This window comes from Cervus canadensis, chromosome 8 (genome assembly GCF_019320065.1).
Source record: "Cervus canadensis isolate Bull #8, Minnesota chromosome 8, ASM1932006v1, whole genome shotgun sequence".
In the NCBI taxonomy this organism is placed as follows: domain Eukaryota; kingdom Metazoa; phylum Chordata; class Mammalia; order Artiodactyla; family Cervidae; genus Cervus; species Cervus canadensis.
Genome location: NC_057393.1, coordinates 40,513,802 through 40,635,697, shown reverse-complemented (window position 1 = coordinate 40,635,697; position 121,896 = coordinate 40,513,802). Strand labels below are relative to the sequence as shown.

Genomic DNA, 121,896 nt, shown 5'->3' with positions numbered 1-121,896 from the left:
CAAAGAAAATAAGAAAAGAACTTTCTTCAGATATTCTCTGGATGCAGTAACAATACAGTTTTGGAATCAACTGTTAAAAACTATAATTAAAGCTAGTTTATCATGTTCACTAATTATTCTATATGGTTACTTTCCCTGAAGCAAATAATTCTCCTTTTGTTACAAGCTTCTGTTTCTCCCAGGGCAGTCTGAATCCAGTCACGTAGAGAACTGAAGTGTTTAGAAACCAACCTATTGTAATACCTGTACAGCCAAAGAGATACTTGGCAATTGAACTTGGAAAAAAAAAAACAAAAAACAACTTTCTGTATATTAGATAGGGTCAGCTATTTAGAGGTTTCAGCTCTACCACCTGGGTAAGGAGATATCTGGGGGTAGCAGGACAGAGTGAAGAAAAACAAACCAAAAAAAAAAAAAAAGGATTTCCTCCAGGAACCCACTTAATACTGGGAAAGGTAAGAAATTTTTACCCAGCAGCTTCTAATAACCACCTGATATTGCCGTCAGGTTGGTCAAATATCTGCCAACATTGGTGGTCCTTTAACTCACCATGAAGATGAGTAGAGGGACCTGAGTAGCAGCAAAACTCATTTTCCAGTTTCTTCCATCAGCAGATAGAAGTACTTGTGGGCCATTCTCATATTCCAGCACATTCGTGCTGGTGATGTACACCCTGTCTGCTCCAGAATAGCTCTGTGCCACAGCAAGGAAAAGGATTCTCTCCTCAGACCTAACACCCAACAGGGTAGGACTGAATCCACATTCTTCCCAGGGAGTGGATTTCAGGATTTCTCAGACGCTGTGAGACTCATCTTCACATGGGGAGTGGGGTAAGGAAGAGCAGTGCTAATAACCGGAACTCTGGAGACAAGATCAGAAACTGGAAAAACAAACATGGGACACTGTACCCCTCTGCAATCACTTGCCTTCATTTAACTTTATCTTCATTTTCCCTTTCCTCACCAAGCAATAGTTGATAATCAATTGAAAGCCACTCTCAGGATCTTGCCATGCAATCTAGTGGAACATCTAAAAATCAGGGGCTTATTTCTATTTATAAAATAGACAAATCTCTGGCTTACATTAGGCTGTGTGGACAGGGCTTTCATCTTTGGAAACCAAATGGAGGCCCTTCTCCTGTTCTTTTTTCACTTGTGGCCCCTCCTTCCCCCAAGCTGACCAGGACTATGCACAAAACCAAGCTTCAGTAAATATCAACACTGAAGATTCAGCAGGTGGCTAACTCCTGTAGTGCTATCTTAAAAGGATGTTGCATGTAAATTCGAAGTTTCACAAAGCCTCAGCGATCTCCTAAGAGCAGTGTAAGTATCCCTGGTTTAATTAGTAGTGCTGGAGTTAGGTAATGGTCTGTGGCGTCTAAGCAAGCTCTCTTGAGGTTTCTAGTCTTCAGGGGCTGTCTGCAACTATGATGTGCTCATGTATCATTTTCTTTCTCATACATTGAGTAAATTCTCTTTAGACCTTCCCTAGCCACATATTCACAATTACTGCAATACACATGCAAACTCATCCCATTCTCAAGATATGAAAAAACGACTAGTGCCTCAACCTAGGTATCAACTTAAATTCTTTTGGACTCAAATTCTTGAGTTTTGCTTCCCAGCGGAAAGAAAGAATTCCTAGGTTGGTATTGAGGCCCTCTTTCTCTCCAAGTAGACAGTGGACAACTCACTTGACAGGCTGATCGATGTTGGGGTAAATGCACTCCAGTTCTCAGCATTTCTGAACCAGCTCTTTCGCGGTTTAGGTCAACCAATCCGAACTGTAAGCAGACTTGACAAGTTTGTTCTGGGCAGAAGGCCATGGACTAGGTTCTCCGACCAGATAAGTCACTTGGCTGAGTCTACAGTAGGTGGGGCGCGCTCATCAGCTCGAAAGTATTGACTGAAAGCTTGTCGCAACGACGTTGAATTCACGCAGCGGGTTGCTGCAGGAGATACCCTTTTGCCCCGCGAGTACAGCACCAGGAAAGTTACGCCCTAAGGGGCAGGGCGCTAGCGAGAAAGATGCGCCAGACCCCTGAAATCTAGCCCCTTCTCCCACGGTTGGGAAGGCAGAGCTAGTGATTCCAGAGCTCGGAGTCCCAGGTTTCGGTCCTCTAGCTTGCTCTGTGGGTAGCGGGCAAAGGGTGCGACCAGCTTGGGAACCCTCGCTCCGAGATCTGTAAGAATCAGCGGCAGCAGCCAAGGTGAGGGAAGGCGGGGGCACGTGCTTGGATGTGGGTGCTTGTGTAACCAGCTCCTCCGGCGCCAGCCCCGACAGCGCTCCAGTGGGAGGCTCGTCTGAGCCTGTTCTTCCATCGAGACGCGGGAGGCTCTGGGGTCCCGCTGCCCGTACAAGGCGGGAGCACTCCGGGCAAAGGAAGCGAAGCACTTGCCTCTACAGCTATCATATGGGAGTGGGAATTTGGAAAGTTCCCCAACTAGAAGTACACGTGACCTCCTCCTGAAAGTAGTTCCGACTGTGGCCCGCGTATCCCTCCACCTCCTTTTGAACCCTCCTCGGCTCCGCCCACTCACAGGGGCTGCAGCTTCCTACAATCACGTACTTCGCCCTCCCGCGCTGCAACCGGGGTCTGCGGCGCGCACTCCCCGGCTAGGGGGAGCGCGGAACCTGGCTCCGGGGCGATTCACCCAGCGAGGTTTTCACAGCGGTCCAAAAGGGGCGGGTCGAGCAGCTTCTAAGGATCGAGCTTGAATTGGAAGCGGTGAACCCAACTGGAACCCCGAGGAGAGAGATTCTCGGCTCTCCGGGGGGAATGCAGGGGCTGCAGGATGCATTCCATCTTCGGAGATCCGCTTTCAGCTCACCTGGACAGTTGCCTTTGAGGATCTAGATATTCATGGGCAATGTGCTCACACTCAGCGCGCTCTGCTAGGAGCTTTCATTTTTAGGACAAATGAATCGAGTAGCCGGTGGAGCGGGAGGTGGGGCGGTGAAAGGGAGCCGGTTGAGGTGATACACACTGGAGACACAATAGGGGGTTGTTCTTTGTACTAAGACTGACACCTTGAGGACACGGGCGGGGGTGGGTGGAGAGGTGGGATTTCTCGGCGAAGGCTCATGCAGTCAAGTCGCCGCGAACGCTTATGATCCGACATCGGTGCAAAAGCAGAGGGAGGCTGCAGGCCGTGCCGGGGAAGTCTAGGGATGGGGGGAGGGGTGTCCTTGCTGCACGAGCCGTCCCTGCGTTTCCTTGAACACTGACCAGCGCGGTCACCTGGTCTTTTCCACCTGTGCGCAGGTAGCCTCACACTCAAGTCAGTGACACAGATGAACAAACCTGCTTCAACCTTCACCGCGCCCCTTCCCTCCCCCCGCTCCCCGCCCCCGCCTGCCCACCTTCGCAATAGTTTACTCCGCCTCCGGCTGGGCACCGGCCGTGGCTCAGCTCGTTACCCCCACCCTGCGCTGCTGCAGAAGAAGCCGCGGCAAGTGCAGTTACAGGCGGGCGCCTCGCAACAAGCCCGATCTAGCACTAGCAGTCATACTGGGCATGCTCAGTGCGCCTGCAGGTTGGGGACTCGGCGCTTGCACCCGGAGCTGCACCTTCTGCCGCCTCCTCACAGCCTCTGCCCTGCCCTTCCCTCCCCACCCCTCCCCTAGCGTGGTCGGGTACGCCTCCCTCCTCCCCTCGGGCTCCCGAGGCGCCCGGACTCCCGGCGCGGCGGCGGCGGCGGAGGGGGCGGGCAGGCCGGCGGGCGGTGATGTGGCGGGACTCTTTGTGCACTGCGGCAGGATACGCGCTCGGGCGCCGGGACGCGGCTGCGCTCAGATCTCTCCTCTCGGAAGCTGCAGCCATGATGGAAGTTTGAGAGTTGAGCCGCTGCGAGGCGAGGCCGGGCTCAGGCGAGGGAGATGAGAGACGGCGGCGGCCGCAGCCCAGAGCCCCTCTCAGCGCCTGTGAGCAGCCGCGGGGGCAGCGCCCTCGGGGAGCCGGCCGGCCGGCGGCGGCGGCAGCGGCGGCGTTTCTCGCCCCCTCTTCGTCTTTTCTAACCGTGCAGCCTCTTTCTCGGCTTCTCCTGAAAGGGAAGGTGGAAGCCGTGGGCTCGGGCGGGAGCCGGCTGAGGCGCGGCGGCGGCACCTCCCGCTCCTGGAGCGGGGGGGAGAAGCGGCGGCGGCGGCCGCAGCTCCGGGGAGGGGGTCGGAGTCGCCTGTCACCATTTCCAGGGCTGGGAACGCCGGAGAGTTGGTCTCTCCCCTTCTACTGCCTCCAACACGGCGGCGGCGGCGGCGGCACATCCAGGGACCCGGGCCGGTTTTAAACCTCCCCTCCGCCGCCGCCGCACCCCCCCTGGCCCGGGCTCCGGAGGCCGCCGGAGGAGGCAGCCGTTCCGAGGATTATTCTTCTCCCCATTCCGCTGCCGCCGCTGCCAGACCCCTGGCTGCTGAGGAGAAGCAGGCCCAGTCGCTGCAACCATCCAGCAGCCGCCGCAGCAGCCATTACCCGGCTGCGGTCCAGAGCCAAGCGGCAGCAGAGCGAGGGGCATCAGCTACCGCCAAGTCCAGAGCCATTTCCATCCTGCAGAAGAAGCCCCGCCACCAGCAGCTTCTGCCATCTCTCTCCTCCTTTTTCTTCAGCCACAGGCTCCCAGACATGACAGCCATCATCAAAGAGATCGTTAGCAGAAACAAAAGGAGATATCAAGAGGATGGATTCGACTTAGACTTGACCTGTATCCATTTCTGTGGCTGCTGCTCCCCTTTGCCTTTCTGTCACTCTCTCTGATAACGTGGGAATAGACGGATGCGAAAAAATGTCCATAGTGTGGGTGACTATAACGTTTAACCCTGGTCGGATTTCTAGATGTATATTTTGTGTCTCTTTTGAATGCATTCAGCCTAGGGTGTGTTCGGCTAGACGAAACTCTTGCCTGTTTGCAAGTGTCAAGGCACCGATGGGTCTCTTTCTAAGGGCTATTGTCCGCAGAATCCAGAACACTGTTAGTGGATTAGTGAGCTCGGTAATCCGGTCTACTAAATGAACAGAAAAGTAGATGCTTTGAGCTTGAGCATATTTCGATTAAATCTTGGCTTTAGGCCCTAGATCAAGGGTATAGATCAGATTAAAAGGAAAATTAGTGTTGCACGTACAGCTTATTGCATCAGAATCTTGCAGTGATTGTTTTTAGTTTCCTGGGTTGCATTGATAGATTCTTTTAAAATGTGAGTTGTGAACTGATTTGCATAACTTTAGAGAGAATCATTTCAGCATATATGGTGCTCATTTGAAGGCAACAGTAGGTTTATGCGTTAAAACTAAGTTAATTACAACTTTGAACCGCGTTTAGAAGTTTTGCAGTTTGAAATCGATAGTACCATGATACTTCTCAAAGACAATCTTATTAGATTTTGTTAAATTTGCTTTTTTAAAAAAAATCTCTTTGAGATGATGGAGGATAGGACTTGAAATTTACAGTTCAGTAGCATTGTAGATTCAGTGCTCTTCTGACACGTAATAGAATGGAGATTGAGTGGTTTTTGATCTCAGATGATAATGTTATGTAGGTTCAAGGGTATTGTGTGTAGCAAATGGTGATTGCAGAGATTAAACTTAAGTTTCACTTGAAATTTAATTATTGATTGAAGTATATACTTGAATTGACACTCAACTTTATTTAGGTTTCAGGTCTTGTGACACCTTTGGGTATCCGTTAATTTTACTCTGACTTGTGTAGAACGTCAAGTATAATTTACCAGCTGATAATCAGAAATGCTGGCAAGAGTGGATTACTCCATCTTTGGATTGTAGGTGTGTTTGCTTTTTTCATATGGTGTATTAAATTTACTGAGTCAGCTTGTTGAATAAGACAGAAACCCAAGAATTTCAGTGGGGTACAATTGGTTGTCTGAAAGTTAGGCTTTTGTATTTCAGAAGATAGTGGTTATTGGAAAGGCATGAATCTTCACAGTTTCAGGTATAATGAACAAATTTTGGTCAAGGAAGGGGGATAGAGCCCTCTTTTTTGGCAGAATGGGAAATATGTTAGGAATTGAGAGTCACTGGTAGGCCAGTGTATAAGGCATGAAAAATAGGATTAAGTTATTGGTCTGAGGTGACTGAAGCATTTTATTAAGGTTTCTATTAAGATAAAAAATTTGGTGATGTCAATTGTAGCAGTGGACAATACTTTAAGCAGTTGTGTAGGTGTTTATAATAGAGTATACTCAAAAAAGTGGTTATTTAGCAGGTGTCTGTATCTCTAGCTAAAAACTGTGGGGAAGATACTTTTGAAGAAAAATGTTGCATATATGAAGAGTTTTTATTCCTTTGGATTATGTATCTGCACATACATACATAGTATTTGCAGTTGATTTTGCCCAAGGTTTTGATATGAAGTGAAGATAAAAGTTACTGAAGAAGTAGCTTTACCACGCACACAACTTAAGTTTTCTGTTAAGTTTAAAAATAATATTTTAAAAGAATATTTGGAAATTTTGGAGTTGCATTGATTGAAAAAGTACTAAAGCTGAACTTGACCTGTTTGCCCAGAAGATAATCATGAAAAATACTTAACTTGGTTTTTCTGATTTGTAACCTATTTCAGAAGTAGTCTATTGGTATGACTTGATAGTCATCTAGATGTATAGGATCAAATTAATTAAATGTTTAACTTTTTAAAGTAAACCCACATTCAAAAAATTTTCTAGAATGCTGTTTGTTAGGCAGATTGCTTTTAGTATTCAGAGTATGTTTATGCTATTTTTGCTTTACCCATTTGATTTTAAATTATCAGAGTTATGAGACTAATATCATTCTACCAGGTTTTTATATGTGAGCAGTGCGGTGATTAGCCATTTCTCCTTTGATTTCAAGGTGTGTGCCTCTGTGTGTGAAATTTATGTGAATTACAGCTTTCTCTAAAACTGTCCTTTTAGTTATGGTATGCATAGAAAGCATTATCATATATTGCATCAAATGACTAATAACACTTAATTTCTAGAGTTGTGGTTTTATTGAGCCAAATGTTGATATGAAAAAAAAATCATGTTAGGAAAGTCAGTAAAGGGTTTTCTTTTTGGTAGTTGCACTTCCAATAATTTTGATCCACCAGGGCCCTTGGGCTTGCTTGGTTTCACTTCAGTGTTTTGGGTTTAGTGGTGGGGGGAAATTAAAATGGCCATTGACGGCTTTTTCCCTGGCAAGTTGTAGTGTCTGTTTCAGCAGTTAGCCTTCTCAAAGTTAATTCTTTAATGAAAGTAGTGATTGGAGTATTTTTATAAATGTCAGTAATGAAGTGACTTCCTTAAAGGAAAATTGAGGACTATGGGTTTGTTTTTTTTTGCAAAATTGAATTATTCTAAAAATCATTTTTTGGTGGGGGCTTATCCTTAATATTAGTCTGGAAAGTAGTACTGAACACGAGACTATAAAAAGTTCATTGTTTTAGATTTCATGGACACTTCAGGCTTCTATTGAATTTTAATTGTTTGATAAGTTTGCATCTTTTCAAATAATTAACCTTCATAGGGGAAACTTTAATTCATAGAGAGTATAGTGACTGTTGAAGTTAGCTGTTATCTTTTAAGATTAGTGATTACTGAAATGACTGTATAGTGAAGATTTTTTTTTTAATTCTACTCAGTTTTTATTTTACACTTTTTGTATCAGTTAAGTTGTATTTCTTTCCTGTGCAAAATGACTGGGCCACCTAATTGTTACAGGATGATCCACAAACTTCATTTTCATAAAGCGTATTAAAGAATAAAGCACATTGGAGAAATTTACGGTTTATGTAGTTCTTAATATAAGCAAAAGAATTTATTGCTGTTCATTGTAAAAGTTTTCACTATAGTATAGTCATCAGTGCAGATTTAACATTGCTTATGATACACTAAAGAAATAGTAAATATAAAATATGATGAGACGTAACCACGTTATTTTAAATATAGTTTTAGAGAGATAGTAGAGAAAGATGCATTTGTATGTATTACCTTTTAGAATCTTAACATTGAAGGTAGCTGGTGATATTTTAATTCTTGTGTGGTACAGTATAGTATCTGCTTTTTCCCATAAACCACGAAAAAAAAATACAGACCTCTTAATGTCACAAAATACTTTTTGAAAGTCTGATTTTCAGATGTCCTCATTTCGAGATTTGCCCCATTTGCTATTTGTTCATGTGGTGATAGCTTAATACTTTTTAATAATTTTTAAGCCATTTAAGTAATCACTTCAGTGACTTTTAATGTAAGAGTATTTATTATGGGAAAATCAGTTCACAAAATTTCGACATTAAATCACTCTCAGACATTCTATTTTTAAATTTTTACCTCAACTTTTCTAGTAAGACAGCAGCGTAGGATACATTTTTATATTAATATTGTATGTGAAATTGGAGTTTGTAAAAAGAAATTTATAAGTTTGCACGTTTATAACAGTTTTTCACTTACTTGAAATGTTAGGCCTTGGCTGTATTATAAGAAGTTAGCTTCCAGAAAAATGTTGATAATGAAAGAAATTTATTTGGTATACTTTTTTTTTTCTGTAGATACTCTTTGTTCCGAAGTTCTATTTGTATTTCATAGAACTGTCACTCTTTTCTCCTCTCTTTTTCTGTTAGATAAACAGGATTTTAAGTAAAGTCAGTATTCTTTTGTGGTCTGATTTCACTAAGAAAAAGTGTTAGGATTTATTCTAAAGATAGTGACTTAAGATGTATCAGACTGTGAGATTGGGGTCAGAAATTATTTTAGTAAATATTCAGTTTTACAATTGCTTTCTAATTGGTAACTCTAAAATTAACACAGTTGCTATCAGAAATATCGATGTTATTTGTCTGAACAACCCTTAACTGATGACCTTAATTCTTTTACATAGGCTGTCTTACTTCCACATGCATATTTTGCTGGGTGGTCAGAATATTTTGGTTTGTAGACTATATATATGCACTTACTAATGTAAAATACTTTCATTTGTCAAGAAAGGTGAAATTAGTATATTGGATTTGACTATCCACCTACTATTCCCTAATTTTTGGAATTTTTTCATTGGCTACAGAAAAGCTATTAGCAATTTGGTTCTTTTAAAATTTGCAGTGGAATTAAAAATACTGTTGGAAAAATACTGATTTAAGAAGAATAAACATAACTTAGGGGTGAATTAATTTCGTATGGAAAGTCTTCATTTAGTTCTATATGGTTAAGGCAGATTCACTTCATTTGCAACAGTTTGCATTCAGAGATGAGTGGACATCTTCAGGGTATTAGGCGTGTACCTGTTGGTCCTTTTGGCAGATTTGGATACTATGGCAGTACCTTGCAGCAAAAAATTATTCTTAACCTGTATGTAGTGTGGGAAAAAAGACTATGTGTCATATTTTAAGTTGTTACACACTTAGTTATTATAGTAGTCATCACTTCAGCTATGGACAGTGGATCTAACTTAAAAGTGTTTGAATACTTATATGTATGTAAATAAAGACAAAGTCAGGCAATTATAGTAATATTTCTAAAAATTGAATTTCTCTTTAAAAAAGAGTTCACCTGGTGGGTATGGTTTTATAAGTTTTAAATAAGGTTAAATCTGTTTTAAATTACATTCAAATATTGAGTATGAGTTTTTTCTGCACATTGTACATTGTTTCATTTTAGATTTTAAGGTGGCAAGTGTAGGCTCTGGAACCAGTACTGCCTGTGTTGGAACCCTGACTCTGACATTTAGTAGCTGGATGACTTTGTGTAGGTTGCTTAACTTTTCTCAATCTATATTATCTGTGAAATGGGGATAATGGTACCCACCCATATAATGTTTATTTTGAAGAATAAATGAGATAAGTAATGACATAGCACTTGCCACCTTGTAAGTATTTAAATGGACACTGCTGCTCTTAAAAATTATAGTTCCAGGTTATTCATGTATGAGAAATTATTTGTCTTTTCATGTATGGGAGGAGCAGTGATTTTAACTGAATTTCCTCAGTTTTGGATATATTGCCATATTAATTGGTTCATGCTATGAGTATTTTTTAAAATAGGGGTATTCCTTTAGGAGCTCTGAGTAAAAAATGTCTGTGATTTTGCTGTTTCATCACAAATAATTTGAAGCTCTGCTCCCTCATACTGTGGAAGCGTTAATCATACTAATCAAAGACTATTTGGTTTAAATACTAAGATATGATGAAAACTTCCTCTATATGAAGTAGAAAAATAAAATTTTGTTATAATATTAAAATGAAAATTTGTTAAAATATTAAATTTTCTTTAGAGTTAAACAGGTCAACTAAAATATATATTTTATTCACAGAGTAATCTTTGTCTCAAAACATTTATTATATGATATAACAGTTACATAAACTATCAGTGAAGGTACTGTAGTATTTCTTTTTAAGTTCAGATTTTTGAAGGAGTCAGGCAGCTTTGAACGCCAAGTTACATTCATTACGTTATCATTTGCACTTAAAATAATCTGGCAGTGCATTAATATGGGAGTTTTATTTAGGTTAAACCTTTGTGTTATTTCCCATTTTCACTTTTGATCCAGTTTTAGGCCCTAGAAATGGGAAAAAGAGCTAAAAGATTTTTTTCTTCATTTATTCTTACCAGGTATGGGGAAAGATGGAGTAAGCCTGAGACCTGCCTATTAAAGGCCGTTTCTTGTGTATAGGGATCAGTCGTTTTTTTTCCTTTCCCTGTTCTGGTCTCCTTGCTGTGTCACAGTGCCCTCAGGAGTGAAGCACTTGATTTCCAGGGAGGTTTTTGTTTTTTTCTTATTTGTCTTGTATTACAGAATGAATTGTGTTGTTTAATTATGTATGCAACTGTCTGATTACATGGTTTTTACATGTTCTGTTATATGTTGGATAAACTAGCTGTATTTTTGGTCCAAGTCTAGGTTGCAGAATTGAACTGTGCATTTTGACAGCTTCTAGGAAAACTTAATTGCCTAAATTCCCTCACTTTCTTCTTCTATTTTATGTTACATGCACCTAAATTTTGTTCTATATCACTACCCCAAACTTACAGTTGATTTAGTGTTATTAAAGCCCTTCAGAATAGCTTTCAATTTTATTTCTTTTGCTTTTTGTGGGTTTTTAGGCTGAATATAATAAGGTTCTCTCTTCTTTACTATTAATTACTAATTAATCAACTAAATTACCAAATCATTAATAATTTAATGACTAAATAAGCTAAATATTAACTAGTGTTAATTGCGTTCTGCTAATTCTATGTATTTAGTATTTTTGATCTTTTAAGGAAGATGTAGTTATTTAAGGTGTTATGAAATGGGTTGTGATTTAGAGCATATAGTCCTTACATCAGATGTATATGTTTTTTTTCCTGAATTTAAAAAAAACCTTGACTGTTCTGGGTCTTTGTTGCAGTGATCAGGCTTTCTCCAGTTGTGGCCCACGGGCTTCCCTTGCTGTGGAGCCCAGGCTCTAGAGCACGTGGGCTCTCGTCGTGGCACGCAGGCTTGGTCGCCCTGCGGCACGTATGCCCTTAATTTCCTGGCCAGGAATTAAGCCTTTGTCTCCTGCCTTGGAAGATGAATTCTTAACTATTGGACCACCAGAGAAGTCCCGAATCAGATATATTCTTAAAGTGATTTATAAGTACAGCATACATGTTGAGTTGCAAACAAGTCCTTGTTTTAAATATATACAGTTTTTTTTTTTTTTTTTTCAATTTAAATTCTTTTGCTGTCATGAATTTAGTGAGACACTTCTGTTTGAGTGTTCTATTTACTTGGAACTTACTGGAGATTAAATAAATAGAATGGCAATCTTTATTCTACTTTTAAAATGAAGTTTGGGGAATGTTACCAAGCTTGATATTTTTTAGGTGTTTATTTTTTAAATATGTATTTATCAGTGACTTTGAATCTATCAGAGTTGAAGTGAAATGTGTAGACTTTTCTTTTGTAATGTGAAAACAGTACTTTGCCAGGCTTAACTTAGCTTTGTTGTAAAATTTATTTAACATTTTCACTTATTCATTTATAAAGTATGAAAGATGAAGAAATGAGGACTTAAGCCAGAAGGGATTTTTTTTGAAAAATGAAATGGAATTAGCTAGCATATACCCTGTGTCTTATATTTGTTTAGCATTTTTCATTAACAAAGCCTTTAATAATTATTAATGCATTTGATTTTGCAAGTTAAAAGGAGCAGCCTAAAAGATGGTACAAGCATTACTTTCCTTATTTTTTTATACAGAAATGGTAGCTCCAAAAAAAAACCCCAGTAACTTGTTAAAGGCTACCAGAAGATTGAGTCCAAAGAGGGTGCTCGGTTTTTAGGCACCTGCTGCAGTATTTTTCCCATTATGTACATCAGTGGTTCTCAAACTTAGATGGGCATGTAAAAAACTTGCAAGACTTAAGTCATAGATTACTTGCCCCACCTCCAGAGTTTCAGATTCGTTAACATCTGAGTTGGGGCCTGAGGATTTGTATTTTATTAAGTTCCCAGACGGTACTGATGATGGTAGCCTGGGGATCACACTTTGTGAACCACTGTATTACATTATCTCCTGTCAGTTCAGTTCAGTTCAGTTCCTTCGTCGTGTCCGACTCTTTGTGACCCCATGGACTGCAGCACGCCAGGCCTTTCTGTGCTCCCAGAGTTTACTCAAACTCATGTCCATTGAGTCGGTGATGCCACCCAACCATCTCATCCTTTGTTGTCCCATTCTCCTGCTTTCAGTCTTTCCCAGCATCAGGGGAATCTCCTGTCAACCAAATCCTTAATATGTTATCTCCTTTAGTTTAATAGAATTTACATGTACATATCATTTTATTTGTAAATCCTAAATAGCTCAGATGGCAATTGTTATCCTAATTTTTGCAGACGACACAATGAGTTTTACAAAAGCATAGTGGAATGGAAGGAGTATAGATTTGGGAGTTAGCTAGACTTAAAGTCTAGCTTAAGTCCTTGCTCAGCTATTTATCAGTTATGTAATAAAAGACAAAGTACTTAACCTTGGTGAACCTTGGTTTTCACATCTCTAACATGGTGGTAAAAACCCCTGTGTGTGCTTTTTTAGGTTTGTTGGAAGAATATATTTTCAAAATATTGATTGCCAACTTGGGGCTGATTCCCTCCTGCCTTGTCTGGTATTTGGCAATGTCTAGAGACATTTTTAGTGGTCACAGCTTGGGGAGGAGGGGCAGAGGGCGGAAGCTGTTGGCATCTGTCTCAGCATAGAGTCAAGGAATGCTGCTAAACATCCTACAAAACAGAATAGCCTCATCCGCAACAAATAATAGTCTAGCCCAAGTTGCCAACACTGCTGAGGTTGAGAAACTCTGATTTAGAGGTTTAAGTGTTTGGTATATAGTAAGTATGATGTTTTATACAAGTCAGTACCTTTGCCCTAAGGTTGTGGTATTTAAGAAGGTCAAATTGCTAATAAATGATAGAGCTTTTAGCATCTGTATTTTTTGACAGCTGCTAGGCTAGTGTTCTTTATAAGAACTTTTTCCACAAAAGTTCCCTGGTAACAAAAAAGGGTTTATTTGAAGAAGGCTCATGTGTTAACTTGGCTGATTGTGAAAGTGCTGCTTTGAACTTCTGTCAGAAAAGGCTGAAGATGTTTTCAACTTAAGTATATTGCACTATATGAGGTATTCAGAAGAATGTTACATAAAAACATCTCTTAACAGGATTGATATGCTTTATTAAAGCTTTTTTTTTTTCCATTTTTATATTGCCAGTAGTTTTAAAAGTAGTTCTTAGCTTGCTTCCTTTAGTTACATAATTAGGAGATACTTTGCTTATAGGATACTTGTTTTGTGGTGTTTAATGCATTCTTTAATCTTACACTTTTTTAATTCTAAAGCTGCTTTTGTTATAGTCAGATGTGGTGAAGTTAAATATGCTGATGTAAAATGGCAAATTTCTGACAAGTTATAAAAATGTCTTGTTTCTTTCCAGATGAAGAAAGTAGGGCCATCTAAGGTTCTCTGATGCATGTGTTACATTCTTTCCGAGACCCTAAATTTGCTCTCAGCCCGTTGAATAAGTGCTTTACTTATCTACATTTAAAAACTTGCATTAATGTGTGAAGTTTTTAGAAAAAATTGGGACAGAGTTTTAGTTTAGTCCAGAGAGGAAAAGATGCCAAGGGAGTAGCTTAGTGGATTCTGAGTTTTGTTTTGTTTTTAGGACAAACATAATTACGAAAGTGTTCTAGGAATTGATTGTTTGCTATGATTTTTTTCTGTTCGCTTGATATTACAGTTTGCTTTGCTTCTCAGCTTTGCACAGGCAGATGTCAAGGTCTCTTTTAAAAATCCTTATGAGATTTAAGTTTTGACTGTTTTGATTCTTTGGGAAATTATAGGAGCTAGTTAGAGATACTGATGAATATTTTAAAACCAGCGCTGCTAATCATGTGGTAACTTCACATTTTAAGAAAAATAGCACTTGTTGCTATAATTTAATTGAATAAATATGGTGTTTATTTCAGTATATGAATAAAAAGCTCCATTTTCTTAAGAAAATTTTATAAAAACTGCTTAAAGAATTTTGAAAAAAGTGCTCATTGTTCTACTTCTCTGAAACTTCATGTTTTCATGTTAGCTTTTAGTTTTTGTTGATATCATTCTGTTTTAAAACATTATTCATCATAGTGAACTTAAAGGTGTATGTGTTTGAACTTAAAGGTGTGTGTATGTTTGAACTTAAAGGTGTGTGTGTGTTTTAACAGTTTCCAAAGCACCTCATAATTTCGTTAATTATTTTAAATGGCAGAGTCACCAGAAATATTTGTTTCTCTGTAGTTACACATTAAACATTTTTCTAGTATTTGGCCAGTTTTTTTTCCTGTTCTTTTCTGATTTTCCTTACTATGAATTTAAGATGACCTAAGTATTCGAAAAGGCTGTCATTATTTTGATTCACAAGATCATAATCTGTTACACAAAAGTAGCTGAAGTTTGATGTCTAGCAGCTTTTTCCCCCTTACTATATGATAACTATTGCATGTTTAAAATTTAAGCATATTTTAATAATATTGAAGTGTGGCAAAATAGAATTTAGCTACTTTTGATCTGTCAAATTTTCTTTTGCTATGGTAGGAGTAAGTACTTCTGTTGTGTTGAAAGTGGATATAGAAGCCATTTGATTAAACTATCACATCATTTTGTGTTAAAGTTATTATAACCCTGTTGCTTTCCTTTCTTTAGTTAGAAAGGGTTTGACTTGTTGAGATGTTACTGTTCCCTAGAGTGGTGGTCCCCAACCTTTTTAGCACCAGGGACTGATTCCATGGAAGACAATTTTTGTATGGACCAGCATAGGGGAGATGATTTTGGGATGGTTGAATCACATTACATTTATCGTGCAGTTTATTTCTGTTATTTATTACATCAGTTCCACCTCAGATCATCAGGCATTGTATCCCTGAGGTTAGGGGCCCCTGCTCTAGAGCATATTTTGAATGATAGCCATTTATATTTACTTGGTTGCCTTGGTCATAGTAATTGGTGATAGTAATTGATGCAGGTTTGCTGTGCATTTGCATTAATAATCAATATTAATTTTTGTGATAGTCTATATCAAATTTTATTTTTAAGTATCAGTTACTAAAACATGGAAATGAGTCTAACCTTATTAGATAAATGATAATTCTCAGTAAATTTATTAATTCGTGTAGTTAGAACAAAAATATTGCAAAAGAAACAGACTTTCTTTTTTTTAAACAAAATTACTTGTTAGTGTAACATTTTCCAAATGAGATATAATTGTTTCCGTTCCTTTTTGGGGGGGGTTGTGTCTAGTTGCTGTACAGTGTTGTGTTTCTGCTGTACATTAAAGTGAATCAGCCACACATATCCATGTATCCCTGTTTTCTTGGACTTCCTTCCTGTCTAGGTCACCACGGCACACGGAGTAGAATTCTCTGCTATGCTATACAGTCAGTTCTCATTAGTTCTCTGTGTTATACATAGTAGTGTATATATGCCAATCCCAGTGTCCCAATCCATCCCACCTCCACTTCCCCTTTGGTATTCTTATGTTTGTCCTCTTTCTCTGCCTCTGTGTCTATTTGTGCTTTGCAAATAAGTTCATCTATACCATTTTTATAAATTCCACATATATGCATTAATGTACAGTATGTGTTTTTCTGACTTACTTCACTCTGTATGACAGTCTCTGGGTCCATCCACTTATCTGCAAATGGCACAATTTCATTCCTTTTTGTGACTGAGTAATATTTCCTTGTTTGTATGTATCATATCTTCTTTATCCGTTCATCTGTTGATGGACATACAGGTCGCGTCCATGTCCTGGTTATTGTGAATAGTGTGGCAGTGAACACTGGGCTATATGTGTCTTTTTGAATTACTATTTTCTCAGGTTATATGCCCAGTAGTGGGATTGCTGTGTATTATGGTGGTTTCATTTTTAGTTTTTGAAGGAACTTCCATACTGTTCTCCATAGTGGCTGTACCAATTTACACTCCCACCAACAGTGTAGGAGGATTCCCTTTTCTCCACACCCTCTTCAGCATTTATTGTTTGTAGAATTTTTGATGTTGGCTCTTCTGACCAGTGTGAGGTGATACCTCACTGTAGTTTTGATTTGTATTAGCAGTGTTAAGCATCTTTTCGTGTGTTTATTGGCCATCTGTATGTCTTTGGAAAAATTCCTGTTTAGGCCTTCTTCCCATTTTTCTGTTGGGTTGTTTATCTTTTTGATATTGAGCTGCATGAGCTGTTTGTATATTTTGGAGACTAATCTGTTGTCAGTTGCTTTGTTTGCAAATATTTTCTCCCATTTTGAGGACTGTCTTTTCATCTTAATTATGATTTCCTTTGCAAAAGCTTTTAAGTTTCATTAGGTCCCACTTGTTTATTTTTGTTTTTATTTTCATTACTTTAGGGGGTTGGTCAAAAAAGATTTTGTTGTGATTTATGTTAAAGAGTGCTCTGCCTGTTTTTTCCTTTAAGAGTTCTGTAGTGCCTGGCCTTACATTTTGATCTTTAATCCATTTGAGTTTACTTTTGTGTATGGTGTTTGAGAGTATTCTAATTTCATTTAGCCATCTAGTTTTCCCAGCATCACCTATTGAGACTGTCTTTTCTTCGTTGTATATTCTCGTCATTTTTTTTTGTCATAGATTAATTGACCATGGGTGCATGGGTTTATTTCTGGGCTTTCTGTCCTATAGCATTAATCTTTATTTCTGTTTTTGTGCCAGTGCCATACTGTGTTGATTTCTGTAGCTTTGTAGTATAGTCTGAAGTTAGGGAGCCTGATTCCTCCAGCTCTGTTTTTCTTTCTCAAGATTGCTGTGTCTGTTCAGGGTCTTTTGTGTTTCCATACAAATTGTAAGATTTTCTATTCTAGTTCTGTGAACAATGCTATTGGTAATTTGATAGGGATTGCATTGAATATGTAGATTGCTTTGAGTAGTATAGTCATCTTCACAATATTGATTCTTCCAGTCCAAGAACATGGTATATCTCTCCATGTGTTTATGTTGTCTTTGATTTCTTTAATCAGTATTTTACAGTTTTCTGTGTACAGTCTTTTGCCTCCTTAGGATTGGATTTTATTTCTTTTTCTGTTACAGTGGTAAATGGAATTGTTTCCTTAATTTCTCTTTCTGAACTTTCATTGTTACTGTATAGGAATGCAAGAGATTTCTCTGTGTTTAGTATCCTACAACTTTACTAAATTTATTGATGAGCTCTAATAGTTTTCTGATAGACTCTTTAGGATTTTGTAAGTATAGTATTATGTCATCTGTAAACAGTGACAGTTTTACTTCTTTTCCAATTTGAATTCCTTTATTTTCTTCTTCTTCTCTGATTGCTGTGGCTTGGACTTCCAAGACTGTGTTGAGTAATCGTGATGAGAGTGGGCACCTTTGTCTTGTTTCTGATCTTAGAGGAAATGCTTTAAGTTTTTCACCATTGAAAATAATGTTTGCTCTGGGTTTGCCATGTATGACCTTTAATATGTTAAGATAGCTTCCATCTATGCCCACTTTCTAGAGAGCCTTTTTTTTTTTCTTTATCATAAATGGGTGTTGAATTTTGTCAAAAGTTTTTCTGAATCTATGACCATTTTTTAAAAATATATTTAAAAAATTTTTTGCTGTGATGGGTCTTCATTGCTGCACATGGGCTTACTGTAGTTGTAGCAAGTGGGGGCTACTCTTCGTTGCTATGTGTGGGCTTCCCATTGCAGTGGCTTCTCTGGTTGTGGAGCACAGGCTCTAGGTGTGTAGTCTTCAAAATTGCAGTGTGTGGGCTTAGTAATTGCAGCTCATGGGCTCTGGAGCATGGGCTCAGTCGTTGGGTGCACAGGCTTGGTTGCACCATGGCATGTGGTATTAAACTGGTGTCCTTTGCATTGCAAGGTGTGTTCTTAACCACTGGACTGCCAGCGACTGCCCCATGTGGTTTTTATTATTAAATTCGTTAATGTGATATGTCACATTGATTGATTTGCATATATTGAAGAATCCTTGCATCCTTGAGATAAATTCCACTTGATCATGGTATATGATCCTTTTAAAGTGGATCTGAATTCAGTTTGCTAGTATTGGGTTGGCCAAAGTGTTCAGATTTTTTGTATCGTTTTATGGAGACACACAAAGGAACCTTTTGGCCAATCCAATATTGAGGATTTTTGCATCTATGTTCATCAGTGATGTTGGCCTGTAATTTTCTTTTTGTTATCTTTGTCTGGTTTTGGTATCAGGGTGATGGTGGCCTCATAGAAAGAGTTCAACAGTGTTTTTCCCTCTGCAGTTTTTTGGAAGAGTTTGAGAAGGATGGGTATTAGCTCTTTTCTAAATGTTTGATAGAATTTTTTGTGTAGCCATATGGTCCTGGACTTTGGAAGATTTTTAATCACAGTTTCAATTTCATTACTTCTGATTGGTCTGTTAATATTTTCTGTTTCTTCCTGGTTCTTGGAAAGTTATGCATTTCTAAGAATTTGTTCATTTCTTCCAGGTTGTTCATTTTATTGGCATATGGGCTTGAAGTAATCTCTTTACATCCATTGTATTTCTGCAGTGTCAGTTGTTATTTCTCTGTTTCATGTCTAGCTTTATTGATTTGAGTCCTCACCCTCTTTTTTTCTTTAAAATTTTTAAGAGTTGTTATTTTATATTGGAATTTAGCTAGTTAACAATATTGTGATAGTTGCAGGTGGCAGCAGAGGGACTCAATAGGTATATATGTATCCATTTTCCCCCAAACTCCCCTCCCCTCCAGGCTGCCACATAACATTGAGCAGAGTTTCCTGTGCTATAGAATATGTTCATGTTGATTATTCATTTTAAACTTAGTGATGTGTACATGGTGATCTGAAACTCCCTAACTACTGTCCCTTTTCCTTGCTTTCCCGCCCCACCTAAGCCATAAGTTTGCTCTCTTTAGTCTGTGAGACAGATTCTGGTTTATAAATAGATCCATTTGTATCATTTCTTTTTAGACTCTGAATATAAGGAATGGCATATGAGATTTCTCTTTTTCTGGCTTTCCTCAGTGTGACAGTTTCTCGGTACGTCCATGTTGCTGCAAATGGCAGTATTTCATTCTTTTTAACAGCTGAGTAATACTCCATTGTGTATATGTGCCACATCTTCTTTATCCAGTCCTGTGTTGATGGACATTTAGGTTCCTTCCATGTCTTGGCTAACGTAAACAGTGCTTCAGTGAACTTTGAGGTGCATGTATCCTTTTGGATCCTGTTTTTCTCCAGATGTGTGACCAGGAATGGGGTTGAATGATCATATGGTAACTCTATTTTTAGTTTTTTAAGGAACCTCCATACTGTTACTGGTTATTAAGGCTATTTGGATTCCTTTTGGTGCTGAAAAGGTCACACAGATTGTGATTATTGTATAGTGTCCAAGAAGTAAGGCTTGCCATCTGTTACACAAATATAGGAAAAAGTTAAGATAATCTAGTGATGTAAGTGGTTTTGAGACTTCTCCTTTTGGAATCATCTATTAATTACAATTTTTAAAAAGAAATATCAAATTTTAAGCTTTTGCAAAAATAAAACAATGGTTGTGACAGTGTTGATACTTTTCTACTAAAATTTGAAGATAGTGGTTGGGAACTAAATATTACATAATGAAAGTCTGACTTTCATCATTTATTTTCTTAAGATTGTTTGGATATGTAAGTGGAAACGTAATGTTTTAACTTGAGATATTATGTTATACAGGATTTTGGTACTGTGGTTGTATAAGGTTTTTAAGTTTTAGTTTTCCTAAGAGTTGCTTTATAGAAATTCATTATTCTAGAACTCAACCAGTTATTGGATAGAATAAATATTTCTTAAAAATTTGCTTAAATATTTTTCAAGTGCTTTGCTTTCTTCTGTAGCTCACTTCTTGTCTGTATGCTAGTAAATGAGTTTCCTTTAAAATCTTGGTGTTACATTTTCAACCACAGCAGTAGTTGTTAATGTCTTATCATCCCTTAGAATTTCTTAGACATCTTTAAAATTGCATATTGGGCTTAATAGGATCTGATTAATTTTAATCTACTTTATTATGTTGACATTGCTTTTTACTGAGAAGTTTATTACCTGCCATGCCAAGTGTGATTAATAAGATCAGATGTAATATTTAGATATGATTGTGAATTTATGTTCTCAAATGCAGCTTTGTGTCTGGGGCTTCTAGTTTGTGTAAGAAATGTCTTGCCAGTTTAAAGTTAATGTCTGATTAAAGTAAATTGTTTTACTAGTATCAGTTTATAGAATTTGTTCATTATTAAATTTAGTCCATGAAAAGAATGATGCCCTTTTTTGGGGGGACGGATAGATAGTACATATGTAAATTATAGCTCTTACCTGGAGTGTGGTGCATGTGTAGGTGAGATTTTTTATCTAAATACTCGAGGTTTAAAAGTCTTCACCTGTTCTGTTTACTTAATAGTATTTAAAGGGTGTGAGGTATTAATAAGAGCTTTTCCCCTCTTCATCTCTCTCCTTTCCATCTAACTGTTGGTATTTTTGTCTTTCTCTGTGTTAAACGTGTTTTTAAAAGTTTATTTACTGGATGAAAAAGTTACTAAGTTTTTTTTAATGTTTCAGGTTAATTATTTTCCAAGATTTTTTACTGTGTTCTCCTTTGGATATGAAGATTCCATAATTAATCATGGTCAGTCATTGTGTCTCCTCCCCTAGTTGCAATAATTGGGTTCATACTAAAATGGAACATGCTGTCTAGAATTAAGAGTGATAACAGTTCAAAGCCAGGTATGTAGACTTATTCTTGTAGCTGTTAGTATATTCTAAAACTATCTTATTAAATCTTAGGATGAATTTTTGCTAGTATTTTAGCAAATATGTAATTTAAGATCTTTTGAATAATACACTTATTCAAGCAGTTTTAAATTGGTATGGTTAAAATACCACCAGTGGGAATATGAATCATACAGTATTAGAACAAGGCACTTACCATAAGGTCAGTAACATGATTCTTACCAGTAGAGGAACGAATGCCAGTGTGTTTGCCTCCATATTTTAAAATCTGCCTGAATTTCTAGTTCATATTGTTCTTACCCAGATTAAAATACTGCACTGAGACAACACTATTTTTGCTGATTGAGGAAAAAAGTAAGTAATTTCTAAATGATTTTCTGACTTAAGCTATGAAATAGATTAGATTTTATAATATTAAAGCCAAATATAAAATGAAGCAGTAAGTACACACTTGTTTGGAGTTTTTCTCCTTTAAAATGGATCAAATTAATGACTTTCTTTAAAAGGTAGATTTGATTGTTAGAAGTAAATTTAAAAATTTTGCAGTTTTGGCTGAATTAATAGGAGAAGGAAAATGCATTTGTTGAAGACACATTTGTATTAGAATTTTTTTTTTCTTAGCTTGTGTGTGGTAGTTTTGAATGTTAGAAAATTTATTCATGATTGTATCTAAAAGGTCAATTCACTTACAAATCTTGGAATCTTTTTTTCTTCCAGAATGCAATTTGCTAATATTGAGTGAATTGGCACTGAATGTTACTAGGCTTTTATTGTCATACTACTGACAAATCCCTTGCCATCTTCGGTACCCTGTGCCATCTTTGAATGTCTTTTTTTTTTCTGTAAAAATTAATGGCCTTTTATCTTTTTGCATAGCCATAGAGTAGCCAAAACTAATGTTTTAGGTAGTTACTTCTATTAAAATAAAGGCTAAAAGAATGGCTTTTATCATAGAATGATATTACAGAAGTAATGCATAAATCTTAACATTGAGTATGAATATTAGAGCATAAAAGACACCCTCTTATGTACTTTAGTGTAATAATGGATTGAAATAATTTAAACTTTTACAGTCTTAATATGCTTTATTAAGCTTTTGTGGTAGAAAATTAGTATTTGGCTTAGTTCAAGCTTATAATGTTGATCAGTGTCTAATGCATGTTGTTGAACTGATAATCTCTTTGAGCGTTATTATTTGTTTGTCATCAGTAGTCAGTCTTAGATGTTGTTTAGTGGGAGCAGCACTGTAGGGAAGGGGTGTGTGTGTGTGTGTATTTTAACAGCAGAGTTCTGAAACAGGAAGTCAGTCTTATCGTATTCATCCAGAGCCCTAGGAAGAAGGTAATTGTTCGGTGTACTCGTTAAAACCAGCTAGTTGAGCAACTTAAATTTTTAGAGGTTCACAGATGCAGGCTTGAACAGTTGTTGGATATATTACTTCATAATTAACAACTACTCTGGAGAAAAACTGATTCAGTTAGTTGAGGGTACTAATACACTAAACACCTCAGCTCAATGCACTAATAAATTATGCTTTGGATTTTAAGAGTATTGCTCATACTGTCAGTGACTTGATAAGATATTTTTCTGTGTTATTAGTTCATGGGATCTCAAAGACTTGGACACACGACTGAGCAACTAAGCATACACACATCAGTGACTTGAGAACATATTTTTCTGTGGTTCTTATTTGCTTAAATTTAAATAGTTAAAAGTTCATGGTGCCTTCATTGTTCCTTTAAAAAGATTTTTTTTTTTAAAACTCAGTGGAATCTTAATGTATCTGGCTTGAAATATTTTCAGAATTATTCTTAAATTTGAATGGTTTAATAGAAAAAAGTTACTTCTGTTTTATCTGTCAACTGGAATTTATCTTTCCTTGTTAATGTACATGTGAACATAATTAGATCTTATGAATCAGTGTTTCCATAGTGTTCTGTGATCTCTCTTATAAACATTTTTTATGTCATTGGGTACTTATTTTAAAAGCTGTACAGGTAATATTTCATCAGGCTAAATATCATGATTTGCTAAGCAGCACCACTGCAAGGATCTTTGCACAGTTTTTTCCTTCGCTTTGTGCTTTTAGAAGGTGGTGTTAGAGCAGGACTGCCAGAGAGAAAGGTGCAGCAGCTTCACAGCTCTCTCTTACAGCTGGTGAGTTTCTTGCCAAGTGAGCCAACTTATAGAGTTGCTTCTAAGTGGAAGAATTACTAGCAGTTCTTAATACTACCTTTGAAGAATGTGATGCTTTCATTTACAAAGTGAGATATAAATTTATGTAAACTTTTCTGTCAAGAAGAGTTGGTATAGTATAAAAACATCAAAGAAAGTTGAGAGGTTTAAATTGCTTGGAGAAGTAGAAAACTTTAGTAGTTCCTCAGTTATTTGGCTTTCTGGTTTGGCAGTACTAGCAGAAAATTTAGAAGTGTTAAATGGAACCTAAAATTTATGCTAAAGTGAATTTAAGTTAATATATTGAAATTCCTCTTATAATTTGTTTATGAAGACACTGTATTGAGTTGCCTTGTAATGAGACATTTAAACTAAAAAAAACCAGGACATTTCTAACTTATGCAGCTTCAAATAATTATAGCCCCTTATTTACAACTGTAGACCCCTTTGCAGTTTTATAATTTAAAGATATTTCCTCATATCTCATTTGATCTTTGAAACAACCAGTGAAGAAATTGCAGCAAGTCTTATTATTTTATAGAAAAACAACAGTATTTGAGGTTCAGAGATTCAGTAACTTAACCTGAAGTCTAGGCTTTAAAGTTGCAAAACTAAGGATAGAATTCTGGTATTCTGTATTAAAAAACAGTATATACATTTAGTACTTAGAACAGGGCCTTTCACCTAGAAAATATTTCCAGTGTCCCTGTTCATTTCTCCTTTATTCTTAAAATTCCCATCTTTTTGAGCATTCTTTCTCATTATTTCTGTAGTTCATGCTTTTGTACCTCTGTGCCCTTTTCACTTTAGAAAATAAAATTTTAGGCTGCATTAATTTGGTTTGTAGAGGGACAATTATATGACATGTATTAGGGCAGATGTTCTTAAATAATAAATAATTAACAGTTTGTCAACTGGGAAATTCAAGCAACTTCTGTTTCTGCCTTCCTCCCAGTGTGAATCATCAGTTTAGAAACCAGATCCAAACATTTAACACACTTTTTAAGGGAAAAAAAAAAATCTAGTAAGAAATATAAAATCTTTTATTAAATGAGAAAGTCATAGAAGTCTATGAGGATAGCTGGTATTTAAAGCATAATTTGATTATAAAAGTTGATAATGTGGATGTAACTGTGACATATTTGGAAAGTATTTGTTAAATTTAAACCTGTTAAAATTTGTTGAAAGGAATGTGAAGCTGATGTAACTAATGAATCAATGGCTGAATTTTTCTTCTCACCTGAGCCTTAAGTGCCTGTGAGTTGAAAGCACTCCCAGAAAGCCGAGAAAAGCTCCAGATATTCCTAGAAAATGAAATTAAATGGTGAAGTTCTGGTATTTGCTAACTTGTTTTTGATTGTTGTCTTCTCTTTTTAGTCTGACTAAAAAGATTCCTTTACTCCTGCTGCCAGTTCAGCTCAATGTTCCTTTTGTGAGCGGGGCAACTTCAGATTTGCTCTGGATACTTTTTGATACTCTCTAAGTCTACATGTCACTTTTATTTGACCTGTCATGTTCCATGTATGGGATAGCTTCTAACTTCATATTGCACGCCTTTCAGCTAACTAGAATTCTAAAAATAACTTTTATGTGACTTATGGAAATAATTTTCCTAAAAATAATTATAGCAGGAAAAATACATAGTTAATGGTTTGTAGTTTAACACTGCATTTCGGTTTGTAAGTTGTAAAGGGATAAGCATCTCTGTTAATATATACTATATGGAGTGCTACAGAGAAACTTTTCAGAACTGCTTTGCTGTTAGTAATTATGCTTAAAATAAGATTCAGCTTTTGTGTCAGGAACACATTGTTATAAAATAAGGCTCAGGGGGCCTATTTTCCCTCCCTTACCATTTTAATAAAATATGCAATAGAATGGAAAGTAGTAAAACAAAATATCTTAGGGGGCTATATTTGGTTGTTATCCTCTATTTGAAAATTCAAGGTAAATTTATCATATGAACCCTATTAACTTAGGCTCAAATAAACTTCTGAGGTAAGGTAGACTCATGAGATCTCAACCCACATTTTTTTTTTAAGCTTTTTATAATTTGTTATTATTTATTTTTGGCAGTGCTGGGTCTTCATTGCCGTGGGAGCGTCTCGTGGCGGTGGCTTCTCTTGTTGTGGGACACAGTCTCTAGGGCGCACAGGCTCAGTAGTTGTGGCACACGGGCTTAGCTGCTGTACAGCATGTGGGGTCTTCCCGGACCGGGGGTCGAACCTGTGTCTCCTGCATTGGCAAGTGGATTCTTTACCGCTGAGCCACCAGGGTAGCCCCCACAAGTTTTTTTTAAAAGACGTTTTGTTAATCAGGGGTAACTTGGAACATATTTTTAGTTTTTTAAGTTAGGCTTGGATGCTTAGAACAGCCAATAAAAAATTGTTTAGCTTTTATCATAGCCACATTATAAGAATAATAGGTCAGTTATGGGTTGAATCAACTTCTGTGGATGTATTTTTAAAATTATTATATTTTAAAACTTAATTATTATTAAGTTTTTCTCTTTGGGACAGTATTCTGTGATGTGAGAAGGATTGTTGTAGCACTTGACTCAAATACGATATACTGTGTATAATTATCAGAACTCATAAGCCAGCAACTTAAGATCTGTGTATTTAGTTGTATTAAGTTATACCTCTATTAAAACAAAACAAAACAAATTTAACATGTTTGCTTGAGGGAGGGGGAGTGGGGGGAAGAACTACCAGTGTATATTGGATCTCCTGTAACTGTGGTGGTGTTCATCCTGGGCAGGAGAGGACCATGTATGCATTTCTTACCTGTCTCCTTATTTCATGTGCAGCAGCCACTGCTGTGGGAAATAAAGGTTTCCCGCCCCACCCCCCTTGGAGTTACATTTTGCATATGTTCTTAAGTTAAATAAAAAAGCAATATGGTAAAGATTTGAAAGAGTTAAAGTTTCTGTTTGGCTTTGATGTTCTTTAGAAGGCTTAGGTTATTCAGCAAGTCAGTGTCATTGAAAAACAGCTGAACAGTTACAGTGGGCTCTTAAGATCTAGTTTTATACCATGTGTTCAATTGATGACAAACATCATTATGTTCTAGGCATTGTTCATATATTAAATCATTTAATCCTTAAAACAACCCTATATGATGGGTACTTTTATTAGCCTCTTCTACTTATTATTCAAAATAATATCCAGTAAGTGCAAGTTAAGCCTATTCTAATATTTCCTCCCTCGGTTATTCCTGTTTGGTTGAAATTATCTTAAAAAGTATGTCATAAAAATTTTAAAGCAAAAAGTTGTATGTAAGAAAGATTTTATTTATTGATACAATTCTTGGCTTGAGAAATGTTTGCCTGAAAATTGAGGACTCATTAGTTGCTGACATCAGTTTTGGAAATACCAGTAGATTTTTCTGTTGTCTTTTTAGAAGTTTTTTAATATTTGATTAGTAAATTACTTCCATTTGGAGTTACATACATAATGAGTTTGAACTGTAACTTAACTACTGATGGCTTTGGTACCATTCTTTTTGATCCACAGTTTCATCATCTGTGGGCTTCCTTTGTGGCTCAGCTGGTAAAGAATCTGCCTGCAATGCGGGAGATCTGGGTTCGATTCCTGGGTTGGGAAGATCCCCTGGAGAAGGGAAAGTTCTGGCCTGGAGAATTCCATGGACTGTATAGTACTTGGGGTGCAAAGAGTCAGACACAACTGAGTGACTTTCACTTTCATCATCTGTGAAGTGGTAATGTTACTGCAAAGGATTGTTAGGATTAAATGAGAATGTATTTGGTATACTGTCTGGGACATGGTCTCTGTTTATCTAATTTATGATGGATGCCAAAGTGTTGAGTAAAATTTCAAACTGTATGAATAAGGAAGGTGTAAGTCTGAGGAAAATGAAAGTTTAAGAAGGCTAAATTCCTCAATTGTGTTTAAAGGAAGAATTGGATTGTTGCTCAGTAAGAGATTGCAGAGCCATGGGTTGTTGCTCTGCTAGAAACTCCCATGTTGATCCTGGCCTTTGACTCCTTATCTGTCTGATTGACTTGAACTTCCTGTCACAGCATCCTTAAACCTAGACCTAATGTCAGTCCTGCCACCTTCTGCATAAAGCTTTGTGTGTGAGCTGTACTGGACTGCTCGCTTTTTCTGAATATTTTACGTGTTGGGTTGGTCAAAAAGTTCATTCACGTTTTTCCATACCACCTATGGAAAAACTCAAAAGAACTTTTTGGCCAACCCAGTATTTCCATGTATCTGTTCTACTGTCCGTTTAGAATGTTGTAATTGCTTTTGTTTCTTCTTTTTTTCTGATGTATGACTTATTTCTTGAGGATTTCTAACATCACCTACCTACTTTGTAATTTCTAACATATCAGCTACTTTCTCTCTACCTCTGCAGAATTAATCCTTTTTCTTGCTCTTAAAACATCTTGATCTTAGGTATATATAATGGGGACTTTGGCGTAGTTGTAGGTTTGTGTGTCTGTCTTCCTTGATAGAATAGGAACTCCTAGAGTGCGGTAGTCTTTGCTTACTTAGACTTATGTTCTCAGTTTCCTGTGTACAATGTTCAGTATGTGAATGTTGAGTGCGTGTTTGGATAATTGAGTAAAGGAGGAGCTGATGAGTATCCCCATTCATGTGTAGTTACTGACAAGTATTTTTCTTAAGTAAGTTAACCAAGCCCTTTGCAACATTATTTACTTTATTTGTTAATATTCATAGTACAAGGATAAATCTAAATTTAGTCTTTGTTAAAATGACTGCATTTCAAGGGGCTTTATATTTCTGTGCTTTAAAAAAAATTTATTGACATGCAGTTGGTTTACAGTGTTTCAGGAGTACAGCAGAGTAATTCAGTTATGTATGTATGTACATATATATATTCTTTTTCAGGTTCTTTTCCATTATAGGTTATTCAAGATACTGAATATGACTCCCTGTGCTGTACAGTAGGTCCTTGTTGGTTATCTATTTTGTATATAGTAGTGTGTATGTATAAATCTGAAATTCCTAATTTATCCCTTCTCCCACTTATATGCTTTCCTGTAAGGCTGGAATCTTACTAGCATTCCCACTGAAATTAATGGTTAGGTAAGTTTGTTAGTAGTAATAAAATTTTTTTACATAAAAAATTTCTGTTGTTTTGCTCAGAAAACCTTGGCATAATTTCAGTTTATATTTTTCAGTAAAATGTATTTATAATTATTTAGTTAGAAATTCCAGATTTGTGGTAGTTGCCACTGCTTTGGGTTCCCTACTGCTGCCTCATTTTTTTTCTCTTAATTTCCATTTTCTTACGTTTGTATTCTATAAGACAGTTAAAAAATAAAGATTATTCATATTCAGGAGTTGTAGTGCTTGAGGCTTGATTTGAGCCTCTTGTCTCCTTCCTTTTTTTTTTTTTTTTGGTGAGTGGATACCTAAAACATTTTGGTAATTAGGAATTAGATTTTTAGGTGGGGCTGTTTTCTTATGTGAGAATAATAGATGATAGCTAATATTTGTGATGTTAAAAATGATGATCCTAATGGAACCCTTTGAGGTTGAGGGTGAATTTATGTATTCTTAAAGTGACAAAAATTATTCATGGCCTATATACTTTTATTATTATTATTTATTAAAGAAATTCAGCTTTTTAAAAAGCTACATACAAAGCTGATTGTAAGTCATACAGGGCAAGACAATATTTTGTTAAGACACTTAGGAAATAGATTTGGAGATAATTAGATTATAAAACAGTTTTTTTAAACCTGTTATACAAACAGTATAGGTGATCATATTAAAACAAGCAAAAATGAGGAAAAATTATATTCCTACTACCTAGATATTATTACCTTTAGTACTTTAATCTTTGTACTTTGTACTTCAATTTTTAGTACTTTAGTACTTTGTAATCTTTCTGTCTACATATTTTAATTATACTGGTATGGTGTATATGTTTTCTTTTATTAAAATAGTATCACATTGTACTTTCTCTTTTGAAACCTTTTTTTTTTTCCAGTCAGTAATGTCTACTTATCCATTTTTGTAAATTTTCATCTCAGCCAATACTTAGATCATATTTAGAATTTCTCTAGTTGGTTCAAAAATATCCTTAGTGGCTGGTTGGTCTGAAACAGTAACCAGAACAGGGTTGATTGTACCAGTGAACTTGGCTTTTAAAACCCTAAGTCTCTATAAATCAAGGACAGCTACCCATTTCTCCCCTCTTCAGCTTTGAAATCATACTTGGATTTTTTTTAAAAAGATAATTTGAAAGATACTGGGTCATGTCCTACAGACTTTCTGAATTGTCCAGTTTATACACATAATGTCATTTAGCTTGTTCTATCTCATATCTGGTAAATTAAAATTTATATATAAGTGCTTCATGGATTCTCAGATTGAAGATAATTTGGCTCTTCATAGATGATGCTGTGTCCTTCCTATTGCATCACATCGAAAGTTATGTGATCTCTACTTAACTTGCTTGGTAATGCTGAGATTGACCACTGAAATTGGGTGATGACAGTCTTTTCTGTGTGTTATTCAATTATGTTTGTCTTCTTACATTAGAAGATACATTATGTGGTGTTTTCTTACATTAGAAGATATATTGTGTGGTATTACTTTGGCTCTGTTAGAAAGTTCAGTTCCTTATTATCCACTCACCTATTGATTTAGTACCATTTGTTGATCCTTGCCTAAGTCAGTAATTTTATTAGGGCTTTCAAAGTTTGATTTTTCTGATTCTAATTGATTTTCTAAAATTTTAATTTTTATTAACTGCTGTTTTCTGTTGTGTTTGCTTTATGAAATGGAGCTATTGAGTTGCCCTGAAATAGAGTTCCTACAGGAAAAGTAGGAGAAATTCTTTATCTCTCCCTTTACCAATTTCAAAGTAAAGAAAATAACTTCCAGTAGACACTTACCAAAGTGAAAATAATTTTTTGTTTTGTTATAACTTTTTCTGTATTGAGTATCTTTATAGACTCGGGGATTTATTTCCATTTTATTCAGGATTCTTTGATTTACTACCACTTACATTTTTTCTCTGATGATCAGTTTGTCACGAATTTAGCCATTCTTCATGCTAGCTTCTATGTATGTTTGATATAGGCCACTAATGTATGTATGCTTTCCTTGCTTTCTGGCACAGAAAGATATTACCTGTACCTTCCCTGCCCCAGATCTGACATCAACTGTTTTTTCAAGGAGTTGATACCTTTTAGTGTAGTATGAGGAGAAGGCAATGGCACCCCACTCCAGTACTCTTGCCTGGAAAATCCCATGGACGGAGGAGCCTGGTGGGCTGCCGTCTTTGGGGTCACATAGAGTCGGACACGACTGAAGTGACTTAGCAGCAGCAGCAGTGTAGTATGATCAGAGAAGGCAATGACACCCCACTCCAGTACTCTTGCCTGGAAAGTCCCGTGGACGGAGGAGCCTGGTAGGCTACAGTCCATGGGGTCACGAAGAGTCGACATGACTGAGCAACTTCACTTTCACTTTTCGCTTTCATGCACTAGAGAAGGAAATGGCAGCCCACTCCGGTATTCTTGCCTGGAGAGTCCCAGGGACGGGAGCCTGGTGGGCTGCTGTCTGTGGGGTCACACAGAGTTGGACACGACTGACGTGACTTAGCAGCAGCGGCAGCAGTGTAGTATGATATTAAAGATGAAATCAGGGTTCTAGAGGTGTTTACTGCTGCTCAGGTGACATACTCTTAGGCTGTTTCTTTGGAAAGACCTAAACAACATACATGTCTGCAAGCATGAGTTCATACTAATATTTTCAGTTATTACTTGATTTCTTGATTTTATAATGTTATCTCTTTTCTCTTACAGTAATAATTACAAACCTTCAAGTTATTAACATAACTTCATTGATTTTTCCTATAATATTAAAGGAAAAGTTTGAAGATACTAATACTGATGTCATTAGAAATTACTGGAAAAGTTTAAAATTTCTTTGTAGCTCTTTTTTCTTAGAAAACTTCCTGCCCAGAAGTACAGTAAAATTACAGTGTCTAGATAACCCTTGAAATAAATCCTTTCTCCTGGTTACCAATTTGATATTTAATCAGATTTGTTTCAGTGTGTGCTTGCCTCCTTGCCCTCCTCTTCTCTATGAAGCAACCATTTTTATTAGTCTCTCAATTATCTGTATGTGTGTTGGAGCATTCCAATTCAGGCAAATATATGTGTAAAAAATTAGTTTATAAAGTATTTCTTTATACAAAGGTAGCATACTATATACCGTTATGCACATTTTTTTTCTTTAAAATATTTTGTAGATCTGTCCAAGCAGTACTAATAATTATGTAGAACATATAGTAAATAGGTAATCTTTTCTTAAATTACAGTATCAAAATGAAAGGTTTTAGTAATTTAAGTAGTTATTTTGGATTGAAAATAACACTGAAATAAGCTCACTAATGTGAATCCAGCAGAAATTAAAAAGATCTCTAGAAAGGCACTGGATTTGATGAATTTTGTATTGTATTTGGAAGATAAATGGGTCCAATATGTGAGCATATAGCTTTGGAGATAGTCTTGAGTGGTTTAAAGCAGTTAAGATTGGCTGGTTTGAAACATCTGTGTCAGAAAATCATGAGATTGATGGCGCTCAAGAAATGAGAGCCAGTTTGATGGGCAAAATACTCAGATATGTGGATAATCTGTGCTGCTTTATAGTTTTATATAAATTTTTCTTGAGTATACAAGTTTGTTTTATGCAGCTGTTGTATATAAGTTAATAGAATGGCCACGCTAAGTATTGATTACCTTGTTTGGATATGAGATTAAATTTCTACCTCAGTTCAGTATTATCATCATCAATACCAAGGGTTAAGATACATCATTGTGGTTTTCTCAACCTCCTCACCAGGTAGAATAGGAAATTGAAGTCTAGGTGAGTTGTCCAGTTTACGTATCTGATTAGAGGAATAACCTGTTCTTAAATCTAATTTTCTAACTCTTAACTGTATCTACTTTTCTCTGAAAAATGAGAAATTGTGCAGCTGTTTCTTGTTTCGTTTTTATTTTGATTTTTGGATTTTGTCTGGATATTTTAGTATTGTAAATATGAAAGTTACCTTTTATCTTAGATGCATTCTAAACATACTGAGTAGAATTTAAAAATCACTGTCATATGATTGATTGTGTGTTAGTTGCTCAATCATGTCCGACTCTTTGTGACCCCATGGACCGTAGCCCACCAGCCTCCTCCATCCATGGGATTTTCCAGGCCAGAATACTGGAGTGGGTTGCTATTGATATTTTTTGGGGTCAGTGTATTTACCTGTATTTCTTCATTACACATGATGGCTTATAAGTAAATACATATGACAGTGTTATTATTAACATGGTTTGTAGTGGGGAAAACTTTTCATAATCAGCTAATGTTTTAAAACATTTACATGTAGTTTGCATTGTATATTTCAGTGAGGTAATGTTTTAAAATGTGTACATGTGGTTTGCACTGTTGCATATTTCCTTAACTTAAGCACGCAGATATTTATCCAAACATTATTGCTATGGGGTTTCCTGCAGAAAGACTTGAAGGCGTATACAGGAACAATATTGATGATGTAGTAAGGTAAGAACTTTTTAATTTTCTGTTTCAAATATTGGTATATATTCATGTTGTATTTTCATTTAGGAAAATTTCTAAACCACAGAAAAACATGTACTTTTTGATGTTAAGTTTATTTTTATTATGTTGATCTATAACTGCTTTGTTTATTTTGCTTCATGTACCTACTGGGCGTCAGTGGGATAAAACTCATTAGATAAGAACTGACTTTTTGCATAATCAGGTATATGTGTTATGATTTCATGGACTCTGTAAAATGCCCCTCATCAGTTTTAATATCTGGGTTCCATTGCACTATGACTTTTGTCTTTTATTTCACAATTGGGTATTAGCCTTAAAATCCTTGAGTGGATTTATTCACTTAAATTTATTTATGCTAGGGTATACATAAATGATGTAATTTTACATAGAACAGTTTATAATGAGGCATAAATGTACAAAGGACCTGGAGAAGTATTTAGTACAGGGGATCTGGAAAGGAATTTGTTAGACACCAAAGCCTGGGTGTTTGCTTTTCAGTTTTTCATCATTTTTAAAAGGAATTATCATTCATATCTGAGTAATATTTCTCAAGGCTCATTTAAATAGCCTTAAATACATTTATGACCTAAGAGTACGTAATATATTTTATGAGAGAAGGAATTTGTGTCTGCTTTGTAAATAGTCAATGTTTTCTAATTTCAGAGCAAAAAATATGTGTATAAATAAACTGTAAAATGTCAGTAGGAGGTGTAATTGGCTTTTAAAAGTTTAAATTTTCTATCATTCCTTGTACTCTCTTTCAAAAGTATCCTTTTTGGAGACTTCCAGTTTAAATGTGTGGTGGTTATGAGAACTAAATTTTTATAATGGGCAGGAAAGCACTTTATAAAGCATTATGCAGATATAGAATTCTTTTTAAATAGTTGTCTTAGTATTTAAAACTATCTATATACTCTTATATGAGCCAACCATAGTTTTTTTCAGTAGTTAGTTTTTAGCAATTTGCTTTGAACCAAAGTATGTTTACATTTTTGCAGTATTGAGTTGTACCCAGTTGGGTTTTTGTAGTGCTTATATTGTGTTCAGAATTAAACTTCAGTATTGACAGAAAAACTCCCAAACTACTTTGTAGTTGGTACATGAGGCTGTCACAGGAATGATTTAAGAGCTTGCGATTAAGAAATGAATTTGCCTTCTAGTAGTTGAACAGGACACAATGGAAGAATGGGAGCAACAGCTTGATGCGGCTTAGTCAGTGTTAATACCAATCTACGGAAATACAATGATTGATAGCAAAAAGATTAAGAGAAGTAAATTTTGACTCAAGAGATGGAGAATCTGGGAAACGAGCAGTGCTGTCATGAAATATGTTTGCTGCTTCGGTGAAGGAGTGTTTATTAGGCCTCTTTATGGCCTAGAAGAAACATTTCTAAAGTTGATCTACTTAACATTACTGTAATTCTATATTCAACCAACTACTAATTCAAACAAGTCAGATTGATACTCATATAGAAAAAGAGTATGAATACTCTTGAGCTCTCCTCTAGATACATTTTCCAGTCACTGTAAGAGTATCCTTGTGGTAAATTAATTTGATGTGCTAATTTCTGCATTGTTCTCTTCTGAATGTGAATGTGTTTATTCTGACTGTGGATTAATACTGAGGCTGACTGATATCTTTCGGGTTACTGATAAGTCCAGTTTCTGGCTCTGTATGTATGATTTACACATGATCATCGGATCTTTGGTGGTGGTGGTGTATTGTTTTGTCACTACAATGTGTTCGACCCATGGACTGCAACATACCAGACTTCCCTGTCCTTCACCGTCTCCCAGAGTTTGTTCTAATTCATGTCCATTGAGTCAGTGATACTACTTAACCATCTCATCCTCTGCCCACTTCTGCTGCCTTCAATCTTTCCTAGTAACAGGGTCTTTTCCAGTGAGCCGGCTCTTCACCTCAGGTAGCCAAGTACTGGAGCTTCAGCTTCGGCGTCAGTACTTACAGTGAATATTCAGGCTTGATCTCCTTTAGGATGGACTGGTTGGATCTCCTTGCAGTCCAAGGGATTCTCAAGAGTCTTCTTCAGCACCACAGTTCAAAAGCATCAGTTCTTTGGCACTCAGCCTTCTTTATGGTCCAACTCTCACATCCATACATGACTGCTGGATAAACCATAGCTTTGACTATACAGACCTTTCTCGGCAAAGTGAGATCTTTGCTTTTGAATACACTGTCTAGGTTTCTCATAGCCTTCCTTCTAAGGAGCAAGCATTTTTAATTTCATGGCTGCCTTCCATAGTGATTTTGGAGCCTAAGAAAGTAAAGTCTGTCACTGCTTCCACATTTTCCCTTTCTATTTGCCATGAAGTGATGGGGCTAGATGCCATGATCTTAGTTGTTCCCTCCCCCCCGCCCCAGTTTCTTTATTATTTCTAAAACAAAAAGTTAATAGAGAAGTTATAAATCTTCATATAATCTTTTAGTTTTTTGAATGTTGAGTTTTAAGCCAGCTCTTTCACTCTTCTCTTTCACTCTTATCAAGAGTCTCTTTAGTTCCTCTTCGCTTTCAGCCATTAGGGTGGTATCATCTGCATATCTGAGGTTGTTAATATTTCTCCCCGCAATCTTGATTTTAGTTTGTGATTGACCCAGTCCAGCGTTTTGCATGATATATTCTGCATATAAGTTAAATTAACAATATACAGCCTTGTCATACTCCTTTCCCAATTTTGAACCAGCCCATTGTTCCATGTAAGGTTCTAATGGTTGCTTCTTGACAACAGGTTTACCTTGTTTACAACAGGTAAACCTGTCAGGAGACAGGTAAGGTGTTCTGGTATTCCCATCTCTATAAGAATTTTCCGCCATTTGTTGTGATACACCCAAAGGCTTTAATGTAGTCAATGAATCAGAAGTATATGTTTTTCTGGAATTCTCTTGCTTTTCCTATGATCCAGTGAATGTTGGCAATTTGATCTCTGGTTCCTCTGCCTTTTCTAAACACAGCTTATACATCTGAAAGTTATTAGCTCACATACCACTGAAGCCTAGCTTGAATGATTTTGAGAATAACCTCACTAGCATGTGAAATGAGCACAATTGTATGATGGTTTGAACATTCTTTGGCATTGCCTTTGATTGGAATTGGAATGAAAACTGTTCTTTTCCAGTCCTGGGGCCACTGCTGAGTTTTCCAAATTTGCTGTCATATTTAGTGCAGCACTTTAACAGCATCATCTTTCAGGATTTGAAATAGTTCTGCTGGAATATGTTTGTAGTAATGCTTCCTAGGCCCACTTAACTTCACATTCCAAGGTATCTGGCTCTGGGTGAGTGTCCATACCATCATGGTTATCCATATCAGTAAGACATTTTTGGTATAGTTCTTCTGTGTATTCTTTCCACCGCTTCTTTTTTCTTTTTCACTGCTTTTTAATTTCTTCTGCTTCTGTTGTCCTTGCCATTTCTGTCCTTTATTGTACCAATCTTTCTTTGAAATGTTCCCTTGATCTTTTCATTTTCTTGACGAAATCTCTGGTCTTTCCCGTTCTATTGTTTTTCTCTACTTCTTTGCAGTGTTCATTTAAGAAAGCCTCCTTATCTCTCTTTGCTATTCTATGAAACTCTGTGTTCAGTTGGATATAACTTTACCTTTCAACCTTGCTTTTCACTTCTCCTCTTTCCTGAGCTATTTGTAAAACCTCCTTAGACAACCTTCTTGCATTTCTTTTCATTTGGGATGGTTTTAGTCACTGCTTCCTATACAACGTTAAGTTATAATAACTCCATCAAGAAAATACTGTGCTGGGAAGTATTTTGAAAATCTGTCATCTTCTGACTTCAGAAACCTCTACCGTTATGCCTCTGAATTAAGATTCATAGACATTTGGCTTGTAATCAGGAACAGCGGTTGAGGTTTATTCTGTCTGCTTTAATGTATCTAGTTTATTTTATCTAGCTTTTGACGTTTTCAGATGTCACTCTTAAAAAAAGGTTTATCCAGTGGTTACTTTAGCCAACTGATCTTGTCACCAACTGGTCTTGTCACCCTAGTGAATAATGGTTACAGCACATAAAAATGAAAAATCATCAACTGAAGATAATAACTATACTGTACTTGTTTTGTTTTTTCTTTTTTTTTGATCAGTGGATAAATGGCCAGTAATGCTCTGCTGTTATCAGTTTACCCCTCCCCCCTTAGTTTATGAGAAAGGGTGAACAGTGACCATGAAGGAAGATGTATCTTTTCCTATGAGCTAAAATGAAAATGAATAATTCTTAAGTAGTTTGTGTGTTAGGATTAACCTCTCCGTGGAAATGACCATCTCTGGTACTTAGATAATTGATTTCCTTGAATGACTTGCACGATATTGGACTTCAGTTCAGTCACTCAGTTGTGTCCAACTCTTTGCGACCCCACGGACCTCAGCACACCAGGCCTCTCTGTCCCTCACCAACTCCTGGAGTTTACTCAAACTCACGTCCATTGAGTTGGTGATGCCATCCAACTGTCTTATCCTCTGTCCTCCTTCTCCTCCCACCTTCAATCTTTCCAGCATCAGGGTCTTTTCAAATGAGTCAGTTCTTTGTATCAGGTGGCCAACGTATTGGAGTCTCAGCTTCAGCATCAGTCCTTCCAATGAATATCCAGGACTGATTTCCTTTAGAATTGACTGGTTGGATTTCCTTGCAGTTGAAGGGACTCTCAAGAGTCTTCTCCAACACCACAGTTCAAAAGCATCAATTCTTCGGTGCTCAGCTTTCTTTATAATTCAACTCTCACATCCATACATGACTACTGGAAGAACCATAGCTTTGACTGGACGGACCTTTGTTGGCAAAGTAATGTCTCTGCTTTTTAATATGCTATCTAGATTGGTCATAGCTTTTCTTCCAAGGAGAATTTTTTAATTTCATAGCAGTAGTCACCATCTGCAGTGATTTGGGAGCCCAAAAAAATAGTCTGACACTGTTTCCATTGTTTCCCCATCTATTTGCCATGAAGTGGTGGGACCAGATGCCATGATCTTAGTTTTCTGAATGTTGAGTTTTAAGCCAGCTTTTTCACTCCTCTTTCACTTTCATTAAGAGGCTCTTTAGTTCTTCTTTGCTTTCTGCCATAAGGGTGGTGTTATCTGCATACCTGAATTTATTGATATTTCTCCCAGCAATCTTGATTCCAGCTTGTGCTTTACCCAGTCTAGCATTTCTCGTGATGTTGGAGACACTAGTACTAATCAGTAGTGATTTTTTTTGTTTTTTGTTTTTTTTTTGGTTCAAAGATGGTAACACCTCAGTGAAAAATGTCTTTATTTTCTTATATCTTTTCTGTTAACAGTAAACTTGGGGATTTAGAAACTGGGATATCTAAAGAGTATTTAAAATTACCTTTTCTTCTTTAATCCCGTGTATCTCCTATGATTCCTATGATTTTCCCCCAAACAAGAAATATTGTGCAGAATTCAGACTTTGTTGTTGCTGTACACTATTGCTTTGAGTAAAACACATATTCCAGATACCTTCATGCTTAAAGTTTTAACTGTTTATGGATATAATTCGTTACAGCAATGTAAGATTTTATACTTGAGGTATTCAAATATTTAACTTCTCCTTTTGAGGTTACCTCATGGGATCAGGAATTAATGTAAAAAATAAGAGCGGAGGAAAAGTGAACCAAGTTGAAATTTTTTTACTATCTTTACTGCAGGTGTTTTCTTTAATAAGGAGTTAGAATTGACAGGGCAAGACAGGGTCATTTCATAGAACGGAAATTGAAAAACTAGCTCTTCGCAGATCGTTTTTTCTTCTTTTCATCTTAATACTGCCTTCTCTCTCCTTTCTTTCTTGCCTCTAAAATTCTTGCTCTGACCAGTTGGTAATATGAAACAATGTTTTATTTGGGTGATTTATTATTCTTTGATATGTACATTAATTTTATTTCTCAGGTTAATAGTGAAGTTATCTATTAATAATTTATATGTTACCTGTATAAATCTAGGCAATCTTTAACAAATTGGTGATGCTTCATATGTTTAGCAGACATAGTTTGAGAATTGTTCTGTATGTAATAAATCATAGAAGTGTAAGTGTAATAGAGGTGAACTGGCTTTCTTACTGCAGAACCTTTAATGTGCTATTCTGCATTGTAATTCTCCCAAAATGAAATTCTAACATGTTCCTTTCCTTTTTTTTTTTTTTCCCATTTCTTTCCCTTTCTCTTCCCCTCCTTCCTTTCCCCTTTTCTTCCCCTCCTTCCTTTCCCCTTTATCTCTTTCTTTTCCTTTGTAGTATAATAAATAACATTTCTCTCAACAGTGTTCCATGGAGCACAATTTTGGAAATGTTGAAATGAAAAAAGTTGCATGTAACAATATTTTCCTCTTTTCTGTCATTAGGAAATAAATTACTTCCTCCTCTTTTATTGGAAAGATCAGCTTTTTCACCTGTGTATAAGCAGCCATATTGCAGATTCAAAAGTCCATCTTCCCTTTTCCTGTTTTATACATTTTCTTCCTGAAGAAACTTTTCAAATATTCTTCTCTTAATCATGTACTGATCTCTCAATCAACCTTACGTTGATTTTCAATAAAAAAAAGGACACATTTGTTTTCTCAACATTACCATTATTGGTTATTCAGTTTAAAAAGGTTTAAAAAAGATTATTTATAGGAAAGCTTCAAAAATAATTTAGGAGGATATCAATTCCCTTCTCCCTTTCCAACAACTTTTGACTTCTTCCCTCATTGCCTCTCTGTTTCTTGCTTCCTTTTTTTCTTTATTCAGATGCAAATCACATAACATGAAATCGCCCACTTCAGAGTGTACAGTTCAGGGACATTTAGTGTCTTCACAATGTTTTTTCTTTTTTTTCACAATGTTTTATGACCACCACCTCTGTCAAGTTCTGAAACATTTTATCGCCCCAGAAGAAAACCCTGTCCTCAGAGACGACTCTTACTTCTTTTGTTGGTTTTTATTCTTTACAAATCACAGAGCCATGATGGATTTGACAATGATTAAATTATCTGTACCAATCCAATTTCTGTTAGGTTAATAATAGGTGACATTTATTTGCATTTATTTATATATATGTGTTACTGTTGCATAAGCAGTTTGCGTGTGTTCTCATATTAAATTGCTACAGTAAACCTATCTCCATTTCTTAGATGGTTTAAAAGAAGCTAACTTCCCCAATTGCCACAGCTGGTAAGAATAGGCTGAGGATTGAGGACAGGTCTTTCAGATTCCAAAGCTGATTTCCTTAATAACCATAAAATCTTCTATATCAGAGGACAAACACTGGAAACTCCTGGCTCATTTAGCCTGTTGATGTCCTTGTTTGGCCTAACAGTGTTGGTCCCCACTCAGTGTGGGAAATCATCTAGGAAAGTCTTTTCTGGTATCATACTAGAACATTTCTCAAGGATTTGAGTCTCTAGATTGAAAAGACCTACATAGTGCCAAGCACAGTAAGTGAAAACAGGTCAATACCAGGCAAATTATTAAGAAGTTTAAAAAAAAAAAAAACCAAGAAGAATGAGAATTTCTCAAAAGCTTTCAGGGTCATTTAGAAAGGATTAGGAATCTGGTTTTTCCAGTGGTCATGTATGGATGTGAGAGTTGGACTGTGAAGAAAGCTGAGCACAGAAGAATTAATGCTTTTGAACTGTGGTGTTGGAGAAGACTCTTGAGAGTCCCTTGGACTGCAAGAAGATCCAACCAGTCCATCCTAAAGGAGATCAGTCCTGGGTGTTCATTGGAAGGACTGATGTTGAAGCTGAAACTCCAATACTTTGGCCACCTGATGCGAAGAGCTGACTCGTTGGAAAAGACCCTGATGCTGGGAAAGATTGAGGGCAGGAGAAGGGGATGACAGAGGATGAGATGGTTGGATGGCATCACCGACTCAATGGACTCTGGGAGTTGGTGATGGACAGGGAGGCCTGGCGTGCTGTGGTTCATGGGGTCGCAAAGAGTCGGACACGACTGAGCGACTGAACTCAACTGAACTGAGGAATGTCAGTAGCATCTAACTTCTCAGCAGTAGAATTAAAGATAGAATATTGAGGAACAGCACTTCAGATGTTCTGCAGTCAACCTGGAATTCTATATCCAGCCAAACCATCAATCAAGTGAAAGAGTAGGAAAAAAAGACACTCAATGGATTGAACAGAAAAATTTTTCCTTGTAACATCTCTTAGGCGATTAGTAGATGATGTGCCCTAGGAAAACAGGGAGAGAAACCATGAAAGAAAAGAAAAGGGCTTCGACAAACTGAGAATCCAACGGAGAATCCAACTCAGAAACCACAGTCAAGTCCCAGGGTGACAACAATACCACAAAGATAAAGAGCAACCAGTTCTGATTAGAGCAGTAGGACGGAAGGCTTTCAGGGAAGGACGTTATAGGTGGGTAATGAAATAATATTAGCTGGGAGAAAATATCATAAGATTCTTAGGAAATTTGGTGAATTAGAAACAGGAAACAATTTTAACATCTGTTGATTTAACCCAAAGTTGTGATGTTACCATTTAAAGGCGATTAAGAGAAGTGAAGCGTGTGTTGGGAATACTACTGGTTTTGTTAGCCTTCTCAACCAAGGCAGAAAATATGTAGGTAATTGATAAATCTACAAGAAGCACTGTTGTTTATCTTATATAGAAATGATGACTTAAATACCAGGAAAAGGAATTCTAATACTGGAGGGTAGTTACTGTTGGGGAAAAAACATGGGTTTGAGGATGAAGAGTGATGGGAGATGAGTATTTTTTTTCTATTATGGTATATTATATATATATAGGGTAATTTATCATTTCAACTTTTTTTTAACTGTCCAATTCAGTAGCATTAAGTATATTCACATTCTTGTATAATTATCACCACTGTCCATCTCTAAAACTATTTTATCCATACTGAAATGTTGTACTATTTAAATAGTAACTTCCCATTTCCCCTGCTTCCAGCCCCTGAACCACTGTTATATTTTCTGTTTCTATGTATTTGACCATTCTAGGTACCTTATATAAGTGGAAACATATAATATTTATCTTTTTGTGACTTATTTTACTTCGTTTCACCCATGTTGTGGCATGTGTCTTTCTGTTATATGTATATACCACATTCTGTTTATCTATTCATCTGTTGATGGACACTTCGGTTACTTCCACCTATTGACTATTGTAGATAATGTTAATATGAACATGGGTGTACCAGTAGCTGTTTGAATCTGTAGTTTGAATTTAAGTGTACACTCAGAAGTGGGATTGCTGGATCAAATGGTCATTCTATGCTTGCTTTTTTTGCAGAGCTATTGTACTGTTCTCAACAGTGGCTGTATCATTTTACATTCCTACCAGCAACGCACAAGTGTTCCGACTTCTCCAAACCCTCACTGCCAACACTTGATATTTTCCGGGGTTTTTTATTTTGTTTCTTCATTAGGGGTTTTTTGGATAATAGCTGTCCTAATGGGTATAAAGTGATATCCCATTGTGGTTTTGATTTGCATTTCTCTGATGATAAACGATGCTGAGCATCTTTTCATGTGCTTAGTTACCATTTGTATATCTTCTTTGGAGATATGTCTCTTTGAGCCCTTTGCTAGTTTATGAATTGGATTTTTTGTTTGTTTGTTTTTGAGTTCTATATATGATGGGTGTTAATCATTTACTGGATAATGTGATTTGCAAATATTTCTTTCCATCCTATTGGTTGCCTTCTTACTATGTTGATATTGTTATTTGATCCATAAAAGTTTTATTTTGATGCAGTTATTACCTTTTTTTTGTTGCCTGTATCTTTGGTGTTGAATCCAAGAAATCATTGCTAAATTCAGTGTCATGAATTTTTCCTGTCTTTCCCTTTAAGAGTTTTATAGTTTTGTGTCTTTGGTGTAGTCTTTTATCCATTTTGAGTTATTTTTTGTATATGATAAAAGATAAAGGTCCAACTTAGTGTTTTGGCAAGTGGATATCCAGCTTTCCTTTCCCATCACCATTTGTTGAAAAGACTCTCCTCTCCCTATTGAATGAATGGTTTTAGCACATTGACCGTATATGCAAAGTTTTATTTTTGAGCCCTCCAGTCTATTCCATTGGTACATGTCTGTCTTTATGCCAGTGCCATGCATTGTTGCATGTGTGCTCAGTTGTGTCCGACTCTTCTGCAACCCCATGGACTGTAAGCTCACCAGGCTCCTCTGTCCATGGACTTCTCCAGGCAAGAATACTGGAGGGAGTTGCCAATTGTAACATTATACAAAGTACCTTTCGAAATTGGGAATTGAGTCCTACAACATTGCTCTTCTGTTTCAAGGTTAATTTGGCTACTTGGGTCCTGTGAGAGTCCCTGAGTTTTAGGATGGAAGTTTTTATTCATACAAAAAGTTGTTGCAATTTTGATAGGAATTGCATAGTATGATGTTGAAACCTTAATAATACAAAGTCTTCTAATCCAGGAATATGGGATATCTTTCTATTTATTTAGGTCTTTGATTTTCTTTAGCAGTATTTTTTAGCTTTCTATGTACAAGTATTTCACCTCCTTGGTTAAGATAATTACTAGGTATTTTATCCTTTTTGATGCTATCATAAATAGCATTGTTTTTTTTTAATTTCCCTTTATGGATTGTTTATTATTGTATATAAATGCATCTGATTTTTGCATGTTAATTTTGTATGCTGCTACTTTGCTGAATTTATTTATTCTGACAGGTTTTTTTTTGCATGTGTGTTTGTGGCATCTTAAGAATTTTCTTTGTATAGGATCATGTCATCTGAAAACAAGTAATTGTACTTCTTTCCGATTTGAATGCGTTTTTCCTTCTTGCTTAATTACTCTGGCTTGAACATTCAATACTTTGTTTGAATTCAGTACTTTGTTTGAATAGAAGTGGCAAAAGTAGGCCTCCTGCCTTGTCATTTACTTCAGAAGAAAAAACTTGGTCTTTTATCTTAGCATGTCATATTAGCTGTGGAGTGGGTTTTTCTTAAGAGCCATGTTCACAGCTGTATTGAGCGGAAAGTACAGAGATTTCCTGTATACCCCCTACTCTGTGTGCATAGCTTCCTCACTATCAGTGTCCTCAACCAGAGTGGCACATTTGTTAAATTGATGAACCAACATTCACTCATCATTATGCAGAGTCTATAGTTTATGTTATGGCTCACTCTTGGTATTGTGCAGCCTGTGGATTTGTGGAAATTATGTAAGTACACATCCGTTACTATAGCATCATACCGAGTAGTTTCACTGCCCTAAAAGTGGTCTCTGTTTTGCCTGTTCATCCATCTCTGTCCCCAGCCTCTGGCAACCACTGATGTTTTTATGGCCTCCACAGTTTCAGCTTTTCCAGAATGTTACACAGGCAGAATTATCCAGCATGTAGCACACAGAAACTCTGTTCCTATTCAGTATGGCAGTGTATGAAAAATCCACAGCACACAGTATGATGTAGCTACTTTGGGAAGATTGTGGTTTCTTACAAAGCTACACCTAATTTCTATAATCAAGCAGTACACCCCTTTGGCTGTTTACCCAAAGAAGTTGAAGACTAATGTTCACACAGAAAGACTTACATTCATCCTAAGCATGGGTGTCATACTTCTTAAATGCCTGGCTCCTGGAAGAAGAAAAGGGAAAAGAAAATAGGCTATGGATCTTTAAATTCCCTGGAAGCCATCTCTGTTGTTGGGGATTGCAGCAATGGCAGCCTCCTTGTGTCTGCACATTCATAATCATAATCAGAAGCAGCCGTCAAGGATCAAGACACAGATCTCTATTATTTGGAGGACGGAGTCCCACAAGCTGCATCAGACTGCTCTAGGAATACATGTGTGGCTGCCTGCTGGGAGGGGACGGTGGGTGGCTAACTACTACCACACTAGGAGTTGAAATTGAAATTAATTGTGATTTACTGTCCAGGCCTTCTCTCCTGAAAACTGCAAACTTTTGAATAGACTCCAGAGTTCTAAAATAGTTACACCAGACAGATTATGCCAGTAAAATACAACATTTTTGCATGTTGGAAGCTTATTTAGGACTATTGCATGGAATGAGGAAAGTAAAGACTTAATAAGACAGTATTTATTCTCACAACTAATTCAGATTTTTATATATATCTGAAATTATTTGAAATAAGGTAAGAAATTAGAAGATTTGAATTCTAGTATTTTTAAGTTTTGAGAGTACTACTCTGTGCTCTCGTTCAAGTTCTCAGTCTCAACTTTCCAAGTATCCACAGTTAAATTTTCCCATTTCCCTTTGGAAAGTGCTGTTTTCTTGCTTTTTTCCGCCTTGCCATTGTATCAAACTTAGAAGGCAGTGAGCCAATTGTGGGCATGAAATCCTTGGGAGGAGAGAGGAGGAAGTGGGAGGGGCAGTCATGCTGAATGTTTCCCTAAGTAATATTCAAGTTCTTTGAGAGAACTTACCCTGCTCCTTGAAAAAAAATGCTGTGATATTTTCTTTTAAATAGATTGTTTATTCTCCTGCCTGTCTCACTGTTGCCCACAGTGCTAGATAAGAAATTACAGTAAAGTTCACGTATTAAAGGGAACACACAAAAAAAGTATGATTTCACCAACCCTCACTTATAAAAAAAACTATAGGAAAATAAAAGAAGTCAGGGTTCTTGATTGCACATGACAAAAAGTAACTCTTATTAACTTAATTAGAAGAGAATTCTAAAAGAAAATATTAGCTCACAGAGAACCAGGCTTTGAAGACTGTCAGAAGCTAAGAGAAGCAGATCATAGTCAAGAGGTTATAAAGAAAAGCATCCCCAGCTGAGGACATTGCTGCTTAGGTATTTGCTGTCCCAGGTACTGCCACCATGACTAAATATTGATGACTGAGTTCATAAACTTTCAGCTCCGCTGGAGATCTCTGAATAATTCCTTGACTCATCTGCACCTTGTTCTTACTACCTGGGATTCAGTGTCCAAAACATGACGACCTAATTGATCTTAGACCTTGCACATGTGATGTGAGAAAGATGGGGAAGGGAGTATTTGTTTATTTCTTGAAATTCTCTCCAGATTGGAGTAGTTTTGACTGGTAAACAGCCTAGAGATGGCAAATATCCCTTACAAATTTCTCCTGTTTTACACGTCACATTCTCAGACTCTCTTCCCAAAGATACCTACAATTAAAAGTTTCATATATTCTTTAAAAAATTGTTTTCATGTTATACTCACCCTTTAAGAAATACAAATGAGAACATACTGCATATTCTTTTTGCATTTAACATACTTTGGAATTTTCCATATTGGTGTGGAGATGAAATTGATTCTCTGTCTTCCATTGTATGATCATACCATAATAAATAGCTCACTCAGATACATATTTTAGGGTGCTTCCAGTTATTACTATTGAAAACAGTGCTCTAAACAGAAATTTCACACATTTGTCTTGGTGTCCTTTTGCAAGTACTTATATCCTTAAGGTACATTTCTTTGCAGTGAGTCCATGGTTTAAACTCAAAAAAGCTATCATTTTATATTCTCACCAACATATATGCGTCTTCCCCCTCAAGATGTCTTCACAGTCTTGGTGAAATAAATATTACCAAGCTTAAAACTTTTTGCAGTTTGTTGTGATTTTTGATTGCATTTCTGTGTGAGTTTAAGCAATTTGGTGATCTTTATTGGTTTACATATTTTTCCTTGGTTTGTTTGTGTGTGCTGACCTTGCTGTGATTATTAATGATTTTTATGAACTCTTTGGAAATTAGTGGTACTATTTTTTCAGACAGTTTTTATAATGCTATGCCACTCTTGCCATTTGAATTTTATAAGATTCAGATAAAGCAGTGATAAGAAGCTTGGTGGTTTATCTCTGTCTTGAATTATTGATTGCTCTCTGCTTTACTAATATGTATAATCATGGAATATAAAAAGATTTTTGTTCATAGCCATTTGTTAAGAAATGTTCTTTAAGAAATAGCCTTGTTTAAATTGCAAATAAAACTTTTAATCTGGAAAATATCATGCATTCATCACTCTTGAGTTATTGATTCAGAGCAATATTTTCTTGGACAGAGAAAATAGAAGTGAAAAGGAAATTTAGGAGTTCCTGCTTTTTTTCTGCCTCTAGCATTATATAGCTAGCTAACTTGTGGAATTCTGTCTTATTTATTGTTCTTTTGGGTTTAAACATTGCTTTGCACTCCAAGCCTTTTCTTTTGTCTTTACCATTTTTATTTTCTTTTATATATGCTACTGTTTTATATTCATCTGTAAATATTTCCCCCCTTTTTTTCTGGAGATATATGTTTTTTTAATCTAATCTGGGTAAATTCTCTGTAGCTGTATTTATTGGCCTTAAATAATTTTTGTTTTTCCTCTTTTGTCTTTTTTAAACTAGGGTCATTTGTAATTGTTCATACAGAAGTTTAGTTTTTAAAACCTCTCTGTGGTCTTTCCTTTTAGATATTGAGTTATGAATTCATAGCCTGTTATTTAAATGAAGCTTTTGAAATCCGTTTTACTGATCTGTATCATATCTAACTATGCCAGTATTTCCTTCCTTGTCTGACGTGAATTCTAAAATTATATGAATACTTTCTCCCTGTTTCCTGGCATTTCCACTCAAACTTGTTCCTCATTCTTGGTTAGAAATACATCAAAAATTATAGTTCCCTTCTTTATTAGTCTACTGATAAAAGAAAATCAAGCATATCAAAAATTTGTTAGAAAATTGCATGTACTTGAAAATATTGTTTTCAGCAGGTATTTTGACAGTTGTGAAGTCCCTAGTTATTAATGTATCGTTCTTGTTTCAATTTTATGCTCTATCCCAAGAATATACTTTAAAGAAGCACGCATAGTATGTTCCATTGGATTTTTTTCACTGATAACATCTTTTAGAGTTGTGCTAACCAATATGATAGCCACTAGCTACATGTAGCTATTTATTAAGTTTACAGTAATTAAAAATAAATTTACTCATTCATTTTCATTTGCAACAGTCACATTTCAAGTGTTCAGTAGCCACATGTGGCTAGTGTCTACTGGGTTGGATAGTACAGATATAGAACATTTCCATCATTGTGGAAAGTTCTGTTGGACAGTACTATTGTAGATGGTGCCATTTTGCATTTCATTCTAAAAAGTTCTAATTCCTGAATATGATGTGCTCCTTCTGTTGCTGTTTCTGCTGTTAATCAAAGTAAATTGAAGATTTTTTTGAGGTGAGTTGCATATTACAAGTTGATGATTATAATCATATACTCTTAAAAACCAACTTTTTAAAGGTATAATTTGCATGAAATTGATTCTCTTATTTGCATGAAATTGATTCTCTTATTTACCTATTTTAAGTGTACAGTTCACTGAGTTTTAACATATATACACCCATGTAAAAACATTACCACAATCAAGATTTAGAACATTTCTATTACCATAAAAAAATCTCTTAATGCCCCTCTGAAATCAGTCCCCAGCCCTGCTTCTGGAGCTGCCCTGCAGTCAGTCTGTAAGTGTATCTCTGTAGATAAGTTTTGCCTGTTCTAGAATTTTACATAAAAGCAGTCATGTAATATGTACCCTTTTGGGTCTGGCTTCTTTCTTTTAGCGTGGTATTTTTGAAATTCATCACTGTTGCTTTTATTAGTAACTTGGTTCTTTTTATTGCTAAGTGATATTCCATTTTATAGATATGATACAATTTATCCATTTACCTGTGGTGGGCATTTATTTTCAGTTTGGGTCTATTATGAACAAACCTGCCGTGAGTATTCACGTACAAGATTTTTGTGGATGTATGTTTTCATTTCTGTTGGCTATCTGTGAGTGGAATGGCTGGCTCATGTGTTTATAGATCAGTAGAGCAGAATAGAGATTGCAGAAAAACAAACATATCGTTTATTGACAAAGGTACCGAGATAATTCACTGGGGAAGGGATACTCTTGTTAACAGAACATTACAGAAGCAACTGTAAGTCAGTATAAAAATAAAATGAACCTTTTTACACCATAGGCATACCTCATTTTATTGTGCTTCACTTTATTGCACTTCACAGATACTGCATTTTTTTTTTTAAACAAATTGAAGGTTTATGGCAGCTATTCATTGTCAGGTGACGGTTAGCATTTTCTAGCAATAAGGTATTTTTAAGTTAAGGTATGTACATTATTTCTTTAGACATATAATGCCCTAACACACTTAATAGACTATTGTATAGTGTAAACATAACTTTTATATGCACTGGGAAGCCAGAAATTTCATGTGATTTGCTTTGTTGCTATAGCCATTTTATTGCCATAGTTTAGTGTGTCTGTTAGTTGCACAGTTGTGTCCGACTCCTTGCGACCCCATGGACTGTAGCCTACCAGGCTCCTCTGTACATGGACTTCACCAGGCAAGAACACTGGAGTGGGTTGCCGTTCCCTTCCCCAGGGAATCTTCTTAAGCCAGGAATTGAACCCGGGTCCCCTGCATTCCAGGCAGATTCTTTACCGTCTGAGCCACCAGGGAGCCGAACTCAAAACACCTCTGAGGTATGCCTGTGCACAAAAATTAACTTAAAATGGGTTATAGATAGAACCCTAAGGTGTTAGTCATTCAGTCACGTAAAACTCTTTGTGACCCCATGGACTGTAGCCTGTCAGGCTCCTCTGTCCATGGAATTCTCTAGGCAACAATACTGGAGTGGGTTGCCATTCCCTTCTCCAGGGGATCTTCCTGACCCAGGGATTGAACCTGGATCTCCTGCATCACAGGCAGGTTCTTTACTGTCTGAACCACCCGGTAAGCCCCAGAAACCTCTTTTCCTTCGAATCTTATACCTCTTTAGATAGAATAGATTTCCTTTAGTTCTGGAGATTACTATTTTTCACCTGAATTTAATATAAAACTTATTTTTGCCTTTCTATTTAACTTGATAGAATGTAGGAGAAAGTACTACTGTGCAGGCAAGAGTTAAAAAGTACATTTTCAACAAGATACTTTTCTTTTATCAGATGTATAACTAATTTTTTTTTTCTTTTCTTTTCTTTCTTTCTTTATTTTTATTAGTTGGAGGATAATTACTTCACAACATTTCAGTGGGTTTTGTCATACATTGATATGAATCAGCCATAGAGTTACACGTATTCCCCATCCCGATCCCCCCTCCCACCTCCCTCTCCACCCGATTCCTCTGGGTCTTCCCAGTGCACCAGGCCTGAGCACTTGTCTCATGCATCCCACCTGGGCTGGTGATCTGTTTCACCATAGATAGTATAGATACTGTTCTTTTGAAACATCCCACCCTCACCTTCTCCCACAGAGTTCAAAAGTCTGTTTTGTACTTCTGTGTCTCTTTTTCTGTTTTGCATATAGGGTTATCGTTACCATCTTTCTAAATTCCATATATATGTGTTTGTATGCTGTAATGTTCTTTATCTTTCTGGCTTACTTCACTCTGTATAATGGGCTCCAGTTTCATCCATCTCATTAGGACTGATTCAAATGAATTCTTTTTAACGGCTGAGTAATATTCCATGGTGTATATGTACCACAGCTTCCTTATCCATTCATCTATCAGATGTATAACTAATTTTGATTGTGGCAACCTGAAGATGACTAGGAGAAAATAGTTAAGGACCGTAAGGTTGGTGTAAAAGTATTTGTGGTTTTACATTGTTGAACTTTGCCATTATTAGAAATACATTGTTAAATAAATGTAATTATGTTATACATCATTTTAATGCACATTTTTGCTTTATGTTTTCTTGCTAATGACTTACTTGTTGTAGTTTAGTTGTTAAGTCTGAACAAGCTGAAGTCGAACAATTCTATGAAGACCTACAAGATCTTCTAGAACTAACACCCAAAAAAGATGTCCTTTTCATTATAGGGGACTGAAATGCAAAAGTAGGAAGTCGAGAAACACCTGGAGTAACAGGCAAATTTGGCCTTGGAAGCAGGGCAAAGGCTAATAGAGTTCTGCCAAGAGAACACACTGGTCATAGCAAACACCCTCTTCCAACAACACAAGAAAAGACTCTACACATGGACATCACCAGATGGTCGACACCGAAATCAGATTGATCATATTCTTTGCAGCCAAAGATGGAGAAGCTCTATATAGTCAGCAAAAACAAGACTGGGAGCTGACTGTGGCTCATCATGAGCTTCTTATTGCCAAATTCAGACTGAAATTGAAGAAAGTGGAGAAAACCACTAGACCATTCAGGTATGACCTAAATCAAATCCCTGTGACCGTACAGTGGAAGTGAGAAATAGATTTAAGGGACTAAATCTGATAGAGTGCTGGATGAACTATGGATGGAGGTTTGTGACATTGTACAGGAGATAGGAATCAGGACCATCCCCAAGAAAAAGAAATGCAAAAAAGCAAAATGGCTGTCTGAGGAGGCCTTACAAATAGCTGTGAATAGAAGGGAAGCGAAAAGCAAAGGAGAAAAGGAAAGATATTCCCATTTGAATGCAGAGTTCCGAAGAACAGCAAGGAGAGATAAGAAAGCCTTCCTCAGTGAACAATGCAAAGAAATAGAGGAAAACAATAAAATTGTAAAGACTAGAGATCACTTCAAGAAAATTAGAGATATCAAGGGAACATTTCATGCAAAGATAGGCTCCTTTATTAAGGACAGAAATAGTAGGGACCTAAGAGAAGCAGAAGATATTAAGAAGAGGTGGCCAGAATACACAGAAAAACTGTACAAAAAAAATCTTCATGACCCAGATAATCACAATGGTGTGATCACTCACCTAGAGCCAGACATCCTGGAATGTGACGTCAGGTGGGCCTTAGGAAGCGTCACTACTAACAAAGCTAGTGGAGGTGATGGAATTCCAGTTGAGCTATTTCAAATCCTGAAAGATGATGCTGTGAAAGTGCTGCACTCAGTATGCCAGCAAATTTGGAAAACTCAGCAGTGGCCACAGGACTGGAAAAGGTCAGTTTTCATTCCAATCCCAAAGAAAGGCAATGCCAAAGAATGCTCAAACTACTGCACAAATGCTCAAACAATTGCACTCATCTCACATGCTAGTAAAGTGATGCTTAAAATTCTCCAAGCCAGGCTTCAGCAATACGTGAGCTGTGGACTTGCAGATGTTCAAGATGGTTTTAGAAAAGGCAGAGGAGCCAGAGATCAAATTGCCAACATCCTTTGGATCATTGAAAAAGCAAGAGAGTTCCAGAAAAACATCTATTTCTGCTTTATTGACTATGCCAAAGCCTTTGACTGTGCGGATCACAATAAACTGGAAAATTCTGAAAGAGATGGAAATATCATACCACCTGACCTGCCTCTTGAGAAACCTGTATGCAGGTCAGGAAGCAACAGTTAGAACTAGACATGGAACAACAGACTGGTTCCAAATAGGAAAAGGGGTATGTCAAGGCTGTATGTTGTCACCCTGCTTTTTTTTTTTTTTTTTTGCTTTATATATATATTTTTCCCCCAATTATTTTTATTAGTTGGAGGCTAATTCCTTTACAATATTGTAGTGGTTTTTGCCATACATTGACATGAATCAGCCATGGATTTACATGTGTTCCCCATCTTGAATCCCCCTCCCACCTCCTTCCCCATCCCATCCCTCTGGGTCATCCCAGTGCACTAGCCCCGAGCACTTGTCTCATGCATCCAACCTGGACTGGCGATCTGTTTCACACTTGATAATATACATGTTTTGATGCTGTTCTCTCACATCATCCCACCCTCTCCTACCCTGCTTATTTAACTTATATGCAGAGTACATCATGAGAAACGCTGGGCTGGAATCAAGATTGCCAGGAGAAATATTAATAACCTCAGATATGCAGGTGACATCTCCCTTATGGCAGAAAGTGAAGAACTAAAGAGCCTCTTGATGAAAGTAAAAGAGGAGAGTGAAAAAGTTGGCTTAAAGCTTAACATTCAGAAAACTAAGATCATGGCATTCGGTTCCATCTCTTCATGGTAAATAGATGGGGAAACAGTGGCTGACTTTATTTTTCTGGGCTCCAAAATCACTGCAGAATGTGATTGCAGCCATGAAATTAAAGGATGCTTACTCCCTGAAAGTTATGACCAACCTAGATAGCATTTTAAAAAGCAGAGACATTACTTTGTCAACAAAGGTCTGTCTAGTCAAGGCTGTGGTTTTTCCGTTGGTCATGTATGGATGTGAGAGTTGGACTATAAAGAAAGCTGAGCACTGACGAATTGATGCTTTTGAACTGTGGTGTTGGAGAAGACTCTTGAGAGTCCCTTGGACTGCAAGGAGATCCAACCAGTCCATCCTAAAGGAGATCATTCTGGGTGTTCATTGGAAGGACTGATGCTGAAGCTGAAACTCCAATCCTTTGGCCACCTGATGTGAAGAGCTGACTCACTGGAAAAGACCCTGTTGCTGGGAAAGACTGAGGGCAGGAAGAGAAGGGGATGACAGAGGATGGGATGGTTGGGTGGCATCACCGACTCCATGGACATGGGTTTGGGTGGACTCCGGGAGTTGGTGATGGACAGGGAGGCGTGGCATGCTGTGGTTCATGGGGTCGCAAGGAGTCGGGCACAACCGATTGACTGAACTGAACTGAGTCATTAAGTCGTGTCTGACGCTCTGCGACCCCATGTACTGTAGCATGCCAGGCTTCCCTATCCTTCACTGTCTCGGAGTTTGCTCAAACTCAAGTCCATTGAATCAGTGACACCATCCAAATAGCTCATCCTCTGTTGCCCCCTTCTCCTCCTGCCTTCCATCTTTCCCAGCATCAGGGTCTTTTACAGTGAGTCAACTCTTTGTGTCAGGTGGCCAAAGTATTGGAGCTTCAGCTTCAGCATCAAGCCTCCCAATGAATATTCAGGGTTGATTTCCTTTAGATTTGACTGGTTTGGTCTCCTTGCTGTCTGAGGGACTCTCAAGAGTCTTCTCCAACACCACAACTCGAAAGCACCAGTTCTTTGGCGCTCAGCCTTTTCCATGGTCCAGCTCTCACATCTGTACATGACTGCTGGAAAAACCATAGCTTTGACTAGATGGACCTTTGTTAGTAAAGTGATGTCTCTGCTTTTTAATTTGCTGTCTAGGTTTGTTATAGCTTTTCTGTAACAAGTGGATTTTATATGACAGGCAGCAACAACTAGCTCAGTGGTTGAACTGAAAAGAAGCTCCAAAGCACTTCTCCAAAGACCGATTTCCACCAAATAAAAGTCATGGTCACTGGTGGTCTGTTGCCAGTCTGATCCACTATAGCTTTCTGAAGCCATGTGAAACCATTTCATCTGAGAAGTATGCTCAGCAAATCAGTAAGATGCACTGAATACTGCATTGCTGGCAGCTGCCGTTGGTCAACAGAAAGGGCCCGATTTTCCTCCACAATAGCACCCAACCACACATCAGACAACCAGCACTTCAAAAGTTGAATGAACTGTGTACCACAAAGTTTTGCCTCATCTACCATATTCACCTGACCTCTCACCAGCCAACTACCATTTCTTCAAGCATCTCAACTTTTTGCAGGCAAAACACTTCCCACAACCAGCAGGAGGCAGAAAATGTTCTCCGAGAGTTTGTTGACTCCTGAAGCAGGGATTTTTATGCTACAGGAATAAACAAACTTACTTCTCATTGACAAAAATGTGTTTATTATAATGGTTCCTATTTTGATTAATAAAGATGTGCTTGGGCCTAGTTATAATGATTTAAAATTCACAGTCTGAAACAGCAGTTACATTTGCACCAACCTAGTAGAGTGTGTGAAGTTTACCTTTGTTAATGGGATTAAGCATGATATGATTTATGTGTTAAAAAGAAAAATAGCAATCCAGTTTCACGTTTCAGTAGTAGCAGTAGCAGCTGTAGGTATGTTAGGGTTGTAAGGGCAAATAGTGATTCAACGTGGATACAGCAGATGACTTAAATATCGTTACCAAATAGTTACTTACCTATGGAAAAATGTAGCATATAAAGTAATTATTTTTCTTTTTAGCCTACCCTGGATTAGTAAGAATTGTCTAGTGTCCTTAGACTGTTTTCTGAATAGGACACCTTTTTAAAAATGGGTTTGCTGGGTTTCTGTCAAGCTGCTGGAAGCAATTGTTATTAATGCTTGTGATTGTTCATACTTGGAGTTTTGTTACCAGTGTATCTACAGCTTTGCAAGTTTTCAAGAAATATGTTTTAGATGATATTTTATCAGTTGTCCAAGCACTTGCAATTGATAGAATGCTCTAATCTATAAATACTGGCACAGAGCAGAAGTATACTAGTTCACCTTTAAGAAACAGAAGGACTCTTAGGACTTAAAGTAAGACTTAAGATTAATCCAGTGGAATATGTTTACTTCATCTACATAAAGTCTTCCAGTGTAAAGAAAGATTGGTTGGCTATTGAAATATAGGAAAAACACTGCCAAGAGAAAGGAAGCCTTAGCCAATGAACTTCAGATATTTTTGGCAAAACCATTCCTTTTGTGGAGATGGAAACATCAGAATATCTTAGTCTATTAAAAATTGCTTCATTTAACTAACTTCTCTTGTTTGAGTTCACCCTTATTCAGCAACATTCTGATTACACTTTTCAGATCTCCTTATGGTGAGATACGATCTTAAATGAATAATTTATTTCTTATGGCAATTGGATTTTTAAATAAATTAACATATTGCCATTTATGATCATTATAATAATTATACATCAGTCAAACGATATAGGTTCTAATTTCCTGGGGGGGAATAACACTACTCAATATGTTGACATGATCAAGTCTAATTTTGAAAGATAGAAGATCAGACTCTGGACCACCAGTAACTTCACCAAAATAATAACTGATTTTCTGATGCCTTCTAAGAGTCAGTAAAAGCTTATCTTGCTACCTAGAGTCTTTCTCCTCTGTTGGAGTGAATTCAGTACCGTGGTGTTAATGTATAGAACCTCTAGAGTTAGTTACATCTAGATTTAGTTTTGCATTTGATTTATGTAATCTGGCTTCTTCGGTTTTGAACATTGCATAGTGTATTCATTGCTTGTAGAGTGTGCCAACTTGTATAGCAGGTATTAGTAATTTTGAACTTTTCTTATTAATTTTGAACTTGCCTTTGTCATTTTGTACTGGCTTTCTTAATTGGAGTGTTTAGTCCATTTATATTTAATATGATGAATAATATGTTTTCATTTAGTCTAACCGTCCTATTTGTGTTTAGTTGTTCATTCATTCCTATTTCAGTCTCATTCTCCCTCATTCCTTTTTTTCTGTCCTCTTTGGGGTTAATAGAATATTTTAAAGTATTCCATTTAAATTCTTCTATTTTTTAGCTGTATGTGTGTATGTGTGTGTATCTGTATATATTTAGAGTTTGTTCTTGGATTATAGAACACAGCTTGTTACAGTTCTTTTAGAGTTGTTATTGTAAGCATTAAAATATAAGAGCCCTACAACAGTAAAATTCTATTTTCCTCCATTTCTTTTGTATGATTTTTGTCATATATTTTATGTCTACATATGTAGTAAACCCCAGAATACAATGTTATTTTATTTGCTTTAAGCAGTTATCTTTCAGTGAAATCAAGAGAAAAAGATGGCCTTTTATACTTACTTCTGTATTTACTGTTTTTTATGCTTTTTGTTTCTTTCTTTAGAGTCAAAGTTTTCATCTGGAATTAGTTCCCTTCAGCCTAGGAACAAGTTTGCTGGTGGCAAATACTCTGTATTTGTTGATTGTTTTTGAAAGGCATTTTGCTGGATATAGACTTCTGTGATGACTTTGTTTTTGTTTTTGAATACTTCATTAGATCTGATGAGAAGTCAGCCATTATTCATGGTGGTATTCTCCTAGATACATAATGTATCTTTTTCTTGACTCCTTTTGTTTTTTCCCTTTGGTTTTCAGTGGTTTTGATTATGATAGGCATAGTTTAGTTCTTTTTATATTTGTCTTATTTGGAGTTTATTGAGCTTGTAGTGTCTCTAAGTTAGTGTTCTGTATACCATGGGTGGGAAATTTTTAACCATGATGTCTTTAAATTTTTGTTTTTCAATTTCTTTCTTCTGTTCTCCCAGTTAAATAATTAACTACTATGTGTTATCAAATTCATATCTTTATTTTCCAGCTGATATCTATGTGTAGCAAACCATCTCTAAACATAAATAGCATAGAACATTTATTTATTTTATGCTCACAGATTAAGTGAGTCAGAAATCTCGACAAGGCATGGCTTGTTTCTGCTCCAGAATATTTGGGGCCTTAGTTGGGATAACTCAGTGATAGGAGATGAGTTTTGGCAGATTGAGGGCTGAATCATCTACTTGTGTTTTCACTCATGTGTCTGGTATAGGCTGTCTGTTATCTGGGTCTTTAATTGGGCTATTGGTCAGAACCACTAGGCCTTTCCATGTAGGCTATTTTGAACTTCCTCATAACATGGCAGCTTCTTGAAAGTGAAGATCCAGAGTCCAGGGTAGAAGTATATGGCATTTTTTATGACCTAGTGTTAGAAATAGCTTTATCTCACTTCTGCCAGTACTCAGTTGGTTGAGGTAATCACAGAAGTGTGCCCAAGTTCAAGGGGGATGGACTGTAGACTCCACCACTTAAAGAGACCATTATTAAGGTTATGTTTATGAGGAGCATGTGGAATGGGGAATATGTCATTCCCCATTAGAAAACTCAATCTCCCACATCTTCTGCAGTCCTCAGTCTTCCTTAGGACCATGCAAATAGATTTTTCTTTTCAGATACTGTACTTTTGAGACCTAGAATTTCTGTCTTTTATAGTCTCTCATGTCTTTGCTAAGATTTTTCATCTTTTCACTTAAGCTGTAATCCCTTTCTTTTACATTCTTGTATATTTTTGCAATAGCTGCTTCAAAGTCCATGTCTGCTAATTCCAACATCTGGTTCATCTTGGAATTGGTTTCTGTTGACTGCTTTTTTTTCCCTTCTTGGTAATAGATCATATTTTCCTGCTTTGCATGTCTAATAAGTGTTAATTGTATGATGAATGTTTTGGGTGATATGTTGTAGGAAGTCTGAATTGTTACTTTAAGTGTGCTGAGTTTCATTTTGGCAGGCATTTAAATTAATGTCTAATCTCCTTAAATTATCAGGCTTGGTTTTCTTTGTTAAGGTCCAGTTTCGTCTTTTGCTTCATGTCATGGTCCTTATTCCTCAGGTGTGACTTTCTAGGGTCTCAGCTGAATACCTGAGGTCTCTCCATTCTGGCTGGACAGAACTCTTTCTCCCAGTACTGTGCTTTATCTGATGTTATCTCCATTATGCTTCCAGAACCTGCAGATATGCAGCCTGACCCATGCCAAGGCCCTGAGGTTAATTTCCACACAGACTTCGAAGTCCCTCCGTCTGTCCATCCTCCTTTTTTGCTATTCTGTTCCACAAACTCTAGCTGCTTTACCATCCAGAACTCCATTTCTGTCTGTTTACCTCAGTGAAACCTTTGTTCCATTTCCTTCTGCTCTGTCAAAAAAGTCTTCAAGCTGAAAACAAGGCAGGCTTGGGGTTGTTGTTCAGTCGCTTAGTTGATCTGACCATTTGCGACCCCATGGACTGCAAGACACCAGGCTTCCCTGTCCTTCACCATCTCCTGTTGCTTGCTCAAACTCATGTCCATTGAGTCGGTGATGCGATCCCGACCATCTCATCCTCTGTTGTCCCCTTCTCCTGCCTTCCATCTTTCCCAGCATCTGGGTCTTTTTCAGTGAGTCAGCTCTTTGCATCAGGTAGCCAAAGTATTGGAGCTTCAGTTTCAGCATCAGTCCTTCCAGTGAATATTCAGGGTTGATTTTCTTTGGGATTGACTGATTTGATCTCCTTGAAGTCCAAGGGACTCTCAAGAGTCTTCTGCAACACTGCAGTTAAAAATCATCAATTCTTTGGTACTCAACCTTCTTTATGGTCCAACTCTCAAATCCATGCATGACTGCTGGAAAAACCATAGCTTTGACTATATGGATCTTTGTTGGCAAAGTAATGTCTCTGATTTTTAATATGCTGTCTAGTTTGGTCATAGTTTTTCTTCCAAGGAGCAAGCATCTTTTAATTTCACGGCTGTAGTCACCATCCTCAAGAAAATAGTCTGTCAGTGTTTTCATTTTTGCCCCATCTATTTGCCATGAAGTGGTGGAACCAGGTGCCATGATCTTAGTTTTTTGAATGTTGAGTTTTTTACTCTTCTCTTTCAACTTCATCAAGAGCTCTTTAATTTCTCTTCACTCTCTGCCATTGGTGGTATCATCTGCATATCTGAAGTTATTGATATTTCTCCTGGCGATCTTGATTCCAGCTTGTGCCTGCATCTAGCCTGGCATTTCGCATGATGTACTCTACATAGAAGTTAAATAAGCAGTGTGACAATACACAACCTTGATGTACTTCTTTCCCAATTTTGAACCAGTCCATTGTTCCATGTCCTAGTCTATCTGTTGCTTCTTGACTAGTTTGTTTATAATGTATATTCAAAGATAATTGTTATCCTTTTTTAATGTTCAAGGGTTATTTATTATGGGCACAACCGCTAAGAATTTCTGCTTCTCATTCTTTTATTTTTCTACATCCCATTCAGGAAGGACAAAGGCTTACTGAATAAATAATCTCATTTGATTCCTTATAACACACACTTAAAAATAAAATCACTTTAGTTCTAAAAAAGAAAAGTATCTCTAAAGGTAAACTTCAGGTTTTGCACGAGGCAGGTAAGGTTTCTTTTTCCTTGAAGATCATAGGTCTCTGCTGCCTTTGTTTAGTTCCTCATATATTTTCCCCAATTTTGCAGTTATTTACAAGAGAAAAACTCCTATACCAGTACTCTATAATGATCAAAAGTATATACATGCTCCTGTAAGAGAAATTTTAAGAGATGGCCCCTTTATATTGAATGCCAGTGTAAAAAAATATTTTTAGAACAAAGCTTTTTAAGGCTTATTCATTATAAACTTTTATCTGGTTACAGTAACTTTGCCTACTGTATAATAATTTATAATCTTCAAATTTTCTTTTTCTAAGTTGATAGTGAAAGACAGGGAAGCCTGGCGTGCTGCATTCTGTGGGGTCGCAGAGTTGGACACAACTTAGTGACTGAATAACAACAACCCTTAAGTTTGTATTGATGTCCTCTAGAGATGGCAGAGTGAACATTTTTATTTTATTCTCTCTCCCTCACTAATGGCAGACATTGATCATCAATCATCATATTCTTTCTCAGTCTCCAACCTGGATATTGTTTTAATAGCCTTATCATTGCACTTCAATAAGCCACCACCAGTTTGGAACCTATTTGCCATCGCCAATCTATTTTCATTTTACTAGCTCAATCATTATTATTTTGTGGAATATTTAACTTAATGAAAGTTTACCCTTATAGATACTTTTCTTTTTTAGAAGTGAAGTGGTTTTATTTTTTTTATTTATTTATTTTTTTAGTGGTTTTATTTTTAAGTGTGTGTTATAAGGAATCAAATGAGACTATTCAGTAAGCCTTTGTCCTTCCTGAATGGAATGTAGAAAAATAAAAGAATGGGAAGCAGAAATTCTTAGCAGTTGTGCCCATAATAAATAATCCTTGAACATTAACAAAGGATAACAGTTATCTTTGAATATACATTATAAACAAAGTAGTAACTAGCTGAAGTAACATAAAAAGTGTGTTGATGAAATTGAAGAAAAAGATTTTCATGGCTGGAACCTCTAGGAGGGGTTTAAAGGAATAACACATTACCAGCATTTTAATGAATCATTTCTGTTTTGCTGACATCATTTCTCACTGATGTCAGATTTGTGATTTGGCACCAAGTGTGTGCTAGTAAATTTTTTTTTTTAATATCCTCAGAACAGGCTCAGTATGAATGAAAATACAATTAAGAAAAACCTCACGAGTCTTTATAAATAGGGATTGCATGAATCTCATTAAAACTAATTATTTCTCAAAGAGGACTGTTGTCACATAAAAAAACTTTGATTCTTGTTTTTTGCACTTCAAAAGCAGTATTTAAAAATAATAATTTTATGTAAACTCTAAAAAATACTGTTTCAAGAACCTAGACTTTCATGGCAACCCACTCCAGTGTTCTTGCCTGGAGAATCCCAGGGACGGGGCAACCTGGTGGGCTGCCGTCTATGGGGTCACACAGAGTCAGACATGACTGAAGCGACTTAGCAGCAGCAGCAGCAGCAGACTTTCATGAAGCCCTCTCTTTGGAGGTAAAACAGTGTGATATAACTTCATCAATTCTTACTTTTTTGGGGAAATACATTAGGACAGAAAACTTTTTTCTTTTGAAAGTAGTATGTGCTTATGTTTTAACAACAGAATTGTAGAAGTGTTGAAAGTATGTCATGAAAGTGCCCATCTTTCCCTGAAAACCCAGGGTAACCACTGTGATCATTTTGGTATGTGTCCTGTCACTCCTTTGGGTTCCAGTTTAAGTGTACACAGGACTACCGCATTTGAATAGTATTCCCTGGAGCTGGGCAATGGGATGTGTACATTCCTATTAATATAGTGTAGGTTTATGTATTTGGATTCAAACCATAAAGTTACCAAACTCAGAATGAACTAAAAATGAAATGTTAACCCTCCATAATACCTCCCCTCCCCTCCTCTGCTCACATTTACATTGTAGGCTTTCTGAGAGAAAATTGTATTTTGTAGACTGTGTTTTGCTTATTCATTTTCTCTCATAAGCAACCCATGGTGGAAGATACAGCAGGTAGCAATGAGTTGTTGTTTATTAAATTTTATGATCACTGTCCTTGAAATAATTTGTCCATGTTTTAGATACTCTAATTGTCCTTAGCATTATCTATATTTCCAACCAAATTAAAATAGAAACTGAGAAGAGACTAAAAGTATGTATAAAGCTTCTAGAACAAAAAATAGAGAATATCTTTATGAACTGTTTTTTGTGTATGGAAAGATTTCTCAGAGAAACTACAAGGTTCTAAACAAAAGAAAAATATGATATATTGAATTTTATAAAAATTTAAAGTTGTTGATTATCAAAGCACATTGGAAATGGAAAGGCAAGTTGTACATCGGCAGCAAATATCTGACAAAGGACTCATACCCAGAATATATAAAAGATTCCTTTAGATCAGTAATGAAAAAGACAATCCAGTTGGGGGATAAAATGAGCCAGTAACTTAGACATTTCACAAAAGAAAGTATAAAAATGACTAATAAAAAAATGAAGGACTAGAATTTAAAAAAAGCCCGACAGTGCCAAATGTTGGTCAGACTGTGGAGCAACTGAAACTCGTAAAATGTGGTAGGATGTGGACTAGAACAGCCACTCTGGGAGGGTGTTCAGTAGTTTCTCACAGAGATAGTATCCACCCACCCCTATCTACTCTGTGACCTAGCAGTTCTACTCCTAGCTATTATTTACTCAAGGGAGTGAACGCATATGTCCCCAAAAAAGACTTGCTCAAGAACGTTTATGCACTTTGTTCATAATAACCCCAAACTGTAAAATCCCAAATATCCATCAAAGAAGAATGGGTCAGTGATGGTATATTCATACAACAGAATAATAATTGGAATAAAAAGAATGAACTAGTGATACATGTTACACCATGGATAAATTAAAAAAAAAAAATAAGTGAAGGCAGTCAGTTAAAAAAAATGCATACTTCATGATTGCATTGAAAAGAAATTAAAGAACAAGGCCAAACTAATATATGGTAATAGTAGTAGCTACCTGAGAGCTTGGTGGGGCTTTGCTGCAAATGGGCATGAGGGAATTTTCTGGGATGGAAAAAGTGTCCTATATTTTGATTGGAATTGTTGTTACAGAATTCATAGAATTGTATACCTGGGATCTATGTATTTCACTACATGTAAATTTTGCCTCATTTTAAAGAAAAATCCAAAAGTACAAATTGAGAAAGGTCCAGGAATATAGAAGATAAACAGGGTAAAAGAGACAGGAGTGAAAGGGTCTGTAACATACCACTTTTTCCTGTAATATTATTTATAGTTCAGTAGAAGTCTTCATAGCAGAATCAGTGCTTCCTGGGTTGGTTGAAGTAGTGGGTTAAAAAAAAGAATTAGGAAAAGTTACACATACCTTAAATATTTACATATGAAGTACTAGAATCAGATCTATAGGGTTAATTAACAACCACTGCCCCATGGCAAGGGTTCATAATCTTATGCCATGTATCTTGTAGACAGACTGTTGAAGTTTATGTACTGTTTCTTAGAATGATTTAAATTGATAAAATTAAATTCATAGGATTATAAATATGCCTATTAGTTTTGATTGTAAGTGGTTATAAAATATTTTAAAATATATAATAATAGTTATTAACACATTTAAATCTATTGACAGGTCTAATGTTAATTATGCAGTGTTGATTGTAAATAATATTTTGTTATCTTCAAAAACCATAATGTGACATCGGTTAGTGATAAAGTTTTAAGTACTGCTTGATTGACTGTGAAACATATTTTTTCACATTCAAGTTTATGGACTCTTCTTCCCCCCGCCCCCCCCCCCCCTTAATCCAGCCACATGTCTTCATTCTCCTATACTTCCAGTAGTTATATTGTAATTTTGATTTTATCAATATTGAGTTTTTATGTCATAACTAGATAAATGTCATTTATAGTTAAACCCATTTGCATGCAGAGTTCCAAAGAATAGCAAGGAGAGATAAGAAAGCCTTCCTCAGTGATCAGTGCAAAGAAATAGAGGAAAACAATAAAATTGGAAAGACTAGAGATCTCTTCAAGAAAATTAGAGATACCAAGGGAATATTTCATGCAAAGATAGGCTCAATAAAGGACAAAAATGGTAAGGACCCAACAGAAGCAGAAGATATTAAGAAGAGGTGGCAAGAATACACGGAAGAACTGTACAAAAAAGATATTCACGACCCAGATAATCAAGATGGTGTGATCACTCACCTAGAGCCAGACATCCTGGAATATGAAGTCAAGTGGGCCATGGGAAGCATCACTATGAACAAAGCTAGTGGAGGTGATGGAATTCCAGTTGAGCTATTTCAAATCCTGAAAGATGATGCTGTGAAAGTGCTGCAGTCATTATGCCAGCATATTTGGAAAACACAGCAGTGGCCACAGGACTGGAAAAGGTCAGTTTTCATTCCAGTCCCAAAGAAAGGCAATGCCAGAAATGCTCAAACTACTGCACAATTGCATTTATCTCACACACTAACAAAGCAGTGCTCAAAATTCTCCAAGCCAGGCTTTAGCAATACGTGAACCGTAAACTTGCAGATGTTCAAGATGGTTTTAGAAAAGGTAGAGGAACCAGAGACCAAATTACCAACATCCGTTGGGTGATTAAAAAAGCAAGAGAGTTCCAGAAAGCATCTGTTTCTGCTTTATTGACTATATTAAAGTGTTTGACTGTGTGGATCACAACAAACTGTGGAAAATTCTGAAAGAGATGGAAATATCATACCACCTGACCTGCGTCTTGAGAAATCTGTATGCAGGTCAGGAAGCAACAGTTAGAACTGGACATGGAACAACAGACTGGTTCCAAATAGGAAAAGGAGTATGTCAAGACTGTATATTGTCACCCTGTTTGTTTAACTTATATGCACAGTACATCATGAGAAACGCTGGGCTAGGTGAAGCACAGGCTGGAATCAAGATTGCCGGGAAATGTATCAGTAACCCCAGATATGCAGATGACACCACCCTTATGGCAGAAAGTGAAGAAGAACTGAAGAGCCTCTTGATGAAAGTGAAAGAGGAGAGTGAAGAAGTTGCTTAAAGCTCAACATTCAAAAAACTAAGATCATGGCATCTGGTCCCATCACTTCATGGCAAATAGATGGGGAAACAGTGACTGACTTTATTTTTTGGAGCTCCAAAATCACTGCAGATGGTGACTGTAGCCATGAAATTAAAAGACGCTTGCTCCTTGGAAGAAAAGCTATGATAGCATATTAAAAAGCAGAGACATTACTTTGTCAACAAAAGTCCATCTAGTCAAGGTCACGGTTTTTCCAGTGGTCATGTATGGATGTGAGAGTTGGACTATAAAGAAAGCTAAGCACTGAAGAATTGATGCTTTTGAACTGTGGTGTTGGAGAAGACTCTTGAGAGTCCCTTGGACTGCAACGAGATCCAGCCAGTCCATCCTGAAGGAGATCAGTCCTGGGTGTTCATTGGAAGGACTGTTGTTGAAGCTGAAACTCCAGTCTTTTGGCCACCTGATGTGAGGAGCTGACTCATTGGAAAAGACCCTGATGCTGGGAAAGATTGAGGGCAGGAGGAGAAGGGGAGAACAGCGGATGAGATGGTTGGATGGCATCACCGGCTCAATGGACATGAGTTTGGGTGGACTCTGGGAGTTGGTGATGGACAGGGAAGCCTGGTGTGCTGCAGTCCATGGAGTCACAAAGAGTTGGACACGACTGAGCGACTGAGCTCAACATAAACGATATAGTATATTATACCTGTTTTTTTCTACACATTTTGTTTTCCCTTCTTCCTCCCTTTCTCCTCCTCTTGCTCTCTCTTCTTTAGTCTCTGCATTCTTAACTTTAATTTGTCCCTGAACTTACCCCTAAGTTTAAATGTCTGGAAATGTTTGAGGACATTTGGCGTTATATCAATTTCATCTTCTTCAGGAACCTTCTGATCGTCCCTAAACTGGCTTAGTTGTTCTCTGAGCTTGTTGTATGACTGACTACTTGAGTTGTTCCTTCACGATTCATTCAGGGATTCTCTGTTTTTTGTTTTCTTCTCATGAGTTGAATTCTTCAGTTTCTGGAACTTGTCATCTTTTTTCATAGGTATCCCACCCTTGTCCTGGTAGAACACATTTTCTTGTAATTTTCTCATAATTTCCTGAGCAAGAGAATATGTGGAAATCAAAATTATTTGAGAATTTGCTTATTTAAAAATGCCTTTATTAGATTCACACTTGTTTTATAGTGTATCTAGCTATGGAATTCTAGACTAGGAATAATGTAAAGCCAGAAAGTTTTGTCTAATTGTTTTCTAGCTGCTGGTGTTGCCATTTAAAAGAATGAAGTTATTCTGATTCCAGATTTTTTTTTTAATGAAACCTGATTGAGGCAGTTTCTAGGATCTTAGGTTTATCTCTTCAATATTCCGAAACTTCGCTAAAATATGTATGCCTTTATTTGGGTCTGTTTTAGTTTTTTGTTTTTTTTTTTAATACTCATTATACCGTTTCAGTTTGGAAATTCATGATCTTCAGTTTGTGGTCTTTTTCTTGAATTATTTCATGGATTTTTTTCTCTGGGATACCTATGCATATGTTGCATCTCCTAGATTTTAGGTCTTTTAAAGTCGTCTCTTCTGTTTTCCATTTGTTCTTCTATTTATTCTATTTCCTCAGCCTTACAAATTTCTAATCCCTCTGTTACTTACCTCACAGGATTTGATAAGTTTATATGCATAAAGTATCTAAAATAGTGCCTGGCATATAAAGTGTTGGCTGTAATTGTTATTTAGTTTCATAACTAGTTGTTGAGAGTGAGGTCTTTGGTGTTGGTTTTTGACATAGTAGCTGTATGACCTCGGTCAAGTCCTATAATTTCTTTTACCTGCTTCCTTCATCTGTAAAATGTGAATAAGCTCTACCTCTCAGATCTTTGTGAGCATCAAATAAGGATATGTATGTGAAAATGTCTAATACACTGTACAAAACTAGTACTTATTACTTGCATCTTTCAAATATCAAATGTTTTTAGTTTGAAAGAAATGATGACTGAATTACCAGGATTATTTTTAAGATTACTAGATTGCATGTGACTCAAGAAAATGAATAAGCTAGGTAACTTGAGCTAAATGCTAATAATGCTTTTTAAAGAAGTTATTTCTTAACACAACTTCATTATGTTAGGCTAAAGAGAGATTATGAAAATATTCATTTTATGAAAAGCTATGGCTTTACTTCAGATTGTATAAATCTGTGTAATGTAATAATTATATAAGAAGGAGCTGCTTACTAGCTTAAACCCATGGAGGGAATATTTACTGGAGTTTATTTATTTTTCTTAAATTACATTTGAGATTAGCAAAAATAGAATCTGTCTTTGGTTTCTCTCATAGTATTAATGTAATTTCAAATGTTAGCTCATTTTTGTTAATGGTGGCTTTTTGTTTGTTTGTTTTGTTTTAAGGTTTTTGGATTCAAAGCATAAAAACCATTACAAGATATACAATCTGTAAGTATGTTTTCTTGTTTGTATGCTTGCAAATATCTTCTAAAATAACTATTGAGTGAAAGTTGTTTCCTTGTTAGAGTGAAGTAGAGTTAAAGATAAAATTTAACAATTGTATTCCTATTACAATTAGTTCAAGAAGTCTTGATTGAGAGCATTGTTAGGTCATTTAGAAAGTATAGTGATGAGGTAAAACAGTGTCAGCACAGATTCATGTTGCTTGATCTGCTTTAAATGACTTGGCATCTAGCCCGTCTTTGCGCCCATAACCATGTGGTAACTGGAAGTGTAATTCACACAGAGCTTCTATTAAAGCGTCAATGCCATCTTCTATGGAGGGATGCTTCTAATATAATTTTGTTCTGTGTCTCTAGGTCAATTGACTGAAAAAGTTATTAGTATATTGTCTAACTGTAATATAAGATAAATAAGTTACCTAAAATTGTTAAAATGGCTGGTTCTTCTTGTTTGAGGCAGGGGTGTAAGGATTGCCTCTTGATTCAGCTAGCTGACCTTATCTTTAACTTTTCCTTTTTTCTTTTGACTTTGTGAGTAGAAATGTGGAAAAGAAGGAAAAGAAGGAAAGAAAAATGTGAGGAAAATATTAATATCTTACCATTTTTGCCCTTGACCATTTTTTCTTCCCTAAATATTGACCATTTTCTAATTCTAAAAATGATATATAAAATGTGGTATGTTTCTACATGGCTTTTATTTTTCCTGTGTGATATGTATAAATTGTGCATTGGAAAAAATTTTAATACCAAGTTATATATACTATCCACTATTTTAATTTCTGTAGAGTTTATCAGATGTAAGAAGAATATTCTTTTCTAGAGTGGGCTTTCAAATATTCACCAAAAAAATTAAAGCATCTCTGTGCCTTATTGGCTTATGGCATGTTGCTTTTTTATCTTTAATTTAGTGATCTTTGTGCTCTGATAAGACTTAAGAAGATCTGAGAGTGACATAGGCGTGGGTGTTGTTTCTCTTAGTTGTAAAATGATTTCCTCAGATCCACAAAGAAGCAGACATTTACTGAGTGCCTGTTACATGTTGGACATTCTAAAACGTTAGCTAGTGCAGAGGTGAATAAGATGTTGTTCCAGCCCTCAAGTAATTAGTCTAATGTGAAAAGTAGACAAAGTATTACAGAAGAGGTACTCTTGTATAGAAGAGAGCTATATGGACAACAGTCAAAATAGTGATTGCCTGTTATGGGGAAGATTTCATAAAGAACAGAATGCTTGAGCTGAGGTGAAAAGAATCATGAAGGTTGATCAGGCTTAGGAGGAGGGAAAATGGTATTGTAGGCCTAGAAAATGGCATGTGAGAAGCTTGCTGGTGTAATACTGTCTAGGAATATGGCAGTAATTATGCTAGATTTGGTCCATTATGGTCAGATTATGGTGTGTGGAGGGTGCAGTGGTATTAAAATAATAAAATGAAAGAAAGTAACAGGTGCTGTAGAAATTTAGTTTAGGTGGGTCCCAGTTTACAAATGATCTGTGCATATATCTTTCTCTTTTCTGGATTAACCTCTTCTGCAACAACTTTTGTTGCAGGTGCCAGAGGTTTTTATGTGGAGGGAAATAAGTCACAGAGTTTTGTAGGTTTTGAATAAACGGATTTAGAATTTAAGTTTAAAAAAAAAAAGAGGTCATGAACTGTCAAAAGCTAGAGTTCACTAAATGAGTCATTTTGGATTTAGACTCTGAGGATTGAGCATCTAGAGCCCCAGAAGGAAGGGTTTAACATTATATCCAAAGAAAAGAAAGGAAATACTTTTCATTCCTGTATGCAGTGGCTTCCTGCTTCCAGAATTTAGAACTTAGGTTTGTACTGTCAGTATTGTGGGTCACTTGTGTTATTTGGTTAAAGTTGGCATTGGGATCTAGCCTGGAAACTTGATTGCCTGTTTGTATATCCAAACATTGGACTCTCAAGTTAATGAATTGTCTCATTATTAGTTGAGAGTAGCTTTTGGTGCACATATTTTAACTCCCTTATTCCCCCATCCATTTAATGGAATCATAGAATTGGAAAGTACCTGAAAGAGATCATTTAGTTCAACCTTCTCATTTTGCAGATGGGGAATCTGAGGCCTAGAGAAGTTAAGTGAGTTGAACAAGGTCACACAGGTACATATGTTAGCAGACCATCCATTGTTGATACCAATATTCCCTTTCTGGTTTTTTTGTTTGTTTGTTTTAACCTCCCCAAATTTTACTTCAGAAGTTTCTAGAACTACCAAGTTATAGCATGTTTTGATTTCTGACATCATTTTTCAATCTTCTTTACCTATCCCTGTTTATATTTCTGGCTCTGGGTAAGTGGGTCTGATAAGTAGCAGATGTTTCTATTTTGTTTCTTTTATTTTTAGGATATTAATAACATGTGATATATGTCTTTGAAACCATTTGTAAGTGGAAAGATCTTAAAATACTTGCACTTAACATACCTGTATTCAATAGTATATTAAATTTTTTTATGGCAACTATGACATATGTGGATGAAGATGAGTTCTTAACATGGACTTTCTAATAATTGACTGTCTGTTTATATTTCTATATTATTAGACATTCAGTAAGGTTATTTTAAGAAAGGACAGAATTAGACTCAAATCGTTAACCAAATTCAGATATACTTGGTGAATTAGTACATTAATCAATTCATTTTGTGCAAGTGTGTGTATTTCATCTTTGTATGTTCCTCTGTAATCTATCTTCTGAGGCGGGTAAGGTGAGGAGGGGTAAGATAGGGTATAAAGAGATAATATAGTTCTTACCTTTGAGGAAGTTAAATGTTCCTCAGATACTAATTTTTAAAAGGTTGACTATTTCATCATATATTCTCTTTAACATACAACTCTCCATCTTTTTGTGGTAAACCTTTAGCTGTTACTAATTTTTATCTATTAAGTTTTCTTTTGTAAGATAGGGATAGCTCTGTTGAAGAAAGTAAAGAAGAGACCTACATGCCTAGCTGAATCTGTGGCAAGTCTCACTTCTCTGGAAACTTCTCCTATTAATCTTATCCCTATCTTCATTTTCTGCTGCTTCATAAAAACTCTTTCAGTGTATCTTCATTTTTTTATCTCGTAAAAGCCAAAGGAGATGATGATTTTTAAAAGATGTCTTTTGAGTTCTATTTATAAGGAAGCATAAAGGGTTAAATCTTCCTAACACTTGTCTTGGTCAAATCCCATTTCCCATTCATGTATGTTCAATTTTGGTTTGTTTTGTAAAACTTGTCCTATCACTAAAATACCACAAAAAATTTATAAGGAATAGTGTGTGTGTGTATTTGTGCAGTTATCAGAGAAGCTTTAATTGAGGGTCTTCTTTTTTACCCTACTAACTTCTCCCCAGATCACTTTTATCCCTACCAGACCCAGTATATGTTTTCACATACTCCCTATCCATACTTGTAGAGATTTTTGCAATTTTTTTTGTCATGTTTTCATTATCACTGTTTGTTGGTTCTGTTATGCCAAATAATGCTCTTGTAGGAATGCTGACTTTGACTAAAATTTGTTGTTGTTTTCTAAACTGTTTTATATTCTTTGTTTTATGTGAAAGTGTGAAACAGTACTGAGAAAAGTTCAGCTTTTGTAATCAGAAGTGCTGGGCTCTTCCATTTATATATTGTGGTTTGGGGCAAGTTTTGTAATGCTCTTCTAAATCTTAGCATTCTTATATATAAAAGAGATAATATTAACTATTATATGATTGTGAGGATGAATTTGCAAACATGGAATCTTGTTTGTAAGGTATGCACATCTAGTAGACATTTAGTAGCTCATGGTTTTCACTTTCCCTCTGTTTTTTTCCTGTTAACGATATTACTTGAGAATCAAAGTATGAAGGTAGTCATAGTGTTTGAGCTGCTGAAAAAGTATGGGAATTTTATAGATAACTGAAGTTGTATGAAATTCAAAATGTTTATTTTTGTTTTGCTGTCATGAGACCAGTTTCTTAGAATTGTTTCCTGGCATATAGTGCTCCCCTTGTCTCCTAAGCCCTATCTTTACATGATTCCTTATAAAATATTCCATTATGGACTCTTTGGCTTCGCTGGTAGCTCAGATGGTAAAGATTTGCCTACAATGTAGGAGACCTGGGTTTGATCCCTAGGTCGGGAAGATCCCCTGGAGAAGGAAATGGCAACCCACTCTAGTATTCTTGCCTGGAGGATTCCATGGATGAAGGAGCCTGGCAGGCTGCAGTCCATGGGGTCGCAGAGTCAGACACAACTGAGCAACTAACACTGACTTTCATTTTTCATGGATTGTTCACTATTGACCATACTCCTCTTTAATCTGTACCAAAGACAGTGTAAAATGGTACTATTTTCATGGTTAGTTCTCTTCTTTATGTCATTTTAAAAAAATATAAGTGAATATGAAATTGTTTAGCAAGGATGTGTATATATGCATATCATTATTAAATAAATTTTCTTTCTAGCAAACTCAGTATACTGAATTACAATATCCTAAAATGGGAAAACTTGGTTTTCAGTGGTAGTATAAAAGCTGATTTGTTTCAGATCTAACCAGTTAAAAATTAGTGGATTGCAGTTTGCTTAGAGTTATTTCAACTTTCATGTGTTTTTTTTTTTTTTTTTTTTTTGCCACAACCACAAAGCTTGTGGGATATTAGTTCCCCGACGAGGGGTTGAATCTGGGCTCTCGGCAGTGAGAGCGCCATCCTAACCACGTGATTGCCAGGGGACTCCCTCTCTTCATGTGGATTTCATTTTAAAAACTGTTTAAAATAAAAGAACTTTACAGATATCCTCAGGATTTTTAAATGTAAAACACAGGTCCATAACTGCTTATTTGAAACTCTTTGAACTAGTTTTGTTTCAGCATTCAGAGTTTTTCAGTTTTTTAAGAAAATTAACATGGAAATATATATTTTGTATTACATAACACCCCCGCAGGATTATTTGGGGATTTTGCAGTGGTGGTTTAAAAGGCTTTATTTGTTTTAAAGTGCTAACCTGGTTTGACTAGTGGTTGGAGTTACCAGGATGCTGCTGACCACAAACTTTAATGTATGGAATCCCTTTCTGAGCCTGTAAGTGTGGCCTGTTATCATGAGTCAGCCAGTGCATGATAGCAAATGTGTGACTACTGGTAAAAAGACAAATTTTAGCATGCAGTAAATATGCTAAGTCAATGTTTTTCTCTATTGATTTTACTTACTACCTTTTCATTACTCTCAGACTTTAATTAAAATTTACAACCTGAGAGATTATTGAAAAAGATGACGTTTGGCTTATCTACCAAGGGAAAGATCAGGTTTAAAATAACTGAGTAAATGTTGTGTTGGAGTAGATTAGCATCATTCACTTTCATTCTTTGCTTTAAATTTGCCCCTACTTTTTTTTTTTAACTGTTTTAACATACATCTTTTATAATAGTTTGAGAAAACTATGTATGCTTAACTATAAGGCAAAGATAAAATTGAAACTAGTTAGTTATTTACACATACATGTGAAATAAAAAAAAGTCCTTTAGCATGTATAATATTCATAAAGGAAATGGTGAAGGTGTGGATGCAGGTGAATTTGCCCTGTTTTATATTAGTGACATTACAAGTTTTGTAACCAAATGTATAAGCTCTGATTGTACACTTAGCATTTTAAACCTAGATTTCCTTAATTGTAAACTGTGGATTAAAGAATGGTACCTACTTCATAGGATTCTTAGGATTAAAAGAAGTAGTTAAGATATTTAACATAATGCCTGGTACATTATAAAGGTTCAGAAAATATTTTTTTACTGTTATACTTTTTTTCCTCAAGTGCACAGGATAATTTTAAATCAAATTAAAATTTTTCTTTTAGATGTGCTGAAAGACATTATGATACCGCCAAATTTAATTGCAGAGGTAAGTATAGGTACACTTTTGAAGCCAACAGTCTAAATTTTACTGTCATACCAATAATGAATAATCTCAAGTATTAAGTGATATATTTATCTTAAAGATGATCTTAGAAAATTTGAAACTAATTTTGCTGTTGTGTTTTTGGAAACAAGTGTCATGTAAATGAGGGAGACTATAACTGAATTAACTGAAAACTGGGAAAAATTTATAGACTAACAGAATAAAGAAAGGGTTATATCTGTGGTTTGAGGCGTTTGACGTAATAGTAAGAGATTACAGGGAGAAAGGAGAATGACTTAATTCTATAATGGAACACGACCTGCACAGTGGAAAAAGGGTATAATGAAATGTAGATAAAAGGAGCCTGATAGATGAGAGCAAGAACTGCTTTAAGTGAGTTTTTCTCCAGGTGTAGCATATTTTATCTCAGAGTCCACAAAAACTTTCATTTGTGTTTGTGGCACTCTTAGAACGACTAGAGACCGGGAACATTGAGAAGCTAATGTATTTGCTATTGTTCCTTCCTAAATATTTAGGACAGACTTTCAAACAGTTGGTTTAAGAATTCAGAAGTGCTAATAACTGAGAGCTAGGGTAGATTTATTACTAAGAATGTTTCATTTTTAGTGGATTTTTGCTATTTACTGGTCAAAGAGTGTTTTAATCGAGCCTTATCCACCTTTGGATAGACATTTAACAAGTTTTCCTGGATATTTTTGTATGCCACTGGGGAAATGAAGATAAATGGTGGCTCAGCTAGGCAGATGACTAAATCAAAGCTGTCCTGAGACTCCCTGTAGTAGCAGTCACTGTCTGAAGAGCTGTTCTGTCATACCAAAGGCTTAATTGAGTGTATCTGTGTCACATTATGAATGATTTGGTTGAAGATATAAAAGACATACTTTTCACATATATAAATGACACAGAGGATAATTAGTTGAATGTTGTAAGGATTTTTATAGAGTGGAACCTAGGCAGAGACCAATAAGATAAAATTTAAGTGATGTATTTAAAGTCTTATTTCTAAGAAAAAATTTTTTTAAAACCTCAACCCCAACTATGGGGAACAGAGAAGTTTTGAGTTCTTATAACTTATGTGAAAAGTCCTGAAACTTTACTTGATAAACTTTGCTACAGTTGTATACATTATAAAAAAAAATTTTTTTTAGTGTCTTTTGTAAATGTCTTTAGAGTTGTGTGTATGCAACAGTTACATTTTCAAGACCATCTTTAAAACCACATGCTTGGCCTTTTTGTTAAAGCATAAAATGCAGTCTTTTGCACTGCTGATTTATTAGTGTTATGTACTTTCTTTGGAATACATACTTTGTGATAATGCAGTGTTATAGATATTACAGTTCCTTCTGCTAGAAAATGTATTGCGAGTCCTGATAAGAGGCTATGTGATGTTTCATTGTGAGTTTACCTCTTCCTCTGTTATGCTGTGACCTCTGATATGTTGCTCCTCCATTGCCTCCATCATGAAGTGAGGAAAACAATACTTGACTTACCTTTCTAATGGATAAATTTGAGTTAATGAGAGATTATTTTCTGTTCAAAAATTAGAAAATTACCAGACAATAAATTCTTTTTCTTTATGGTTCGGATATTTTTAAACTATTTATATGCAACATTTCTAAAGTTAACCTACTTGTAATAAGCAATTCAAGTGAAATTATTTTCTTATTCTGAGGTCATTTTTTTATCACAGTTGCACAGTATCCCTTTGAAGACCATAATCCACCACAGTTAGAACTTATCAAGCCCTTTTGTGAAGATCTTGACCAATGGCTAAGTGAGGATGACAATCATGTTGCAGCGATTCACTGTAAAGCTGGAAAGGGACGAACTGGTGTAATGATTTGTGCATATTTGTTACATCGGGGCAAATTTTTAAAGGCACAAGAGGCCCTAGATTTCTACGGGGAAGTAAGGACCAGAGACAAAAAGGTAAGTTATCTTTGATTTTTTTTTTCCTTCTGTCTTCTTAGATTTGAGAATTTATTGGAAAATAAATTTTTACAAAGATAGTTGGTAACCCTTATTTTCCTTCCTCTAAACATTTAAGTCAGTATGATACCTTAACTTTCATACGAGCAAATGGCAGATTCATTCAGTTTTTCTGTTCATGCCTGCATTTTCATATCATGCTAGCAGATCTTACCTATTAACAGGATTGCAAAGTTTGGTCTCATGAAATCTTTACAAAGCATTTTAAAAAGTAGCACATTGATCAAAAGTAAGATTTATATTTCTGAAACCTGCTTGAAAATACAATGTTTTTGGATAATAACTTGGATGCCATTACTTAGTAAAGTGTGATCTTTACTTTTATAATACATAAAGATTATTTTTTGATTTGAATATTTGTAAGTGAAATTATAATTAAGATTAGTCAAAGGTTCTTATTCAGAAAACTAAAGGCTGCTAAAAATCATTGACAAATTTGTGTAATACATATGAAAGCAAAAAGCGAACTCTTGGGAGAATTTTTACAGTGATTTTCAAGGAATTTATTTCTTTAGATAGTAAGTATGACAAAACATGTTTACATTTCTTTCAAAGGGAGTTTGTACATTTCTGTCTCCAAGAAAGGAAAAAAACCAAACTACTTCAGATAGATAGGGAAAAGAGAGCTCTATTGAGGAAGACCTCTGAACTTTATGTGAAAATTTATTATAGTTTTAATAATTGTTACAATGAGGAGGGCTTTCTTCAAGTTTAAACTAGTTCCTTTTTAATTTAACTTCAAAACAGAGACATAGGTGGTCATAACCTATCATTTTCAGCTGGATAGTTGCATTGATTTTGTTCCTTTACTTCTTCCTCACTTGTTTTATTTGTTGTTACTTTTTTGAATTATATTTAAAGATACCAAAGCATGGTTTATTGATGATAGTTTGCAAAATTGAATCTTACTGTTAATGCATGATTTGGTGAATATTGATTATAATAACTTGCTGTACATTTCTGTATACTGCGTGTACCGTGGAATGATAGCACTAAAATGAATTCCAGAGCAGAGGACCTGAGATGTTTATTTTGGTTCATTCTTTCTTCATGTAGAGGGGAACAGCTGCTTTTACTGATTGAAAGTATAGAAGGTAAATTTTTCTGTACTTAAGTGAGTAAGTGTAGGACAGCACAAGGGAAAGAGACTGAAGGAGAAGAAAAGCTAGAGAGATGGGTCAAATTAAAGTACAGTCACCGAAGCAGTGGTAGAAATTTAAAACAGGGTTGATGAACACCACACATTTCGGTCTTTGAAAAGAAAGAAGGTAAAAAGAATTTAAAAATAGAAAACTTGTAATGTGAAGCCAGAACTAGCTTTCAGGTCAGTTCAGTCACTCAGTCGTGTCTGACTCTTCGCAAACCGGTGGATCGCAGCATTCGAGGCTTCCCTGTCTATCTCCATCTCCTGGAGTTTACCCAAACTCATGTCCATTGGGTCGGTGATGCCATCCAGCCATCTCTCTGTCGTCCCCTTCTTCTCCTACCCTCAATCTTTCCCAGCATTAGGGTCTTTTCCAGTGAGTCAGCTCTTCGCACCAGGTGGCTAAAGGATTGGAGTTTAGCTTCAACATCAGTCCTTCCAGTGAACACCCAGGACTGATCTCCTTGCTGTCCAAGGGACTCTCAAGAGTCTTCTCCAACACCACAGTTCAAAAGCATCAATTCTTCAGCGCTCAGCTTTCTTTATAGTCCAACTCTCACATCCATACATGACTACTGGAAAAACCATGACCTTGACTAGATGGACTTTTGTTGGCAAAGTAATGTCTCTGCTTTTTAATATGCTATCTAGGTTGGTCATAGCTTTTCTTCCAAGGAGCAAGCGTCTTTTGATTTCATGGCTGCAGTCACCATCTGCAGTGATTTTGGAGCCCAAAAAATAAAGTCAGTCACTGTTTCCCCATCTATTTGCCATGAAGTGATGGGATCAGGTGCCATGATCTTAGTTTTATGAATGTTGAGCTTTAAGCCAACTTCTTCACTCTCCTCTTTCACTTTCATCAAGAGGCTCTTCAGTTCTTCTTCACTTTCTGCCATAAGGGTGGTGTCATCTGCCTATCAGGTTATTGATATTTTTCCCGGCAATCTTTATTCCAGCTTGTGCTTCATAGAACTAGCTTTAAGTTAGGGACTTTTAAACTATTTACATTATATACCTTTTTAAAATTATGAAAAAAAAAAAAAAAACTAAATATTCCCGAATTATGTTTCACTTTTTTATGCCAGAATCAGTGGCCACTGCTTGAGAGTAATGAATAAATCCGAGTGGTACAGATTAAGCAAAATTAAACTTTGGTTTTCTGCTCAGTAGTAAATTTCGTGAAAGAGTCCTACTATTTAGTCTTTAAATAACACATTGAAACTATGCCATTGTCTTTGACTTGGCAATTTTTATGTCATTTTTGATATCCAGTTAGCTTTGACTTTGTTCTTGGTGAAAACAAATGCTCAGAACCCTATCTCATGAAAGAATGAAAGAGTAAACTGGAATCTTTTTTTTTTTTTAGGTAGGCTTGTGTTAGCAAATAAGAATTCTCTAAAACTCTTCAGATAAATTCATGTTGCGTCATTTTCTTTGCCATCTAGTTATTGAGATCATTTTTGGCAAGATCCTGCATCTGTTAGGAAGGAAAGGATTATGACTCCACAGTTTTGTTTCAATATTGGAGAGTTAAACTGTGTTAATGAATTTGTGTATTATGCAGGTAAAAGTCTAGCTATAGTATTTGTCTTCCTAAAGCCAGTGAACTTAATGTGTAGCAAAGAATTGCATAGATGCTACCACTTCTTGATAAAAACCTCTTAAGAATCCTTTATTTAAAGTCCTGACTTTCCTGAATTTGGCAACTCTCTCAACAGTAGATTTTTTTTGTGACAAATCCTCTTGCACAGTCTGTGATTCAAAACTTGGCTTTTGTGAAGCAGTAGGATACTTTCACAACAGTAGATAAGCTTTCTCTTGGGATTAATGGTAGAGTCTTACACATCAATGCATTCTGGTGAACACAGGATGGAGTCACAGTGACAGGTAGAGCTTCTGATTTTACCAGAGCTGTAAAACCATATGTTTTGCTAGGCATTAAGGTGTACTCTCTGTCTACAGAATAATGAGATTGCTTCAGAAGCCTTTTTCTGGGCCAAGAAACTTCACCGTTTTGAAAATGTCAATGTCCTCTGAAGTTTCCAAAAAGGACTCCAAATCAGGAGTTATTGTTTGTGTCACTATGCATGTATTTGATGAAAACTAGTAGCTGGCTAAGCTGAGACATCATATGCTGAAGAGAAGTGGCATCTCCAGTCCTTTCATGACCTGCTTCATACTTTTCAGGTTTTTTTTGGAATGGGAAAAATTGTTTGATAGAGGTACTACAACAGTCTTACTTTTTCTGTTGCAATCTACAAGTATGACCTCATCTAATGGTTAGAAATAATAATATATATAATAATATATTTTTAACTTTTAAAAATGTGTCTTTTATCATAAGAAAACTTAGTGGAAAATAAAAATAAGAGAGCTTAGAAAAATAAACTTTCTCTTATCATAAGAAAACTTAGTGGAGCATATTAAAGCTGATGTTATATAACTGTGGAATTTTTTTCCAGAGAAATAAGTATCTTATAATAAATATAATTAATTATCCAAAGTAGTTTTATTCTTGAAACATCTGCTAAGAGATTTATCCTCTTAGCAGTATTTTAGGTTGAGTCTATGAATTTGAATTTTTGAAATTGTGAACCACAATTATAGAAGATATATGTATTTTATCAGTTTTGCAGTTTGTGTAGGATTAATTTTATTAGAACTGTCTTTAATGTTCTTTTGCTTGTATCCTTAACCGTCTTGAGCTGTCAGGGAAGCCCAATTTTAACTACAGAGAAACACTAAGATACTGAAGAAAGTTATGTCCTTGTGACATTTTTATAGGAGCAAAATATTTCTTCTCCTCCTCTTCCCCTTCCCCTCCATCTTCCCTACCCTCTCTTCCATGCTGCTCCTCCCAACTCCTCCCCGTTGATTTGAAGAAAGAGGAGCTAGTTGTCCTGTTTTTGTTTTAAGATTTATAGACTTTGCAGAGACTCTCCTCAGATTAATCTAGTGCAGTCTTGCCATTTTTCTTGGTATACTTGGTACAAATTAGATGGCAGAGTGGTGGGTGCCTCTTTACCATAAAGTATGCAGTTAGTAATACCCAAATAATACTTGAGGGTTTGATTGTTGCAGAGAAGTCGAAGTACAACTGATCACCTGTTACTTAAAAAAAGTAAGAGAAAGTAGGATAACTACTTGAGGGAAGACTCTTTTATTCAGTAATTTATAAGAAAGCAACCATGTTATTACTTTTCTAGGAATCATTTCTTTGCATATTTGGTCTTTACCTTATGAGCACATGGCAAAAAGTCTAAAATGAGGTGTTGATGGTTCCCACTCAAATAAAGCTTCTAGGATTGCTTCCCGTCTAGTCTATGCCTTACCCTATTTGCATTTGTACTTACATTTCAGAATTAAAATAGATAACCATATTTATTACCAACTATGAATTGAATTAAAATGCCCTACCAATACTGGTAAGTGTATATTTTGGAAAGATGCCCCACATTTCTGAATTCAGAGAGATAAACTTCTGTTCCATGACAAACATACCAAAAACCTCTGCTACTCCTCTCTTTCTTTTGTCTTCTCCCTTCTAGAGTGGTGGCAGATTAAGTATGCATTAATACTTACTTTCTTTAACTTTTAGGAAAAAATTTTGAGGTTTTGATTTTCTTTTGGAGAAGGTTTGTTTTCAAAGCAGTTTTATTAAAGTTCTTGTGTGTTGTTATCTCTCTACATGAATTCATTAGCTTATCTTTAATGAAGACTTCTATCTTCTAGAAGTAATAGATACTTTATTCTGAGTGACCCCAAGAAGAGGAAATTTTCTAGTTTCTCTGAGGAATGAATTTGTGTGCTAGTATAATCAGGTTATTTTTTTCTAGTCTTATTTATTAAGTTTCCCCATATGGTAACCTAATGAAAATTTCTCATCTTTTCATTTCAAGCAAAGTAAGCTATAATTATCCTCTTTTTTGGCTTAATAAAGCTCTGACTGTAAGGTTTTTATTTTTTATAACACAGTAATTCTCCTGGGCTAAACTGTGTTTCACTAATACATGGTATTTAAACCTGTTATCCAATCTATATATGCATAAAGTTGTAAAATTATTATACCTTGAAGAATCTTTTGTTGTTTAGTCACTAAGTCATGTCTGACTCTTTTGTAACCTCATGGACCAGAAACCCCCAGGCTCCTCTGTCTATGGGATTTCCCAGGCAAGAATACTGGAGTGGGTTGCCATTTCCTCCTCCAGAGGATCTTACTGACCAGGGATCAAACCCTTGTCTCATGCGTTGGCAGGTGGTTTCTTTACCACTGAGCCGTGAAGAATCTTAGCAATTATGTAATTCAGAACCCATTTAATATAAATGGTAAAACAGATTTGCAAAGATCATTTTCCCCTGGTCATTTAGTCTATGTAATAACTGAAAACCATATCTCTTAACCTCAAATCCAATATTCTTTCTACTGTACTATGTTCTCCTATCCAAGTTAGTTTTATTATTTTAATCCCCAAAGCCAAAGTAAAAATAGAAATTTTTAAAAAGGAAAAAAGAAGTGTATTTTAATATATTAGAACCTTTTCAGTTTCAAGTCACAGAAACCCAACTCAAAATAGCTTAAACATAAGGAGACATTTATTGGCTTTTATAAACCTAGAAACTCTGACCTGGATCTAGATGTTTAACATATGTCAGAAATCTGTCTCTCAACTCTCTTTTTTCATCTTTCTATACATTTATTTTAGGCAGACTCTTCACAAGTAATGGCAAGGTAGTAGCTCCAGGTTAATGTGCTGTCTACTTTAGCAACTGCAGTGGGACGAGAGCTACAATTCAAGCAAAAATTTCTAGATTAGGTTCTAGTTTACCTGAATTCGGGTATGTATCTATCCTTAACCAGACATTCTGGCCAGAGGCTTGGGGCATATATCCAAAGCTGAAGACTAGGCCCCACGTCTTTCTCCCCCCATGTCACAGGGAAAGAGAGAGAGAGCATCCCAAAGGGGAGAGGATGCTACACAGAGAGCAATGTTGCTCTCTTCCCATTGCAGTTGCCAAAGTAGACAGCATATAAACCTGGAGCTACACAAAGAAAAAAATAGCAGTTTTCTGTTTCATATTATTCTCAAGGATTCTGTGGTTAATGTACCACTGTTCAGCACACTGTTTATAATTAGTTTCATAGAACTGAAGCACAGTAATACTCTAAACTTTGGAAGTTTTTTTGTCAGTGGGAAAAACAAGAGCTCTGAGAGGTTGTGATGTCTTTCAGTTTGCATAGCTAGTATGCATTCTGTTAGAAAACCCAGGACATAGGAGTGAAAAAAATTAGACTCTTACTTAGGTTCAGATCTTGTTTTTGAACAAAACAAAAACAAAAGTGATTATGTACATTAGGACTGTTTTCTTATCCTTAAAATAGAAGAGATCTATCTTGTAAAGTGGTTGTAGTTTTAGGGATATATGTAAAATGTCTGTCATGTAGCTTAATATACAATAACTTGTGTCCTTGGGGTTGCACAGAGTCGGACACAACTGAGCATCTGAACATACACTATTATATGATGTCATTGTAATAATCACCATTCTTAAGAGCCATATTTCTCCCTTTTTTGAATTACTTTCCTGTAATAATCTTACTGTGATCACTCTGAAACATGGGTTTCCAAATTTTTAAGCAAACAGTGTCATGTTAAAACATTTACATTGTTTCTGAGTTTAGATGTGCTAGTGAGTAGTTTACTGAGGAAGAAAATTACCTTTTAAACTGAGGAATCTAGATTGTAAATTCATCTTGAAGAAGATGATATAAGAGGGTTGATGCACAGCAAAATGGGTAAAACTGGACCAAGAATACCATGGGTAAAACTGGACCAAGAATACCATTTTATATTAACACAGAGCACACTCCACAATGCAGACTTAGCAATGATGGAGTGTTAAACATAACATCACAATATATTAAGCGAAAACTGTAAGAAATTAGAAAAATTGATAGCAGTGCCAGTAGAAATCTTCTTAACGTACTTGAAGATCGTACGTGTGTGCTCCTTTCCTCAGTCATGTCCGAGTCTTTGTAACCCCGGGTACTGCAGCCCACCAGGCTCCTCTATCCATGGGGTACTCCAGGTAAGAATACTGGAGTGCCATTGCTGTTTCCTCCTCTAGGGGATCTTCTGGACCCAGGGATCAAACCCGTGTCTCCTGCATTGGCAAGCAGATTCTTTACCACTGAGCAACCTAGGAAGCCCTCACTTGAAGATCAGGAAAATACAAAATAAGAAGATATGTAGATTCCTTGAATAATATAATAAAATCCCATAAAATATATTTGTTTTCTCATTAAAAAAAGTTATCAGTACTAATAATTCATTAGGCCAGCCATAAAAATCTCACCTCCAAGTAGAAATATATAAGCCCCATCCCTTTGTTATAATTCAGTAGAATGAGAAAATTTGTTAAAATGTTTAATCAAACTCAATCAACTATTTGGAAACTTAAAAACTCTTTTTTTTATTTTTTATTTTTTTCCATTTATTTTTATTCATTGGAGGCTAATTACTTTACAGTATTGTAGTGGTTTTTGCCATACATTGACATGAATCAGCCATGGATTTACGTGTGTTCCCCATCCCGATCCCCCCTCCCACCTCCCTCCCCATCCCATCCCTCTGGGTCTTCCCAGTGCACCAGCCCTGAGCACCCGTCTCATGCATCCAACCTGGGCTGGTGATCTGTTTCACCCTTGATAGTATACTTGTTTCAATGCTGTTCTTTCTGAACATCCCTCCCTCACCTTCTCCCACAGAGTCTAAAAGTCTGTTCTGTACACCTGTGTCTCTTTTTCTGTTTTGCATATAGGGTTATCATTACCATCTTTTTAAATTCCATATATATGCGTTAGTATACTGTATTGGTCTTTATCTTTCTGGCTTACTTCACTGTGTATAATGGGCTCCAGTTTCATCCATCTCATTAGAACTGATTCAAATGAATTCTTTTTAATGGCTGAGTAATATTCCATGGTGTATATGTACCACAGCTTCCTTATCCATTCGTCTGCTGATGGGCATCTAGGTTGCTTCCATGTCCTGGCTATTATAAACAGTGCTGCAATGAACATTGGGGCACACGTGTCTCTTTCAGATCTGGTTTCCTCAGTGTGTATGCCCAGCAGTGGGATTGCTGGGTCATATGGCAGTTCTATTTTGGAAACTTAAAAACACTTAAATAATTTTGGGTCATTGAGGAAATAGAAATTCATATTAGGTGTTATTAAGATAATAGCAAATTGGAGAGAGATAGATTAATAAAGATGAAAGTGTAAATTTATGAGTTAGCAAACAGTAAGCCATTTGAACTAATAAATCCAAACACTGATTGTTAAAAAATGCCATTAAAATCAATACATCTTTTTGGAAGCCAATCAAAGGAAAAAGAAAAGAGAAAACAGAAAAATCACAGGTTTGAGAAAGGAGATAGAACTACAGTGTGAAAGTGATATTAAAAATTATATTCAGATCTATGCTAATGAATTTGAAAATGTCAGTGGAAAATGGACAGTTTTTTAAAATTTATTTTAATTGGAGGCTAATTACTTTACAGTATTGTGGTGGTTTTTGCCATACATTGACATGAGTCAGCCACAGGTGTACATGTGTCCCCCATCCCAAACCCCCCTCCCACCTCCCTTCCCATCCCATCCCTCTGGATTGTCGCAGTGCACCGGCTTTGAGTGCCCTGTTTCATGCTTTGAACTTGCACTGGTCATCTGTTTCACATATGGTAATATACATGTTTCAGTGCTATTCTCACAAATCATCCCACCCTTGCCTTCTCCCACAGAGTCCAAAAAGTCTGTTCTTTATATCTGTGTCTCTTTCACTGTCTTGCCTATAGGGTCGTCATTACCATCTTTCTAAATTCCATATAGATGCGTTAATATACTGTATTCGTGTTTTTCTTTCTGACTTCCTCTGTATAATAGGCTCTGGTTTCATCCACATCATCAGAGCTGACTCAAATGTGTTCTTTTTAATAGCTGAGTAATATTCCATTGTGTATATGTACCACAGCTTTATTAATAAGCATGTTATCATAAATGTTTCAAGGTGAAATGCAAAGTCTGAATAGACCCTCTTAAGAGTGAAAATGTGTAGGAGTCTTTAAGAAGTAGGTACCAGATTTGTATTTCAGCCTGCTATTATAACTTGAAGCATCAAATAATTATGTTATTTAAATTGGTCCAGGTATTGGAAGGGATGTAACTTCCCAGAGGACTGCTCACATTGCCCTCCTACCTCAGTGTGATAAGGATAACATTGTTAAAACCAGAAAGCATAATACAGGGGAGGTTAAATAGTTTGGCCAAAAGTAAGAGTATGTGGAAGGGAGTTGTGAGACATAAGAGTAGAAAATGAATTTGAACTGTATTTTTATGTTTGTTAAAAAATTATGGGCTTCCCTGGTGGCTCAGTGGTAAAGAATCTGCCTGCCAAGCAGGAGACGCAGGTTTGATTCCTGGGTTAGGAAGATTCCCTGGACAAGGAAATGGCAACCCACTCCAGTATCCTTGCCTGGGAAATCCCATGGACAGAGGAGCCTGGGATTGTGGAAGAGTCGGACACAACGTAGTAACTAAACAACAAACATGAAGAATTATAGTGTTTGATAAATTTGTTCTTATTTGGGGAGACACTGGGAAGCCATTTAACATTTTGAATTAATTGTTTATGTGATTAATCTTATATTTTTGTCAAATTAAAAGTGTGTTTCCTTTGCTCTATGGTAGTGATGGTATTAGAAGAGATTTGGCCCTCAGATGCTGGAGAAAATAGTAAGTTGAGTAATTAACAGAGGCTGGTCCATGGCAAGACTATGAAAGCTTCACCTCTGACATATTGTTGTTTTTTACGCGCTTGTGAGATTTCCAGCTTGAAATGTCCAGCCATGTGAATTCTGGACTGGAAGTGAGGAGTGAAATCATATTGAGAGACACAGTTTTTGGAGTTAATGTGTAAGGTTTATAATTAAACTACTGAAGTAGATGGGGAAACAGTGGAAACAGTGGCTGACTTTATTTTTCTGGGCTCCAAAAGCACTGCAGATGGTGATTGCAGCCATGAAATTAAAAGACGCTTACTTCTTGGAAGGAAAGTTATGACCAACCTAAACAGCATATTAAAAAGCAGAGACATTACTTTGTCAACAAAAGTCTGTCTACGTCTAGTTAAGGCTATGGTTTTTTCCAGTAGTCATGTATGGATGTGAGAGTTGGACTGTAAAGAAAACTGAACGCTGAAGAATTGATGCTTTTGAACTGTGATGTTGGAGAAGACTCTTGAGAGTCCTTTGGACTGCAAGGAGATCCAACCAGTCCATCCTGAAGGAGATCAGTCCTGGGTGTTCATTGGAAGGACTGATGTTGAAGCTGAAAACTCCAGTCTTTTGGCCACCTGATGTGAGGAGCAGACTCATTGGAAAAGACCCTGATGCTGGGAAAGATTGAGGGCAAGAGAAGGGGATGACAGAGGATGAGATGGTTGGATGGCATCACCAACTCAATGGTTTGGGTGAACTCTGGGAGTTGGTGATGGACAGGGAGGCCTGGCGTGCTGCGGTTCATGGGGTCGCAAATAGACACGACTGAGCGACTGAACTGAGACTGAGACTGAAGTAGATAGGATTGATATAAAGAGGGGATAGCTGAGATCGATTTTGGGGGGACAAGAAGAGAAAAGATAGCCAATAAAGATCAGAGAAAACCTTTACAGAGTGTATCCTGTGAAAGAAGCAGGGAGTTTTCAAAATGGCAGCCAAAAAATGAGCCACAATGATAGGAAAACAGTAGAAAATGACAATTAATGACCATTAGAACTAAAAACCTTTAAGAAATCAGCCTTATGCTGACAGATTTCCAGGAGTTAAGGAGACTTCTCTTCAAGAGTTTGAAGAGAGACAAGATGCAAGTTTGAGAGGGATACAAGATTTTGGAAGAGTATATGTTTTTGGTCTTAGAGTTGTTTGCTTATTTTGGATAAAGGATGAGTTATCTGAGCTTTCTATTAGGATGGACAGGTGGAGAGAATAAAGGCCGATGCCAGAGAGGCGATAATTCATAGAACACTTGCAAAAATGGAACCAGTGTGAACATGAAGAGACACTTTTATAAAATATCAGCACTAAAAAGATTTTAAGGTGAGAGAAAATAATTCTGAGGGTGCTCACATTGGGTTACCTCAGGGTTCCCAGTAAAATGAGAACTTAGTTCTTTGACGGTGATGTTTGGGACTGGACAGAAAGAGAGGTGGATAAACAAAATGCTGAAAACATTGTAGTCAGGTGTTAATAAGTGTATACCAGGGGAAAGAGTTATTGAGTGATTCAGATTTGGATAGGTGAGGCTAAGTAAAGACAGTAGAAATGTAAGCTAGAAGGAATAGTGGGAGAAACACTAAACATCCTCCTGGCCTGTGAATAAAAGGGAATTGAAGCAGTGGCTGCCTTTTGAGATGATGGCCAGGAATGTGATCCTAAGTCAACCTGTAGAATGCTAAGTTTAGCTAAAATTAAAGTGGTTTTAATGTTTTACTTGAGGAAGAAAAGTTAAGAATATAAGTAATTTTCTAGGAGAATATTTTAGTGGTAGAGAGAACTATATTTTGGGGATGTAGTTATAGACCAGTTTAGCTTAAAAAATAATTCAAGAATAGAATTGATTTTTATTAGTCTTAATTTAATGAAAAATGGAAAAATTTGAATATGTAATTTTTAATCTTCAAGAACTTTTAAAGGTCAGCCCTCTTTTCATATATGTAGAATTTTTGAAGATCAGTAAGTTCATTTCTTAGATTTTTTAAAAGATATATATATTTAAATTTAATCTTAATATTCAAGATGCTGTAGGTAAAACATGCACATGAATCATTGTTTTCAGTGTATGCATTCAGGATATATGATGTTTAAAGTGTTATAAATCACATTGTCAACTTAGTGTGGAAGTTTTGCTCGTTTTATTTCAAATCCTAGATTACATTGTGATTCATTGTATTGTTATTTACATTTTAGTTAGGTGCATCACACAGCCGTGAGAGACAAGAATAGAGTGAGGACATTTCAAGGGCTTATAGTACACATTTGGACCTTCCAACCTTTTTTTTTTTTTTTTTTTTAAACAAAGCTAGAGTTTATTTATTATCAAATATAGAGATCTAACAAAACTAAAATTGATTTGGTGGTGCTGAACTCTTTTAGCATTTGCTTGTCTGTATCTGTAAAGCTTTTGATTTCTCCACAAGTTTTAAATATCTGTTAATTTGGGCACATTGAATTTGAGATGCTGGTGAGCTAACAGATAAGGATTGCAAAGTTAAGATACAGAAGACTAATTATACATAATTTGATAGTAAAATAATACATTTAAAATTACATTTTCCAGCATTTTTCTTTGAATTGTGTCAATAATTTTGATTCTTGTAATTACACATTAATTACTCATTCATTGCTAGCAGCTATTAGATTCATAGCATTTTTTCTCTATGCATTTGCCTTTTTGTTAAGGATTAACTGGCTTTCTAAAACCTGTATTACAGATAAACTACCAATCACTTGCTACTTGAATAAAATTAAAACTTTGAAAATCTTCTAGTTATTTCATGCACACTTATACCAAGAATGAAGATAAGGAGAAAAAAGATCATCTTTCATTCCACTAAACCCCAATAAATAACTTGACAACTTGGTTGTCTTAAAGGTTTCCATTGATTTAATTTTTTAATTTTAATTTGATTTTAATTTTTAGACTAGATTTTATAAATATACATGGTTCAAAAAAGATCCCCCCCATCCATCTTCTGTGTACTGTTTCCCCAAACCTGCTTTGAAATTCTATGTTTTACCTTGATGAACATGAAAAGGGTTTTTTTGGGGGTCAGGGTTAAGTGGCATTAAGTAATGTGATATAGAGAATAATTTTAAGCTTAACAGTTTTTAAAATTTAATGATAGTTTTTACATTGGTATTTGTAGCAACTCTTAAAATAACACAGCTTTCATTCTGTTTGTTTAAGAAAATATGTAGAACTAAAAATACTGCAGTTCCAAAAATTATACCTCAAATATTTGGTAGAATTTCTAAAATCACTGATTTGGATTTCTATAACATTTTGTTGTTTTAGCATGGTTTTGTGTTAACTTCATTTAGTATTTAATCCCCATGAGAATCTTGTGAAGGTAGTATTATTGTCTTCATTTTCCTGAAGAAATAGAATTTGTGTTTTGACTATCAGCATTCACATCCAAGTCTCCTGATTGAATGATCTTTGTACTATACCCATAATCTTAGATCTTTTTCCATTATTTGGTACTTTATGTATTTTTTTAATTGTAATAAAATAATGCTAACCTTTATAAAAGTACTGAAATGAATACCTGTATACCTGCCATTCAACATACGTATCTTTAAACTTATATAAATGTACTTTCTACTATTCATTAGGGAAGGAAAGCATAAAAGTCCAGAGGTTTTAATACATTGGGCAATTTAGATGCTGATACGACATCTATAAGAGAAATACTGCAAATTCTAGGCTGAATGTTTAAATTTCCCTGAAGTCATATTGTGTAACAGGAAAAGAAACCTTCAGTAAGTTCCCTAATACCTCATTTATTGAGCCCATTAGTGAATGCATTGCTGCACACATTAGATTTTTTTTTCTTGAGGTAAGTCAGGGTCTCCATTTAAACACCACATGAATTGTATATATTTTTAGCATTTGTATATTTGAGAGTTCCTTGGACAGCAAGGAGATCAAACCAGTCAATCCTAAAGGAAATCAACCCTGAATATTCATTAGAAGGACAGATGCTAAAGCTGAAGCTCCAATACTTTGGCCACCTGATGTGAAGAGCTAACTCATTGGAAAAGACCCTGATGCTGGGAAAGATTGAGGGCAAGAGAAGGGGACGACAGAGGATGAGATGGTTAGATGGCCTCACCAACTCAGTGGACATGAGTTTGAACAAGCTCCAGGAGATAGTGAAAGATAGAGAAGCCTGGCATGCTTCATTTCACGGGATCTCAAAGAGTCAGACATGACTTCGCAATTGAACAACAAGAACATACTTAACTTTTCTAAAACGTTATGTATTTCCAAGGTAACATAGTAGCTCAGGGACACCTTTAAGTACCTTTGTTATCAGATTATAGCATACATTTGTGTCAGCTACATACTCTTGTTTTTGTTGGTGTCTAAAGCCAACATCTTTTTTGCTGCTGCTATTTCTGTCTCATAAAGGCAGTATGCCTTTAGTTTGCTGATTCCGATAGGCTTTTGCCTAGAAAATAAGTATCCAGGTTTGTGAGGAATTTTGTTCTATAAATCCTTGTGCGGAACCCTATGTGTGAAGGCTTTTGACAGTTATTTTGGATATGCACTGGCCTTTGCTTATTGGGTTCATGGTTCAAAGATTGTTGTGATCATTGAATAGATGGGAGTGTTTTGATTGCATTTTAAGGGAGAAGAGTTATTATGATATTTCCTTGCTTTGATTTACTCTATTACCGAGCTAGATTTAAATGTTAGATCATTTAAGGTCAGATTTCTAATGTATATATGTTCTTCAGTGGATACAATGAAACTTTTCTTTTGACTTTGCCTTTTTGTCATTTTTTGTCTGTTCACCAGGGAGTAACTATTCCCAGTCAGAGGCGCTATGTGTACTATTATAGCTACCTGTTAAAGAATCATCTGGATTATAGACCAGTGGCACTGTTGTTTCACAAGATGATGTTTGAAACTATTCCAATGTTCAGTGGCGGAACTTGCAGTAAGTACTCTAAATTCTCATCCTTTCATTTACTGTAACACTTTTCTTAACATATGTAGAAGTTTATAAAAAAATCTAGAAAGAAATTTACCACATTTAAACTTTGTGCAAGTTTGTATGTTTCTGAGGTGTCCAAACTGATCACTTAACTCCGCGGTTCGGCACACACTGGCACACTGAGGAAGCCGAGACCACTGGGTGTGAAAGTCTTGGAAGCCACATTATATTTATGAAAGAAGTGTTCTGTGCCACAGCACCCAAATGCAGCCTGTATTCTGACTTGGTGACTGAAAGCCTGTCCTGTCAGTGATTCAGTATGAGTAGCATTGAGATTCACCACTTCAGTGATGTTAGGGTAGGAACCAATTCCTCAGTATCCTAGGAAGACCAGATATTAATAGAAATGGTGATGAGGACGTTGAAAACAGTTATTAAGACATGGCAACATGCTGAGGTATATTGATTGAGTGTGGAGTACTAGAGAAAACCTAGATTTAGATCTGAGTTCCAGTGCTAAAGAGACTTCTCAAACGGCTCACCTACCAGAACTGGAGACATGGGTTTGATCCCTGGGTGCCCTCCAGGGTGACTCCTTTGGAGGAGGAAATGGCACCCCTTTCCAGTATTCTTGCCCAGTGAACCCCATAGACAGAGGAGCCTGGTGGGCTGCAGTCTGTGGGGTCACAAAGAGTTGGACCTAAGTGACTGAGACCCCCCGTCTCCCCCCAGTGCTAGAGTTGTCATTAATGAGCTATGTAACCAAGGGCACATCATCTACCTCACCTCTCTTTGTCTTTATCAATAGTATGAGGATATTTTGAAATCTGAAACTTCCTAGAAAAGTGCTAAACGAAGATCATGTCATTGATGTCTGCCTTTAATTTATCTCTCCCATCCTAACCTCTGTAAGCCTACCTCAGTCCTCCTGGTCCTTTTCTGCTTCTCTCCTATTCTTTGCCGGAGTTTTTAAGTTAGACTGATAGTAACCTTAAAACCTTGACCCTGAGCAGGTGGTCATGAGAGAACACGTGGAAGTATTAATGCAGCCCTGTAGAAGAACAGACTGTGTGCTGCTTTTTTCTGTTACCGTTTTTTGTATTAGTTTCTGTCTTGGAAGTGATTAGTTGTATTTTCATGTTTGTGTATGTGTGTGCTCAGTTGTGTCTGACTCTTTGTGACCCCATGGACTGTAGCCCGCCATGTCTGTGGGATTTTCCTGGCAAGAATACTGGAGTGGGTTGCCATTTCCTGTTCCATTTCATGTTTAAGAACTATGTTTTATTTATTTAGAATACAATTTTATAGTTTCTAGATAAGATGTAACTGTATTATTTTTCTAATACCTCTAACAGTATTTCAGTAATACTTTGCAATTTGTTGATGGTTTTATTTTTTAGCTTAAAGTTTTCTTCTTGACAGTATTTATGTAACTTAAAAGCTTTCTGACCCTGAATTAATTTATACCTAGGGAATTAATTTCTTTATGTTGTTTATTTTTGTCAGGTGTGATCACCTTCATTAGATCTTTCCTGTATTCTTAGGGCAAGTTAACTTTATTTATCAAAGACCACAAGGTCTATTAACAGCACGTGGAAGACTTCAAAGAGACCTCATTGATGTTTTTGTCATCTCAGTACAATTTTAAAAACTGCTTAGTACAAGGTACTAGGCTGTCAAGAGGTGATTGGCATAGGAACTTAGATTTATAGCAGAGAAGGGAAAGGAAAAAACAAAACTCATGCTTTTCCTATAGTGTTAGATTTCAGTGTAAGATTCAGATGGCAAGATATAAAATATTACAGAAATAAACATTTAGTTCAGTAATTTCATCTACTCTAATTCTTTTTTTCATATTGATCTCCCTAGCAAACATCTATCATTTCTTCTCTGCAGCTGTGCTCCACCTTTAAACCATGTGTGTGTATGTCTGTGTATATTGGATCTCTCAGTATTATGTTTAAACTTTGAAAGTTACTACTCAGATCTGTTTAATCTTTACTAATTTTCTAGTTCTTTGTTTACACACTATGATTCAGTACTGTCTAGTAAAGCTGTAGTATAAGTAATATACTACTAAATGTGTGGTTGTACGTGTAAATTACAAATAGTATATTCAGAAAAATCAAGTTTAGCGGGGGTTGTCAAATAGTTTCATGAAGGAAGTCCAGCTCTTTGTTGAACATTGGAGAAAGCATGCAATTTAGATTGGCCTTTAAACCAAAGAAAATTACAGGCAGTAGGAAATAGCTTGAATTAAAGCACAGCAGAAGGAAATGAGCTGGACAAGAAATAGAGAGACGGAGAATAGAATAGGAATGAAATGTGTGGCTGGCTGTTAGAAGACTCTGAGTGGGGATATCAGACTTGATTTGATAAATACTATGATGTTAGTGATCATACTAGAGGCTTAAGCTGTAGTTAGATACAGTTTTGTAGAAAGTAGTGATTGCATGAGGGAAGAAAAAACAGTGGAAAATTAAACAGTTGCATTGCATGACTTTCTTTAAGCCAGGTATGCTTTGCTAGGGCAGTCAGATGATTAGTTTTTCTTCTGCCATTTATATCTAAATATTTTACTCTGATCAGGTGACTAAGTCACAGAAAAGGGAAGAACGAAAAGGGAATCTGAGACTTGGAGACATGAATGTTGATATTTTGGTTTTAAACATATGTTTTAAATCAGGTAAAGGTGAGCTGCTTACATGAACATATTCACTTGGTACTTGAAAGTATGGATTTGAATTTACGTGAAAGATATGTCTGATATTTTGAGAAGCATCAGGAACGAGACATGGTAGTTAAGTCTTTCATATAAATTTGGTATGGGGCTAGAATATGGGAAGGCTCAGATGGAAACAGTGTGAGGGCTGTGACAAACAGGATTCGTAATAATTTGGGTTCAGGACGAGGAAGAGGAATCGGTGAAGACAACAAAACTTGAAAATAAAGTATTTTCTGCAAAGTTGTTGTGGGTTAACAACCTTTTTCTTATTTGATTATTGTCAATATTTCTAAATAAAGAAAAAGTTACTATCTTCTGTGTATCTAAGAGGGTTAAAAAGGTTAATAAAAGATAATCACTGTGATTTTTCTCTCATAAATATCAATATATGTACATCCAAAAAAAAATTCTAAGTTTTGTTTCATTTCTGTTTTTTTAGAGCACAGTTGATCCTATCAAAGATATATATATGTGTGTGTGTGTATATATATATATCTATATATATATACATATATATATATCTCAGTTGTGTCATAGTCAAAAGAACCATACTAATGTTGGACTTCTGTTAAGTTTGGTCTTATCTATCTAAAATGTGAAATTCATACTATAAAGAAAATTGTCTTCTTTAGGGATTTGAGGGAATGTTTTTCACTTATTAAAACTTCTTAGCTTAGTTTTTTGAGGAAATATCTAAGTAACACTAATTTCGAATCATTATTTATTTATATAATTCTAAAATTCTTGAAGGTGCACATTTTAGATGTAGTTTAATTAAAATCTGTTAATTCAGATTTCACAGTTAATTTGCTTTTTCAAGTCCTGAGATTAAGATGATCAGATTCTGAATTAGTAGAGTTTGAATTAATATGATTACAAGGCATTTTCATCCTGATTGGTTTTTATCACAGTTTTAAAATCATACTTTCTTTGTTCACTTCTTCAAGCTGGACTTCTCAGTGAAATTTTCAGTATCAAATTAAGTCTTGTAAAATTGCTTTTTGTACTTTGAATCTTTAGTCAAGGAAGTGAAAATTATTGATGGGTTGTTAATGTAAAGTTTCTCTTTTTAGAGTTCCTTTTTCTCATCAGTGTCTCACAAATCCATATTGCAGTAAACACTCATGCTTTTTATCAAGCTTACTATTTATTATGTGATTGATGATACTGCATTAAGTATTGTATAGATGAGCCAGTAGGTGTTTATTATACTGGCAAATTTATTTAGCTTGAATAAGCTTTTTGCCTTGTCCAGAGTTGTGGTCACATTGATAAAGAATGTGATACATTTTTTCCCCCATATTTAAGGATGATGTCTTTTGGTCCTGAGAACTTTTATGTCTCTATATTTATATATTTCTCATTCACTTTATGCAAGCTTATGTTTTTATTTCTTAATTATCTTGGTATATTTTGAAACTTCAAAAACCTACTTCTTCCCTCCTCAGTTTAATTACTTTCTTTCTTAACTGCTAGGATCTTAATGTTCATAACTTGAAGCCACGTTCTGTCATCAGTGTCATTAGTATAAATGTATTTATGAGTAGATTTAAAAAAATAAAACACATAAGCCTTTCTTTTCACACTTAGCTGCCTTTTAGTTGCATTGCTAATATAAACACAATATATTTTGAGATTATTTTATTTTTATTATTTTTTTTTTTTACCACTTATTTTAAAACAGACATGGACCAAAGTCAAAATACTTGTTAATGAAAATGGAGTGTGTTTTGAAGAGAGGGAGGTTGTGCTATAATTTGTACTTGTCTGTTGCATTTCTTTGCAGACACTTCAAATCTCTTTCCTCCTGTTTCTTGTGGTGGTGGCTTTATATACCTTTAAAAATAAAATATGAATTATAGGTAAATGAAATATGGTTAATATTTTTATAATTATTGAAACTTGTGTTTATGGAATGTATTATAACTTTGTTATAGGTTATATTTTCTTCTTGTGAATGTGTAAGGATTGGTATTTTGTGGTTTTTATTCTGTGTTACAGACTTTAAAATACTGCAGCAAATACCTGTTTTAAAAGTTCCTGCTTATGCAGTTCTTAAAATTAATTTTTATGCAGTTCTTAAAATCATTTATATTAGATTTTAACATTGTAATGTTAAAGTTTTTATGTTACTGTATACTGCTACAAGTTCAGTCTTGGTACTTAACTATTTATGGAATAGAAGTGACTTTAGTATCAGTAATATTACCTCATATTGATGGTATTGATTATATTTTGCTGTAGTTTATTTCCACTGATTTATTTCTATCTATGTATCTAGCTGTTATTTTGTATCCATTGATTTGTTTTAGATGGGGCATTAAAGATGCAAAATTACTACTTTGTGTATGTTGCTAATACTAATCATCAAAATAGCTTTTGACAGTTAAAGACATTTCCTGTGAAGTGATACTAGTGTGTATTTGACCATGCAGATCCTCAGTTTGTGGTCTGCCAGCTAAAGGTGAAGATATATTCCTCCAATTCAGGACCCACACGACGGGAAGACAAGTTCATGTACTTTGAGTTCCCTCAGCCGTTGCCTGTGTGTGGTGACATCAAAGTAGAGTTCTTCCACAAACAGAACAAGATGCTAAAAAAGGTTTGCTCTTTACTTTTGTTGGGAAAAATATCCAAAATAGCCATACCTTGAATAGTAACCTCAGATCTTTTGCGTAAAGCATTTAGTTGGGCAGAAATCATTCTGAAAGGAGAGACTAAAAGATGTGTTTTGTGTCCGACATCTAATAAATGATGAATAGTTTCCTACTAAATCTGTACGTGCTTTGCTTACTATGGCATCATTGAGCCATTATAGTGGTAAATAGTCCTAGGAGAAGGAAAAGGCCATGTGACATTGTAATTTGAGATGAATTTTTCTTAACTTGGGTTATGCAAATAAATTCTATAAAAGTATTAAAGATTGCATATGTACCCCATTCAATCGGTTACAGTCCTTTTAGAAGAGATGATTGATTAAACTAAGAAGTAAGCATGGGTCATGAAGTTGAAAAAAAAATTTTGGTCTGTTTGTATAAATAAAATCTGTTTCCCCCATTTTGGTTAATGTTTCTTGAGACTGGGTCATTTTATATTTAGCTTCCTCAGATTTACCGAGTATTTCAATTTTTAGCTAGGCGAGGAATAAATATGAAGAGGAAGTAATAAAGAATGAAAAAATGTGGTATTTAAATATACACGTTTAAGGTTTGCATCTCACTGAGCTATGTTTAGAGAACATAGGAGCTCATTTTAAAACAAACTGTCTTGGTTTAAAATACTAAGTGTGAACATTTAAGGGGAGCCTAAGGTGCAAAATATTTAGGTAGTAATGAGCAGAAACATTAGCTGTGTGCATTGTTACTGCCTCCTAAACATACCAGGTAGTAGTGGATCACTAATCTTTAGACAGTCTCCACAGTCAGATTGATTTCATTTTCCTGAATTTTGACTTTTTATTGTTGTTGTTGAGAGAAAATAAGGAAGCTTCATTTACTACAAAAATTTTGACTTCTGTTTTGCTTATCAGAAGAAATATATTTTCCTTTATCCAGAATCCAAGTAGCTGGAAAATCACAAGATGTAAAACTGATTTTTTTCACCAGAAACCCTATGTGTACTATATAAATAAAAGTTAAGTATATCTCCATAGCTTTGAAAATGTATTTTTCAATAATCCAAGTGGTATTAATAAATGTTTTGCAGTTAAGGTAAATTTTTTCTTTTATTCATTGTAAGACTAGCATGCATAAAAATTTTATATTTTGCTTTTAAAAATAAGCACCTGTATCACTTTTTCGATACTTTTAGGAGTGCACTAATTCTTATTCTTCCAATTTACATTAACACATGTAAAATTGAAGGTTAAGTTAAATATTTATAATAATTTGTGTATCTTGAGTTACCTTACATTTATTTCCATTTTATGTGATTTTCCTTGCATGTTGTAAGAGTTTGGCCTGTTTTAAACAAAGCAGTTTTGTATAATCAGTGCATTAGCACAATCCACAGTTTTTGAAGTTTTAAGTTTTGCTAGTTTATTTTCTTCTGACTCTTAAGTGAAGTATGTGTATAGTTACTAACTTAGTAACTTTGCTAAAATAATTGAAATTAATAAAACATTTTTAAAAGACTTCTACCACATAAAACTGCTGGGCTAGGTACTGTTAAGAGATACAAAAACATTTAAGACATAAGTTCCTTAAGTTTCTTACCATCTTCCCAGGAAAATAAACTTGAAGATAAATTAGAATAAAAGATTTAAATGGCAGTTTAAGGTACCAGATAAAATGTCACAGGATTGTACATCATTAATTGTCAAATGATGTCTACAGGCCAGTTCCACTATTTAAGAGAGAGAACAGTTTCTATGTTGATCAAGAAAGGTTTTGAAGTAGTGAATTTCTGATGTGATTTTTTTTTTTATTTACAAGACCTCATATTAGTAAGAAGTGATTTTTTTTTTTTAAGTGGGCATTTTGTAAGAACGAAAAGTTGAAGTTCGTAACACCCTTTGGTGCTTCATTGGAAAGTTGTACTGATATTTCAAGAGCTTTTGTTAAAGTAAATTTTGTAATAGCTTGTTGAAACACAGAGGAAGTTAAATCCATTTCTGAATTTTTTAGTATATAATATAAACTCAACACTTTAAAAGACTAACATTAGACTAGAAAAGATATTTTACTTAAGGTATTAAAGTAAGTTTATTTTAGCACTTGTGGAATTACATTTTTGGTCTAGATTTGAATTAAAGGAAACTTCCTATGGGAATTAGATGCTATAGATAGATAATCCATGGATTGCCCAGTATTAGTTTTTGTGTTTACCTTTATTCAGAATATTAAATAGCACATGGCATGATTTGTTCACTTCCTAGGACAGTGTTGAATAAATTAACATTGTCTTTAAAAAAAAAATTCAAATATGTCTTTTTTTTTTTTTTTTTAAGGACAAAATGTTTCACTTTTGGGTAAACACATTCTTCATACCAGGACCAGAGGAAACCTCAGAAAAAGTAGAAAATGGAAGTCTATGTGATCAAGAAATTGATAGTATTTGCAGTATAGAGCGTGCAGATAATGACAAAGAATATCTAGTACTCACTTTAACAAAAAATGATCTCGACAAAGCAAATAAAGACAAGGCCAACCGATACTTTTCTCCAAATTTTAAGGTCAGTTAAAAACATATTGAGAAGTTGGTGAGTGGCTCTGTGTGTTTGTTTTATTCTAGGTATATAGCTGGTGAAAGACTTGCATGGTTAATTTTTAAATTAAGTATATTCATAAGCATTGTTTATGTAGCAGTAACCTAAAACTTTCTAATGAAATCCAGGAATGACTTGTTTGTATCAGTCTTGTTTATACTTTTTAAAGATCTGTGGTTTTTTGATGTGACCTGCAGGGAACTGTATAATTTAGCATGGGACTACTTTCTACATCTAGTCTAGCCACATTCTCTTCCTGCAGTTCACTCAGACTGGTCTCTTGTCAGTTCTTCAGTTGCCTCAGGTCTTTCCCATTCGTTTCCTTCTCCCCATAGCTCTCCACCCCTCAGCCTTTCCCTGCCCTTCACATGGCTGTCCTTCTTACATCCTAACCTTTGCTTCAATCTCATGTACCCTGAAAGGCCTTTTCTGATCATCCTCTCCTCCTCTTCCTTTTTTTAAACTCTGCCTACCTCCTCTTGTTATGGAATTGTTTGGTTCATTTTACTTTCATCTGTATGCCACATGTGTTTGTGTACTTTTATTTATATTTCTAGATGAGAATTAAAATCAGGTTAAAAATCTGACTTGTGAATATTCCCTAATGGTGGTTTGCCATTTTTTTCTTCTCATTTCTTATTGTTCCTGATTTTTCTCTCTCCCTTTCACCACACCCTCGTCCTGTCTTTTTAAAAATTCTCTCTTTATTCCATTTTTATAACATGTAGTAAACTTAATCATATCTTGTAAGTTTAAGGATATTGCTAGCAGTAATAAAAATAAAGAGGGGCTGCCTGTTTCCAGTGAAAATGGAGCTAATAAGTGCCTTTAGATCTTACATTTAAAGTGTTTTGAAGTATCTTTTAGAATTTGCAAGTTTGTTTACTTTCTTTTCTCTGTCTACATTTTCCTCAGTTACTAGCTTTTAAAGTGACTTCCTCTAATTTTATTTTTTTGTTTTAATGTTAGAAGAGGTTTCATATTTGTTATTACAAATAAAAGCTATTGCAGTTATCAGTAAACACATATAATACCATATAATGGTAAGTGCTTTGGAAAAATAAAGCAGAGATAGGAGTGAGAGTGGCCTAGTGGGATGGTTAGAGAAGGCCTCTCCAAGAAGTTGACTTTAATTAGAGGCCTAAGTGAAATGAGTGAGCTATAAAATATCTGGGAAAAGAGGAAAGAGCAGGTGTATAAGCCCTGAGACAAGAGTAAGCTTAGTGTATTTTAGGAGCAATAGATAAGAAATCATTTTGACTAACACATCAGTCCAAGTGTGAATACATTGACTGTGTTCTCCATAGGAAAGATGTAATGTGATTTTTGCCTTTAAAAGTTTACCCTGTCCTCTCCTTTAAAATAAAAGCTAGAGGGGGTCAAAAATAAAAGCTAGGATACTAGTTGAAGGTAGAACTAAAAGGCTTTACTGATGGAGTGGATATTGAATGTAAGAAAAAGAAGAATCGATAATGACTCTTGGATCATGTGGGCAGGGCTGTAGATATAATAGACAGATCAAAGAATTTGATGTCATATCTAATTTAAATCCCACATCCACTGCCTACTAGATATGTAGCCTTTAGCAAGTGTCCTAGCCTTTCTGAACTATAGCTTTCTCTTTTAAAACAGAAAGACCTATCTTGTAGAGTTGTTTTGACAGTTATTTCAGCTCTGCTTGTAAAGGTCGTTGGTTCACTATTTAAGAGCACTGGATGATATTAACTTTTTTATTACTTCCTTTCAGTGAAGTTTTTAGGGCGAATGGAATCCTAGAAATCATTGTTAATATTATCTGTATTAGAAAATACGTTGAATTTCAGACAGGCTGTAAGTGTAAGTGAAACATTCTTTTGAAACGCAACTCTTTGTGAGTTGCTGTGATTGAAAATATATTATGTGGACTATTGAAATCAGTACATTTCTTTTGTAGAATTATTTCATTAATGCCTATAGTTTATGCTTATTTAAAAAAACACATAGTATGTTAACATCCCAGTTTCTTTTCAGTGTACACCAAGAAAGAAAATGTAGGAAATCTTAAGAAGATGAGGTCATTTAAAAGGCTTTTTAAGGATTATATATGTCATAATACTTGAAAATGAATCTGATAAAGATATGTATCTTTAAGAGTGGTCAGATTTATGGGTTTTTCATTTACACTTTCTCTTCTTTCTCTAGGTGAAGCTGTACTTCACAAAAACAGTAGAGGAGTCATCAAATCCAGAGGCTAGCAGTTCAACTTCTGTAACACCAGATGTTAGTGACAATGAACCTGATCATTATAGATATTCTGACACCACTGACTCTGATCCAGAGAATGAACCTTTTGATGAAGATCAGCATACACAAATTACAAAAGTCTGATTTTTTTTTTTATCAAGAGGGATAAAACACCATGAAAACAAACTTGAATAAACTGAAAATGGACCTTTTTTTTTTTTTTTTTTAATGGCAATAGGACATTGTGTCAGATTACCAGTTATAGGAACAATTCTCTTTTCCTGACCAATCTTGTTTTACCCTATACATCCACAGGGTTTTGACACTTGTTGTCCAGTTGAAAAAAGATTGTGTAGTGTCATGTATATACCTTTTTGTGTCAAAAGGACATTTAAAATTCAATTAGGATGAATAAAGATGGCACTTTCCCATTTTATTCCAGTTTTATAAAAAGTGGAGACAGACTGATGTGTATACGTAGGAATTTCTCATTTTGTGTTCTGTCACCAACTGAAGTGGCTAAAGAGCTTTGTGATACACAGGTTCACATCCTACCCCTTTGCACTTGTGGCAACAGATAAGTTTGCAGTTGGCTAAGAGGAGTTTCTAAAAGGTTTTGCTACATTCTAATGCATGTATTCAGGTTAGGGGAATGGAGGGAATGCTCAGAAAGGCATTTGTTGTGTGCTGGATTCTGGACCATATACCATCTCCAGCTATTTACACGCACCTTTCTTTAGCATGCTGCAGTTATTAATCTGGACATTTGAGGAATTGGCCGCTGTCACTGCTTGTTATTTGTGCATTTTATTTTTTTTAAGCATATTGGTGCTAGAAAAGGCAGCTAGAGGGAGTGAATCTGTATTGGGGTACAGGAATGAACCTTCCACAACATCTTAAGAGTCCACAAATGAAGGGATATAAAAGTAACGTGGTCAGAGATAAGAAACACAGCAACAATGACTTAACCATACAAATGTGGAGGCTATCAACAAAGAATGGGCTTGAAACATTATAAAAATCGACAATGATTTATTAAATATGTTTTCTCAGTTGTAATGACTGCTCCATCTCCTGTGTAATCAAGGCCAGTGCTAAAAGTCAGATGCTATTAGTACCTACATCAGTCAACAACTTATGTTATTAGTTTTCAATCATATACCTGCTGTGGATGCTTCATGTGCTGCCTACAAGCTTCTTTTTTCTCATTAAATATACAATATTTTGTAATGCTGCACAGGAAATTTCAATTTGAGATTCTACAGTAAGCGGTTTTTTTTCTTTAAAGATTTATGATGCACTTATTCAATCCAATAGATGTCAGCCGTTCCACCCTTTTGACCTTACACATTCTATTACAATGAGTTTTGCAGTTTTGCACATTTTTTAAATGTCATTAACTGTTAGGGAATTTTACTTGAATATTGAATACATATAATGTTTATATTTAAAAGGATGTTATTTGTGTTAAAAAGGAAATTAGAGTTGCAGTAAATTTTCAACACTGCACAAATAATAAGTCATTTACTTTTTCAGTAGAAATTGTCCCACATAATGCTTTTATCAATTTGCTATTGAAAGAATAGATTTTTTTAAATGTGCAGTGTTGAATCATTTCTTCATAGTGCTAGAGTTAGGATTAGGGCTTCAATTTCACTTCTTAAATATCATATATTTGATATGCCCAGACTGCATATGATTTTAAGCAGAGTACAACTACTATTGTAAAGTTAATGTGAAGATATGAGTAAAAATAATTTTTTTCCCAGAAATTTGATATCTTTCAAATTACATCTTGACCTTGAAACGTTTGACTATCCAGCCAATTTATTTCTTAATGGTGTAAAATCTCATTTTCAATAACTTATTGGTGCTGAAATTGTTCACTAGCTGTGGTCTGACCTAGTTAATTTACAAATACAGATTGCATAGGACCTACTAGAGCAGCATTTATAGAGTTTGATGGTAAATAGATTAGGCAGAACTTCATCTAAAATATTCTTTAGTAAATAATCTTGACATGTTTTCCATACCTCGTCAGTTTCATTCAAAAAATAAGGTTTTAAAATTTTTTAACAAAGTGGTTAGTATTTACACATTTATATTTCAACATTGATATGTAGAGAATTGATTGACTGCTCATAAGTTAAATTGGTAAAGTTAGAGACACCTATTCCTCAGCTCTCATCATTGAAATTTATCTCACCTTGTCTTTCATAAAAGCTGAAAACTGTTGACTAAAATGAAAATCAACTATTTGTGTTTTGAAGATAGTTATTAATACTGTTATTTGTTACAGTTTTGGGCACAGTATATTAAAGCATAACTTGTATTGTTCCAATATGTAACATGGAGGGCCAGGTCATAAATAATGACATTATAATGGGCTTTTGCACTGTTATTATTTTTCCTTTGGAATGTGAAGGTCTGAATGAGGGTTTTGATTTTGAATGTTTCAATGTTTTTGAGAAGCCTTGCTTACATTTTATGGTGTAGTCATTGGAAATGGAAAAATGGCATTATATATATTATATATATATATATAAATATATATTATACATACTACTCTCCTTTATTTCAGTTACCATGCCCATAGAATTTGACAAGAATTGCTATGACTGAAAGGTTTTCGAGTCCTAATTAAAACTTTATTTATGACAGTATTCATGATTAGCCTGAAATGCATTCTGTAGGTAAATCTCTTTGAGTTTCTGGAATGTTTTCTTAGACTTTTTGGATGTGCAGCCGCTTACTTGTTTGAAGTTACTTGAAGGCATCACTTTTAAGAAAGCTTACAATTGGGCCCTGTACCATCCCAAGTCCTCTGTAGCTCCTCTTGAACATTTTTCTGCCATAATTATTAAAGGGTAGTTGAGTAAATAGCATCACCATTCTTCACTGTGGCACAGGTTATAAACTTGAGTGGAGTTTACCGGCAGCATCAAATGTTTCAGCTTTAAAAAATAAAAGTAGGGTACAAGTTACTATTTAGTTCTAGAAAATTTGTGCAATATGTTCATAACGATGGCTGTGGTTGCCACAAAGTGCCTCGTTTACCTTTAAATACTGTTAACGTGTCATGCATGCAGATGGAAGGGGTGGAACTGTGCGCTAAAGCGGGGGCTTTAACTGCAGCGTTGGGCAGAGTTGCCTTCTACCCTGCCAGTTGAGAAGTTCAATCTGTTTCCATGTAGACTATATATACCAAGAAACTTGAGTCTGTTCAGCAGCCTTACTCCGGCTCAGCCTCTTCAGATACTCTCGTGCCGTGCAGCAGTGGCTCTGTGTAAACGCTATGCACTGAGGATACACAAAATGCCGTGTGTGCAAGACATGCCTCCTCCAACCAGATGTCCACTTGTTATTGTGTTTGTTAACAGCCCTTTATCTCCTAGTGTTATAAACTCCACTTAAAGCTGATTAAAGTCTCATTCTTGTCACTGTGTGGGTGTTTTATTAAATGAGAATATTTGTCATTTAAATGGCTTAGGTTCATTGACATTTTAATGATGGGCAGCCAAATGTGATTAATACGTTTTTTTGTAAGGTTTTTTTTTAACCCCCTGCTGTCCTTCAAAGCCTACTGGGGACCTTATCAGTCTGGGAGTAGAGTACCAATCTACTCATGTTTGAGAGGCATTTAGGATCTTTTTTAGGATCTTAGTCTAATAGTAAATTGTTTCAAGCACAATTTAAATTGCACATGTTAAATAAGATGCTAATCCCAAAATGTTCACGATTTTTGAAAAATCATGCATATATCTATATATATATTTTACTAAGTGGGGTGTCTGAAGATAATTGCCCAGAATGGATTTGATATCTCAGATTTCAACTTTGTGGCTTTTCCATTCTTTGATTCTGTAATACTCCATCAACATGGGAAGCTTCATCTGTTCATTGTGACTTACGCTCTTTAAAAATTGATATTCCACAATAGTCTAAAGACTTTATGTTCCTGAACTTAATCTTATTATTTCTCATATTTTTAAGAGCTCAAAGACTAAGTAAGGCATATCCTTTTGACAAAGCATAGTAAGGTAATAAGTAAAAGTGTAGCTTATACAAATGTTTTAAAAAGAAAGCAGATCATTTATGTAACAGAATTTAATGTTATTTCAAGTTTACATTTTCTCTTTTAAAAAAAGTGAATATGAAGTATGAAAAGTGTGTGTGTGTGCACACATATTCTTTTTAGATATCTTAAATATGGATGAAAACCATACTGGGAGTCTAAAATCATTCTGATTTATAAGATGATCTTGGTGATGTCTGAAAAATAGGAATTTACTGTTTGTTTTTTTTTTTACTTGCATGTTCTCACTACCCTTAATTTGAGCTAGCTTGGTTAAGTGAATGCCATCACCATTTCCATTGAAAATTTAAAACTCACCGGTGTTTAATATGCAGGCTTCCAAAGGCTCACAACAAATCAAGACCCTTAAATTAGTTAATTTGCTGCTAATGTGAAACTTTTCTTATTCTTTTATTCTTGCCAGATAATTAGCCACAGATCTAAAACTTAGTCTTAAATGGCTTGAGTGTAAGTTTTGATTAGCAGTGCTGTTACTAGTTCAGAGAGGAATGTTTGTGAATGGAAATAGTGTAAATATTCAGTCCAAACTGGTATAAATACGTAAACTAGCAAAAAAGGTAATAGAGAAAAACACTTAAAAACTTCTAAAGATGAGATGAAAGAGACTGATTTTCCTATGGAATGATGTATCTGTAGGAAACCTAATGATTATCAATGGTTTTTAATTTTAGAGTAAATATATTCTTTTATGATCTTGCTATTTTTCCATCTTTTAAGAGATCTTCCAAGTGTCTCAGAATATATGTAGCCACTCTGACAAATACATATGTTGGTAGCTTTAAAAGTTTGTAATGTGAAGTCAGTAAAGGACAGTAGTTTCATTGGTTGGTAATACCCCTTGGTTTTTAAGTTAGCTGTGTTGAGAACAGTTTCCCGTAAAAAAATCTCCGCTTATAATCCCACCACCTGGAAACAGCCATTATTAATACTTTAGTGACTATACAATCATGTTTTTTTTCTTGTATATTCATGTATATATTTTCTTTAAGTAGTGAAATTTGTACTGTGCATACTCTCAAAGCCTTTAAGCTTAGTATTTCTCTTATGGATTTGTAGAATGTTAAATTACATCAGAAAATGGACATTGATTGGATTCTTTCTAGTGCTGCAGATGCAGATGATGTGTGTACTGGAGAGCCCTTTCCAATTCAGTGGGTCAATCATAGATGTTTAAATATTGTTGGCATCAGAATAATACATGTCTAGGTAAATAAGACAGTTACATTTATTTAGAATAGACAGGCTTAAGATTTTAGATATTTCTCTTCAAAAACTATTTCAAACATTTGCATTTTGGAATTATGTGTTAAACAGAATGTATGAAACACTATTAGTAGTTAATTTCATCATCACCTTTCTATTTCCCTTACAAGTTGGAAAAGAAGGATGAGCTTTTCACTTTTTATAATTCCCAAACAGTTGCTCAATTTAGAGTGAATTAAACACCTGCGAAAAAGAAAGTTACTGCTGGTTTATCACTTAGCTGTCTCCATATCTGTGCCCATGAGACTTCTATCACATGAAAACCTATTTCTTGAATGGTTCGCATTTAGCTCTGGAACTTAACCATGTTTAATAATGGTGGGCTTAGGACATAAAACTTTTCTTGACAGTTAAGAATTTTGGTGAAAAAAATTTAGCTGGAGGGCAATACATAACTTATAAACCAATGTATTGATATTTTACCAACATTTTTACATATATGAAGTCAACTGCCATTTTTTAGCATTACCACATTTTAAAATAAAGCTGCATATTTTTAAATGAAATGTTTAACAAGGATTTATATTTTTCATTTTTTTAATTAAAAATAATATTTATATCTCTTTTGTTGCATGTGGATTCTCATCTGTTCTTAAAATGGTTAGAGATTTTGTTTGTGCTGAAGTGGAGCGAAGCTCATAGTCATGGCTCTAGTGTTTGAGTTTGTCAAATCTGTTTACTGTTGTGAAATTCTTAAAATGGTTAAATGTGGCTTTCTGTAGCTTATCATTTATTGGCTTTCATGTACACTTTTAGGATTTTTCTGCCTACTCTGTTGTCTAAGTGATATCCCATGTTTACAAATGCTTTTTCAGTTTCTATTTTCTTTTTCCATTATAATGCCCTAATGGGCAGTTTTTAGAAGAGAGTGTGAGAGTGTGTGTATGTGTGTAGTGAGGTCTGGGTGGCTGGGTGAACTACATGTTTGAGAGTGCTAGATTCCAGTTGTAGAGATTAAATAGTTTGATTCAGGCAACCAGTTCTCACTGGAATTTTACAGTTCATCACAATGAAAATAATCTTGACCTTGGTTGACTTTGACATTCAGTAATGAATCTTGGATATTAATGAATTTGTTGGTAGTATCTTGATATGTGCATTATTGAATTATTTTCTAAGTTGTGCATTTATCCAAAGTTGGTATGTTGGCAATGTTTATATCAAACTTCCATTTGGCTACTGATGGACATAAAAACAGAAATGCTTTCTTATGGACAGTATTTGTTTTCTTTAAAAAATTAAAAAGGTTAATTATTTTTAATACTTGGTTTTAAACTTTTTATTCAACAAGTGTTTGTCAAGTCCGTAGATGTTTGGATTATATTAGAGATCCAACCAACATCCTCTGGCCCTGAGGAGTTTCTATTCTAATAGAGAAAATAGGTTTTATTAACAGAATTATAATATTGATATGTGACTCCGTGATGATTACCACACCTTCCATATGCTCCTCTAAATTTCCATCCCCGTTAAGTTAGAAGGGGCCGTTCTGACTAATTTATTCCAGTGAGTTAGCAGTGTAAAGTGGTACGACACTTCCAAGGAAAAGCAGTGAAAATACAATCCCTTGTACAATCCTTAGGCTTCTCTTACAGTGACCGAGGACATGATGTGTTCCAGATGGTGCAACTCTGTCAGCCTGGCTGTTGAGTGACTGTATGGAGCAAGACTTCTTCAAATTCTCCCCCTGTATTGAATGTGTTAGGTATTAGCATGAGCAAGAAGTAAACATCAGCTTACACTGAGATTTGGGGACAATTTGTTACATTGCATCATTAATTGCATTCTAACTTACGCTTTGGAAGGACAAGACCCTGATGCTGGGAAAGACTGAAGTCAAAAGGAGAAGCAGGCAGCAGAGGATGAGATGGTTAGATAGCATCACCAACTTCATGGACGTGAATTTGAGCAAACTGGGAGACAGTGAGGGACGTGAGAGCCTTGTGTGCTGCAGTCCATGGGGTTGCAAAGAGTCGGGTACGACTCAGCGGCTGAAAAACAACAAAATGGGGAACGCTTTCTTGAGCAAAGAGGGAGTTAAGAATAAAGCAAACTGGAAAAAAAAAAAAAATGCAAAGCAGAAAGCTACAAAACAACATGATGCAATAAAGAAACTAAATTGTAAGTCACTCAGTTGTTATTGAGCGAGTACTCGATATGTATCAGGTACTGAAATAGATATGTGGGATACAAATGAGTGAACAATAGATCCCTGTCCATAGACCTTACATTTTAGTAAGGGATACTATCAATAGATAATGAATGATCACCATACCATTTATAAGTTAATAAATGCTGTGGGGGGAGTGGAGTGGGGAATGTGCACAGGGTAAGGAAGAGCCAAGTACACAGAAGCAGAGATTGCACTGTTGAATAGGGTAAATCCAGACAGGCCTCCCCTGAAACAGTAATTACTAATTTTCATCCTTTTAATTAGCGAGATGCACTCATTATCCTGTATAAAATTTTGTGCTCGCCTTTTACAACTATATTGATGCTTGAGTTTTTAGGATTACTGTTGGTATATCTGAGCCTTGGCCCAAGCAGTAAAAAATTCACCTGCAATGCAGGAGACATAAGAGACATGGGTTCGATCCCTGGGTCGGGAAGATCCCCTGGAGAAGCAAATGGCAACCTACTCCAGTATTCTTGCCTGGAAAATCCCATGGACAGAGGGACGTGAATGGGCTACAGTCCATGGGGTCATGAAGAGTGGGACATTACTGAGGATGCAGGTGCTCACATTGGTATATCTATAGGGAGAATTTTTAAGACTTCCACTCAAAATAGTTACAATGTTCTAAGGTATATTATTTTCTAAATTGGTTTGGCAAAATCTGTATAAATAATCTGTTTCTTTTCGTTCTCAGAGTTGCGTTCATTTTTAAATTTCTTGGAGTCTTACTAAATGTGTGTGTTTGTATTTTGGCAATATTTGATACCATTTTTCAGCAGACGTTAAAGTTCTGTTATGGCCTTAAACACTTCTGTAAAGCTGAAAGGAAATGTCACTTATGATTTATTGGTAGGAAACAAGTTGTAAATTTTGAGTTACTCAAGACAAAAAAGTGAAATTTATGGCCTAGTGCTTTATATTCTTAACTCATGAGCAAAAGCCTGTGGACTGTATAATAGTGAAAGAAATGTCTTTTCACAAAGAGGGACCCCCCCCCCCCACCACACACACACACTCTTCTCTTACTCCATTCCAGAAACAAGAAGTTTAACTTTGTGATCAAAGGGAAATAGTATAATTAAATTGAGTTGATACAATAGAAATTTGCAACTATTTATCAGGACATTGTTTAACTGGTATTTGCTAGTGACCGGTTTCTTTTTCCTAGCAAGGCAGTTGCGTATAACTGGACATAAAATTTTTAAAGAAAATGTTATCTATTAGCTTTTTTTAAAATAGGATTTTAAGTGGTTTAAAAGATTTCCTTGACAGTTTTGCTTTTTGTCTTTATTCTGAGTCCACAGCTTTTTTTCCTACTGCATTTTACTTTAGAAAGAATTTAAGGTAGCTGAATGGGCTTCCCTAACATGCGAACTGCCAAGTCAGTTTAGAAAACCATATTGCGTGTATCCATTGGTCTTGGCTGAAGGGTTAAACTTACTGGGAATATCTCCTGAACCTCTCATTGGAATATTTTTGTGAATTGTTCCTTTAAGCTTTGATAAATAAGTCTCCAACCTAATTTTCAAGGAAATAAGCTATGCTTTTACCATAGTGTTTATTCTTGAAATAACTGAGACTTGGGGAAAATTGAGCTAGTCATATTTTGCTATTTAATATTTCCCAGGTAAATATGATCTATCAGTTCAGTTCAGTCGCTCTGTCGTGTCCGACTCTTTGTGACCCCATGGACTGTAGCACACCAGGCTTCCCAGTCCATCACCAACTCCCGGAGCTTGCTCTAACTCATGTCCATTGCATCAGTGATGCCGTCCAACCATCTCATCCTCTGTTGTCCCCTTCTCCTCCTGCCCCCAATCCCTCCCAGCATCAGGGTCTTTTCCAACGAGTCAGTTCTTCACATCAGGTTGCCAAAGTATTGGAGCTTCAACATCAGTCCTTCCAATGAATATTCAGGACTGATTTCCTACAGGATTGACTGGTTTGATTTCCTTGCAGTCCAAGGGACTCTCAAGAGTCTTCTCCAACACCACAATTCAAAAGCATCAATTCTTCGGTCCAACTCTCATATCCATATATGACTACGGGGAAAACCATAGTTTCGACTAGGCGAACCTTTGTCGGCATGTCCCTGCTTTTTAATATACTATCTAGGTTTGTCATAGCTTTTCTTCCAAGGAGCAAGTGTCTTTTAATTTCATGGCTGCAGTCACCATCTGCAGTGATTTTGGAGCCCAAGAAAATAAAGTGTGTCGCTGTTTCCACTGTTTTCCCATCTATTTGCCATGAAGTGATGGGACCAGATGCCATGATCTTAGGTTTTTGAATGTTGAGTTTTAAGCTAAGCCTTTTCACTCTCTTTCACTTTCATCAAGAGGCTCTTTAGTTCTCTTCGCTTTCAGCCTTAAGGGTGGTGTCATCTGCATATCCGAGGTTATTGATATTCCTCCCAGCAATCTTGATTCCAGCTTGTGCTTCATCCAGCCTGGCATTTCACAAGATGTGCTCTGCATATAAGTTAGATAAGCAAGGTGACAGCATATAGCCTTGATGTACTCCTGTCCCAATTTGGAATCAGTCTGTTGTTCCATGTCTGATTCTAACTGTTACTCAATGACCTGCATACAGATTTCTCAGAAGGCAAGTAAGGTGATCTGGTATTTTCATCTCTTGAAGAATTTTCCATTTTGTTGTGATCCACACAGTCAAAGGCTTTAGCGTAGTCAGTGAACAGTATGCAAAGGCAAAAATATGACCTATAGATACTGTGAAACTCATGCTTTCCTTTTCCATTATCATATTTTTGAAATTAAATATTTCCTAGTTTTCTAATTCTTATTATCTGTAAGGAAGAGAAATGTATTTAAATTTTATGGATATAAAAATTATCAAATTTCTCAGTTTTATTCAATATTTCCATGAAGGTACATGGAAAACATTTTGCATGGTTATATTCAACAAGGGAACCACAAGTGTTCTTTAAGTAATTAATTGGCTATTTGTTTACTGTGTACAGCTATCACAATTGATATGAATAATTCATGGGCTTGTTATGATTATTAGTACTGTATATTAATGAATACTTGAAGGAGAAAATAAATCTTAGTCTTTTTATAAAATAGTAGGTGTATATAAGGTAAAATTTCCCTTTTGCCAGACCCAGCAGATATTTAATGTGTTTTAGCTATCCTTGTAGAAGACTGAAGCCATTGTTTCTATAAAAAATCCAATAAGATTAAAACAAAAATATCACTATGAACATGATTTATTGAGGTAAATTCTTGACTAGGAGGTCCTTGAAAACCTCAAGACTTGAATCTTTTTCAGGAAAATCAAACACAGTTCTACATCAGAAAACCTGAAGACACATACTTAAAATTCATGGGAATTCTGTGATGATAGATCTGGTACCTAGAGACCAAAATAAAGGAAACACAGAGGAAGCTGAAGTAAGAAAAGAAGGGAAAGTAAGAAGTCACGCAAGGGAGAGCTCTAACTGACTGTTAGTACTGGGGGCTGGTGGAGGGATGGGAATATAAAAAATGTTCTTTCGAGTCTGCAGTATGTGCCAGACGCTGTAGTAGATAGTTCACGTACTTTACCTACCCTTAAAGGTAGGTATTTCATTTTCTGCACTAAAACTGAAGTTCAGAGTACTTAAATTTCCCATCTGACAACTAGTAAGTAGAACTAGATTTTAACAGGGCTGTCTCCTACCTGTTAAACAGAATCAAATTTACAAAGTGAACAAAACAAAGCCTCAACAAATAGTGGGTAATGAAGTCATGCCTATATTGTTTATTACTGACAGGAGAAAAGCAAGCTTCAGCTCAGGGTATGCCATGCAAATTAAATTGCAAAGAGAAATACTTAATTGTTCGAGCTATAAAAGAGGAAAATATTATCTTGCAAACTTTTTGACAGGTATGATAGTAAGCTGTTGGCACACTTTTTCATATCAAGACACAGAATGAGAGCTCTATTTGCTAGTTTATTATTAAATTGATCAACTAAACTCACATTTTATTTTTGCTTGGACCAGAATGGGGCTTCCCTGGTGGCTTAGAGGATAAAGCGTCTGCCTGCAATGTGGGAGACCTGGGTTCGATCCCTAGGTTGGGAAGATCCCGTGGAGAAGGAAATGGCAACCCACTCCAGTATTCTTGCCTGGAGAATCCCATGGACAGAGGAGCCTGATGGGCTACAGTCCATGGGGTCGCAAAGAGTTGGACACGACTGAGCGACTTCACACACACTGGACCAGAATACCTGGACTGTTCAAAGTAACTGGTTATCAGTTAAGCAGGCCAACTGTCCATCCAACAAGGACATGTTGCATGCTTTCCATGTCCAGTTGGCATTATGGTAGTGTAGAAGTCAGAAAGCTTCCCTAGTGGCTCAGACAGTAAAGAAGCCGCATGCAATGTGAGAGACCTGGGTTTGATCCCTGGGTTGGGAAGATCCCCGGGAGGAGGGCATGGCAACCTACTCCAGTATTCTTGCCTAGAGAATCCCCATGGACAGAGGAGCCTGGCGGGCTACAGTCCGTGGGTCGCTAAGAGTTGGGCACGACTGAGCAACTGAGCACACACAGAAGTCAGAAAGGGTCATAGAGTGTTTATTTAAGAGCAGGGGAACAGATTTTAGGTAGAGGGAAGAGCAAGCTCCATGGCTTTTTGTAGGTGCAAACTTGCTTACTTAAGTGACAGTGGAGAGTGATGGAAGAAAGCATTTGGGGAAGCAGGCAGGGAGCTTACAGATCCAGTCAAAGTGTACCAAAACCACTCAGTTCTCGCTAATGACAACCTCTGAAGCAAATGTGAAAATCAAGTACAGTACCTAAGAACCCTGAAAAGTAAACAAAAGCAAGCAGACTGTGAAGGAGTGTCAAGACTTGGAAAAGCAACTTGTATGAGGATTTCCCATGATTTCTCTTTTCTCTTACAGCTCGGCCTTAAGGGCAGGCCTCCCGGTGGAGCTGTACATGGTTGGAGACATCCAGCTTTCTAGCCAGGGGAACCAGAAAAAAAGAGTTTCATCTGAGTCAGAGAGCATGGGGTTGGGGAGAGTGGGAAAATCTTGAAGATATCCTGAGGAAAATCCAGAGTTGGAAAACCTTCTAATTCTTTGTGTGCAGTTCCAGTGTCCTGGGCTCACTACTGAGCTGGCAGGCATAGGACAGACCTAAGGCACCGTAGCAGCCTTCACAAATGAAACTGAGGTCGGAGCCCCCACTCACAAAAGGTGAGACAGAATTTGCAGTCTGAGACTTATTGGGTTGATTGCTTAACTAAACAATCAAATAAAAATGTTTCCCCATCCCCCCAAGTTCCAACAAGATCAGAGGTGGTATAAGCCAATATCCAAATTTACATAACCAGGAAGAACCAGGAATACTTTTTCTAAAGAAAAAAATGTCACGAGAAGCTAGCCTCCAGATAACCCAGATGTTAGAATTATCAGATGTAAGTGCAACTGTTATCATTATACTTCAAGAGATAAAACACACTTGAACTGAATGGAAAAAGTTCTCAGCAGAGAAACAAATTATGAAGAGAATCACATAGAAATCTTACAGCAAAAAGTATACCATCTGATATTAAAAATAAAAACCACTACATGGACAACAGAAAAATGGAAGTGATAGGAGTCAGCAAACTTGAAGATAATAAATGTCTGATTTTCATGCTGACTGTAAAGCCTTAAAGGTGGATGAGTGCTTGAAAAGCAAAATATATCTGATTGCAATTAGCTACAGGTGCCTTAATAAGACATTAATCCAAGAACATTCATGGGACTCCCTCAGCTATATATATAAAGTTCCTGCTATTTGTCAACAACACTCAGTGAAAAATTAGCATTGTCATAGGTCCAAACATGATTATGTCAATTTTATACTATAGTGTTTTATGCAGGTTTAATATGTAAACGGTTCCTCTTGTGGCTCAGACTTTAAAGAATTCACATGCAATGCAAGAGACCCAGGTTCAATTCCTGGATCGGAAAGATCCCCTGGAGAAGAGAATGGCTATCCATCCAAGTATTCTTGCCTGGAGAACTCCATGGGCAGAGGAACCTGGTGGGCTACAGTCCAGGGGGTCTCAAAGAGTTGGATGTGGCTGAATGACTAAGCATGCATGCAATATGTAAAAACTCATTTCAAACGCTCTGTGACTTACAATGTCCAAAGTGGCATTGACAAAAATTAATATTCTGATTAGGTCTATTGCCTTGTATACCCACAGTAAAAGCAGCTTTGAAACATGGGAGAGTCATCACCAGATACATAATGGGTAAGCTCATCCTCAGAGTCAGTACTGGGTAATCACTTTGCTCACTTGCTCATGTTAACTCTTTGATTTAACCTTTGTAATTGGGCCTTTTCCTAGGTATGGATGTTATTACAGAGAGATCCTCAGAAAACTGACCAATCATGTAGGCATAACACATGCTTTTCAGTTTTACAACAGAAAAGATATGATGTTTAAAGTTTCTAGCACCCAGAAATCTTGACAAGTTTGTAGGTCGGTTTGGAGAAAAACTGAACTGGTATTGCAGTCATCTGGAAAAATAACTTCCTGATGAAGGAAGAGAATTTCAAGGCTGTAGAATACCTCCCATTATTACAGTAGCACCATATTACTTTCAACTGTTAGTATAGAACTTTGTGGTGACAATGATTATTCTGGATTAAAAAGTGTAACAAACTTTGCCATTTAATTCTCATAAGGTAGGAAGTATGATTATATCCATCTGATACATGACAAATTGAGGTACAGAGAGGTTCAACAACTTGTTGAACATAGAAAAATTAGTAAGTAGTAGAACCAGGACTTAAATCCAGGTCAGTTTGATTGCTGACCCGAGGCCATTAATTATCGTGTTATACATGCTACTTCCTGTAACAACTTAAGGAAACATTTAATTTCTTTAAGAGAGCATGGTCTTCAAACTAGAATGGGTAGAACAGTGGTGTAAGGAGCACATTTCAAGTGTTTGGTTTCAGAATTCCTTTACACTCTTAACATTTATCGAGGATCTCAAAGAGCTTTTGTTTGTGTGCATTACCTATTGATGTTTACCGTATTAGAAACTAAAATTCAGTACTAGTTTTGGCACTACATATATTAAAAGTGGAGTGATACAGAAATGAGCATGGCTTCTGCAAATTTGTGAAGCATTCCAGGATCTGGAATTAACATAGTGTTGTAGGTCAATATTGTTATTTAGTCACTAAGCATGTCTGACTCTTTTGTGACCCCATGGACTCTCTGGCCTACCAAGCTTTTCTGTCCATGGGATTCTCCAGGCAAGAATACTGGAGTGGGTTGCCATTTCCTTCTCCAGGGGATCTTCCCAACCCAGGGATTGAACCCATCTCCTAAATTGTCAGGTAGACTTTACGACTGAGCCACATAGGAAGCCCCAATTAAGGTCCTATTCCTATGCCCACCACTGGCAGTGCATGTGTGTCCTCTGTTGATGGAGAAAGCCAGTGGATGGTAAAGAAGTAAATAAGTAAATGAGGTAGTTACAGAACCAAGTCAAATATTCTGATTGAAACAGATAGGAGATAAGACTGAGTAAAACCAGGGGAGGCCTCTTTGGATGAGGTATCAGGTAAGGTCTACATGTGTAGTTCATTGTTGTTTAGTCAGTAAGTGGTGTCTGACACTTCTGCGATCCCATGGACTGTAGCTTGCCAGGCTCCTTTGTCCAGGGGATTTCCCAGGTAAGAATACTCGAGTGGGTTGCCATTTCCTTCTCCAGAGGATCTTCCTGACCCTAGGATCAAACTTGCATTTCCTGCAATGGCAGGCAGTGGATTCTTTACCACTGACCCACCACGGAAGCCCAAAAAGAAAGATACTTTATAGCTAAAAAAAAAACAAAACAAAACATGGGAATTAAAACTCAAGCCTTATTACCTGACATATGTTTACTAATTTAAAAAGTAACAATAACTAGACTCATTACACATTAAGATAACATTTTTGATGAAGATGATATGCTTTCCAAAACAGAAATTTAGTGATAAGGGTAGCTTTTTAAAAAACATTTTTTCATATCTTTTTTTACTTGTCTTAATAGAATGAGTTGGACTTTCATACATACTTTTGCATTTAATCTATTATGGTATGGATTTGGTTGTAGTATGTGAGGAAAATATGGCCTCACATAGGTATATAGTTAGGAAAAGAAGTATGTTAACAGCCTTTTCAGATAATTGTTAAATGGAGATAAGTGAAGTGAAAGTTGCTTAGTCGTGTCTGACTCCTTGTGACCCCACAGATTGCAGCCTGCCAAGCTCCTCTGTTCATGGAATTCTCCAGGCAAGAATACTGGAGTGGGTTGCCATGCTCTTTCCAGGGGATCTTCCCAACCCAAGGATTGAACCTGCGTCTCCTGCATTGCAGGTAGATTCTTTATTGTCTGAGCTACCAGGGTAGATATTTTGATTTGGTACTACCAACCCACCAAGTTGTAATTTCCTTAAAGTTAGGCACAATGTGGAGTTGGAAACCTTCAGTGAACTTTTTGTATTCTATATTAATGCAAACACATTGATTCATCCTATTCTTTGAATGGATCTTTTACCCATGCATGATTTTGTAACATCATACATGGATTATTTGGAAAATATTGGTTCATTGAGTTGTGTCGATCTTCCAAATGTTGACACATTTCCTTACACAATGTTAAAAAAAATCATGTTTGCTAATATCACACTGGGCTCATCAGAAAAGTCTTTAAATATTGGAAAGCTGTCAAGTTAATGGTGGCAGATACAAGTTTTAAAAAATATTAATTTTTATTCAAAAGCTTTAAATTTATTACTGACAAGAAATGTATTCATTTGTTTTGCTGAAAGGATCTCAATATTCTGCAGGGGCTGGAGGCCATGCTTTGAGGATCATTGACGTAAGAGTTTTGATTGGGAAGAGGCAAGTAAGAGGACACTTACCTAAAACAAAGCTCCAAACAAATAAATTTTCAGAGTGATAAAGGAACTTGAAAATGAGGTCTCAGAATCATTAGCAGTAATCTGTGACAAATTAGGAGAAATGGGGGAAAGTTCTGTCACATAGAAATGAGAAAAGATTGCCTTAACTCTCCAGAGGGATACATTCTGGGTAATGAATATCAGTGTATTTAACATCGATTCCCAGAAAAAGACTATGCCAAATTCTGTAGCATGGAATTCAAGAATATTAGAAAATAATCCAGTGATTATCAGATGTCACGAGGGCGAATTAGGTCATCTTAAGTTTCATTTTTACTTTATGATCATCTGACCCAGTGCTTTTACATGGTGTGCATCTGACAATGTTTGAATAACTACATAATGGCAGTTGAATAATAATTTCTATATGTACTGCTTGTACAATGCACAGTCTCATTTGATTAAAAATGATTTTTACAGCACTTGCAGTATGCAAAATACCCTATTAGGCAAGGTGCAGGTCTGAGAGGCACGTATGGAGGTCAACTAAGAGAGTTTTCCTTGAGAACAGAAGCCCAAGGGTATTTTCAAACATTGTAAAATACTTGAAGTCTGCCATGTGAGAGAAAGTATTAACGGCATGGTGTTTTCCAAAGAGCACAGCCCTGGGAGTTAGAACATCTGAGTGCTCATCCTGGGTTACCCATCTCTCAGTGGATGACCTTGGGCAAGTTGCTTCAATTCTAGATCTATACTGTGTACCTGTAATACTAAAGAGGCTAAATCTCCTGAAAGGGGTGAGTTGTACTCTCTACTCCATGGAGTATAACCAGAATTTATGAATGGAATATTCGAAGGCCAAGTTTGCCTCCCAATAAGTAAATTTCAGCTCTTTGTTGTTCAATACCATCGCCACCAGCCACATGTGGCTGTTGAGCACTTGAAATTCATTACTCATCCAAATTGAGATTTGCTCAAAGTATAAATTACATACCAGATTTTGGAGACTTAGTGTGAGAAATGGAATGTAAAATATCTCTTCAGTGATTTTTATATTGATCAAATGTTAAAATAACTTTCAGGTATACTGGGCTAAATTAATATATTATTATAAATATTTCACCTATTTAAAAAATACGTGGCTACTGGAGAACTTAAAATTACTCGTAGGTTTGCATTTTATTTCTATTGGACAGTGCCGGCCTAGCTAACAGAATTTCCAACAGCAGAATTATAGCTTGAAGAAGAGCTTGATTTTGCTTTTAACTGTACATCTGGAGATACATAAGCAGAGGCAGGGTCACGGTTTTTACAAGGGAGCCTCAAGGAAGACCCCATCTACCAGCTCTTTGTCTGTGCTGGACTTGAGAGACTTTCTCTTCTCCCATCCTCTTTGTCACCTCCCTTCCTCTCTCCAAGTGTACAACTCTTCAGTATGTAATAACTGAGTGGATGCTTAAGTGTACAAAATGTGTGTTATACTTCAGGTAAAATGGTAATAGCGTTCATGATGTGGACCAAGTCACATCACCACATTGATTCCCAGTGCCACTGCTTCCTAGTTCTCTGAACTTACTCACCCATGCTGTGCCTCAGTTTCTTCATCTGAAAAAAAAAAATGCACGTTTTTGCATTTACAGCTTTGAATACAGTATAGTAGATTTCCCTGGAAACAGGGCATGCTGCTAAACATATTTGGAAATGCTTTGCATAAATCATATCTTGTGAGAGAAAATGACACGTAACAACAAAAAGCCCTGTAAACAAGTGATTGAACATGTTCTCACTTCCTTGGCTCTCTCACCACCTGTGCAGCATGTTTTTGAAGCAATCCCACAGCACTTGTGATTCAGGCAGCTCTGTACATTGCCTGGGCACCCTTAGCAACTTGTTCTTAGGGTGGGAGTGTCATTTGTGGGGAAGTGGGAACTTCATATTCAGTAAAGACCTGTTAGGCACAAGGAGATCCAACATGTTTCTCTAATTCTGCCTTTCTCATTCAAAGCTGACCCTGATCATCCTGGCAGCATGGGAAGGGAACTTACAGTGTTTGGTACAGACACCTCCTATCTGACTTTTGTTGTTCAGTCACTAAATCATGTCTCTTTTGTGACCTCATGGACTGCAGCACACCAGGCTCCTCTGTCCTCTCAGAGTTTGCTCAGATTCATGTCCATTGAATCAGTGATGCTGTCTAACCATCTCACCCTCCACTGCCTTCTTCTCATTTTGCCTTCAATTCTTCCTAGCATCAGGCTCTTTTCCAATGAGTCTGACTCTTACAATTCTAAAATACAGAGCAGGATGGTGAGTAGCAATTATTTTTGTAACTTAGTTACTTGGCAATCCTATTATACTTTGCCATCCAGCTTTATTATACTCTGCTATCCTTCCTTAGTGATCAGTGCAAAGAAATAGAGGAAAACAATAGAATGGGAAAGACTGCTGCTGCTGCTAAGTCACTTAGGTTTTGTCTGACTCTGTGCGACCCCGTAGATGGCAGCCCACCAGGATCTGCCGTCCCTGGGATTCTCCAGGCAAGAACTCTGGAGTGGGTTGCCATTTCCTTCTCTAATGCATGAAAGTGAAAAGTGAAAGTGAAGTCGCTCAGTCGTGTCCAACTGTTCATGACCCCATGGACTGCAGCCTACCAGGCTCCTCCGTCCATGGGATTTTCCAAGCGAGAGTATTGGAGTGGGTTGCCATTGCCTTCTCCATGGGAAAGACTAGAGATCTCTTAAAATTAGAGATACCAAGGGAACATTTCATGTAAAGATGGGCACAACAAAGGACAGAAATGATATGGACCTAACAGAAGCAGAAGATATTAAGAAGAGGTGACAAGAATACTTAGAAGAACTATACAAAAAGATCTTAATGACCCAGATAATCACGAGGGTGTGATCACTCACCTAAAGCCAGACATCCTGGAATGTGAAGTCAAGTGGGCCTTAGGAAACATCACTACAAACAAACCTAGTGGAGGTGATGGAATTCCAGTGGAGCTATTTCAAATCCTAAAAGATGATGCTGTGAAAGTGCTGCACTCAATATACCAACAAATTTGGAAAACTCAACAATGGCTACAGGACTGGAAAAAGTCAGTTTTCATTCCAATCCCAAAGGAAGGCAATGCCAAAGAATGTTCAAACTACCGCACAATTGCATTCATCTCACACGTTAGCAAAGTAATGGTCAAAATTCTCCAAGCCAGGCTTCAACAGTACATGAACCATGAAATTCTCCATGTTCAAGCTGGATTTAGAAAAGGCAGAGGAACCACAGATCAAATTGCCAACATCCGTTGGATCATTGAAAAAGTGAGAGAGTTCCAGAAAAAACATCTATTTCTGCTTTATTGATTATGCCAAAGCCTTTGTGTGGATCACAACAAACTGGAAAATTCTGAAAGAGATGGGAATACCAGACTGTCTTACCTCCTGAGAAATCTGTATGCAGGTCAAGAAGCAAGTTAGAACTGGACATGGAACAACAGACTGGTTCCAAATCGGGAAAGGAGTATGTCAAGGCTGTATATTGTCACCCTGCTTATTTAACTTATATGCAGAGTACATCATGAGAAACGCTGGACTGGATGAAGCACAAGCTGGAATCAAGATCACAGGGAGAAATATCAATAACCTCAGATATGCAGATGACACCACCCTAATGGCAGAAAGTGAAGAAGAACTAAAGAGCTTCTTGATGAAAGTGAAAGAGGAGAGTGAAAAAGTTGGCTTAAAACTCAACATTCAGAAAACTAAGATCATGGCATCTGGTCCCATCCCTTCATGGCAAATAGATGGGGAAACAATGGAAACAGTGTCAGACTTTATTTTTTTTGGCTCCCAAATCACTGCAGATGGTGACTACTGCTATGAAATTAAAAAATGCTCCTTGGAAGAAAAGCTATGACCAACCTAGATAGCATATTAAAAAGTAGAGATATTACTTTGCCAACAAAGGTCCATCTAGTCAAAGCTATGGTTTTGTCAGTAGTCGTGTATGGATGTGAAAGTTGGACTGTAAAGGAAGCTGAGCACCAAAGAATTGATGCTTTTGAACTGTGGTGTTGGAGAAGACTCTTGAGAGTCTCTTGGACAGCAAGGAGATCCAACCAGTCCATCCTAAAGGAAATCAGTCCTGAATATTCATTGGAAGGACTGATGTTGAAGCTGAAACTCCCAATACTTTGGCCACTTGATGGGAAGAACTGACTCATTGGAAAAGACCCTGATGCTGGGAAAGATTGAGGGCAGGAGGAGAAGGGGAAAACAGAGGATGAGAGGGTTGGACGGCATCACCGACTCAATGGACATGAGTTTGAGTAAACTCCAGGAGTTGTTGTTGGACAGGGAAGCCTGGCGTGCTGCAGTCCATGGGGTTGCAAAGAGTTGGACACAACTGAGTGACTGAACTGAACTGAAATGATCCAGCTTTCTCCCATCCCGAGACTTCTGCTTCCCTACTCAGTCTATTGGCTCCCATCTTCTCTATACTCTCCCTCAGAAACCCATGCATACCTTCTACTGAAGAGAGAAAATTAAGGTCATTGTGCTGTGTGGACTGCCTCAAAATCCTGACCATATGGCCATCATCAACTAACCCTCTACCTCCCTCAATCTGCCTTCCTCTAATTTTAGAGGAAAAAATATTTTCCTTCTTGTTTAGGGCTAACTTTTCAACTGTGCGTTTATTCCTCTCTTTCCTAGGGCAAAGATCATGTTTTATTGGAATCTCTCTCTTCTTATTTAGTCTCTTTTGAAATCTATGTTGTTGTTCTTTAGTCACTAAGTCACGCCTAACTCTTCTGAGACCTCTCAGACTATGTAGCCTGCCAGGCTCCTCTGTCCCTGGGATTTCCTAGGCAAGAATACTGGAGTGACTTGCCATTTCCTTCTGCAGGAGATATTTCTGATCCAGGAATTGAACCCATGTCTCCTGCATTGACAGGTGGATTCTTTACCTCTGAGCCACCTGGGAAGACCTTTTCAAATCCATAAATATTATTAAATTCCTTCATATTTTATGTTGTGAAGGAATTAAAAAGCCCTCTCTTGCATCCTGTTTAGTTATCTCTCTCCTCTTGCTTTTTAAAAGCAAGCTCAAAAAGGACATCTGCCCTTGTCTCTACTTCCTCACATCTCCTTTTTCTATTTATAATATCTAATGTATTAATTCAGTTATAAATCCACATTCAAAAATCATATATATAAAATAATATATCAAATTCTATACCTCATCAACTTATCAATCAAGTATAAAGGTAGAAGATACAAATTTTCAGGAGTTTAGGGTTTCAGAAACTATATCTTCCATGTAACTTCTCTTAGGAAGGTATGTAAGAATATGTTCAACAAAAATGCAGAAGTAAACCAAGAAAGAGGAAGACATGGGATCTGGAAAAGGGGAGGG

General features: G+C 36.2%; 2 protein-coding genes across 3 annotated transcripts; one reads left to right on the top strand and one right to left on the bottom strand.

Annotated features, from left to right (window-relative positions):
* Positions 1 to 1,879: 1,879 nt before the first annotated feature.
* Positions 1,880 to 3,122, bottom strand: KLLN (killin, p53 regulated DNA replication inhibitor). Its single transcript, XM_043477283.1, has 3 exons — positions 3,029 to 3,122; positions 2,635 to 2,831; positions 1,880 to 2,555 (listed from the first exon to the last, which is right to left on the bottom strand). Exons 1-3 carry the CDS (start codon positions 3,120 to 3,122, stop codon positions 2,016 to 2,018), a joined length of 831 nt encoding a protein of 276 aa, XP_043333218.1. The 3' UTR covers positions 1,880 to 2,015.
* Positions 3,123 to 3,952: 830 nt separating this feature from the next.
* Positions 3,953 to 103,481, top strand: PTEN (phosphatase and tensin homolog). Of its 2 annotated transcripts, XM_043476098.1 has the most exons (9): positions 4,393 to 4,697; positions 32,867 to 32,951; positions 67,017 to 67,061; positions 72,912 to 72,955; positions 74,664 to 74,902; positions 89,749 to 89,890; positions 95,048 to 95,214; positions 97,561 to 97,785; positions 100,000 to 103,481. In XM_043476098.1, the coding sequence occupies exons 1-9, from the start codon at positions 4,619 to 4,621 to the stop codon at positions 100,183 to 100,185; spliced, it is 1,212 nt and encodes a 403-aa protein (XP_043332033.1). In that variant the 5' UTR covers positions 4,393 to 4,618; the 3' UTR covers positions 100,186 to 103,481. The 2 variants fall into 2 exon arrangements, with proteins under 2 accessions (XP_043332034.1, XP_043332033.1); XM_043476099.1 differs by lacking the exon at positions 100,000 to 103,481 and having other exon boundaries at positions 3,953 to 4,697; positions 96,167 to 97,620.
* The last annotated feature ends 18,415 nt before the right edge of the window (positions 103,482 to 121,896 follow it).

What these genes read in the sequence shown, in the direction of transcription:
- KLLN (XM_043477283.1), bottom strand. Translation starts at nt 3,122, where the DNA reads ATGTCGGATCATAAGCGTTCGCGGCGACTTGACTGCATGAGCCTTCGC. An exon ending in CCCGCCCGTGTCCTCAAGGT is followed by an intron (nt 2,832 to 3,028) that starts GTCAGTCTTAGT and finishes GCAACTGTCCAG; the next exon opens with GTGAGCTGAAAGCGGATCTC. An exon ending in GTGAATCGCCCCGGAGCCAG is followed by an intron (nt 2,556 to 2,634) that starts GTTCCGCGCTCC and finishes ACGTGATTGTAG; the next exon opens with GAAGCTGCAGCCCCTGTGAG.
- PTEN (XM_043476098.1), top strand. Translation starts at nt 4,619, where the DNA reads ATGACAGCCATCATCAAAGAGATCGTTAGCAGAAACAAAAGGAGATAT. An exon ending in AATATTGATGATGTAGTAAG is followed by an intron (nt 32,952 to 67,016) that starts GTAAGAACTTTT and finishes TTTTGTTTTAAG; the next exon opens with GTTTTTGGATTCAAAGCATA. An exon ending in AGAACAAGATGCTAAAAAAG is followed by an intron (nt 95,215 to 97,560) that starts GTTTGCTCTTTA and finishes TTTTTTTTTAAG; the next exon opens with GACAAAATGTTTCACTTTTG.